This window comes from Antennarius striatus, chromosome 18, assembly GCF_040054535.1.
Source record: "Antennarius striatus isolate MH-2024 chromosome 18, ASM4005453v1, whole genome shotgun sequence".
Classification (NCBI taxonomy): domain Eukaryota; kingdom Metazoa; phylum Chordata; class Actinopteri; order Lophiiformes; family Antennariidae; genus Antennarius; species Antennarius striatus.
In genome coordinates, this window is record NC_090793.1 from 13,913,570 (window position 1) to 14,036,592 (window position 123,023).

At 42.2% G+C, this 123,023-nt stretch overlaps 2 protein-coding genes and 1 long non-coding RNA gene across 5 annotated transcripts; 1 reads left to right on the plus strand and 2 right to left on the minus strand.

Moving 5' to 3' along the window:
* Positions 1–14,834: 14,834 nt before the first annotated feature.
* On the plus strand, positions 14,835–103,337 carry LOC137611900 (zinc finger protein 521-like). 3 transcript variants are annotated; one of them, XM_068340057.1, is made up of 9 exons: positions 14,835–15,545; positions 22,419–22,475; positions 29,642–29,842; positions 53,877–57,379; positions 57,560–57,644; positions 58,698–58,763; positions 84,285–84,416; positions 91,524–91,639; positions 101,877–103,337. In XM_068340057.1, exons 1-9 carry the CDS (start codon positions 15,506–15,508, stop codon positions 101,904–101,906), a joined length of 4,230 nt encoding a protein of 1,409 aa, XP_068196158.1. In that variant the 5' UTR covers positions 14,835–15,505; the 3' UTR covers positions 101,907–103,337. The 3 variants fall into 3 exon arrangements, with proteins under 3 accessions (XP_068196158.1, XP_068196159.1, XP_068196160.1); XM_068340058.1 differs by having other exon boundaries at positions 22,422–22,475; XM_068340059.1 differs by lacking the exon at positions 58,698–58,763.
* LOC137611901 (uncharacterized) lies at positions 31,202–36,241 on the minus strand. Its single transcript, XR_011038803.1, has 3 exons — positions 36,130–36,241; positions 35,139–35,257; positions 31,202–32,962 (listed from the first exon to the last, which is right to left on the minus strand). It is a non-coding gene; the product is annotated as an uncharacterized lncRNA (long non-coding RNA).
* Positions 103,338–111,319: 7,982 nt separating the features above from the next.
* LOC137612672 (histamine H3 receptor-like) lies at positions 111,320–114,892 on the minus strand. The gene is made up of 3 exons (XM_068341314.1): positions 114,661–114,892; positions 113,787–113,953; positions 111,320–112,066 (listed from the first exon to the last, which is right to left on the minus strand). The coding sequence occupies exons 1-3, from the start codon at positions 114,890–114,892 to the stop codon at positions 111,320–111,322; spliced, it is 1,146 nt and encodes a 381-aa protein (XP_068197415.1).
* Between the last annotated feature and the right edge of the window lie 8,131 nt (positions 114,893–123,023).

The window sequence follows — 123,023 nt, forward strand, 5'->3', positions numbered from 1 at the left end:
TGATAAAATGGGTAATAGAGCATTCATTACCTCCTGTGCCTACCTGATTTTAACATCATTTATTGATCTAATTAAAATAATTCTGCTTTTAATGGTGTGTTTTGTTTTTTTTTTGCTATGGAGAGAAAGTTTTGATTACAGTCACTTAAAAACATCAGGTGTGTGACAATGTGTGTGTGTATGTGTGTGTGTGTGTGGGGGGGTGTAGGTGTGTATCACACACCCACACACACACAAACATACACACATACACACACTGAAGATATTTTTATTTCTTGTATCCTTTTTACTTCGTTGCATGATTGCAAATGTCTCATCAAGCTAATTCTGAGCTGATGTGAAGTTCAAAGCACTAAAAGTGAGTGAAAAATAATCTTACTGAAGAAGATATTTTGTGATTTTTTTGTTTTTTATGGATACAGATTTTTCATTCACGTATCGTCCGCATCAAAGCCACCAGGTGGGGCTGATTCATTCACAAATTAATCCCATTTTTGGCAATTTTGTTGAGAATCACAGCAGGAAATGTTAAAGTGAGGTTTTATTCTGAGGCATTTTTGTACGGCACCTACAAAGCTATCATTTCTCATTAGGAGACCAAACTGTTAGCAGTTGTCCTCATTACTAAAAAGATAGAGCTCTCCCCCCAAAGGTAACTTCATCAACACCAGAGACAAATCTATCTTAGGTGCTCTATTTATATTTCTGACTCACTGCCACAAAGATTTATTCTGCTATCCTGTCAATCCATCTCTCTAATGGGCAATGGCATCCTTTTTAGTTTGGGTGTGTTTGCGTGCGTGTGTGTGTGTGTGTGTGTGTGTGTGCGAGCTTGCGTGTGTGTGTGTTATATCAGATGTGCACGCAAAAAGAAGTACCTCGAAGTCACAGAGCCCGTCTCACTCTAAAGGGAGTCATCGTTAGATAGAGACCTCAGATGTCATGTAATTAAGATGATAAAAAAAAAAGCTATTTGCACATCCATGGGTTATTAATGTGGACTAATGATGCTCAGATCAACTATAAGATGTCTGCTTGTTATGGGGTTAATCTCCTCATTCTCACAAAAGCCATAAAGATAAACATCTTTCCACAGAAATGGGCTTATGGTGATCCCCAGAGAACAGAATCCCAACTTCACAAGAAAGTTTGAAGGAGCAAAAAGAAAGGCTGCACGCACTGACACGGTCATTTTTGCAAAAAAAAAAAAAAATCTTCAAACAGAGCGAAGCCGCCTAAATGTTGTCAGTCAAAGGAAATCATTCGTTTTGAAATGCGGATCCTTTGTTATACAGCATCCTTGAACAAATACATAATATATTTATGGCATAAAAAATACAAATGAAAATGATTAATACGCAGCACACACAAACATAAATCATTCTAAATACACTGAATGTCTATTCAGAAATAGGGTTTTATAACAAGGAATACAATTAAATCTAAATAGCTTGACAAACATATTTTTAAATGTTTGGATACAATTAGGCTTAATGCACATATTTTGTTTTTTTACAGGGGTTTCAGCAGCACACGGGTGAAATAATCATTTATTACATTTTAAGGGAGCACAACTAATAATGGCGAAGTAAAACTGAAGCAGAAATGTTGTTGTTGTTTTTTTCTGAGAAGTGAAGAAATGATAACTTCGTTGCTGTCACCAAAGGTCACTGTTTTGAACTATCAATTCAAATTTATAATCACTTATGAGTTTAGTTAATGGACAAATTAATGAGGAGGAACCTGCAGTTCACCTGAGTGTATGGGTGGTAGATAGCCTCCTAATAAGTTGTGTGTGAATGTCATGTCTTCTGAAGACTTAATCATGAGCGCTCTGGTCATTACATTGTCATTAGTTAGCAGACATGGTTGCAACTCGCTAATGCGCACAAGCAATCTGAGGGGTAGCAGATAATGTTGTGTGGTGGTTTTGTTTAATGAGGGTCCATATTTACATACTGGCCTCCACCCCCACTTGCATTCCCACCCCATACTCATTTATAAAAATAAATCACATTAGAACATCACCAGCTAATAAAGTCGACTCCAGCCCACGTCCCACGTCCCAGTGATGGCCAAGTCTCAGTGCAGGAAATACACAAAGCAGTCTCTCAGGATTAGAGAAAAGCTATTATAGAAAATTCTCATATGGCAACATTCTTCATATTAACATTGTGCTGCTGAAGTAAATGATGTCAGTCGCTGTGCATGCTGCAATCAGATAAAGTCTATAAAGGCATCTCCTCTGAAAGTTGGAGCAAATTTTGGTAGTCACCTCATCAAATAACGCAACCACTTACGTCAGACTTAATTACACATCCACTCTGAAAATTGAAGTAATCGAAGTAAAACAGTGTTTGATTTTGACGGTTTGCAATTTTGACTGTACATAATTGTAAAGTATATCACCTGAGGCGATTGTGTTTCATTGCCACTTCTGCATTATTGAAAAACTTTGATTATGTGAAGAAAAGATTAGCTTTGATCATGAAATAAATCCGATTAATACCAAGGCTGCTGTTCTGAAGTCTTTTGTATGCGTTTCCTTGATGCCATGTTGTGCTGATTATGAACATCCCCACCCAAACCTGAAAGGCTGAGGGCTACAACCTTGTGCATTACGTCTTATGTTTTTGTGTTTGCTCAAGTGCGCACACATTTACCCCCCCACACCCCCTCACCCTTCCAACAAAATAAACAGTGTGTTTCCTGATGCCTAACGGTGTGCACGGCTCATGCACCACTGATGTCAAACCACCCAGGACTACCAGTGGCCCCACCTTGTTCACTTACTTACTCTTTGGCTCGCTCCATCCTTCCTTCATGCTCAAATTGACACTTGGTACAGAGGCGGGCAGACAGGGAGCCTCTCTGCCCTGCACCCCCAGAGATGTGGCCCAGCTGTCAGCCGTCTAATCCAGTCCAACCTCCCCCTGAGCCAAGAAAAAACTCCAGGCTGCTCCCCCTCATCCTCACACCTAAAGGCACAGCAAACAACTCAGCCATCGTCGACATTGCAAACAAGGCCAGAAGGCCAGCACTTTGAAATTAATCTCGATCATTTTTCATAAATCAAGTAGATTGGTGTGATGATGCACCCTGAAAGCCCACTGCTTGAGTGTGAAAGACGATGGGTTGTTGTTTAGGATGATATTGTGATGGTATGTATTGCCTCATGTATCACAAAACTGATTTTACGAAGAATGGAGAAAATTTGGAATTTTCTTGTCTTCCTGTGTTTGTGGCTTGATAGTGAACTTTTGTTTCCAATCAGCTCTAGCAGACCAAGTACAGAAGAATCCCCCGGCTACACGACTCTTTTTGCAAATAGGTGTTACTGTTGGTATTATTACTATGGAAACAACTGTACAGAGAAAAATGGCATATTTGCCAAGATACTGTAGTGTGGGCATGGATGAGGCATTTTCCAAAACAATGACGTTTTAGAGATATTATAATTTCATCTGACTTTGACGCTGTATAGTCTAATAATTATATATACATACAAACACAGACAGACAGACAGACAGACAGACAGACAGACAGACAGACAGACAGACAGACAGACAGACAGACAGACAGACAGACAGACAGACAGACAGACAGACAGACAGACAGACAGACAGACAGACAGACAGACGGATAGATAGATAGGTCCTTTTAAAATTACGGATTTATTTGTGTGTAGTGTAGTTCGTGAGCTCTCATGGCATAGTCTTGGGCATGTGTGGGTTTTCAGGAGTGTGTACCACTCATGAAGCTCCCCATGGCTTTCCCAATATCAGTATTCCTGTAGATGTGTTTGATGTGTTTGAAGCCACACAGCATACCTTGAAACATGACAGTAAACATGGCAGAGGCTCTCCCTCAGTGGAGCGGTGATGCACGTCACCCCTCAGAAGTGTGTGACGGGTGTACAAACCAAACCCACTGGGCACAGAGTCCCCTGGGATTCTCCTGCGCCGCGCCGACTGGCTGCATGTTGCTCAGTGCTACGCTGTTTATAATAATTCCACCTTCAGCCCGGAATACAAAAGAGCGATCTAAAATAAGAGACAAACAAAAAAGAAGAATGCAAAACATGGGCTAGTGACAAGTTATGGCACCCACTTAACTGGTGATCTGACCCAGCAGCGGTGGATGTCATGATATATCCTGTTTTCATATTTTCCCTCTGTTTCATCCCTGTAAAATCACTAGTGTATTTTTCCTGCCTGCATCCTTGGGGAAATTAAGAGGCACACTATGTATCTCTGGAGGATTCCCCCAAGAATGAGAATAAAGCAGGTAGCATGAAAGAATTGTGCTGGTGTGAGGTAGTTATTGGTTTGGCAGAGGGATTGCCAACACATCAAAATAGCATGGGTGTTGAACAAGACAGGAACTTGCACCATTTACACCTACTAGAGAGACAGAGAGAGAGAGAGAGAGCACCATCCTGACATGGAACATCTACATAGCTACATAAGCACTGCATGATGTGCAACACAAGAGTTGACGCCTCATGTCAGAATTAATTTCATAAAGTGACATTTACAAGGTTTTCACACGGCAGAGGTGCATTGATTGTTGTTTTTGGGTTGGCAGGATAAGTCATGTATATACAGTAGCAGTCTTATAATGTCACACATGGCAAAGCTTTGAAAGTAATGATCTTGAACAGAAAACATGTTAGGGCAGCAATAATTTGACAAAAATGTCCATGGTGTGAGATTTTATCAAGCTTTTCTCAGTGAGCTTGACAAAGAATACCAACATTGCCAAAAGCGATGCTGTCGCATAATGAGACTTTATTACTCACAACAGTGGGAAATTGTCTCTGGTCCCACTTGGGATGCACTGTAACAGCAGACATACGGCACTGATTAGCAAACAGTCAGTAAAGTGGTAAATCATAAAGCAAAAATGTAAGTTTTCATCTTTCAGCCTTACAGTCTGCACTGAGGGATGGCAAGACACCGTCGAAAAGCTTTGGTGGATCTTGAGAATTCATCTGAAATTAAAATGCATGTTTCCTGTTACTTCAGTACACATATTTACTTAAATATGCTCCATAATTGACATGTCATTTATGGAGCACTGTTGCTTCACAGCAAGGTGGTTCCATATATATATATATATATATATATATATATATATATATATATATATATATATATATATATATATATATATATATATATATGTATATATATGTGTGTGTGTGTGTGTGTGTGTGTGTGTGTGTGTGTGTGTGTGTGTGTGTGTGTGTGTGTGTGTGTTCTCTGAACACTTGTTGGCACACTTTTGCCTTCACTCTGTGGTCCATCTCATCCCAAGCAGTCGTGATTGGGTTTAGGTCAGGTGACTGTGGAGGCGAAGTCATCTGATGCAACACTCCATCACTCTTCTTCATGGTCAAATAGCCCTGACACAGCCTGGAGGTGCGTTTGGGGTTATTGTCCTGTTATTAAATAAACAGTGGTCCAATGAAACACAAACTGGATGGGATGTCATGTCACTGCAGGATGCTGTGGTGGCCATGCTGGTTCAGTGTGCCTTCAATTTTGAATAAATCCCCAACAGTCACACCAGCAAGGCACCCCCATGCATCACACCTCCTCCTCCATCATTCACAGTGGGAACTATGCATGCAGAGACCATCCCTTCACATTTACTACTTTGCACGAAGACACAGCGGGTGGAACGAAATATCTCAAATTTGGACTCATCAGATCAAAGCACAGATTTCCACTGGTCATATGTCCATTTCTTGTATTTCTTGGCTGAAATAAATCTCTCCTGTTCATTACTATTATATGTGTGTGTGTGTGTGTGTGTGTGTGTGCGTGCGCGCGCGCGTGTGTGTGTGTGTGAGTGAGTGATGTGAGTGAGTGAGCATTGTTGTCATAACTCAGCATAAATTAATACTAGACCTAAATTAAAGACTAGATATGCAGCCCCTTGTGATATTTAATCAGTTCCAAAGTTTGTCGGTTTGTCACTTATTTCTTGAAAATTATTTACTATTTTCCTGCTGCTAATTTATGCTATTTTTTTAATCAATTATTTGGTACAATTTGATTAAATTAATGGTTGACTAGCAGTTGATTATTTGCCAATGCAGTTTTGTCTACAACATAACCAAGTAAGACACAAAATCTGACCATTGCTTATAAACTACAGTTTCTTTATTTTGACAGTTTTCCCCTGCAGGATCTCTGCCTGCCAGCTGCTGTCAATCAAATCTAAACACCCGCATGCCCCGATAGCCAACAGAGGAAACATCATGTTTCTGACCCCTTGTCTTCCTTTTAATAATAAAAACTATCAACAATGCGTTCGATTTACCAAGAGTATTCATAACTTTAATGAAAAAAGGCCAAAAGATTTTTGTGTATCTTTTGTTTCGTTTTTGCAATGAAGTGTCAAATGATACTTTCTCAGGTCAAAGCTGACAAAGATGAACACATAAATGATTAAATGAGAAACTAAAGAAAAGCAAACCAATCTTGCAAAGGTAAACAGATTAAATATCTTAATTTTAAGAAGATGCTCCAACAATTAAAACTCTAATCTCACAAGGGTTGCTTTGACAAGCTGTGTACGTACTGGAAGCAAATAAATTGAATACAATAGACTATGTATTATTTTCTGCTGAAAAAATCAACAGGAAATCAACAGGAAATAATATTTTTAATAATATTTTATTCTAACAGGAAATGACATTTTATCAATGTATAATGTTGTAATGTGACTGACAGTTAACAAAGCAATGGCAAAGTTCATTTCTACAGAAAACAAGGCAGTCAAGAGACTGCAACATCCAGCGACACTCCTGAGTTCAACATTTTACCCTGACCTACACATTTTTGTGCCTCTGCCTTCCTGGAATTGTTGCTTTTTGTTTTGTGATTATATCTCAACAGGTTTCAGAAGTGTGTACTTAGAAAGGTATGCAGTGCGCCGTCGTTTCTCGCGGTTAATGCATTCCAGGAATCACACGCGATTAACGAATTCCTCGATAGAGCGACAAACTATTTATCTTATTATTTATGGCAATTTAAACATTTATTAACCCTCCCCATACTGATATTAAACCACCTTCTATCTGTATTACCTTTTCCCACACTCTTATCGACTATTTAAAGCACTTTTGTGTCTCATGGAAGTCCAAGACTTACAGAACATAGCGCACTTCCGTATGCCGTCAGCCTATAGAATGCACGTACGGTATCACGTGACCAAAATACCAAAAATCTGCGATGAGTACAAAAATTGAAATTTGACCTTGACCTACTTTTCTCAAGGTCAAGGTCATCATCTCATTTTCATCCCCTTTGCCGCCCGAGTAATGTTCTTTTTCTTTCATCTTTTTTTCTGCAATGCTTGTTAAGATATTTGGTGGACGAACGGACGGACGGATGGACAGACGAACACACAAACAGTGACAATTACAATACATCACCGCTTTGCGAGATGTAAAAATCAATTTCATATTTCAGCAATGAAAAGAGCTTCTGTTTCCTTGATGTATTGTCAGACAGTACCATCCATCAACAACATGCTTAGAATGTGCACTTCAATTTTGTTTCTAAAGTAAAAACATGAGAAAAACTTTACCTGCTGCAACCATTTGTGCAGCTTTATTGTCATTTGCCAATGCAGGAAATGCTACTACTATTAGTCAACTTCCAAAATGACTTCAAATCTTTAGAATATAAAAAGTACTGATAAGAAAAAGAGAGAAAGAGGAAGAGAGGATGATTTGGGGGGATAAAGAGGAGGTGTTGGGGGAGGAGGCTGAGGTCAGGATGACAGTGAAGAACAGATGAGATGGCGCTGCTGAGGAGTGTTTTGTAGGTGGGATATCATAGGAAAGGAGGGGGTGTTGGTGGGTATAGTGAGGGGAAGGGAATGTGGGAGGTGGGGGGTGGAACTAGGCCAGTGTCCAGACTCAGAGCACCAAAGGCCCTGCATCCCTGGATGCTCCATGTCAGCTCTGTGACAGGAGAGATGGGACTTTAACGCTGAGTTTTTCACCACCAGACGCTCCCTGTCTCCTCTGAAGAATACCCCCCCCCCCTCCTTGATGCACTCACCAGTCAGAGTTTGAGGAGAGAAATGCACTCGTTACAATAAGGAGGGCACATGGCATGGGACCTGACGCTTTGAGTGCCGCCTCCACCACAGTCTCAGCAGAATTGGGATCTTTCTTGCAAGTGCTGTACATTTCCAAAGTTGACATGCAGCAAATGGAATTTTTGAGGCAACTTCTCACCGCTGAGGTGCAGGACCATACAATATGTTTCTCTCTTTGTTGGTATACAACCAAAAAAAATATCAGCCTTTTGGAGCACAAACATTTTGAATACTGATACGGTGAATTTGAATATTCTTCCTCGTCCCTGCTGTTCCCTCTTACCCCACAGATAAAACAGATTTATTATCAGGCTTAATCAGGTGGTCTGTTACCTTGGCAATTAAAGTCTTGTTAGAGATATAAAACCTTGAGACTCAAATGGAGAGTCCCTTGTGAATCAAACCACTGAGCAAATCCTTAAACCAAACAACCTTCCAGTGGGAACACTTCTTCTCCGAGGATAGATGTTTAATTATCTCGGCTGGTTTGTGGGGGTGGGGGTGTTGCGAGCGACTGTTTTCACTCCCCCTTGTTTGTCTTAAAAGCTCACAAGTATTTATTGGGATTAATGTAAGTGGTAATCAGCAAGGAACCATGTATTGATGACCTATTGTTTGTGAAAGAATTGAATGGAATAAAAAAAAATTGACAACAGGGCTTCAACTGTAGTTTTAAAATCTTTAGTCTCTAGGAATGCTGGGTAATTTAATCTTAATTTACCTTAGTACTGTAATTTAATCTTTAAAATACTGCTCCTAAATGCAATCCATTTATCATTTACTCCCCATTGATACGAAACACCCAATTTCAGTGTGAACTATCGTAATGTAGGCCAGCCACTTTCCCAAATGAATATTCTGTTCAAACATAATGCTACATATTTGAGCAATATGAAGTGATAATTTATCATTATTTAATGATCTCCCACAGACAGTTCATCACACATGGTGCGTTCGGCGACAACATCTGTGCAGGATCCTGATGGGAGAATTTGTTGAGGCTTTTTGGTGCAAATACCCAGTCGTAAACCTCGGACTCCTTCTTTAATGTCCAGTCAGACTTCATCTCTCTAAAAGCCCATTTCAGAACATTTCCGTGCTTTCAATCCATATTTTGCCTGTTTCTTCTCAACTCTCTGACCTACTCCTCTAAGTGGGTCTGGCATGCATCCCACTCTCTAACAAAGGTAGGTGTGTGTGTGTGTGGGGGGGGGGTGGTGTTTAGGGAGGTGAGACCTTCTCTGGGACACACTAATCAGCTCCAAACCAAGGCATGGACAGAGAGGCACTGGACAGGTGAGTGGAACCACCCCCCCTCCCCCTCAGCTGCTCAGTGTGGGGCTCAAACCAGCTCCATCTTTTATGGCCCAGTCGCTCCCCCCATCCTGGTGTCCCCAGTCACCTGGCTTCCATCCCCACTTGCCGGCCCCCTTCCTGGGGGCCTCCAAGGGAGGAAACAGTGAGCAGCTGGTCCACCCAGGGAGCCTCCCAAACGTGCCTTCTGCCAACCCTGTGTGTGTTAACCTTTTCTTTTAATTAACACCAACCCAACTCTCAACTCCCGCTATTGTGGTCCAGAGAGAGGTTCTCGGGGCTTATGCAACTGTCAGGGAAGTGGGGAAGTCATCAGGGAGTGAGAAAGGTAGTGGGTGGGTGGGGGTGATGAAGGTGAGAGGGAGATGGAGGAGGAGGAATGAATAATGTGCGTATGGCCTGGGAGTGAGGAAATTTCTAATCCTTCAGAGTCTTTATTTTTCTACATGCCTCCACACAACAGTCATCCTACACAGCTGCCTATAAATGATACTGGTAGTAGAACAACAGCTTCATGCACTCTTATTATTCTTTTAACTTTTATTTAAATAAATATAGGTATATTTGTTACGCAGAAATAGATATTTTCTATTAATTCAAAGCCTGATTTCATATTTTTGCTTGTAATTTATCTCACACACATTCATTGAAACTGTGGCTAAAATTGAAAAAGCAATTATTTACACTCTTTATAAAGTTATTAAATATGCTGTTGGATCCCTTTAATCTGGACATTAGTACCGATCTAATGTCACACCGACTGATTCTGAAGCTGCAGCTCAGTTAACCGTTAGCACATAGAGAGGCGAATGGGTTCAATTTTCAAGAGGTGATTTCCGAGTGGTTATAAGGGAGAATAAAAATCACTCTCGATTCATTTAAAAAAAAGACGCGTTGAAAGGTTTGCTATCTTTTCCTCTCTTTCTGTGTGCTAGTGCCAGGTGGAAAACGTCCATCTTTCAACCGGGAGATTTTTTTATGTTCATCTTGGCTTGTGGAAATGTGGGATCGTCTATCTTGGCATGTTCATAATGGTCACCATTCGCTGGTAACGGGCTGTGGAGGTCAAAGCCATTTGAGAAGGACATAAAACCTCTAGAATGACTTTTGGTCATGCGATGAAACCAGCCCAATGTGGTTAAAGAGTATTTCTAATGCCGATAACCTGTATTTGTCGATGGCATTGTCGCGAAAAGGTGATTTAAAGTGAGTCTGAGAGAATTAAGGAACACTTCACGGCTGATTATGAACATGATGGCCGAGGAACCGGCTGGTAATTCCTGTAGGAATTTATAAGAAGCTTCCAGTTAAATAGCTGCTCACCTCAAACTGCTCTTAGTCCTGGATTCAGTGTCTGTTTCTGACACCCAACAGATCATGTTGTGGTGTTGCACACAAGAGTTATGCTATCTAGCATTTGGTGACCTCAGCTTTATGATGGAGTAAGAAAGGGGGAACACAGCCAGCACGTTCTCCTCATGAAGACCCAGAGCAAGGGCACCGTCTCCACAGCCCCATAGATCAGCCAGCACCGAATGTCAAACCGCACAGCAGCCACTGCGGTGCCAGGAGTCCCCCCTCTTGCTCCCTCTCTGGCCCGTGATCTGCTGTATGGTGACACCACTGCGCTAATGACTCGGTTTGGGAGTTGCTCCATGGGGCTCCTTGGCTTGGGAAGATGGAAGTTGCGGATATCCAGATGGAGAGCCATCACTGACGAGGACCACTCGCTCTGCATTCCTTCGTCTTTGTTGACATCCTTCAGTTTTTTTCAAGGATGTTCCAACGCGGGGGCTTTCAGTGACCCTTTACCAAAAAACAGGTGGGGTTACTTACAGATCAGGCGAGTCAGGGACATCTGTTAAACCATGGGTTTCGTAAACATATCCGTCAGTTGTTGCTCGAGAACAACAGAATGTTTATGTGAACTGTGTGCATATGTTTTCTGCTCTAGTGTTTAACTGCCCAACAATTTGGATAACAGTGAAGTTGGAAAGCTGTACTCACCCTTGCTTGCCAACTGTAAAGCCTTCTGACTGTTGGCTCTGTGTTGTTTTTGTTCTTTTTTGTGTGTGTGTGTGTGTTTTTTTTTTTTGAATCAGCTTACTGTGGAAGTATGTCTCAGTGTTCAGAGAGGGCAGTGTTTTCAGTCACTTGCTGTCTTGACTTTTTTTTCTCAGCCTCAGGAGTTTGGCTCATCGGAGCAGAGTTGAAATCCTAGGGGAGCGCTCCTCTGGTGATGGAGACACTGCCTCGACCTCACTCATGCTTGGTGTGGGTGGCATCCAACAAGGGAGACATACAATGGAGAGTTAGACTGAAGATGATGATGCTTCTAGTGGACTCTCCCAGGACTCAGCCTTATTCTCAGGGTCATGCATTCCAGCAGTCTCTGTAATTATAAGCAAGTGAGAGAAAAAAAAAAAAGTTGAATCTTCTGCCGTTTCTCAAAATGAACGTGCTCCACTCCTCAAGGGAAACATTCACATCTCTGAGTTTTAGTAGCTGGATGGGTTTTAATGAGGCAAGTCAAGTGTGTGTGTGTGTGTGTGTGTGTGTGGTTGGTGTACATGCATGTCTGTGTATCTGCCCTCTTCTAACGAGTGTAATTGACCGACTGTGCTTTTAAGCCTCCGTTTTTCACCATTTGCGAGAGTATTCTACTAAAATAGCCTTCAGTGATTATTATTTCTACAGGAGACATTTCACTGGGATTACAAGTTTGTCTGAGTTTTAAAGTTAAGTTAGTACTTGTTTTTCTTATTTTTGGACTATGGGTAGTCGGAGCCAAATGGACGGAGGGTGAACAGGGCCATAGGTCGGTAAGAACCGCTGAAGGGTCCCACCGCCCGATGGCCACGGATTCCACTGGGGAACATTTCACCCCACTGAGAGGCAGAGTGAAATCTCTGATGCTGCAGCACACACACAAGCTGTGGCATCTCGATGTCTAACTAAAAGCTATGGGTGGTGAAAAAAAAAAATCACCACTTAGCTGCTCAGTTTTACTACAAATACTGTGAGAAGAAGCTTCGGTGATCTGAAAACAAGCTGAGGTGATGCACGTTTGATAGAATTTCAAAGGCTTGCAGTCCCTGCGCAGCATTTTTTTTTTTAAAAGGGCATCAAAATTATTCAATTAAAATGTTTATGTCAATGACTACATATGAAAATACACCATGCAGGTCAGCAGTGATAAATCAACTGTTTAATTTTACAATATCATTGGGGTACGAGCTGAAAAGACATTTCCGGCCTGTTGCTTTATGTCAAACATGTCACATTCTTATTTATCTTTTTTTTTGATTCCCATTTCCCTCATGCTCAGAGGTGAGGCATAAAACGAAAACATTTTTGTTGGTTTTCATTGTGCCTATTTGCTCCCCAAATTTTACATTTGATTCTCCTTTCCATATTTATAAAGTTACCCCTGAGGGACGAACCGTGTCAGACGGTTTTTGGAGCATCACAGGCAACATTTCTCACATGAGGTTTCTTCCACTTGAAATGAAAAAAAAAATAAAACAAAACAAAAAAAAACCAACTTCTGAGCAATAGTGCACTGTAACTTGGAGACTGAACTGTGCAAGCACTGAGTCAAGTCAAGCCTTTTCCCAGTTACTTTGTCACTAATGAAAGTAGCAAAGAGCCCTGGAGGACTGAGCAGCACTGTTTATTTGTGTTTGAGAGAGCATTCGAGAGGTACAGAGGGGGAGGAAAGGTGGTAAAAACTTTGGGAGAGCCGCCTGACAGAGCGCCGAGACAGAGAAGGAGAACTTTGGAGCATTGTTAAGCTTGAAGTTTTAAGGCTGCCGAGACCTCCTGACAGATTCCAACCCCTAGAAATAGATTTTTCACATGTGTGTGTTTACCAACTTTGCTGCAGTTTGTGAAGGCTTTGAATTTACTAAAGAACATCACATCAATCTGTGTCATGTTTCATTTTATTTTGATCTTTCAGATTTCTTTGGCAGCATGTGGGTGGGGAAATTATTTAAAAACAAAGGATGCAGACAGAAAAAACAAAAAGATATGTAGGTCATAAGTCTCCATTTAGCATGTTTGTCTCTCACATCTACCCATGATTAGAGAGAAAAAAAATAGAAGATAAGCAAGTCCCCTTCAAAATAAGAGGTTAATAGTGACATCTAACAGATGACTCTTTTATAGCTCTTAATTTTCCTGTTGCATTAGCGTGATTTTGTGTTGGGTGATTACCTCAGATGTCTGTAACAGTATATGTCCTCATTATGAACTCCAAAGTAAAAGATTGCAATGCCCTATAGAATAAGAGCTGCCTTATTATGTACTCACATCATTAACTTTTATGGTTATACTTAACTTTTATGGGGAATTTTCTTTAACAAAGTTTGATTCTGGAACAGTAAAGGCTATAAAGGTTGCAGCTAATTTTGTTCTTCCAAATCAGCTTATATTTGGGAGTTGGCCTATTGACTGTTTCTCTCCACCCCTAGGTGTATCGTGAAAAGAAAAGTTTCTTCTTACATTTGTCTCTCTGAATCAGTCAGAAAAGAAATGCAGTCAAAGTGGGAACAGCATTTGCATGACTGTGATTTTTAGATGGGGGGGCCCCTGGAAGGGGTACCACCAGGTTCGTGGAGGAGCAGAGTGCAGAGTGAGAAGCCCACCGCATGACTCCTCTCTGGTTCTCATTTTCACATAGCAGGAGTAGCATGGGGCCTGGATGTCCACAAGAAAGAAAGAAGAGAGAGCGCGGGAGAGCTGGAAGCGAGACAGAGGGAGAAAAAAAGTGAAAAGAAAGTTTTTTAAACCAAATAAAATATAAAAATTTATTTCTGATTAAAAAAAAAATCTTAAAGCTCGAAGACCAAAATGTGTTAAGGGAAAAGATTACATTATTATTATTATTAGATTATAATATTATTATTGCGGTTTTTTATTATTATTATCATTGTTACTGTATTTCTCTCATTTGTTTGGTTATTAGGAATAATGTTTGTGTTGTTGCTGTGTGAGGATCATTAATTTAATATATTTCTGCTTATCCATTTCTACCAGAAGGGGGACCAGTCCGTCTGCCGTAGACGGAGACTGGCCGACGGCGAGCTGAGGCAGAGGAGACGCCAGGGTGAGCAAGCCGACTTTGGGTTTAGAGTTCGACTCCGGATCCGGAGACCAGCAGATCCAGCATTCCACATCTTGCCATGATCCCCAGGATTTTAATCATGCCTCTCTGTCTGTGTGTGAGTGCAGGCAGGCTGACAATGATTTCCTCAGTGATTACGTACAGAGCGAGTCCCTGCGGGGTAGGGGCCCCCTCTGGAGCCATCCTGATGGCTTTGGGGGCCTTGCTTCCATTTTCCATTATTATGTGGACTACCGGAGCGACAGCGCAGTCCAAGACCTTGCAGGTTTGTGATGAGGAGGGAGCTTCCATCTTCTCTCTGCTTCTTCATCCTCTTTTAAGGGCAATTTAGACGTAGACTTAGATCAGATTCCCGAACCTAATTCATGATTAGCTGACTGGAGGAAGAAAAGGAACAGTCTCTAATAGTTTTGATGCTGTTATGTAGATATGAAGTGAAAAGTGTTATTATCATTTTTCCTCCTTTTTTTTTGGTTTTGTTGCTTTTTTTTTTTGCTTTTTTTTTTTTTTCACTCTCACAGGAGGCGTTTTGCTGATGTCTTTCTCACGCGGATGCATTTGAGATGAGAGGCTTAAGGCAAATATTCCGCTTTTATCCCTAAACCGAACATCATGTCTGCACGCGTGTGTGCGTTCCCGGAGAATGGAAGCGCATGACTGGATTACTATATTCTCACACTTTTCCCCGATACCCAGCTCAACTAAATCGAGTCGCCTATACCGATCGGGCTAATTGGATTTTATAGCATCCACCTACTCATCACAAAATAATAGCAAACTCGTGTTTTGACCGCGCGGAAAAGGGCTAAGTTCCATCTTTATGTAATGGTAGAGAGCATCTGCGACTTCGGTCAGGGGAATTTAGAACGACTACACCTTTAGATTATCCCGTTTCGCACAAATTAAGACAGAAACTGAGCAACTTCAGCCTTTTTCTGTAGGATGTCGCGCCGCAAGCAAGCTAAACCAAGATCCCTGAAAGGTAAGTGATAAGAATATTTTTTGGATGGCTCTCAGAACATTTCAATTTAAGGTGATGACAAGTCTAGACGGACACGAACTTATCGCTCGCTGAAATGTGACTGTTTTTGCGCTTTTACGCGTTTCGGAGTGTTCTCCGTGTCATGTTGCGAATGGAACCGACCACATATACGTACTCGGCTTCGGGTAAAAGCTGGTCGGTTTCAGTTCAGACTGTCTTAAAGTGATATTTCAAGTATAAATGTAGGACATGGATAATTTGGAGAGCAACAGTGCAGCGCGCACTGGAAAACATCTGGATGTATTAGAGACGCTCCTGGTCGGAACTTAAGCCCTCTGATGGAATGGCGTGCAGAATCACGTGATCACCCCCGTTTGAGGGACTAAGGAGGAAACATTTTATATTAGGAGGGGGGGGGGGGGTATGGTGTGTGTGTGTGTGTGTACAACAGTTAAAAAAGAGTAATTACAGGTGAGGTTAGCGTCGACTCCCAATTGGACGCGTCCATTAAAAAAAGTTGAAAACATCTGGCCTTTTTAAGTCAGTGACAACAACCTTTTCACTGACGATTTTATTTCATACCAACACAATATGCAAATTATATGACTCATTATAATGTGTCATATAAGATTATGTTGTTTGTCTTTTTTTTTTTTTTGTGGATGGCCCCTCCTGAGGAAAAAAAAAAAAAAAGTTTGGCGGTAATTCGATCTTGTGTTTGTGTCTGAGTGTACGTGTGTGAGAAGTGAGGTGGGTGGGTGGGGGGGGAGAGAAATAGAGACAGAGTAACACGCTTGAGCACACGCACAAGTAGGCCCACTCACACATATTCACTTTTCTCTGTAGCGTTTTGGTTGGGGCAGCTGGGGTTGGTGAGGTTGAGCTCCAGTTCAGCTGGCAGGCATTGTGTTTTGCTCAGCAAATAATTGTGCACAATTTCCCACTCCCAGCTTGTGGTCTGTGGACCCCTTTCCCCTCTCCTCTTTCATTCTCGGAAGTCTTCATCTCAAAGGAAGATTACATGGTCTGCGGTAGAACATTCATGCAAGCCACCATTTTAAATCAATACCCAGGAGAGGGTGGAAATTTGAGTGCATGCACATCTTAAAATTGTCACATTCTGTTTCCATTTCTTCACCGCACCCATTCACAACAAAAACATCTCTTCGAATAGATTTCTCATTTTCTCTGTCCAGGTTGGCGATAGGCTGTCCTTTTTTTTTTTTTTTTGTTGGTTGGTTTGACATTTTGCTATTCTCAAAAGACACATCACTATGCAATCGTTCTCCTGCCAGCATGCCTTCATTCTAACAAGTGTGTGAGCGCATTCTGTGATTTGTGTACATCTACGGTACATGTGTGTGTGTGTGTGTGTGTGTGTGAAGGGACGTGAGATAGAGAGTGAGCAAATCAGTATGGAAATGAAGTCAGAGTGATGACACTGTTTGTTTTTGTTATTGTCACTAAAATTTAAATTGAAAAAAAATACTGCGCACAAAGCATCCAGACTTTTATGTCTTCATTCTGACTGCTGAAGCGGGGCAGAATGGAGACACGTCATGCATATTTCACTGTTATACATCAGACCCAAGGAAGGCCAGACAGATGTTATTTATTGTTCTTGTCTATCTCTTTCCTCGGGGACAGAGATACACTCATGCAGATGTCCACAATAACTTTCATTGTCAGTTTTGTTTGTAAATAGTTGCTTGATATCATTGTTTTCAGTTTAGTTTAAGAGAGGAATTGCACTTTTTTTAATATATATATATCCATAAACGCACGCCACCGTATTATCACGTGTGTCTTGGCGCGCATGGTTTGCGCCAGCCTGTGTTCTGCATGTGCTGTGTGTTTTTTATGAACAGACTGCGGTCGCAGACTTCAGGTTTCAGTTTTTATAGGTCATCTTCGGTAGACTTGAGGTAGTGGTCAATGTGGATGCTGCTTTTTCTGCACAGAAAGAACATTTTGTTCTGCTGTAGTGAAAATAAACTAAAATAAATAGAACCAAAGGTAGAATGTTCATTGAATGTGGCGTTTGAGGAATGGAAATAGATTGTATGGACCAGCGCTTTTATGCAGAAGAGATGAGAAAATAATGCTGTGACAGACAGTTGGCAGTCTTCTCCAGTGTGTTCCCCAGCACACACACACACACACACACACACACACACACACACACACACACACACACACACACACACACACACACACACACACACACACACACACACACACACACACACACACACACACACACACACACACAGACATACGCACACCCACGTCCTCAGTATTGGCTGCTTTTGGGAGTCAGAGGTTATGTTTTTGGTCCCATCGAGAAAAAGGGCAACATTACAAGTCCCGTTTCAATTAAGTCTGAGAGACAGATCTGGCTACGATATTGCTTGGGGGAATAAATGGCACAGGATGAGACCATACATCATTCGCTTATATGCAAACACTTCACCCTAGCCACTGACGTTTACTCAATCCTGAGCCTTCTACATTTCTCAACTGAAGGCACATTGTAATTTTGTTTTGATGTGCGGAGGCTTTGGGTCAGCACATTGCTTCAGTCAGTGATGAACAGCGAGGAAGGAGGATCTCTCTCCAAATCCTGCATGTAGAGTGTGATGACTGCCACGTTGCCTGTCCTGCAGCACTTCCTGAATGATGTGATGCTGGGTTGATATTTTAATTTTGAGATCAAATGACATTCAAGCTTCAGTCCTGGTGTGTTCATTGGCTAGAATGGAAGTTTCCATGTCTGTCATCTGTATATATAAATATATTTTCCGAACCATTACTTTAAGTATAAAGGTGGTCTTGAAATCGGGGCTGTGTCATGTACACCTTAAATATTTGATATGTTTAAGAAAGCAAAATTTGTCGCCACATGAGCAAACTCTCTAGCTTTGCTTGGGCGCACACAAATGTTTTAATGTGAATCTTACAGCACAGGTTGATTAGTGAAATATGTGAACGGCATATTTAAAATTTTTAGAATTCCTCCGCTTGTACATGGAGAAATTAAACTAGAAGTTCATATTAATTCCCTTCATGTTAGGGAACAATAAACGTGACTGTAGTTTCAAAATGACCAATTTAAACTGAAATTCACATTTTCCTTTCAACCAAAATTTAATTATGACAATATCCTGATATTAATAACAACTCGCCCTGCCACTCACAGGTCTGTGTGACGGCATTTAAAAACCTTTTATTTTTTTTCTAAAAACTGAAAAGCACTTTTGTCTCTTTATTTTAGACACCATACTCAATTTGTTTAATATAAAAAGTAAGAAAGGTCTTTTTTAATTTGAGCAATTAAAAGTACCAAAACATCTTCACTCTCCTCTCTTTTTCTCTCCTGTTAAAAAGTCGATTAACAGTCATTGTTAGATTATAGGAAGCTGCAATATTCTGTCTGCTCACAATTAATGATCTGTGGAATAACACCCATTAACACTTTTTTAATGTGACAAAAAAATATGGTTAGTATTATCATTAAGGAAATTATGATGGAGCCGTGGAAAAAATCCCATTAGCACGGCTGTCAGAGCTCTTGACATGCGGCTCAGTGTGTTGAACTGGGTGTCGCGGGAGCTGGCCGATATCTCTTCTTACTCCATAGCATGTGTCTCTCTTGTTATCATAGATTGTCTGCCACATGGAGAAACAGTTCTGATTCAGAGACAAGGATTCATCTTCACTGCTTCCGTGAACTAAACACTGCACCTATCTTATTTGGTCTGATCACATTTTTATTTATGAGTAGAATAATTTTTTTTTTTTTTGGCGTACTGAATTTGCGATGACTGAAAAGTTACATTGTTGATATGTGACGATTCCGATGCCGCCGGGGGAGTTAATTTTGTAAATAAATGCTAATGTGATTTGCTTACACGTAACTGGGATTACAAATATTATGCAATGTGATTAGTGGCTCCTGTATCGCAAATTATTTATGACACTAATCACCAGTTCAAATATTGCTCATTAAGAAAGTTATTCATGTGCGGTGTGCGTCCTCCTCCCTCCCCTCCAAGGCCTAATTGAGGAGGGTTGACCTTCTGACCCGAGCTAAATTGAGTTGTAGTCCCTGTGGCGAGCGTCTCCTTCCTGGTCAGTCAGGGCGGATTACACAGCTATTGTGTTCGGCACTGTATCGTCCAAGCTAGCTGTAACCAAGCAGATGAGTCACGCATATCCAAGAACACACTCAGGGCTTTATTGTGCCTAAGAAATGTTGCACACAAGCTCACACACACACACACACACACACACACACACACACACACACACACACACACACACACAGACACACAGCCTTCAAGTAAAAGCACAGGCATTTCAGTCGCTCTGCTTGTGCAACAAATTTATGCAATAGGTCAGAATTTTTTTTTTCATGCTTTGGTTATTCTGTTAGATATTTAATACGGCATGGATGAGATGTCTCATGGTTTTGTGTTTGTGTGTGGTGATCATTCTGTTGTTGTTTTTTTTCCTTTGCTTCCGTTAAACAATTCACCTCTTAAAAATCAGACATCCCTTCTCGAGGATCGTCGCCCTGAATATAATGGCAGTCGCCCCGTGTTCGTTTTAACTGTGTGTTAATTAGTGGCCTTTAATGCTTTGCCACTTGTTGTGGGATTATGTTTTTTCCTGCTCCGCGTTTTGAAAATCAAAGGAGCAGCGCTGAAGCGGTCCCCTGTGTGTTTCTTATTGTATCAACAAAACTGAGCGGCACGATTACAGTTTGTCACTGCCTGAGTGATACACTGTACCTTGTCAAACATTAATTAACTGATAGCGGCGATGAATTAACAGAGGCGTGGTTTTATTCAGCTGAACTTCTCCTTATTATGGAGCGATCACAAGCGTCAGTGTATTAATTTAAAAAAAAGTGTTCGTCTGCTTATATTTGCACCGCGTAATGATTGTTGATCAAATGTCCAGCGAGTGTGAAACATCACCAAAGTTTGCACTTATTTGACTTCTCCCCCCCCCCCCACTACGATTCGCTTCCAGCCAGCTATTAATTATCCGACAAGACAGGTGCAAATGAGACAAGAATTTGCGCTGTGAAGTTGTTTACTTTAATGAAAAAACTTTTAATAAGTTCACAGTGGTGACAAATGGCTGCAAAACTGCCATAATGTTTAAATTCTTATGGCATTGTAAAATAGAATTTTCTGCCTGAACTCCCCCATCTTACCAACAGGGACTGTAATCAAAACAAAAACTCCAGCTCCCACCAACACTCTCTGATAGAACCATGGGGGGCTTATTAGGACCCCCTATCCCTAGCCCATTTAAAAGATCCTAGATGCAAGGCGCTCAACAGTGCTGGAGAAACTCATTAAACTCTCAGGGTGTCAGTCACCGAGGCCTCCTTTAACAGGACAAGGTTTCTGTGTTGGCTCCTTTTTGTTGGCTCAGAGGGATATACCTCCACGGTGCCCAACTATGTCTGTTCCACCACTTTTAATTGATTTTGCTAAGTAACTACCAGAGCCACAACCATTTGTTTAGCATATTTTTCATTACACAGCATCTAAAAAAATGTTACTAAGGGGAATATTTCTGATAAGACTTCAAATATTTGAGTGAATTGTGGAGTGATTTTTTTTTTTTTATTATTACAAAGGGATTTTAAAAATAAATAAATAAAAGCCTTTCATATGAATTCATTGGCAAAATTCACTTTTGGCTGGACAAGCCCTGACAGAGAAACATAGTCGCTCCGTCGTTTGCCATCTTCATAAGAAACAGCTCAACACTTTCCCTCTCGATTTTTCGCTGAGGTTTGACACCCTGCTTGACACCGACTCGTGCTCCCCTGAGGGAAAGTCTTCTGCCACCATAGGATCCTGCCCTAATTATGCAAAGTACAGGATATTTTGTGGGATTTTAAAAGTGCGCCAGTTTCTGCTTTGGCAGTCACTGCTATGCTCCCCTACTGGGAGGTCCTGTCAGACTCCCCCCCTTCCTCTTTGCCCAGGAAAATGAAAGGCTATAAAGAAAAGACATAATGGAGAATGCATTTCAACTGCAGGGGTGGAACGCAGTAAGACCCTCATTTTACATGGAACAGGTGGGAGACTCTTTTGTTCTCTTCCCGCTGTTAAAATCCATTTCATTTCTTGTACTTGACATGCCACAAGGAACTCTCGCCAGTTCCACACAAGCTCCAACGTAAAAGGTTCCTACCTTTTTTCCAAATAGAATTTGTGTTTTTCAAGGTCGGTGCCATTGTCCAAAAAAAAAAAGAAGTCAAAAGTGGTTTTGGTTGCCATGTGCTTAAAGAGCAGCAATCAAACCAATCACTGCTTCATCAGCCCTCCTGCTAGAGAGCGAACCGTGGCTTTGCTTTGGCTCTGAGAACATGCAGGTTGAACAGATATTTTATGAAGTTTGCTTCGCATTTAAATTTGGATCACAGTCGTCTTAATGAAACTCCATATTTCAACTGAAATTTACAAATGTTCTAATTTACCCAACCGAGGCGATGTACAGCCTCTTCACAAACGCAGTCATCAAGGTGTTTCTTTACTTGGTCACCGCTCGGTAGGGTGTTTCATGGGAGACCTTCATAATTGATCAAGTCATTACTCAGCCCAATATGTTATTTACGTGGGTGGTTGTTTGCCTTGTTGCCAAACATCATACATATGAAAGGCTTGTGTGGATTCCCAAACCACAGGTTGAGCTGTCGAAGGCTGCTTGAAATCTCTTGGAGTTTCCGTACAGAAAATCTCAATAGTAAATAATAGAAAAGACGGAAATCTCAATGCGTCTGACTTGTTTTTCCCTGTTAACTGTTTCTTCCCTTCTTTTTTTATCCCCCTTCTCTTTTCCTGGCAGTAGAAGACAATGTGACAGAGGACCAGCACAGTCCTGGGCAGACTGCCATTCCAAGCGGTAATGCTCCATTTCATATTTCATCATTTTCGACAGTAAAGACGTTCTTATGCGTGTGTGTCTGTAAAATCTTTCAGAATGATATAAAGTATGTGTTTCCTGTTTTTGAGGTTTTCATGCACAAAGCTGCATGCTTTTTTTTTTTTTTTTAAGTGAAGGGCAGAGTGGAGGAGCTTCTTTTCTTTGTGTGTGTCTGTGTATGCATACTTGATGGTTTGCTTAAAGCTCTCTGCTTTCTGTGTGTTCCTGTGTGTGTTTTTTTTTAGATTCATAGTTTCCCAGCCCACTGTATGATGTAGAATAGAGCTACCCTGATAAATGTGTCCTGTCTCCACGTGTGCCATTCACAGTGGCCCTCCAAGAACAAAGCGGTAATTCAGGTCAGGCTAGCAGAAAGCCCCCTATGAATGAAGTCTGCTCCTGATGCACCAAACTCTATATTTTTATTTCATTTGTCTCTGGTAAAGGTTAAGTCTCAGGCGTGGTTATTTTAAAACCGATATGGATGGCTTTGCCCAGCAGGCTGGAGACCCAGGGTACTACTAGGCTGTCACATTAGTCCAGCATTTACCCATAGCCTTGTGAGTTGGTCTGTAATTCAGAGATAAAACAGATTTAATCAGCTGATTATTTCTGATGTCTTATTCCCCACCTCCACAAACAAAGCAAAGAGGGAGATGAAGGGATTCCATCCGTCTGTTTCGTTTGACCGTCACGTTTAGTTCTTAAGTTTAAAATCTCATAAATTGTGTAATATATTTTCATGAAACTTTATTTGCACAATAATCAAGTACTAAATTGGTTCCTTTTTCTATTGAGGATTTTTTTTAAATATTAAAAAGCCTATTCTTACAATTTATGCCCATTCTGCGAGTGGGATTTCTCTCAAATTATCAAACTGTCACAAAATTGTTTGACACATCCCCAGTGTGCTGCAGAGGTTTAATATTCAGAAATTTTTAATATTATTTATTTATTTATTTATTTAAATTTAAAAGTTAAGCTTTTACTTAGATTTTTGATTCTAAATATTGTCAGTTGACATGGACTTGACGCTTTTTTACTGGACTTTGAGTGTTTCATCTGTTTCTGTTTTTACGCCCATGCTAATGGGGACATCAGTCATGTACGACCCCCTCACACTGAACAGGATGTGATCTGTCCACTTCTCCCCTCAAAAATATGACACTTTACACATGCTTTAGGAAACTTAAAGGTGTTCATATCATAATAACTTTGTAGTTTACATTCTGATTGGCCCCTTATTGTGTTTATGGTAAATATAGGTATTTGTGACACATTTCTTTGTCTCTTGAAAAGGCATACCAAGACCTAGCTGCTGCCGCATTATAGCAATTGGTGTGTGTTTGGGTGGAAATAAACTGCCTCTTAGCCCTTCTAACCCTGCTCCAGGGATGAAGGACTGGGCCTAAAAGGCAGACTTGCCTTCGAGACCTCCTGTTATCCGGAGCCAAAGTAGAGCTAATGAGTGTGCCTGATTACAACGACCCCCTCAGATACACGAAGCGCCCCTTTTTTTCCATCCCGCCACCACCTCAATCTCTAGAGTGACGGGAGACAGCCGCCACATGATCGATGTCTGCCTGTGGAGAAATCAGGAGGGCGCACAAATTAATTTCTCACTCTCCTCATTTGACTTCGTCTGGCTGATTTGTTTTTTAGCTTCCACTGTGAATGCGGCTTGACGAATGGTCAATGGGAGAAGTGATGCTTGAAGCTGTTAAGTTGTAGGATGCTGGAAGATTTCTCTCTCTCTCTCTCTCTCTCTCTCTCTCTCTCTCTCTCTCTGTTACACTCTTTCCCAGTTTGTCACCTCAAACTTTTATAATGACTCAATGTAACATCAATAACCTATTGTTGTGGTTGGATCCGGCCAAAACAGGCTTTTTAACATCAAATTGAAAAGAGGTACCCATAGCTCACCTGCTTTTCATGCATTTGCCACTTTGACGGTCACAACAGCCAATAAGAGTCCCGACAAGCTGACGGCTTAATCAGACAGGGTGTCGAGATCTGCCTCATAACTAGATCCCCAGTTGTGCTCTTCTGTAACTCTGCAAGTGTTCTGCAAACCCTGCATCCTGTTTCTCATTCATGTTTGATACGTGGCAAAGGCAAAGGAGAAATGCTAACAAAAGAGACCCTCTAATAGATAGACAGTATTATGCATGGTATAGAAGAATAGGAACAGTGTGATATCTAAGATTTAATGAGGCACTGTGCTTTTTTACACAGAGTGTTTCGAGCAGGCTTAAGATCCGCAGCTTGGCTTTACCACTGTGCTGCCTGTGTGTAATTATAACCACATGCTCTGTGCTTTTTCTTCTCTCTTATGTATACATCCTTTTCTTTTCTTCTTTCTTTACTGTTTTATGCTCTCGGCTATGTCAGGTTTGGGTTGTTTTTTTGTTTTTTTTTTGGAGAAAGGCGCCTGCTCTGTCAAAGAAGAGTGGACTGGGAGCAGATTGAAGCGCCACGCAGATCTCAAAGGGTGTCTGGGTGGCAGAGTGTCCTAGCGAGGAGCGGGGTAGCATAGCATAGCGGTGCGGCGTCTGAACCAACTCTTGACTGAGGGTTAGGTTGCCCCTGGATCAATGTGCTGCAGGACTCAGTACAGCAGGAAGAGGAAAGGATTTTCACTCCCACACTTCAGAAAATGATATTGTCTATTATTCATTTCCTTTTATGTTTTACTGCACTAATGGCATAGCAAAGGCGCTCTGTTCAGTATTATCCCTCTGCAAGGGAGCGAGTGAGTCAGAATAAGGAGGAGAAACAGAGCGTTTGGTATGTTCAGATGTTTTGAATTCAACTTCTTTTGATTTTCATTTTTCTTTATTTACTCCTGTTTTTTTTTTTTTGTAGCGCAGAGATTTTGATGCTGTTTGCGTACCTGTGATTATACGTGCCGCCTTGTTCATGCATTGCCTCTGTGTTATCACCGTTCTTAGCCCTCTTATAATTGTTTTTTTCTCTCTGTGCTGCTCTCAGCATTATCTCAGTACACATCAAAAAATTTCCATAAATATACGGAACGTTTTCTATTTTCTTAACATATATAAAAAGGGTGGGAAACAATTTATCTCAGCACATCACATTGATTCACGGTGATGTGCTTAGTTCTTTTAGAGAAATAGCTTTTGACAAACACTTTGATTATCTGCTTTCAAATTTCAGTGCATTGTGCATCAAAATATTAAAAAGCAATTAGTCCTTTAATATGGATGTGGGGGGGGGGGGTCAAAGCAGATAAATCAAATTACATGAACCAACCATAGGAATACACACATCCCCCATGCACATTCTGGATGATCAGTAACAATCTGCCAAGTGTCTCGTCGTCTGTTCGCGACATTCCTTTAATGATGGGGCATCAGCGGATCTGACGGTCTAAAGTGGAGATCCTCAAATCCCAAACACACAGAGGAGGATACACTTGGAAGCACATGTGGCATTAGAATGTAGTGTGACCTATATATGGCGGGTGCTCCGCAAAAAGTTTCAGATTTTTAAATAATGAGGTGCCGACAACCATGCGAAGGTTATTCAATCTTAATGTCCTCCTATTTCTGACAGCCTCCCTCACTCTGATAAAGGAGCGTACTTACCTTTGATCAGACCCGCCGACATGTGTCGACAGAAGCTGCTTGCTGGTTAAAATAAATTCTTAATTTGGTGTTAGGGGGTGGCGGTTGAAGGCTGGTTTTGCAGGGGAGGGGGCATCATATGATCAGGATCTCTGGGAAATGATGGGGAAATGAGGAGATGGGGAGCTAATAATGATGTTTTTCAACGCCGAGACCTTTCATTGCACAAAGTCAGACTGAGGCTAAACACTGATAGAGCCAGACGCACAGTATCTACAGGCAAGTAAGAACATAGTCCTCAGTTCTTTCACACTCATACTCAGTGTATTAGTGCTGGATTTGAATGAATTTCACCCTAATACACTGTCATCCATCAAATGTTGTGTTTCAAGAATTGCTTTGTACTCAACAACAACTTCACTTTTTCTTGTTTGAGGCACTCTATATTTTATTTAATCTTTTAACTAAAGTTAGACAGAACCTCTCCATAGAGGATAAAAGCGGGGCTCATAGTGAGAGTTAACGTTTTAGATCAAAATTCTATCGATTTCTGGCTCAGCATCATTTTTTTTCCCGTTGAGTTTTTTCCCTCTGCATTCCCTGCCTTCCTCCTTTCCCCCCATGGTCAGCGCCCCAACCTGTCTCAGTGTGTGGGCCAGACAGAGGGGGACGAGAGCAGACGTCCCTGCAAGGGACCGCGAGTCCCTGGTGGGGCAAATGGAGCAGAGAAACGAATATCAATCAATTAAAAGGTTATAAATATTTAAGAGCAGAAATATTCAATAGCGTAAGGGTGGGGGGTCCAAAGGGACTCCTCAACTCACAAGATGAAAGTTGTGGCATGATAAATGTCACCAGACGCCATAAGAGACAAGAGTGCGTACAGTATGATGGATGGACTCAGGCTGAGATAGATATTACATGACTCTAAAGATGTCGATCAACATTCAGATTTCCTCTTTTTATCGGTGCTTTTAGGTCCATAAAGATTGAAAATGTATCCTTAAATACCCCCCCCCCCCCGCAGTCCTCATTGCATCTCCCATAAGAATCATTTCTATGTTTGTGATCATCTCACGTCAAGTTGATCTTATCAGAATATGGATCAGCAGTCGATGAAGCTTCCCTCTTTTTTCTTTCACCTTCTACACCAACATTGTCAGGCTGATTAAGAAAATTAAGTGTGTGAGGCGTTATGAGACATTCTCCATATGCCACACATGCCCTTACACACATATTCCACATGTGATTGTCAGGATTTTCAAGCGTGCTGGTATTGATCAGCTGTCCTGCCTGTAGAGGCTGGTAGAAGAGGATGTCCTGATCTGATGGATTACTGTATGAGGCGCAGAGGCACAGGAACCTCAGTATTGACGTGGCTCTTTAATCCCAGGGTTGGACGTGACCTTGCCGTGTCAAGCCAACCCCCCTCTGCTACTACACCAAACACCCCCCCACACCCCCACCCCCAAATGTAGACTCCCAGCATCACATCGCAGCAGTGCACCAGAGGTCACTTGGCCCGACCAGGAGCGCTGACCCCACATTGATTCACTGGAAGTTGCGGCGGAAACTTGTCACTTGAAACGAGGGAAAACAAGAGAGTGGAAATCAAATGCACACATGAATAAAGCTTGTTTGGGTTTGAGTATATTTCTTATTATTCTCCCCCCCACCATCCTTTTGATCATTGTCTTGGATCTCTTACACTTTGTTCTGTTTTTTAAATTAAAATACAGAAATGTTTAAATGCAGCCATCAATCATTCCTTCTTTCAGGCCTGAACTGTAATATTAGAGAAATTAATGATTCATAAAGGCAAAAGGCTTAACCTCCTCCACACGCACCACATCTTAAAAAAAAGAAAAGAAAAGACATGATGTGTTCACATTCCACTGCATATTGTACAGTCTATGTGTGTGTGTATGTGTGGATGAATCATAAGTCTATATTGTGTGGCTTTTGGCCTCAGTCAGAAATGTTCCCCCCAGAGCAAGAAAGGCCTGCATCTGTGAGGATTGGGTTGAGATTTTCATTTTCTTGAAACACCTTCTGTTCTGTTCTGCATGGTCCCACCAGGGACTGGAGTGCTGATATTTTTAGAGGGCATGTTCCGAGAGCCTCAGTCGCCAAGAGGAAAGGACAATGGAGGGTGTGATGTTACATCAATAGTTAGTGCAAGTGGGGGAAAGGAAAAATCCTGGGTGGCCTTGATGAGTTCTGGAACGCCTTTCCTCAAGGATTTCCACAGAGCACCCTACCGAAGAAAGGACTTAAAATGGCCGCTCATGCGTATGTAAACATACATATTCACCCACATATCACTACCACACACTCCTTTGTCCTCAGGCAGTGTTAAATATGAGGTAGGTAAGACAAAAAAAAAAGAAGAAGCAGGCTTCCTCTTAACGTTACCCAGTGGAGTTTTAGGACAAGTTGAGGAACGCTTGCATCAGTGGGGCTTAAAATGGCTGCCAGTAAAGTGCAAGGGCTCTTCTCGCCTACAAAGCCTTAACCGGGGAGATATGATTGTTTGATTGCATGCTAAGTATGGGTTTTAAATCTGTCTTTTTGGTAAGTGTAATGGTCACAGCATGGGAGCAAGAGGCCTGCAGGCCAAGCTCCTTATTCATAAGATGTTGTTGCATGCAAGATTGGCTTTTCGATGCTTCTGAGTCAAGTTGTTTTGTGGTGAACAACGGCAGGTTTGATTTGTCGTCCAAACAAAAAAATTTCAGCGTGACGTGAAGAACTTTGGGGTTGGTATTTTCAAAGTGTGATTCCCAGTCTGGGTTGAAGGTAGTCGGTCGTGCACCCTTGGCGCTGCTGCAGCACAAAGCCAACAAGAGACAAAACTGCAGATGGATTGAAGAATATTGATGTGCGCGACCCGCGGCTGCCTGCGAGCCAAGCTGAATAATTCAACGAAGTGGTGTCGTGACGACAGCCTAACACACACCAATCTCGTTTTTTTGTGTGTCTTACTGTGCGGCGCTCCATACATCCTCAGTCCTGGCCTAGACGTCTGGGTGATATGGCACCGTCTGCCTGCTTGGATGGACACTGACTGATCTAATTCAGCCCTGACTGGTGGAATTTCATATTTCTTTGGTCGAGCCAAAACTAGAGTCCAGGATTTATTAACCACACATATTCCCATCAGTCTGGTTTCATATACTGAAGTTTTGCTTGGGTGAAGCAGGGCAAACACAACTTAAAACCATTTCTAATAACGGAGGTGTGTGTGTGTGTGTGTGTGTGTGTGTGTGTGTGTGTGTGTGTGTGTGTGCGTTCGCGCACAGTGTGCCACCTTGTCTGTCTGTGTGTGCCTATATATCTCTCACCCTCACCTGCCCAATAGTTCTGTTATGGCATGAGTGGTTGAGTTACAGAGGCCCAAATTGAACCTGCATTTTTATTGCAGCTTTTATTATTGTTTTTATTAAATCCAGTGTCTAGAAATCCATTTTATTGTCACCCAGAGGAAGCTGTAGTACCTCACTGCGTGGGTCACCCCTCTTGACTATGTGGTGCTCCTCATTTCCTGTTTCTCGGCAGATCCAGAGTGCGCCTTCGAGAGGGCGGCGGAGGATGGTGAGACCGGGCGTCTGAGGAAGAGGCTGCTCTCTCCGGAGGAAGGAGAGGAGGGAGAGGAGGAGGACGAGGAGCCTGCACTGCACAGCTGCGACAGCTGCAGGCAGGTGTTCGAGTCGCTGAGCGATCTCACCGAACACAAGATTAATCAATGCCAGCTGACAGGTAAACAACGTTCAGCCCACCGAGCCTTCCCTCCACTCTGCCACTCAGCTCTTCTCCCACTCTCACTCTCGCTCTATGCCTTCGCTGGAGAATATGCCATGCTATGTGTTAGTACACCGCACCAAGGGGGAGCACAACAACCGAATACCAGTTACCTTGGAATATATCCAACAACACACACACACACACACACACACACACACACACACACATGGGCCTCACACACGTAGCCCATTATTTATATTTTCTGCGCATTAATATCCACAGACATGACACACACACAAATAGGCCTCCGTGTGACCTCATAATAGATCACTCTAGGCTTGGATGACTATTAATAGCACGTGCATTGTGTCCTGACTTGTCTCAGTGTAGCATTTTATATTGCACCGTGCTAATTTCAACATTTCACCAGAGTGTAACATGCAGTGTGGAGGTCCCAGAGTAACCAGACCACCAACTGGAAACTGATCCTTGCCCCAGGAAAGTCCCTTAGCTGGTCCCAGTGCTAGCTAGCTGCAGCGGTAATACGTAGTGGGACTGAAAAAGGATGCCATTGGCACAGTGTGTCATTGACCTGTTGATGGATGAATAGGGCTATAAATACCCTGACAAGGTGGCAGACAGAACTAATGATGTGAACTGAAGGTTTTCATGTGCTTCTCGTGAAATGCTGTCCTCTTTTACTCTAACTGATGGACTCACAGCGAGGACCACCATCTCATACACACACACACACACACACACACACACACACACACACACACACACACACACACACACACACACACACACACACACACTTCCTACAGACTTCTTCTCGTCTCGTGTAGAAATGGAACCATGAACGGGCTGGAATGTAATGACTCGGTCTTTGATATACAGAAGTCACGATGTTTCAAAAAAAAACCAAGAGAACGAAAGAAATGAACAGTGGTGTTTTGGGAAAAATCGTGTAGCCTCTGTTTACATTCAATCACAGTTTGATTTCATATTTTGCAACCCACTAATTACAGGGTAGATGTCCCTCGAGTCTAACAAAAGTTTTCCATCAACTGTAAGCAAGTCTCTAAAACCAAGCCTTGTGTTTGTGTGTGTAAATAAGCTTACATATGTGCATTCTGTCACGCCCCCATTGGCATCTACTTAAGCAGAAATGCAGGCATTTTTGCGTGTGTGTGTGTGTGTGTGTGTGTGTGTGTGTGTGTGTTGTGTGTGTGTGTAAGAGCGACTTTGCACATGCAAGAGCGTTCGTTAACATATGTGTGCGCCTCCAGTGCGCTCATGTGTGAGCAGATTCGAAGTGACGCTCAGTCAACTGAAGGTGTGAAAATCAATTTACTGTTCACTTTCACATTACAGTCATCTAACAAAGGCATTCATTGGTTTGAGGGGAACTAAGTGCCAAACCTCCTGTCACCATTCTTTCCCCAATGTAACACCCAATTCCATCAAGATGATGCAGATTCATGGATATTTTGTTTGTAAAAAAACACTCCAGGTACTATTTGAAATTTAGGAGTACTGCATGAATTAATCTTGCAATTAGACATATTCTATTGTGTAATAAGTGTTTTGTATTTGATTAGGATACATGCTTCTTATGGTTTGCACCTTTGTTATGTGGTCATGACTTACAAAGCCATATTCTTTTCATAATTAAGGCTGGCTTTTGTAGATGTCAATCTTACGGACAAATAACTCGTAATTGCTCAATGATGAAAAAAACAGTTTGGATAAGAGCCCCCGTGGAAACCAAACAAAAGAATCTAATTGCCATTAGGGTATTGTGATTGTGCAGAAACACTCTATTAGTATTCAAACACAGTGGGAGAAAAGAAACTTCGAGTTGGCATACTAAGTATTTTGAATATGTGTGTGTGCGTGTGCGTGTGTGTGTGTGTCTGTCTGTGTCTGTGTCTGTGTCTGTGTGTTTGTGCGTCTGTCTGTGTGTGCTTGTGTATTTCCTAGAATATGGAGATTTCCTATGTGGCATTATGTAGACATCCATGACCAATTAATCTGCCTTACATCAAGTCTCTACTCACAGATGGATCCTTTATTAGAACCATTTTCTAATCAAGCAGCAGCACCTGCTAAAACCCTCATTTTTACAATTTCAAATGTTTTATTTTTGGTAAACAAATTGCAAAGCTTGACTGGAACCAATCCACATATGCAGATTTTCTTGCTGCTCCCTGACGGAACCGAGTTTTTTCCCCTCCCAGTTGATGCCCCACAAGCGTATACAGTGTATTACAAGAACCATACATGCCAGTATACACACCACTGTCTCACCTTTCTGTTCAGGACCCGGTTATATATGTCCCAGTCTGTGTTTTACAGTAAAACATAAGGTTTCACAACACGACTGAGACAAAACAGACTGAATAAAGTCTAAACAGATTCTAGCTTCATCGACCACGCCCGATAGACAGGGAGAAAGAGAAAGATGTTACATGTCACCACGATCAATGGTCGCCATTGTCTCCCCCCCATCTGGCAGAGGTATAACACCTTTCCATGCACTTAAGCCGTGACCACTGCAGTGTGCTAAGGGAGCACATGGGTATGGATTGCCTCGTGTCCCTGATGCGATCGGTGCTATTGATCGCACTAATGCTGGACTGCAGAGGAAGGCAAGACTCTGAGAAAGGAAGTGAGGGAGAAAGAGGGAGATGTGAGAGAGAGAGTGCTGAAGGAATGCATCCCCAGGGAGCCCGTCTTGGGTTGGGGCAGGGCTTCAGGAATGCTCCCCTGGAGATCCTAGTGAAGGCTAGGGCAGGTCTGGAAGAATGCTCCTCTAGAGGGTTGAGAGTGGAGGCTGGTTTGGGGCAGGGCTAGAAGAATGTTCCCCCAGAGCACCCCTTTAACTCTGGCGCAGGAGCGAAGGAGTTCCATGGGGGGGGAGCATGCTCCCCCGTTCTCCCTCCGGCTCCAGGATGGCTGCGGATCAGGTTTCCGTGTGGGGATCAGCATCCTGCTGACAGGGCTTTAGACTGCCCTGGGGAGGAGACAGGAGGCTGAAGGCACTGCTATTCCACAGGCCTTTCCAAAAACACTTCACAAATGCTTTGTCTCACTGCGTTGTCTGCACAGACTCCCATTGTTACTGATTCTCTACGAAGAAAGGGAAACAGAGTCTGTAATTTGACTTTTGTTCTCAGTTGGCACAAACATTCTCATATACTAGATATGAGATTGCAATTGCAACAAGGAAACAACAAAAAAAATGTCTTTTTCCTCAGCTCATTTCAGCCTGTGTTTACTAGCTAGCCCACACTGTAAATAAAAATAACACATGTAGCTCAGAGTTTTAATTCAGAAGATTTCATTTTCACGGAGCATTTCACTGTCAGCTCCCGAACTCTGTGCCTCTGACGGTATTTGAATAACCCAGTGCACATATGGGCTGTCAGCCTGGTGACCATTCTTTCATTATGGGTCCAGCTCCCTTGAGCAACACCTTTTCTTGTGTCCTTCACTAGAGGAGGGGCATGGCTGCTCCCCTTAGAGAGATCTATGCCCTGCTATTTTAACCCTCTGTGAGATGACCTTTTTAATAAGTGTCTTTCTCTGTTTTCCTGCCGGCCACTGTGCGAGCAAACAGAGCATGTCTTCTGCTTCCCTTAGATAAAGGAATCAATCAGAGAGGGTGCAACAGAGAAAAGGAGAGAGATAACTGGGCCATATATGGATTTATATTATGTAGATTTCCCCTTTCTTCTTCCCTGCGGACATTGCAAAATGCACTCTGCTTCAATAAAATACATTTCAGATTTATGAGAAAAATACAAATGAAATATTAATACCTCTTGAAAACAATAAGATCCCCCACAATGCAGAGAATTGTAATATGATGAAAATAGTTTAGACAAATTTCTAATATGAAGTCTTTGTTTGTGATGCGAACAAGAACATTTTTTTTTAAAACCCACTGATGTTTTCTCTACTCCACTCGTAACCGCGACAGTTTGTCTGAAGTGTTTGAATTCATTTACATCAAGTCTTTGGGTCAGCAGCATGGAAACATTTAGTAATACCCTCAACCATGAACAGGCTCCTGGCAGTCCATGCTTTCTGCTAACTGTTTCCAACAGGCGCCTATTGGTTGTGCGGTTTTGTTTTTTTTCTCAACTAACTTTGTATATTGATCCTACAGCTGCTTTGTGGATGCCAAGAAGAATGTGGCAAAGACTTTATTGGCTTCAAAAGGGCTCACATAAGAGGAGAACTCCATGATCAAGACCTGATTAGCTGAACTCTGAGCCCCTGCCATTCATCAGAAATGTTGCCGTGTTTTTGCCGGGGCATCTAGTGACATCCTGGTACAAAGAGAAGCACACTGATTACAAGGCTTTGAAAAGAGGAGAGGCGGTCAGGGGAGAATAGCTACTTCTGGCTCAACGCAGCCACTGAAAAGAGACCTCATCCTGGAGTGAGCTCTCAGAATTGAGCAGGAGTCTTTGCTGCTTCTATGCGATTTTGTCGGGGGCAGTATTATATGTGTCTATTGAAGAAATAGGTGGGGGAGAAAAAAGAGGCAGAGAAAGAAAAGGGAGATTTAAAGTAGATGTTTGACTCCGTGGCGCAGCATCCATGTTTCCTCTCCATGCAACAGCACCAGCAACGTTAACTAGAGTGTCATTAGGAATTCAAAGCATATGCCCTCATGAGGATGCCTCCTTTCTCTCTCCCTTGTGCTTCACACAGCACACATTATGCACTGTATAAAGTATTTATTGACCTTTGTCAGACAAGGACTGCATTTTCTGCATAAAAACAATCCAAATAAGAATAGAATTCATGTTTTATAATTTCCTATCAATGCATCAGTGGCAGTTGATGCCACAACCCTCATATTTACACCTCTCTGCCTCTCATGTATTTGCTTGCTCAATCAGTCATCTGCTTAGACATGCAAACACACACACACACACACACACACATGCACATACATCCAAACAGATATTATCGCGCATGTGCACACACATGCTCCCTTGCAGCACCTGCGTGCTTGCACTTTACATTTCAGATGGCACATAATTCATCGCCCAGGAGGCTAAACACATGCTGTGACTTCATCCAGTTGACCTCTTTCTTAAATGCAAAGCCACAATAGAAGGGTTGACATGTGGACAGGGCAGAGATAATCTCTTGTGTTCAACCAGAAGTACATGCGTTGAGTGAAAACACTTCATCAGCAACATTGTTGTCACACTCACACACACACACACACACACACACACACACACACACACAGCACCGCCACCACCATGTAGCATCCTTTTCATACCATTGACTCCAGTGTGACAAAGACTTGGCCACGGAGAAGTTGTCTCAGTTACTCCTGCTCTCTTCATCTCTCCTTGGCTCTCGGTGCTCTTTGTTCACTCTCTTCCTCAGCCTGCACGTCTTTTTCAGCAGCACAAGCAGAAGAATGGCACATTAAATCTTAATAGGACTGCGTCTGGCCGTGTTGAATTGCAGAGCGTGTTAAGCCGGTGCTTTCCTCCCCCTTGGCACACGCTCGTGGAAGTGGAAAACAATTGAATAAAAGAAGCTGCTCCCTCCCTCTATAACACAAGTGACTTCGGCTTCCATGCCGAAGCTATGAGACTGAACTGACTCTGCTCACCAAACGCCATAAGCCCTTACTGAGAAACTGAAACATAAATGACGTTAGTGCCTTTCAAAAAGCAAAGGAATTTTGTACTCCGGAAGGTAGATGCAGGATTTACCTTACCACCCACATTGTAGCTGTTTCATATTTCATTCTCAGTAGGAAATTTTACAGTAAATCTAAACACTTTCTGTAAATTCTTCACATTGCCCCGTTGGCTGAGTAGAAGAGGGCAAAACTGATCAACAGAGGAAACTGAAATGTAATAAGGGAAAGGATGGAAAAAGAAATGGGGGGAGAATAAAGAGGAAAGATTCAGGTTAAAAAATTTTTTTGTGAGACACAGTTTGGGGAGTCAGTTTTAGCAGCAGCAGCAATGTCAGTCTAGGCCTGCTTTGTAAGGCAGTAGAGGTGGTAATTAGTCAGTGATGAGTTGACTGGTTGTGTGTCCGGTGCACGGCACTGCTGGGTGGGGCTGTGGGAGGTAGATAAGGCCAGCAGTGGGCTTATCTCTGTGAAGGACAGGCACCAGGCCTGCCAGGCAAATCCACCCACAGACCAGCTGCATTTTATTAACAACATCATTAATGCCAGACAGGTTATGTACGGCGGCTGGGACGAGAGACAGGAAAAAGTACAAAACAAGAAAAGTCTCAATTCCTACCTGCCTGGCCAGTGTCGAGTGCATATGCACTGGTTGACATGTTTTGAAACCACAGAGCTTGTGGAGATGTTTACCAGGTAGGCAGTCAACGGAAGGGCACGGAGAGTGAGCTTGAATCTTACCTCTGGGTTTTGTTCACTCTCCTCTGGATCCCTGGAATTTAAATGATTTTCTTTTTCTCTTTCAAACATGGGACTGCTCACCAGAATAATGATGAAGCACATACAGAGCAATCTAACAAGGCACAAGAAGAGGCGGAAATGTTTTTTATAAACTTTGCGGACATTTTGGTCTCAGTTTTGTCACACATGGTTCATCAATGTTCGCTCTTTTTTTGCAAACTTGTGTGAGTACCATAATCAGGCATGCAAGATTTTGTTTTACTTGTGCAAATGTTATTTACAGATTATTGTGCTGAAGTTGAAATGACAATGACAACATTTATTTTAAACTTTTGTTTGCGGTAATCAGATTTTTTTTTGATGTAATGGCACTTTAACAGGTGTCAGGAGTGTGGCAGACAGGCCTTTGCTTGCTCTGCGTTGATTTGACAATCTAGTGAAGTGCATACACGCCGTTTGTAATTACGGCTTGTAACTTGGCTTGTAATTAACACTCTGTATTAGCATATCAAATGCCAAAGAGTGTTTCAGTGGCATGTTTCCCTTCGATGGATTCGGCGGAATGTAACATGGCTTCGAGACAAAGAAAAGCTCAGACAATCAACATGTACGTCATTTACAGACGGCTAAAATAAATGTCTACAAGCTTTTGAACCACGTTAATAATCCATAATGAAAAGCTCATTGGATTTGCTTATGTCTGTGTGGAAATGTACTGCACATTGATCCCCACAGGAGTTTTTCCTTAGATGGCTTTTGCCAAACTTACCAGTAATGGGAGGAACGGAAGGAGGAAGATGGAGGGCGGTGGAAAGAGTGACCAGTCCGACAGGTTTATGTCTCCCAGCAGACTGGTATTCGTGCGGCGGGCCCGCAGGAAGAAACAGAGCCAGCTGTGACGGCATCCTGCTCGCCACTGTGGTGTAGGAACTTTGGGGCTACGTTATCGCCGATTCAACGTTTCCCCCTCTCCTCTACCCCTCCCTGGGGTTATTTTTGTTGGCCAGGGGGCAGCGTTTGGGTGGGGGCTGGTATATGGCTCTGTAGAGTAGCCACTCTTCTACTCAGGATATTGGGAGCACAGCCACCCAGAAAAACTGCAATTCTTAAATATCATGTGAAGCAACACATTTGTTCCTGAGTGCTAATTGCCATTTTCAGACTGGAAGGTGGGTTCATAAATTTAGCTTTATGGGCAGGATGGGTGTCGTTTAAGGCTTCTGAGGCTACCAGCTGGACTGTGCTTTGACAGAGGGTACATTGTGTGTCAGCGCACGAAGTAATGGTTTGACAGTTAAGTCTTGCTGTCAGGTAATACAGGGATGTCTTAATATTGAGAGAACTGGACAACCGCAGGTGGGGATATGAGGGTTGGGGGGCGGTGTTTGCAAGACGGCACTGAATGTAAAGGTCATCGAATCTATTCCACATCCAACCTGCGTGGTTGATCGATCAACCTGAAGGAGTCAATCGATCTGATCAGAGAAACTCTCCAAAGAAATGGCCTACCAATGAGCAGCTGGACTTCTGCCGATGCTGCAGAGTTTGCCAGCTTGGTGCATGTCTGTACAATAAATCAAACCATTAAAAACCATGATTAAATAGAGTAACATATTGCCTTTGGTCACCATTGTCTACATAACCCACTGCTTACATCCAACAAAAAATATTTGTGTTACTGTCACTTTGTAGTGTTATCCGACTCATTCTATATGCAATGCATGTGCTTTAAATCAGATCATACAAATCCTGCTGGACAAGCTGATAGTCAAGATAGATGGGGTTGTAGTAAACAGAGTGGTAATCTTTATATTTGGACATTATGTGCCCCCAATCAAAGCATGATGCATCTTTCACATCATGAACTTAGTTTGTAGAACATATCCCACAAACAAAGTCAACAGACGAAACCATCGTGTGATTGGATTTTAATCCAATTGCATTATTATTCAGGCCTCCCATTGGCCATTCATTCCTCTCACATGGAGCCTGTGTGGGTTGTTATCACCCAATCAGGCTCAAGACTGTATTCTGGAGAGCATGCTTTCGTTTGCATCCTTTAAACCCTCTGAGCCTTCCCTCTCTCTGGGTCCGCCTGTGGAATACCTAATTCCAAAGTAAACTGATTGCTCTCTCCAACAAGATTACGCTGTGATGATGTTAGCCAAATGAGACTGCTATTCGGATGCAACCAGGGCAGGCAAGGATGCTTACCGCAAGATGACTGATCAGCATGTTAAGAGATACAAGTTTGGGGGGAAAAAGGAGAGAACGAGGGATGGAAATTGAAAGAGTGCGAGAGTTCGGCGCGTGGGGGTAAGCAGAAATGTAATTTGCTTCTCACCTCAGGCGACTGGGCTCTGAGGCCAGTAAATATGCAAACAAGCTGAGCCTGGCCATCAATATGAAGACCCTAGATGATTACTAATCTCCACCACAGAAGTAGATTGAGGTCTGTTCAGTGCCGTGCAGCATTAAGAAGAAAGAGGCAAGTTAGAGTCTAAACTGCATCCTTATACATAATGTACATATACTGCATGGTCACGTGTGACCTTCAGTTTGAAGGGATGTGCACAGTTTATAATGTATTTCAATCGGCGATGAATCATCATTTGACTGGATCTTCTATTGACACCTTTTTGGTCTTACATCAATGCATTTCAGGATCCAATGCCATAACTTCATAGTAACTTTGAACCTTGTTCTCAACTCACTCCAGTCTTTTCCTGATAGAGAACTCCTTGTCTGATATGAGCTCTTAGACATGAGGCGCAGTAGTTTACCAGCCCATTGTCATTCCCCATCTGTAATCCAGGATAAAAAAAAACCTATGGGACATGGACCAGGCTGGAGTCATTAGGTGTGTGCATGGCTTACACAGACATCCAGATAAACCAGATGCCTCGGGATGGCCAGGGGTCATCTCTCTGTGAGAACACGTTGTTGATGTCCTTGTTTCTCTCTGCCTCTTCTTCACCTGCACTCCTTTTCTTGCCCTGCTTCATCATTCCTGCTTTTGCATTCTACTCTCCCTTGATTGTTCTGCACAGTCATCTCAAACTCAGAGGTCTGTGTTGGAGCTTAGCAATCGAAGAACCTGTCAGCTAAAGGGAAGGAGGAAAGACAGACAGGGGAGTTGTCTGTGGCCCTAGGTTGAATGCCGGAGGGTGTGCTACGTGTGGAGGGTAGTTAGTGCAGAAGGATGCACCGCAGTCTGCAGGTGAATCCTCTCATTCGGAGAGACTTATGGCATTTGAATCATCGCCTCTAGGGGGAGTGTTATTACTTTCTGTTAAAGAAAGAACCTTGATAGAAAATGCAGCAAAAGTTGTCTTTTTTCTTTAATATTTGTAAGTACAGTGGGAGGGCAAGTAAGAGGAATGTATATATTCTATGAAAGTCTTCAAAGTTCTAAACATAATTGACTATTCCCTGTATTTTAGAGTGAGATTCCAGCATTGAGCTTTACCCTCTGCAGTGAGTGCACAAGGCTTGAGGATGTTTACCTGGCATGGTGCCTGTTGTGGCTGCCCTCCTGTTGAGGAAATGCAGGTCAGGCTATAGCTTTGTGTTTGTTTGTGCATGTGAGCATATATGATGGTATATGGGAGTGTTTGAGTATGTATGTGTGTGCTTGTGTTTGAGGAGGAGGGTAAGATCATTACGATGGAAAGGGTTAGAGAACAGAATACATTCAGGTAGAAGAAAGGCCGAATGTATCTCCGGTGTATTTTTCGGGATTGGTTGGGTGAGTGTAAGAGGAGTGGGTGATGGGTGACTGGACTCTCAATCCAACTGAACCGTCAATTTACTCAGCCATCAATCTTTTCCCTCGCTATACCTCTGTTCATTTACTCATCCAGTCATTTATCCATCCTTGCCCATGACCAAAGGACCATGTCTCTTTGTGGCCATGATAATCTGGAACAATTTCCTCTGCAATTTATTTCCCAGCCAACCACCCACCTGGTCAAGAAGAATCAGGCTTCTCAAGGTAGAGCCACTCATCCCAGCAAGCCTCTTTTCACCAATCACATCCTATTTTTTCTCTCCTCAAGCCTTTTGATGTTTCAGTTCAGTATTGAAGGTGTGAATTTCCACCTCTCTTTCCAGTAAAATCTGTTTCAACTCAGCCGCCATTGTTTACCTCTAATACCTAAAGCCATCCTTGTTTTCATTTTCAATCATCTTCCAGCTTTATCCATTTCCCTCTTTTCTGCCTCTCTCTCTCTCTCTCTCTCTCTCTCTCTCTCTCTCTCTCTCTCTCTCTCTCTCTCTCTCTCTCTCTCTCTCTCTCTCTCACTTTCTTTTTCTCTCCCTCTTTCCCTCCCTCCATCCTGTCATAGCTCTTCAGTATTCTGCTGCTGTCTTTTCTGGAGTGATTTTGCCCAGACACGTCTGGCTCTGGGTAAAGTACGGTCCCCTGAGAGCGCGCTCCGCAGCCCCCAGGTCGCCGGCACCATGAATACATTATGATCCCTATTTCCATCCTGTTGCCACGGCAGCACTTTTGGAGCCGCAGGGCGATTAAGACGTGTGTTGTCAATACACCGATAAGAGCAAAAAGTTAGATCTGGAAGCTGGCCTTTGATCAATTTCTGCCCTCCTCCTTCCGATTGGTTCCTCCAATACAGAACGACAAAGAGATATTTTAGATTTTTTTATTGCTTCGACAAGCTCACCTGCTGTACATAAGCACTCCGTGCATCCTCAAGCTCTTTTTCCCACCTTCTTGGTTTAACTTCATCTTTCCTGCCTGAAACCATTTCCCTCCCTTATATCACTTCCATCGCTCCTCCCCATCACCGCAGTTCAGCTAAGGCAGCGTTATACGCAGTCTCTGCTCTCTGATATTCTGCTTTCCCCACAAAGGAAGCAACTCCCTTACCTTTTATTGTTTCCTTTTTTCTTTGGGGGATGATGTATAAAACATGGTGCCTCAGGTAGAGGATGTTGGGTAGGAAGCCATGTCCCCCTAAATGGCCAGCCGTGTGCATGCGCCTAACACTTCACTGAGCAATCTGTCAACATGTCAGCAACACATGTTTTGTAAAAAGCCTCTGGTGGGAGCCAGGGGAAAAAGGCACTCCTGCCAGACCAGAGAGGAAATGCTTTTTTCTCCTCTATGCAGTGGATTTTCTATTGCTGGTGCTGAGTCCCACGGGTCCCCAAACACCACCCTCCCCTCCCCCACACGTACACCCGTTGTCTGCACTTCAGAAATTTGAACTGGGGACCCTCGAGGGGGTTTACTCAGAGGGTGGGGGTGGAATGATAGGGAGGGGCTCCCTCTTTTTCAGAGCGTATGAAATTGTGAAGGTATATTGTGGCAGGTCCCCAAGCGGTCTTTTCTAATACCTGAATTTCTGGCGAAGCTGGAAATTACCAGCGGCTCCCCCGGGGGACGGCTTTATCCACACCAGGAAGGGGAGCAGAACATCGCTGGGGAGGTTTCTTAATGCATGGCTGAAATAAAAGAATTTCTGAGAGACAGAGGCTGAAAAGCTAGCTTTTTTCTTCTTTAAATCCCCCATCACTCCTGTTCCCTCTCTCTTTTCCCCCCAGTAGTATAGTTTACTACTCTCTGCCTTCTCTTGAAGGGTTCTAGTTTAATAAACTTTCAGAGGATCCTGCAGCTGCAGACTGCTAGACAAATACCCTTGTGTGTTCTCTTTTGTCGGAGATACAGCTTTTTGTTATGTTCTTGCAAATTTGATTTCTCCCTGTGTCTTTCGTTTCTCTGCCGCCCTCTGTCTCTCTCACTTTCTGCATTTGTCTTCATCTCCCTCATCCTCCTCTAGCTTTCCGTCTCCCTCCTCGATACACACACACACACACACACACACACACACACACACACACACACACACACACACACACACACACACACACACACACACACACACACACACACACACACACACACACACACACACACACACACACACACACACACACACACACACACAAACACACACCAAGTCAAACTCTGTCTCTTGTGGTTGAGTTTATTGTTTGGTCTGTCTCTTCGTTCTCCCCCTCTGTGCTCCCTTTTGTTTTCTGTATGTTTTGTTGTATTGTGCAGAGAGGCTGTGATGCAGATAGAATGCAGACAGTTTGCCCTGGGTGAAGAGTGTGCACAAGCGCACATGGTATCTCTTTAGCTAAATATAGTCATTCACACACGACTTAGGGTTAAAACTACCTACATTTAAGCAAAGAATTAAAGGTTAACCCTTTTCATAAAGGGGTTGAATACATAATAACTTGTGATTTTTCACCCCTCTTTATGGCTTTATTTTCCACTTACTTTGCCAGGATGCCCTTTCATTGGTAATCAGTGTCTGTATCTAATGTCCACACATCAATAATCTGGCTTTACTAAGAAAAAAAAAATCTATCCAACTATCTGATCACGACCTATATATGAATTAAATCTCTCCATGCTTGTTTCTTCCTCCCTCTCTCTTTTCTCCCTCTGCTGTTGGTAAATAATTCAACCTTTTTCCTGTAACAAGTGCTAGATTTAATAGGGAGCTGTACCTGTAGTTGGGATAAACAAGGCAGCTGGGCTTGCCAGTGAAACAGAGGGATTTGGGCTTCATGAGGGCAGAGGAATAAGTTGTTTCCTTCTGAAAGGCAGAGTATACCGGCTGACATTAATTAAACCCTATAGGATAAAGGTTATCTGAGGCCCAGCAAAGCAGAGACTGTGCATGTGAAATGTTATGTCTTCCGAATCCTAATCAAGACCTCTTATTAAAGTGACACGTGTGAGCTCAGGCATGTACAATATGTGTGGTGTGTTTATGCAGCTATAATCCAAATATTTGTGTCTCGAGGGTGTGTTAGTTATAAGGAGGAGATAGCGTTTCACAACAGAAAAACGGTGCTGTCATATTTGACCTCCCACAATTACAGATGTAAGGTCATAAACCGCAAAATACAAATCAATCTCGCTGCCACCTCCGCTACCTTTACAGTGTTCTGAACATTTCTATAAATATACGCTGAAGCAAACAGTGACAGATTTCTAGTGTTTAGAAAACATTGTGTTATCCAACATGTTCTGACGTGGGACCTGCACTTCTCAACGGAGATCCTCCTATGGTGCACCTGTGACCGAGTCACCTGACCGAAGCTTCAGCATGGTGCTCGGGTGCCATGGCTCATGTTTTACAAATTACCCAGGGGGTCGTGCGCCAACTCCGTGCCCATATTTCCTCCCTGCTGTATGCATAGTGCGTGGAATTATTTTCCCTAGCTGCAGCTCCTCCCTCAGACAATGAACAGCCACAGAAATGACAGTCACCTTAGTAACCTGAGGAGGCTATGGAAAATATGAATTAAGGAAAGGAAAATGCACTGCTCTGACCTATCGGCTCCTTCTGTTTGTGTTGGATCAGGCTGGTAAGGAGCAGCATAGATCCTCTTTGCTGGTGCGTTAGGCTCTATGGGTAATGTTGAGTCATCAGGATGATAATCTTAGAGCGTCTCACTCTCTTCCGGACTCATAACATTATTTGCATGCTAAGTGTAATTATAGGTCACCTTATTGGTAAAATTCTGAGTTATTTATAGCAGTGGAGAAAGAGCAGCAGCGTGGGTTTTATTTTCATGTCATTGTATGTTGCCCCCGTGGTAGTGATGCAGTAACTCTATAGCTCCTTCAGCGCACCAGCATCGAGGTAATGTCTGCTCTTTTCATAAACTGTACAGATAAAGGCTGGCGTCCTCTCATCTACAACAGTCCAGTGAAAAGTAATTAGCTGATATGGATGGGGCTGTCAGTGATAACTGATATTGGGGGACTATTACATTCACTCTCTGATCATGATCCTTCAAATGGGTTCATCTCAGCGTGGAGTGTGCATCATATTCAGATGGAGGATTAACACATTTAAGGAGAAAAACTCCATTTGATGGCAAGAGAGATGCATCCATGTGGAGCTGATTTTAAGAAATGGTTCCTTTAACCCTAACAATTTTAAATATGAATGTCTTTTATATTAGTATATGATTCACCTCTAATATTTATTAATGACGTCTACCAGGCTCAGAATGAAATCTTGTACTGGGTCACTGAGGACTTTCCTAAAGTTTACTTGTATCATATGGTTGACAGTTACACTGAGTGCATCTCCTGAGAAAAAACATAAATAGCCTCCCAGGTGGTGATGTGGAGCTGAGTAAATGGTTAGTAAGTCAGGGAGTGCTGGGCCTATGTAAATATGGAGGAGAAGTGTTCATTGAGGAGTGAGAGGAGGGCATTCAAGGGTAACACAAACCTTAATAATCTCTTGTTGGTCTCTCTTTTTTTTTTTTTTTTGTGACCCTGAAAGTTTCACAACTCAAACTTCAAGCCAAACAATTCGATGGAAACATTTTTTTAGCTGATAAATAGATAAACAGGAATAAATCAATGTGAAGTGATGAATTAATAACATGCCCTCCAGCCATTTGTCTGGTTGTATTCGGGCCTTATATTCAAGTCTCATTCTCCAAATGAAGATGTGGACGAGGGCAGGGAAAGAGTTCTTTCACTCCGTGAGGAGTGTGTGTGTCTGCATGTGTGCGTGTGTGTGTCAATTTGTGTTTTCTAAATATTAAGACATGATGATGAGCTGCCTGGATACCAGGAGGAAAACAATAGATAGAGAAACAAAGCAAACCATGAATCTGCCGACCATTTGCAGTCACATACTGTACACACATGTCGTGAGTATTCTGGCACGGTTAGTGGGCCAGGGAAGTGCTGGTCTGGGGGCCTGGCCCATTCTCCAGAGACGCCCCCCCCCCCTCCTTACCTCCTCCCTCTCCGACCCCTTCCCCCCTTCCTGTGCAGTCTGTGGTCACAGTCTGAAGCGACAAGGTTGCACAACAGCTCGCAAATCCTCTACTTTACAAACATAATTATGAAAATGCAGACTGCCATTAGAAATCAGTTTAAGCAGAAAAAATAATTAGAAGGACTGTGATAATTGTGTCAAGGGGGAAATAGATCAGACGATTTATGGATGGAACCAGAAAATCTTGCTGTGGCTTTGTTACTTTGCTGTTGGTTCATTTCAACATTGATCCACCCTTCCATCTGTCATCCTTTTCCTGTGCTCCTTCCTCAGCTCTTCATTTATTTCTCTCTTTCTTTTTCCCCTTTCTTGGATTCAAGAGTGGAGGAGCCTTCTGGCTTTAACAGAGAGGGGATGAAGATGTTTATTCATCTGGAGGGTATTAGAGCCATGATTAAGGAGAGGAGGGAGTAGTATGGCTGAATGCGACGTCTGCATCGCTCGTTCGTGGGCTGCCTGCGGGATTCTGGCCAACACACGAGGAAAACAAGAACCGAAAAAGAATGAAAAAAACTCAAAACGTTGGGCTCTCTCGGGAAAGGACAGAACTTTAAATTTTAGCCGTCTCACTCGCTCTCATTCTGAGTCCTACTGCTTGTCCTCACAGCTGAGCTAATTATTAATGAATGCGGTTTCTGTTGAACCTTAGAGAAGTGTCAGCACTGCAGTCACAGAGGGTAAAGAAATCTTGACATTTAAGACAGGGATGCATGAAAATACATCGTCTTGCTTGACTTGATGCTTGTTTTTTCCCCTCCTATTCTCTTTTTTTCCCCTCCTGGGCCGTCTCTAGTTGTTTTACCACTGACATGCTGGGATAGTGTAGATATCAAATAGAGCCACAGTGTATTAATCAGGAGACCTGAAGGCCATGAGTCGAGTCAGGGTCAGACTTTTTTAGATAAATGTGAATGCTAACGCTAACAGGCAATTCTAGGGTCTTTTCTCCACGCACATGTAATTTTATTTTATTTTTTTCATTTTTTACGGAGAGAAAAAATGTTTTTACACGTATTTGGCAGACTAACTGCCCCTTTTTTTTTGTTTTTTAAAATATTCCCAGTTTAATCAACACATTGATGAACGCGTCAGAAGTGATATTTAAAAAGTGAAATAATTTTTTAGTTTTTAGAGTTTTTATGGGTCACTGTGAGGTAGTTTGATTAAAAAGAATCAGGCCCCATTTTCTGAATTCATTGTTTGCTGTGCCTGGTTTTAAGTAATGGATGACACCTCTTGAAAGTTGCAGAGCAAACCTTATTTTAATGAAGCAACCACACAGTAACTCAGCATATTTCTGTATGCACAACATTTTTTCTTCTCTAAGCCGATCACATAAATCAAATTTCCATGAGCAACAAAGAGTGGGGAAAAATGAAAGTGTGTCCAAGTAAAGTTGGATGTGTGCAGAGAGGAAATATTACAGCAGTAGTCCCGGTGTAATACAGCAGAATGTTGCAGCGCCTCATTGGCAGACTGACTGACGGACTGACTGACTGATTGACTGACTGGTTGATTGTTCCCTGGGCCCTACTCCTGAGCAAACATACACAGAGGCCCCCCCCTGCTTATTAAAGCCTGGTATAGCTCAGCCTGGTCCCACCTGGTCCAAAACTCCCTGGGATCCAGTGCATTGAGGCAGGCGGTGAAGAGGCATGCTGGGGGACAGATTGCCATCCTCCCCTTTCCTCCTGGGAGGCTCAGTGTCTGCCGGTCCAGCCAAGACCTGGGGCTCAGCCTACTTCCTGTTTGTGCTGTCACCCACCTGAAGTCATCAACTGTCCTTCCTCTCCACCATACCAGCCACTCCTGCTGTACAGGAGACCACCATGATGTCTAAACAATTAAGTTAGATCCTTTTCATTTCTAAAAAAAAAAAAAAAAAAAGAAGGAGAATGCCATGTCTATTGGAACAGAGAAAATGATGCATGCTTTCAAGTCTGTTTTAGTTAACAAATAAAATAATAAATGAAACACATCAAATCCAGTTAAACTCAAACTATAAAATATCACTGAACAGAAACCCATAATAACCACTAAACGTCTTCCATTTCATTTATTGTATTTACTTTTTTTTATATAAAACAAAATTTAAATTTAAAAGTGACATCACAAAGCCCTGATTATTATGACTAATTCTGTCTGTCTGTCTGTCTGTCTGTCTGTCTGTCTGTCTGTCTGTCTGTCTGTCTGTCTGTCTATCTATTTATCAATCTATCTATCTATCTATCTATCTATCTATCTATCTATCTATCTATCTATCTATCTATCTATCTATCTATCTATCTATCTATCTATCTATCTATCTATCTATCTATCTATCTATCTATCTATCTATCTATCTATCTATCTAGGCTTAGTCATCCATATGTAACATTCACATGATGTGCTTCAGTGTGCTGCTGCCTTCAGTGACCTCTGTGTAATGGTATACAGCTGTTATGCAGGATGAGAAGTGTGTGAAGTCATCTCATGCATGCTTTGAGTGCACAAACACCGGAGTCACAGTTTGCAAAACGGAGCTAATTTTAGCAGGTGAAATGAAGCTCATCCTGCTTTATTTTAGTCATAGGTTAGATTTTCATCATTTTTATACTTTTTTATACATTTCAGTTCAGGGATGCACCTCTGCAATAAGTAATGGAGTTCCATTTTTCTTTTTGTCTTGCTATCACAGAAAGAAATGAGCAGCAAAGGGTGACTGGCCGTCCTACTTTTCTTCCTCTTGGCCTTCCATTTGTCTAACTTTCCTGGGATGCCACTGGGGCACTGTGATTTCTGGGACAGTGACCAAGTGCTCCTGTCTGAGCTGGGGGACGTGGGTAATGTGGACAAAGTAGTTGACAGTTTGCCTCTTCCCCACGGTTGAGAGAGAGTCATGAGGGCCAGGATAATGGACACCCAGACCACAGAGTCAGGACAGCGCTTGATGTTCCAGCTCTTTATGTCAAGCCCTGTGTGAAAAAAATCCCCATTGATTCCAGACTGGGAGGAGCATATTTCTTTTCCAAGTTTGTGTTGATCCATATCATCTTTGTGTGGCTTGGTCATAGTAACTCACGGCTACTGCACTGATGAAACCCTGGGAAGTAAATCTGTATTTCATGTAGCGTTTTTCCACCTCATCCTTGTTCGCCGCCGCTCCAGTCGTCTCACTCGACCCCTTCTTCTCATCCTGTAGCAAACTGGATTTGATTGCTCTGCAGTGAGGGGAGCTGACATTTCTCAGTCATGTGTTAAAAAAAAAAAAACAACAACACAGTTTTTTGTTTGCTCAGAAAAAATGGGGGCAATCACAGTGTCTCTCTGAGTGTGCACATAATACCCACACATGAGATGCTGTGTTTGAGTATCAATAGTAAGAGCTTTAGATACCCCCATTTGTGCCTGTTTGTGACTGCTAATCAGATGCATGGTGGAAGAAGTCACGTAGAGCCAAATGGTGCTTTTCTTGACACCAACTGGAAATTATCAGTTTCTTTATTTTTGGATTTGATTTAACAGGGATGTAGCAGGATTTTTTGTGATTAAAACTTGGGACTGGGCCTCTTCCAATACATCCCCTGAGCTGTCATTCGTCAATCTGACTGGAATTGGTCCCAATAAGTTTAAATCCCCTTTCTCTCTCTCCCTCTGCCAGTATGAGAGGAATATTAGTGATTGTAAAAAAAACTCTCACCACCTCAACTATGAGATATTAAGTGGTTGTGTCACAAACAGGGCCATACATGAAAGTACACTGCTAAGAAACACATTGCTATTTGTGCATCAGAACGGGAAAAGCTTTGAGATGACACGTGCATGGTCTCCTGGGAGAGACTCACTACTTTTCTCAGTAACTGTAAAAAGATCCCTTCTCTAAATATGAAGTGGGGTCACAGTGTTATATCAGACAAGTTGTCAACTTTTTGTTTATTCATTGAGTCCCAAATCCCCAATGAGGCACAAATGTACTCGCATATGCACATCTCTTAATGTAGTAACAGCGTACAGATCTCAGGGACGATGCACAGGAAGATAAGGATTGGCAGCTCAAAGCATGGCCAATGCTTTTGCCTCACTAGAATGGCTTTTGAACAAAGTGTGGCTTGTGATAGAAGCAGCAGATGATTGATAGCAAAAACACTTTTTATGATAAGATAGGTTCCTGGATGTGGATAAGAGTTTGGCTTCCTAAATAGAAAAGGTGCACTCCGTCGCTGTCAGGCAGTGATAAGCCATCTTGAAATGCTTCCAGGGCCACAGACTCAAAGGTCCAGCCTCCATTGGTGTGTTGTTCTAGTGCCATGGTCCCTGAAAGGCTTGGGAAGGTGTAGTCAGTCAGTCATCTTCAGATTACCACCGCTATATCCGCCGCAGCGGGTCACGGGGAGCCGCAGCCTATCTCGGCGGCATAGGGCGTGAGGCGGGGGACACTCCGGGCACGACGCCAGTGCGTGCCTCAGGGGTTTTGAAAACTAGTATGGCATAAAAACAATAAGGTAAAGAAAGAGATAAATTTAGGAAAAGCTGTGTTAAAAAAAAACCTGATGAAGTAATTATGTAAGTAAAATGCAACATATTGCACCAGAACAGGAAAAGCAGCCATGTATATTTTCAGTCAATCTAACAAAAATATTGCCGGACAACTCAGACATATACAGCATGGGTTTAGGTTAAATGAACCACAGTACACACAGCAATCTATTCTGCTTTTATTGTGAAACATAGTTTTTTTTTAAATAGATGGTTCAAATGTTAAGTACACACAGTTTCATTCTTTCATTTTTTTCATCCTGGGTGCACAATTGTCATCAAGTCTAATTCCATCATCGCAGAAAATACACTATTAGACTATTAGTTACACACTATTAGATAAATATTAAAAATGATTTTACTAAATTTTGATAGGTGTCCACTGCAAAGCAAACCAGCCATAAATATGTGCCAAGATTTAGCAATACAGATATTTTATTTTGAATTGCCTAATTCACACACTGACAGAAGAAAATAATTAAATTTGAAATCATTTGTTTCAAATTACCCATATAATGCTGCATTTAAAATTGAGACACAGTGTGTGCTACCATATGTGTTATAGTCTAAAGGGAAACAATGTCATCAGGAAATTAATGACTTGCTCTCTAAATAAATATATTTATATATTCTCCTAATTCTCAAATACATTAATTGCATAAATCAAACACTCCTCAGGGGTTTTGAAAACTATGCCACTGTGTACAGGCGGCAAACTTAGGTACCTGTTCTTAGCATTAATGATCATATTTAGACCGAAGTATTTACTCTGGGAAAGGGTGCTATAAATGAACACAGAGGAAGTGGTGCACAAAGAGCAGTTCAGACTGGTTCAGAGGAAGCTAGGACTTGCGTGTGAAGGGGAGATTTTTTATTGGTTAATATTTCAGTATTTATAGAAATAATCATTTCTGTAGACTTGCTTCAAGTTCCAAATGTCTTTATCAGCCTTACAGAACTGGATTCTTTGAACTCAACAGCAAAGATTTTTGTTTGATTCTTTTAAAAAAAAGTTTCCATGTACTGTAGTTTATCTTGCAAGTAAATATGGCTGTTTATGACATCCCCTATAGACATCCAACAAATGAGGTTGTTTTTTTTCCACACAGGAGACATTTAAAAGAGAAAAAGGGAGGGGGGTAAGGACAGAACTCCCAAAGAGGGACAGGCCTTAAGATGGAGGTCTTCTTCCCAGGATGTGACAGGCTGTTGGCTAGAGGATGCTCAGGAAGGTCTTGGCAGACCAACAAAGACAGCCCTTCAGCTGCAGGGTGTAGTTTTTCAGGCCCCAGCATCCCCTTTGGCAGCAGCACAGAGATTGCTGGCGTGCACAGGCCCCCGGCCCGAGAGACAGGGAAGTAAGGCCCGTTCTTTTATTTACTCAGGCTGCTGCTGAGGCCTGGGCATTTCTTGTCTGGGTGAAAGAGGGAAACAAATCTCTCTCTTACTTTCCTCTTGTGGTCTCCTGAGGAAGATTGTTCTTTCATCTGCAGTTGTTCACACACTTGTTTTGACCATTGCGCCCGCATCTGTCTGTTCACTGTGTACATGTATGTCCCTCCACATGTATGTTTGTTACCGTGATTTAGTGCACTCATACTCTGTGTGTGTGTGTGTGTGTGTGTGTGTGTGTGTGTGTGTGTGTGTGTGTGTGTGTGTGTGTGTGTGTGTGTGTGTGTGTGTGTGTGTGTGTGTGTGTGTGTGACAGGGATAGATAGTAAGGCTGTAGTGAGTTTCTCAATATGGGTTAATTGTACCTACAGTGTACAGTTTGTACTCTGTATGACCTGAAAATAATATGATATTTTTGTTTTATAGTTTTTTTTTCATATTTGTTTGCTCATCTCTTCTTAAGGCTGTCACAAACAACATTTTTGTTAATCTTCATAGGAGTTCTATTTTATTGGACCAGACACACTGGGAAGATTTTAGACAGACTGACTTGATGTCACTTCAATTACAGTTTTTACAATATTAAACTTATATTATTTTATTACTTTAGTGCATGGCAGCTTTTTTAATATTTCACAAACCTAATATTAATACGACTACTTGACAAACTAAACACACTCATTCTCCAAGTTGAACCCGAGTAATGTTTATAACTCCCACATATTTTATACGGACGTGACTTAATGCATGTGTGCTATTAGAGTAAAGGCACTTACAGAAGCAATCAAACAAAATAAATCGTATAAGTTTGCCCTAACAGCTCTGCAATGTCTTGAGGCAAAGATATCCTCGTTTAAGGTGGTAAAATTTAATTTAGCCTTACGTGCAGGTCCATTTATTTGTTTGTTTTATGCTATTGTCTCCAAGCCAGTATGTTTTACTGTAAGGCTTCAGTTTGGGTCATTCTTCTTGCACTGTCTTCTTTTCCTGTACCCTGGGAGGCAGTATGAGAGAAGGCAGATCCACCTCCTCTGTGGAGGAGGGCATAGCACTGAGTCACTCATCCTCCTTCAAAGCAGACAGAGAGAGATAGAAAAAGAGACAAAGAGAGAGAGATTGATTTGATTTGATTGAGAAAGAGAGAGAGACAGAGAGAGAGAGAGAGAGAGACAGAGAGAGACAGAGAGAGGAAAACATTGTGATATCATAGAGAAATAGAGCAAGAAAATCAGGCAAGGTTTGCTCCTTGAATAAGATATGTGTGCAGAATGGGCGCCTTGCCAGGAGTGGGAGGTTTCCGGGAGGGCCACACTGTGGAGGTGGGCTTTCAATGTGCTGCTTTCAGCAATTTGGAGGGGCAAGTGAATGGCCTTCGACCCCATCTGTTTCCTGAAGATAGGCCCTGATGGGGGTAAGTGCTCAGAGAGGGCATGATATCCTGACAAAGGGCAGATCTCCCAGCAAAAACAACAGAAAGGGCTGAGAGAGAGAAAAAGAAGGAGAAGGAGAAAGAGAGAGAGGGAGAGACAGAGAGAGAGAGAAGGAGAGAGAGAGAGAGAGAGAGAGAGAGAGAGAGAGAGAGAGAGAGAGAGAGAGAGAGAGAGAGAGAGAGAGACTTAGAATTGTCGGCTGAAGGGAGTACAGAAGTTGGATCCTGGAAAGAGAGTGTGTTTTTCCTTCGTCTCTCTCATAAATCTCTGCAGTTTCCTCTTGTTTTTCCCATTCAAAGTTTTGGCCTTTTGACACAGTTTTTTTTTTTTTTCATAAGGGGTTGGGATTATGTTGTTTTATTTAGGTAAGGAAGTTCATGGCACTTTGAATTTGACAGCGGGAAGATGTGGTCTGTAACCTTTTGAACTTGTGGAAAGTGTTGTTCCCTGTTTTCCATTCATATCAATGTACAATGAACCAGCACAATGGAATGTCGGTAGAGACGCACTTTGAATGGGAATGCATTAAAGTTATGGTACAATAAATGTTCTTCTCTGGTCATTCTCTGCACCTGCTTGTCCTTGAATGAGATACTTAGCTACTCGGATGTCTCCCCCCATCCGTTTCCCTGTCCCCTCCTTTCCCTACAGTGTCATCACATGGCATATTCATCTATCCAGCATCAGCTGCCTCACGGCTTACTGTAGAAAAAACACAGACAAATTTAATAATAATGAATTTTCTATAATATCTTATCTGTTGAGTGATGTTCTGATAGGTCCATGTTTCATGAAAATCATCAGTTTTGTAGTAGAAAGGTCCTCAGGCTATGCATAGCTATGGTCTAAATTGCGTATTCAATCTCCTCTTTCTCTCTTAAAAACAGTTTTTCCCTATTTTTTGCTCTTGTTTTAAGGTCATTTCAAGGGTTCTTTTTTCTTTCTTGTAACTGTTCAGGAATACTAGAAATGTTCTAATTTACCTCATGCCAGGCTTACATGATAAAGTACACAAATTGCATTGTGTAAGATTTAAATGTCAGGGATCGTGTTTTTAGTCACAGTGGGCCAAGCCATTATATGGCCACATGCAAGGTTAATTGTAGTGAAAGTATTTTCACTTATTCTCTTGCCTAATTACCCTTAAAATTGCATATTCAAATGTAACTTTTTAGATAACACCTAAGGAGAGGCATTGTTTTCCCTGAAGAAAAAAAATGTCCGAGTCGCAAAGTATTCTAAATTCATACACCACAACCTTATAATTACTATGACAGATAACACCACTGTGGCCCACCTTTTCTATTCAAAAAATTGAGACAAATTAGTTGCTAATAACAACTTTTGGAACACCTCTCTCACTCACTCTCTCCTCTTTCTTTTTCCTCTTACTTGCCCTTGATACCTCTCTTTTCACCTCATGCTGTTTTCTTTTCCAGATGGTGCTGATCTTGAGGATGACCCATCGTGTTCCTGGCCAGCATCATCTCCCTCCAGTAAGGATCAGACTTCTCCGGGACATTGCGAAGACTATGATTTTGGCGAGGACGAAGGTGGCCCTGGCCTGCCATACCCATGCCAGTTCTGTGACAAGTCTTTCAGCCGCTTAAGCTTTCTCAAGCGCCACGAACAGAGTCACGGTGACAAACTACCTTTCAGCTGTACCTTTTGTAGCCGCCTGTTTAAGCACAAGCGCAGCCGAGATCGACACGTGAAGCTACACACCGGTGATAAGAAGTACCACTGTGGGGAGTGTGACTCCGCCTTCTCCCGCAGTGACCACCTCAAAATCCACATGAAAACTCACGCTTCTAACAAACCCCACAAGTGCCCTGTGTGCCGCCGAGGCTTCCTCTCCTCCAGCTCTCTCCATGGCCACATGCAAGTACACGAAAGGGGCAAAGATAGCAGCAGCTCAAGTCTCTCCAGAGCTGATGAATGGAAAGTGAAAGAAACACGCAAATGCAGTCGTTGTGAGGAGGGTTTTGATGTACCAGAGGACCTCCAGAGGCACATTGTTGAGTGCCACCCTGAGTGCTCTCCATCAGAGGATGGAGGCCTGGGTGCCACCCTGCAGTGTATCTACTGCCACGAGCCTTTCAGTGATGAGGGCACCCTTTTGACTCACATTGACCAGGCCCACAGCCGAGACAGGAAAGGCCACACCTGTGCTATCTGTTCTGAGCACTTTCTGTCTGTTGAGGACCTCTATGCTCATATGGACATCCATCAGCTCCCTGAATCTAGTAATCACAGCAACAGCCCTTCCTTATTGACTGTAGGCTACACCTCTGTCTCAAGCACCACTCCTGATTCTAACCTCTCGGTTGATAGCTCCACAATGGTGGAGACAGCACCACCTGTGCCAAAGACAAGGGGGAGGAGAAAGAGGGGTGCTCAAAATAATTCCGAAATCGGAGGACGTTCCTCTAAACAGCCTAAAATTTCTTACAGTTGCATCTATTGCAACAAGCAAGTATTCTCCAGTTTGGCTGTGCTTCAAATTCACCTGAGAACCATACACCTGGACAAGCCAGAACAGGCACATACCTGCCAGTTTTGTTTGGAGATTCTTCCCTCTTTACTAAATCTAAATGAACATCTTAAGCAGGTCCACAATGCAGAAGACCATGCTTCCCTGTTAGCCAGTTTGCCTGATGCCCTTCTTCAGTGCAATTTCTGCCCCGAGGTATTGAGTGACCTCAACGCTCTTCAGGAACACATTCGCTGCTCCCATGGCTTCCCTAGTCCTGTGGCCAAGGAGAGCAATGCCTTCTTCTGCCCCCAATGCTTTATGGGGTTCTTAACAGAGGCTACCTTGGAGGAGCATGTTCGGCAGACTCACTGTGATGGGGGAAGCCTGCGCTTTGACTCCCCCTTGGCTGTAACTCCCAAGGAGTCTATAGTAGAGGTGTATTCTTGTTCATATTGCACCAATTCCCCCATATTCAACAGTGTTCTGAAGCTCAACAAGCACGTCAAGGAGAATCACAAGAACATTCCACTGGCTCTGAACTACATCAACAACGGAAAGAAATCCCTGCGCACCCTCAGCCCCTCATCCCCAATATCTTTGGAACAAACTGCTTTGCTGAAACAGGGAAGCTCACGTAATACCAGTGAATTCATATGTAACCAGTGCGGAGCTAAGTATACCAGTTTAGACCTTTTCCAGACTCACTTAAAAACTCATCTAGATGGTTTGCAGCCTCAACTCACATGCCCACAGTGCAACAAAGAGTTTCCCAACCAAGAGTCCCTGCTGAAGCACGTGACAATTCACTTCACTATTACATCCACTTACTACATTTGTGAGAGCTGTGACAAACAGTTCACCTCAGTGGATGACCTGCAGAAGCATCTTCTTGACATGCATACCTTTGTATTCTTTCGTTGCACTCTGTGTCAGGAGGTTTTTGACTCAAAAGTGTCTACTCAGCTCCACCTGGCTGTAAAGCACAGTAATGAGAAAAAGGTGTATCGCTGTACTTCCTGCAACTGGGACTTCAGGCATGAGACTGACCTACAGCTACATGTCAAACACAGTCACCTGGAAAACCAGGGTCGTGCCCACCGCTGCATTTTTTGTGGGGAATCCTTTGGCACGGAGGTGGAGCTGCAATGCCACATCACCACCCACAGTAAGAAGTTTAACTGTCGCTTCTGCAGTAAAGCCTTCCATGCTATCGTCCTTTTGGAGAAGCATTTGAGGGAGAAACATTGCGTATTTGATGGAAAGGCACAGAATTGTGGTGCTAATGGCTCTACGTTAAGTGTTGGGGATGGCCAGTCAAAAGAAGATGTTGAGCTTCAAGGTCTTATAACCAACAGCCATGGTCCAGGGGCAGCAGGAGGATCAGTAGTGGAGTCTCAGAACAGCCATGATGGAAGTGAAGAAGAAGTTGATGCTGCAGAGCCCATGTTTGGGTGTGATATTTGTGGGGCATCATACACCATGGAGTCACTCCTCACTAACCACCAACTGAGGGACCACAACATACGTCCAGGTGAGAGTGCCATGGTAAAAAGGAAAGCTGAAATGATTAAAGGTAACCACAAGTGCAATGTGTGCTCCCGCACCTTCTTCTCTGAGGCTGGGCTTAGAGAACATATGCAGACCCACCTTGGGCCTGTCAAACACTATATGTGTCCCATCTGTGGGGAACGCTTCCCCTCTTTGCTCACCCTGACTGAGCATAAGGTCACCCACAGCAAGAGTCTGGACACAGGCAGCTGCCGTATTTGTAAAATGCCACTGCAAAGTGAAGAGGACTTCTTGGAGCATTGCCAGATGCACCCTGACCTAAGGAACTCTCTGACTGGGTTCCGCTGTGTAGTCTGTATGCAGACAGTCACATCCACATTGGAACTCAAGATCCACGGTACCTTTCACATGCAAAAGACAGGACTGTCCTCCCACCAACCCATTGGCCGTAACAATATCAACTCTAACAACCAGCAGCAACACTATATCCAAAAGCCTTTCAAGTGTGCTTCCTGTCTGAAAGATTTTCGATCCAAACAAGACTTAGTGAAGCTGGACATCAACGGTCTACCTTACGGACTGTGTGCATCCTGTGTGACAGCAGCTGGTTCGAAAAGTTCCAGCCCAACAGTAAACGGAGGAAGGCAACAGCAGCACCATGGTGGAGCCACCACTCCAGCCACAACTACAGCTGCGTGGATCCAGGGGGATAGTGTTAGCCCTGGAGATGGGAAAGGCAAAGCCATCTCGTCATCCTCCTCATCTTCTTCCACATCCTCGACATCCGCTGCCAAAACACGATGTTCCAGTTGTAATGTGAAGTTTGAGACTGAGGCAGAGTTGCAAAACCACGTACAGACGGTGCATCGAGAACAGGGTGGGGACAGCAACAGTGGGCAGCTGAAGACCCCCCAGGTGTCCCCCATGCCCAGAGCCAGTCCCTCGCAAACTGAAGAGGTATTGTGAATTAGTGTTCTATTAAATGAGTTTGAATATGAAATGAAAGCATCTTGGAGAACACAATCTTTTTTGTAGTCTCATTTTTGATTATGGAAAGTAAAGTGATTTTCATTTAGTGATATTAGTATCTATCAGAACTGACAATAATATCCAATTTCCTCTTGATCCTGTTTACAGAAAAAGACATACCAATGCATCAAATGTCAGATGGTGTTCTACAGTGAATGGGACATCCAAGTTCATGTTGCCAACCACATGCTGGGTAGGAGATATCTCTTTTCGTTTCATTCATTATGGTCTCTGTTGCATTCCTGGAACAAGGTCATAAAGACAGAGATTTTATAGTGTCCAGATAAAATGAGTTTTTACTGTTTCTCTATTTGTTTCTACAATTTTGTATAGATTTAATATTATGAGCTTTAGATGTGTGATTTACATGTTAGAGGGAGTGGCTTTATCAGACCGTCATCGGTACAATACACAAATCATTAAGGAAAATTCTCAACAAGTCCTTGATAATGTTAAGATTGAGTGATTTTCACACCTTTCTTTAAATGTGAATCACATATTGAGGGCTGATGTAATATATGTAATGAAATATTTAACCCTGTCTCATTCAGGCTTACAAGTATCTGGATCACATCACCAAATAGGTGGAATTATTTTAATATTTTGACCATCAGCTGCATCCCCCGTGTTGTGCCTTCATAAAGCCCTCATCATCATTTCCACATGCATGTGAATGGTAAAATATAGTACGTGTGCATGCTTGTGGAGCATAATTTCTCAGCCTCAAACCACTCTGTATGAAGGTAGTTTGGAGGAGGTGAAGTATTCAGATTATTGAAATATTAAAAACCAAAAACAGATTTTATTTCAATTGTTTTTCAAAAGAAAAATCAACACATTGCTAATTATATTTGGTTGTTCATTGTGCTCCTTTACATAAGCAGGCTGTTCAGATGACTATGATTTAAACACATTTACTTTTGTGCTCCCTGCATTTGATGTCAAATCACCTGAAAAAAATGGGTATTTAATTCACATCACATTGCGAACCACAAAATTATTCCAAATTATTCCACATTTTCTTTACAAGATTTCCAAACAAAGACTACTTGTGTAAAACTAACCTCCACACTTTTGGCTGTCATTTGTATGCAGGCAGAATAATTTGTAGAGAACAGACAATTGGAAAACAGGTTTTCTTGCCTGCAGTAAGCGTCTGAATTCCAGTCTCACGTTCCTTTATTCATTCATTTATTCAGCTCGTTTGGCGGCTCTTTCATTACACTGCATTATCTGTTGTCTTCAGTGGGAGAGAGACTCATTGATCTGGAACCAGACCGCCTCTCTGTTTGGGACACGCTTCTAGGCGCAGGTGAATTTAAACACGGTGGGCAATTCTATCAGGACCAGTAGGCAATTCTATCAGGGACCCACTGTTTGTGCATAAACAATCAGAAGCATGTGATTTGTGATTTTGATGCTTCGGTGTATTTGCAAAGGAGAGAGATGAGCCGAGAGGGTGTAGGTGTGTATTTTGTATTCATCTTTGCGATCTGCTCACCCACTATTCTACTGGGGGTGCCTAATACAGTACCATGCCAGCATTAGTCCTTTCTTTCGTAAAGGCAGGCACGGAGCACACTGGGAGGGTAGAAAACAAACCCCCCTACTGGTTATTTTATGTCTGTCAGCCGCACAAGCACACAGTTCCCCCATAATAGTGGAATTCAGACAGCTTAGGATAACAGGAGGATAGGTGATTGGGTTATTGTCTGATGTCTTACTTCTCTGATATGCCATTGCTTTGTATTCAACATGATCATGGGTTTCATCAGACTCCTCAAAAGGGTTTCTGTTCTATGCATTTGTCTTGTGGTCTTTAAAATATGAGGAAAACAAAACTTGTTGTTGTGAAAATTTGGTAGAGGAACGGAGCTGTGAGGAAACAACTGCACAAATAAAGGAAAAATAGAGCATAATGTTAAACTGAAGCAGTATAAAGACATATATACACACCGGGTTGTGTTATAACACTTGTGTTGATTTTATAGTTTTTTTTGCAGCATCTCAAGAATTGGTTTATTTAATGCAGAATGGGGTTAAATTCAATCCAGCCCCAAAAGCCAATTTGAGAAAAAAACATAAGAAAAAAAAAAAACTCATTTGGAAAAAGCTCTAAATACCTTCACTACTGAAAAAAGGGACACTTTCTCCTTTTAATGGCCATCTGCACAGGAGAGGGGAAACAGGGGCTGGGGTCATCTCTGCTCAGCTGTCAGAGTTATTAGTGTAGGTAATGGAGCAGACGCTGGATTCATAGGGGTGTTGTTTTCATCCATGCCCCGCTCCATGGTGTCAGTTCACACTGATAACTCTATATATAGTGATGTGCCGTGACATAACCATAGTGCTAAGTGTATGGAACAACAAAACCTGAGCCTGTCTCCCCCAGACAAGTCCATATTAGCAGCCTTTGTAATACAATAGTCTTTCTAAACCAAGTGCACTCAGCCTACGCCCTCACCACCTTCCATCAGTCCGAAGTGCTCATGGATGCCTCTTCTGTATGACTGCCAGCACATTTTGATGCATGGATATTACAATGAGAGGATGATGGTCCTGGTTCAGACATAAAGTGCAGCTCTGGTGCCCAGCTACTCAACATTTACTACTACAGTATAATAGAAGTAAATGAAAAGGAAGGAGGTGGCCATGGGTGCAAGAGTGTGTGTTTGTAGACCAACCCTAGCCAAGCCTGTGAGCGGCCCCACGTGTCATAAGATGGAGGCCGCAGCCTGCTAGGGCCCAGATGGATCAGTACACATTTGCTGTACAGCTGGTCGCTCTGTTTGGGGACCTGGTGTGATACTCCTATGGAGAAAAAAATGATATCGCCACCATCCAAGGAGCAATTTAATAGCAGGCCAGAAGACAGCTGGCCACTCTTTAGTTTAGAGTTTTTTTGGCATGGCTCACTTACAGAATTGAGGGTGTCCGATTTTCCTCCAGAGACACACAGATTTATACAGCTTTCAGCTGCTGCAGTCACTATCAAACCTTTTATTTTGTATTTGTCTTTCAGATCTGAAAAAAATAAAAATAAATCTGTACCTCAGTTCACTTTACCATCTTGACAAGTAGCAAATGTTTTGGATTATATGTTTAAAGTTGCTGTGCTTTCACAGACGTTTTTTTTTTTTTTTTTTTTAATAGGGCCTTTGAAGGTCTTTCATTGACACGACTGCCTGTTTGGTTTTATCAGCATGCCATCATGCCACCCCATTGCTTCACTTTGACCCCACTGTAAACTATGACATTTGGAGCCTCTCTGGGGGGGGCATGAGCAGTCCATTTATCGCACTGTTTCAAATGTCCCTGTGTGGATTTTCAGAGACCTGACATGTTTTGAAGCATGAGCTGTGTCTTCAAGGGTTTTAGAGGTGAGCGGGGTTTTAGGTTTTCCGTTTTCATTCCAATTCTCATATTATTCCTGTCCATTCCAAACAGCATCTGCCAAGGTGGCAGTGCATAGAAGGACAATTGTAAACAAACAAACAAGAAAACATCCTGGAAAAAAAAGTGTTTCAGGGGTCACCTCTACGAATTTTTTTGGGTCGGTGACAGCACCGAGCTTCAAGCCAAGTCAGGGAGGAGCCTTTTCTCACAGACGGGAGCCAGTGGCCTGGTCGGCCCAGGCAGAGGGGGGCACTAGAGGGGTGGAAAGGTTTGGGGATGGAGAGGGAAAAGCACATTTGCTGTACAGCTGGCCGCTCTGTGTGAAACAGGCACTGTGGACGGTTACGAAGCTGGAGAGGAGGCCTTCAGCTCTCCTCTAGTTTCTCCTCCTCCTCGCCTATCCGCTCTCTTTCCTCCCCCCTACCCCCAACTCACCCTGGCCAGTAGCTCTATTTACCTCTCATGGTCTAGCATTCACACTTTCATGTTAACCACGCTCCAACCAGACCAAACACACTGGATTGGCTATTAATGGGGGAATAGACAGGAAGCACGCTGTAACACTATTCAAAGCTTTATTTTCATTGCTAGGGGCCTCAAATTATCCTCGACATACATATTCCCCTAGAGCCAGTCAACCAGTGTGCACTGATTACATGGCCGTCATTGTTGTCTCTTTACTGGTGCCACCACAGTTACTGCTACATTCATTTTTTTCCACTTTACACAAGCAAACTACATTATTTTCTACTTTTGTTTCTTTTCCTACAACCCTCTTTCATTAGCTGTGACTGACAGTGTTCCCTCGGTTTTTGGGACTCATTCATAGAACACGTACACATGTAAACTGTTAACAAACATGGCCAAACACTCCTTATTTGACTCCTGGGGGAGCTGGATCAGAGTCAGAACTCAATAGGCAAAACAGCACAGGAACAGGATCAATCTTACGATATAAATAAGAGAACAGACTTGGACCAGCCAGTGGAAACAAAGGAAACGATGCGTGCCCTATACTGAGTGTGATATCTGCCTGCTTTTATTAATTGGTGATTAATAACACCTCTCTGTTCGTTAGCACAGTCACCTCCCGTGCAGCCAAGTGTGTTGCTGCTAATATGCAATTATGCGCACCTTACTGCTCGTTACATTATTCCTCTCCCTGACTAATGTGACGTCCATGAGGAGAATAGAAAACAGAGCGAGCTGCAAAAAAAAAAAAAAAAAAAAAAAAAAAAGAGCTATGAATAGAATTCTCACTCTCAATGAGGTGCCTACCTGTCTGGGTGGAAAACAAAAAAGAAGTTTCTTACAAATTCCTCTATGTAACCAGGAGACTGCATTACAAGTTTTTACAGCATTGCAGAGACTGTTTTGCTCTTCCTGGTGTTTTTGTTGTAAAGCAGAGGTAATTGACATCACCATGGGGATGCTCTGTTGCTGGGCCAGACAAGCTCAGTCTGATGTGGTCCTTATCTATTGATTTTCCTGACATTTCCCCGTACTTCACAGACTACGCCAACATGTGAGAAAATATCTGATGCTCTCAGTTCATACAGCCTGTTTGTACAAACCCGGAGTGAACGCTCCCTGCCCCTGTGTTGCAATTGGTAGGTTGATGTCACCATGGTGATTGGGGCCAAATTTCAAGCAGTGTTTGATTGAACTAAAACACAGAATACAAACGAAATGCATGAATAGAAATTTATATAATACTGTACCTGTATTTAATAAAATAATGTATGCATATCATATAATGCTCAATTCATTAATGTGCTTTAAAAGTCTTCCTGTCCAAGTCTAGATGGGTACTTGGGCAACCTGAATAAAGGTGGGCTCCTGTGCTTCTGCCTATGTTTTATTGATATACAGGAGGGATGTCTCCTTTAGAGTGTTAATGCTAACCCTTGTTCTGAAGAGAGGCCCATAAATACTGTATGATCAGAATTAACCTCTACATTACTCAGCCTCCCCATGGTCTCTGGGATGTCACCAAGGCCATAGGTGCATACACACCCCTTGTCTGATGGGGTTGCTGAGCAGTCTAACTGAGGGGGGGGGGGGGGGGGGGCTTATGGGAGAAGTGCAAACACACAGTCCTGCTTTAGTAAAGGTCAGAGCTGCAACTTACACCTCTCAAATCCTAGCCTGGCCCTGGAGGGAGCTGGGTACCAAGCATGCCTAGAGACACTTGTGGTAAAGGGGAATTACGGTCAGAGTGAAGTGATGTGCTGCTGATGAACTGGATTGCTTTTAGAGGTTGTCAGCACCAATAGAGCCATGACAGATCTGATCTAACTCTGTGTAGTGGCTCTTACTTGGTGTGTTTTTGGAATGACATGAATGCTGGGACAGTAGTAGCTGTCATATGCTGCTAAATTGAAAAAAATTCCAATGACATTCTTAAAAGTGTTGTATCAGCGTAATTATGAGTGTGTTTAGGAAAACAAAAAAAGTTTTACCTTCTCTTTGTGGAGCACTGTTGTAGTTTTTCAAAGTACCACATTACGAATGCCATCTTCACCAAACTTCAGCTGCGTGAACGGTAGACATGAGTGGAGAGGGGAGGGGGATAAGGTTCTGAAAGGCCCCCCAGCGTCAAAGCCTTAATAATCATGTGAGCAGCGCTGGACTTCATTACCCTCCTGTTCAACAGGACGAGTGCCAGCCTGGATTGCTGGCTGGCTGTGGCAAGGTCAACGGCGGAGGAAAAACCAGTTACTGTGTTACTCTGGAGCGGAATGGAGAGGGGCGGCCATCTGTCAGCTCAGGCCTGCCATACCCGCAGAGCAAATGTACACGGGTGGCCAGAGGAGAGGCCACAGGCACCCATAGAGCTAAATCCAGTGAGCATAACACTGAGGCATGGACACAGATTGAGCCAAAGAAATGGGCCTTGATACCACTAAAACATACACACACACACATTGCTGAAAAAGATAAGGCTATCTCCAAGAAATTTGGCAGCGGGTCGTGTGTGTTTACGCATGTTTGTTTTTAGTGTCAGCGCACGATTGGGCCCTACTGTTTTAAGTCCAGATGGCAAACCATTTGATGAAAAGTTGATAAAAGTTTTGCTTAGCTTGCCAACAATAAATGTATTAATCATCGTGTCCCTTTATTAAGACCATTTCTTCTGAATGTTGGTGCAGGAAAAGCTGTCAGGGGCTTGAGACAAGGTTTCACACGTGACCTTATGAACAGTTGGGATCTGGTCAAAGTCTATGCAGAAATAACCTTGTCATTATATTTACTCTGTATGTACATAGCGATTGCATGTTTTATTGTTTTTCCTTTATGGATGTCATCAACCTTGTCTGTGCGGACCTTTAGATGCCCTCTGGCCAAAATGGAAGAACCCTGTGGAATGTTCCACAGCCCTCTAATAGGTTCCAAGTGCTGTGGGCCACTGGCCAGCCCCTTACCATCACCATACTCTGTGTTTCTTGTGTAACATAACTTCCTTATTTTACACTAAAAAAAATCAGCCATTTCTCCTCTAAAAGAGAGGTGGCAGAGCCGCCCATCATTTCTCATGAAATCATTGTGAATCGTGACTTAAGTCATGTTTCTTTCTTTGACTTTTAATTGGGAAGTGAAATATTTCGATGCAGGTCAAACAAGAGTTGAATGTTTTGCACATATGGCTGAAGTTTAACCAGGAACACAAATTGCATCTCTGCATATCCCACAAGTCAGCAAAGCTTAAGCCGCTACTTGTTTTCCTCCTGTACTGAGAATACCAGCCCCCCTGGCTTGAGTGTCAACGCACTCCGGAAAACAGGGAGATGGTCCTGGGCGATTCCCCCCACATTAATGGAAATCACACAGGAACTCTCTGGATGAAAGCTTTATTAGTTATTAAGGTTTAATGTTGATATCAGTGCTTATATGTTTACTGGAGTGCACAGCACTGCTGATGTGGAATTGTCAGAGAGATGCAGATGTAGTAAGGAATTAGTGTACACCCAGGATTTAATTAAGGGGATCTATTTCCATCTTGTTAGAAAGAGATAATGCGAAATACTGCATGCATCACAAGTTACCATATTAAAAACTGCTTCCTGTAACAGCATCACATCCATAACAATAGAGCTTTTATATTATATGAAAGGAAACTAAATTTTTTAAACTGGAATAATTATATCTTAAAGACAGCTTTGAGCAGACAGGAATTCCTTTGTGAATGTCTTCAGACGTGTTTGCTTTTCAAAAAATATTTGGTTTAATATGTGTCTGTGTTTCATGTGCAAACAACACATAAAAAGAGGCGAGGCGTTCATCAGAGGTAAAATGTTCACACATGCTCTCTTCATACGCCTTGTTCCATTTCTATCCTGACAATGGAGTGTGAACACTGAAGTGGCATGGCCTCTCTGTCCCCCCATTTGTCCCAACCTCTGCTGAGAGCCTTAAGCCACTCACTCTCTGATTAATCTTTAACATTTATAATTACTAATTAAGTTAGTAAGAGACTTTTAATGTAGTGTTCCTTCAATGGGGAGCAAGGAGGACAACAGATCATTAGCTTCAATAATGAACGCGGATGAGACAGATAATGGCTTATGATAGGTGAATACTGACAGTTATATTAAATGAGGCGAGTATATGGGAAACGCTGTGAACAACTAACGGTAGCACTTTGTGGATCCAAAGGCAGTACAAGGAAAGTCGGACAAGGAAATCTTAACCGCCATTTGTATAAATTAGGACATATCTGTGAAGCAGTCGAGCCTACATTAGCATGCAATATGTATCATGTAATATCTACAACCCTGTCAACCAGCTTTAAAGTACAGATTTTATTTATTCATTCACATTAGTTTGAGTTTTTCTCTCTCTCTAATTTCGTCATCTCATTATCACATTATTTCATTAGTGGCTGCATTATCCTGGTAGCTGTAAGTCGCTGCCCATTAAAAGAGTCATTTCATCACCGTTTATTTTTTTTTTTTTATACCTTAACGACGATGCTACTCTGGCGCATTCCCACTTTGGGAAAGGTGCTTATGCCATAATGATTATTATCATTAAGATGATATTAATGTGCTTAGTGTTTGTGACCCAGCTGCTCATCATGGCCTGAGCTCCCTGCCAGGGAGGGGAAGGGAGCCGCTGCCAAAACGGACAGTACGTGTAGGCCGCCGCCCACCTGTCCAGAGGTTTCAGGGTCAGTGGAGGTCACACCTACCTACCTTCATGCCCTCTGCTGAACCAGAGGAAGGATGGCTCAGGTTGTGAAAGTAGCAGGAGATGAATAGTGTTTTGTGGAATAAGGTTAAAGAGTAGTAGTGGGTGAATTTGAAGTATTTTAATCAGCATATAGTCAGTAATGCTTCTAGTTATGTTACTGCTGTGAAGTGAAATGTTTCAGAGGTCGATTACATCTAATTTTATCTAGCACTCTTTTTTTGCATTTAAGAATTGTTAGGTTTCTTTATCAAGTTAATTCAAACAAGATACCTTTTGGTGGTACAGTGGTGCAGTGGGTAGCACTCGCATGTTCTCCCCATGTTTACGTGGGTTTTCTTCGGGTTCTCCGGCTTCCTCCGACCTCCAAAAACATGCATTTCAGGTGAATTGGCCGGTCCCAAATTGTCCGTTGGTGTGAGTGTGTGTCTGTCTTTCATGTGGCTCCTCGGTGCACTGTTGGTCGCGCCCGGGGTGTATCCTTCCTCACAATCAAGCTCGCTGGGATAGGCTCCAGCAATCCCCCAACCGATAACAGTGAAAGAAGCAGGTATTGAAGATGTATGTATGTATTTATGTATGTACATTTACCTTAGTGAATTATATAAACTACAGAGTATGCACACTGATTGGTTGTGTGAGGCTGAAGCTAGCCTGACTCAGCCTTCCCCAGTCTCTCGGTTTCAAATTGCTGCTTCATTAAGCTTTGGGAAAGAAACCCATGGTTACATTTAATCAAACAAATCTGTATGGCAGACCCACATAATCAATCACGATCCTTATCCAATATGCTGCATTCTGTAACTACCAAGCTGGCTTGGAGAAAAGTCAATTATGGCCACTCTGCCGGGGTTTCTCTGATATTATACAGTTTCTACAGTTATTTTCATTATGCAAACATGGACTTTGTGCATCTCACATATGCATCCGTTTCCTCTTCAAACAGCTATTTCCTATTTTCTTCCTTCTCATACTGTGTGTTCTTGTATGATACATGGGCTGAGAGTTTGCTGGGGAGTGTGATGTGCTGTATCTTGAATAATCAAATTAACTATTAATGATTTTTGCACTCAAACTAACACTTGTATTACTCAGTAGGCTACAGTCAGTGATGTTGTTCACATTTTATATGTTTTGTGTCCATATGGATCCAGTCCCGCTGCCTGCCTCTGTATCATATTATTTACAGTTTGTTTCTGCACCGTTCTGCTTTCTCCACGAGTACATCCACATAAATGCAAACGCGCACACACAAACAACCAAGACATACTAACACCGTGACACACAAACACTGTAAACATGGCCACATGATGTATCCACACACATTCAATCCATCAACCCTTTTTTCTCCTTTCCTCATCCTGTGTGTTCTTTCTTTCTAAGTTTTTCACTTCAACGCTCTGCCTCGCTTGTAATCAGCATACCCCACATAGCACACGCAATAGCACATAACACACTCACACACACGCACACACAAGCATGCAAACACAAGGTAGCTAGGTTGGTGGGGGCCATGGCTGCAGCTCTTCTGCGCAGTCCCAGAGTGGCTCCCGGGGCTCGGCTGCCAGTTGTTTGCCAGCGTCTCCGGGTGGAATTCATTCAAATTAAAGCGGTGGAATGAGGCCCGAGTCCCAGAATGCCTCGTCCCTCTCCTTCATCAGCATTCCGCCGATGAGAGTAATTAAAGCAGAAATTAATTCTGCTGTAAGCAGAGGAGTCACAGAATAACTGATATTAGAGGCTGGATGATGAATGCTTGGCATCAAGGGAGGTCTCATGGGAGGAAGGGGAAATTCAGATCTCTTTTCTTTCCTTCTGTCTTTCTTTCTTTCTTTCTTGCTTGCTTTCCCTCTCTTACCATTTTCCTTCTCTTTTGTTCTGTTTCTCTCTTCTAATCCTGTTTTATTTATTCGGTTCTCCTCTATGTCTCTCTCTGTCTGCTTATCAGCTACCCCTTCTTATATTTACATTTCTTTCATTCTCCGTTACGATGTTTTAACCCCCATGTTGTCTAAAGACACGGCGAACCAAAGCCATCGGTTTTAAGCATGACTAAAGACATTGCCACAAAGCCTCCCCTGCTTTTTCAGTCTTTATATTTCGTCAGCATTTTTTCAGTCAACAGGCATTTTAGAGTTTACTGATGCTGCAAATACCAACTGTAACACTTTCTTGTTAATAAGGAGGCAAAATAAGAGTGCTTCCAGGTGAAATCTATAATAGTAGACACTCACTATTAAGTGGAAAGAAAATGAATCAAGGTAATTTCTCATCAGAATGTGAGGAAGCACAGAAAGGCTTAATTGTTGAAGTAGACTGTGCATATGGAGGGGCTTGGAGTGAAATATTGTGTATTAATTTTTTAGATAAACCAGGCATTGTTAAAGACTGAACCTTGAAGCTCTCCAGATGATGTGATATTCTACCCAGGATGATTCAATGATCCCCCACGTCCCCTGACACTTTATTTTTGGAATAGCACATCTTTAGCAAGAGCAGTCACAAGACTTGAAGACAAACAACTGAACTAATGAAACACTGAGGGTGGATGAGACTGTCAGTGAAACTGTTTTCCTCCCTCAGAATCAAATGGAATTGAACAAAGGTTAGCTCTTTGGGGCTTTATGGTAATGTGATATACGATGCTGCCATGGAATTTGCCAATGCATGTCTTAGCACTGTCTGACTCCAAGGAGGGAGTGAATGGTAATTATGCTGACCTCTGCCCCTCCCTCTTTCTCTCTGCCCTGTGGGTAAAAGCCAGGGGGTAATAAACAATAGACAGATTTGTCTTGTTTGTATTGCAGCTGCCGCACTTTTAATGACAAGCACGATTGCCCGCCATGTTGAAAATAATGTCTGCATAAGATTTGTGGATGGTTGTGTTGTATTTTTAATAGATTTATGCAAGAATATCTCAATCAGATGTAAATGACATTGGCTGAACCTGAGAGTAACTGACCGTTATTAAGTATTAAGCAGGCTGGTGTGGAGCTGAAATACAGAATGAATGCTTAGAAACCGTAGAGAGCTCAAATATAGAGATGTGCTGAACCAATCAGAAATCTGTTGATGAGGTCAGGCTGGAAGGCTGCACTGCAGAGAGATGTCTTTGTCAGCGCTGTCCAATAATACCAGATATTAAGTAAGAAGAGAGACCTTTCTTTTTCATAGATATCAACAGAAAACCTTCATAGCTCTTCATAGTCACTCAGATTATATGGAAACCTGACGGTCACTTCCAAAATACAAAATGTACATTTTGGAATATGCTGCGAGAACACAAATAAACTCGATAGTAATGAAGGATGTGAAAAATGTTAATGCCAACATATAGTATGGGAGAAAATGCATGTTTTAATTAATTGTACAGTATGTGAACACAATACAACTCAAACTCCAGTCTTTCTTGGGTTTTAGCTTTTCCCTCTGCGCTGAACTTTTCTCTTTAATTCCACTTTGGAAAACATGGTATGATCACAAAGCAGAAATGGTATTCTTACAGGAAAAGTATTTGCTCTAAATTATTTATCATTGGTGTCTTTTTATAGACAGAAAGGTTTACCTATGGACCTTACTAAAAGCTTTGTACTTAGCTGGTTTTTAGAGTGTATCACCACAGTGGATCATATTTCCGTAGTACATGATATTTCTCTCTATCAATCATGATGGTGATGTTCCTATGAAAAGAAAGGGCGCATCTTGATGTATGCCATCCTGGAAATGGCACCAGTGCTGTTTGTTTGTCTACTTTGTTCCATACACCAATAAAAATCAAAATGAAACCAAGGTGTAACGATGACCTTAAACGCAATGACACTCTTTCCCATAACATTGTCCTGTCCAATAGTCCAGAACTCCCCGAGAGGCTTTACAGCAAGTCTAGGAGGAACCAAATGAGAGAGAAATCGATTACTTCCCTCTCTCCACTGTCTGCCCTGGCTGAATTACTGAAACAAGATGCTGCACTTAGAAGAGTCTTTGGAGAGACAGAGTGAGAGAGAAAGAAAGGTGGGTGAGTGAGAAACACTTTTAGGGACATGGGTGCCATTTAGGCTAGGACCATCTTCTCTCAGAAAGCTACTAAACGCAGTGAATGATCTTGCCTGTCTCCGGCTGGGAGCCGGTTACTCTGCTGAGATGAGGTGACTGTAGAGTGTCAAAGGAGGTCAAAGCAACACCATTAAAAAGAATATCAATTCCAACCATGAAAACCATACGCGACTCCATCAGTTCACCCTCAACTCTATCTTGGTTCATCTTAGTCATGGTGCTACGAAAAGCATGAGACATGGCAATGTGAACCCAATCAGATGTTGTTTTCGGATTTCCTAATTTCAAATGAGTGTTGTTTAACATCCATCCCAGATTTTATTGTCTGAACAATGAAGATGAAAATGAATCCTGCTCATTTGGTAGACAGAACGTGGTGCTTAAGGGACCCAATCCCTGTAAGTGCCATTAAGTTGAAATTGCCGTTCACATATTCCAGTGGTTTGATTAATTACGCTCTCTCATGTGCTTTCATAAAGGCCCAATGAAATATGGGAGCAAATTGCATTGTGTTCCTGTATCCTGTTATGTAAAGGCAGTTTAATTATTGACACATGTTTTGCCACCTGGCAGGGGAAAGGACGGTCGGACATGAATAGAAATCGTACAATAGGTATCATGGATGGGTAGGGCGAGCACTTGAGATGCCATGTGTTTACTTATGTGAGACTCCATTTATGTTTCTGCCTTCACCTTGCCCCAGGTTCTCCTACTGAAGCAGACTAAAGAACAGACAGATCATCTGCCACATATGTCACAATAATAAGACATGCCTTTTAGTAAAGGTGACTTTAAAAGCAATGTGTTGTTTTTTTGTGTGTTTTTTTTCCTGGCCAGTTCTTGTCCAAAACCAGTGACCTCTGCTGCCACTGCGACAACCGGTAAATAATATCAACATCAGGGAAGTACTTCCCTTCTGTTGTAGCCATTGGCACTTAAGCTTGTGTCTATTCTGAATTCTACAGTGTGTGTGGAGGTATTAGCCCATAAAACCCTCCTACTGTCATATGAACCTACTGCCTTCCCCGAGCTCTATATGAACAGCAGGGCTCTGATACTTACTCCCAAGCTGTTCCTGTTTGCCCAAAACGATCAGGCCTGGCCCGCATGGTCTCTACCTGATCTAGTTGACTGGGTTGTGTAAGTTAGGTAGGCAGTCCATGTCTCCATCCCCCTCCTCCCTCCCAATATGCACTTGGACCCGGGCTCATGCTGCACCTTTTGTGTTCCACAGGGATAGCAGGGCCAGATGGAGGAATTTGATTAACCAGCAGTGGAGTACCAAATGTTCAATTGGATACAGAACCAGTTGGAAGGTGGGAGGAAGCGAGGGATGAGGCAGAGTAGTGGGAGAAATCTAAAATGGCTGGTCATGTGTGCCGGCCAACACTTTCCAAAGGGGAGCCCAAACAGACACTGAGGTGTAGTAATGCAGAAGCCCTTTTCCAAGTACCAGCTGGGCCTTTTAGGAGCCTCTATCCCCACAGCAGACACTCGGCAGCCACAGAGCAGCTTGACTTTACCATATGTGGAACTTTTTTATGCTCCACCTGGTTTCCCTAGGGGACCCATGCCGCTGGGACGCCGGAGGCAGGTGAATTGCTCTTAATGCAAGGCACTGAATCACTGGGCCAACAACATGAGGGATGTGCCTAGGGAGAGGAAATGGATCTAGAGAAAGACTGGGGTGGACTGGCTCAACCTTGGAGCTAGTGCCCACTGCAGAGCAGGAAATGAGGCTGTGTGCCACCACACACCTATACTTTGATAATCTCCACACTTCTGTTTCTTTCATAACATTACGTATGGCCCCACTAAGTGGTATTTAAAAATGGAACTCAATCCATTTGTAAATGGAATGTTTCTCTCAGCTCCCTGCCTCTTCAATTTTGATTTAATTCATTTTTACACTGTTTCATATAATGAACCATTGATAATGAGCTTTCACTACTGGCCAAGTAAAATACAGAGTAACTCTGCAGTAAGTTAGAGTAGTAGGACTTGACTCTGAAACAGTGTAAAGGAACAGAGTTCCTTGCACAGCCTGAGATTCCAGAAATTCAGGTTGGTCAGATGAGGAAAATATTGCCAAGGATGTGTGGTCACATCATGCCTGCACCTGTCTCACTGAGTGTATGGCACAAAGCCAGAGGTCACCGGTCACCACAGGGGGCTGTCAAGGTCAAAGGTTTATCACTCTCCAAGTGGTCCTGGAGCCATCACTCAGACCCTACACAACACACAATCTGCCCAGATGACTTTTTTCTTCCCCCACTTTTTCTAATCCTTCCAAATGGCTCGGGCAAAACTCCTGACAGAAGCGAGAGAAACAAACTGTGGGGTGTGGATCTCTAAGCCATCAGCTGGAGATTTCACTTTGAAAAGATTCCCTTTTACTCACTGCCCTTTCTACCAATCACAGAGCCCGCCAGAGTCCAGGCACCCAGAGCTGCTGCCCTCTGACCCTGCCAGCGGTTGTTAGTTTATTTTGTTTGGGCATTTTAGGGAGGCTGTGGCTGCTTTTGACAGGTCAGGCAGCAGGACTTGGATGAGGTCTTTAGCAAAGACAGCCAGAGATGGAGAATTTCACAGCTCGAAAAAAGACTCAAGCTCCCTCTAGCTGGTGTTGAAACTCCCACATTGCACTCATATTGCTGGAGAGGTTGTCATATTTATTGAAACATGTGGAAAATGGCCCATTTCAGAGTGGAAAAGAGGGGCCGTTTATGCAAAGTCAATCCCATCAAGCTAACAGAAATTCCTCAATACCCATGTTTCGGCAGCTGTGCCCTGCGATCAAATTGCATCAAATGTTTTGCAACACCCGAGCCTCCTTCTACCCTTTGTGTCGACCCCCTCCAATTCTCTCTTGACAGTGCCAAGAGCCTCAGATGGGTCCTCACTCACCCGAGAGATTGGGAAAGGTAAAGAGACTTCAGGGGGCAAGTAACCCGGAGTTCCACCTACCTGCAGCAGTAATTGGGGTAAAGCAACAGTGTCTCCAAGGGTCAGAGGAGGCCTGTCATGTGAGGGGCATGAAGGGGCAAGCAAAGGAGACACATCCCTAGAGAGGTACTAACCGTCATGCTGTAGCACCAACTCTGACATACTGCAGGGAATGGACCCGCCACATTGAGTCTGTCAGCTGTTCCAGCATTGCAGAGCAATCGCGGAGATCTCCACTGGGACTGTATTACTGAAGACTTCTCCTTTCTGCCTCTGTTTTATTTTTATTTTTTTGGCGGGGAGGGCAAAGTTGCAAGTGTATGTGCGAAAAGGGGTGTTGAGGGGTATAATTGAGAGCACAGAGGGAGCCTCGTCTCTCCATCTTATGATTTGGAGGTGAAGACAAGAGCCCTCGGGGGCCCCCTGTCAGAGCTTTTGGGCGCGCTCAGTGCAGACTTCAATAAAAACACACAAAAAGAATTCCCCCACAAGGGCGCCCAGCTGAAATGCTGACGCCAATGTAAAAGATTCCGTTTTCTGTGAATCATTTAGTACAAGACCCTGAGCTCTCCACAGAATGTGACAATAACAGGAACTCTCTTCTACTGTCCTACTTATTGTGAAGAAATTAAAATTACAGCAAACCTAGACGATGGCAAATTATTTTTTTCCCCACATACAATTTCACACATTGATCACCTCTGCCACTCCCTCATTGTCCTCATCTCTTTCCCCCCTCGCTTCTCTTTTTCTTTTTTCCTCTCACTTTATTCCCGTCATGACAAATGTCAAATGCAGTCGGTTAGGAGGATAGATTTCTTTTCGGCAGCCAAGAGTTTGCTATGTTGAATGAGTGTGGGGACAAGACTGCTGTGGAAGCATCACATTGGAGCATCAGCATCAGATATTTCTGTGAAAGTAACAGAAAGGTTTGAAGGTGTTGTCACAAGCTCACAGGTTCCTGTTGTTTGTGTGCACCAGGGGGAAATGGCGCCTTCTCACCCCTTTTGTTTTCACCCTCCCTATTGTTGTTTTTAAACTTATTTCTCCGTTTAGTTGTTACTTTCATTGTAGTTAAGAATCTCACCATGGCTGTTTTTTTTCTTCTTGTTTTTTTGAGTTTTGACAGAGGGGGTCGGTGTTGTAGTCAAAGTTAAAATTAGAGGAGTTGCTTTTCTGTGTGACTTGGAGACATGTCATCTTCTACAAGCGATGGGGAGTCTGTCAGTCACAGCCATGGTGTGTTTTAATCATCTCTGTCCCACTTGGAGATGTGCTGACGGTTAGAGTGAGGGTTCCCTCCCCTGGACAATACCAGTATGCTAGAATCTCATACACTCTGATGTCAGACGTAGCAGCCAGTTAGGAAATATGAGACGTTTCTTTCTCAAGTTAATCCTACAAATTCAATGGGGGAATCAAGTGATGTCTGGTGAATTTGAAGACGTATCACAAGTCCTTTTGAAGGTTTTTGTGATCTTTTAAAAGATGTGACAGCTGGAAGGAGATTGGCAACAAAATAGCTGGAGTTTGTCACTATAATAAGAGAATCAAGCTGATAGAATAATCAAAACCCAAGACATCTTTGAAGCTTAATGAGCAAGGGCTCCCCCCCAAGCGAGCAATAATAATAGTGTTTTGTAATTCTATAGCCCTTTAGATAATACTCCAAGGAATTTTAAATAGACGTTTCTTTGTAAAGCAAAGTAGGTTAGACTGGCAATTGTATTTTCCATAATTTGGCAAAAATGATCAAAAGGGTATTTACACTATAATGCTAAGATAGAATGAAGACCCCAGAAAGCCTGAAGGTCATGTGGCACAGTCAAGGTGCATATCCCTAATCTTGTTCTGATGGACCACTGGAGTCCACCGATCCAACTCAGTCTCCCTTAACTCCAGCCCCCCGTCTGTGCCTGCTCCCTGCAGACCTTTTTGGAGATGTAGCCTATCATTTCTGCTAGCATCCTCTGACAGTCTTAATGGATAAGTAGTCTCTTTAAAAGACCTGGAGAGCTCTTGTTGAAAAGACCACTCTGGGCACGTCTGTGATAAGCACTGCTTTTTCCTGTCTCGTCTCAGGCCCATTTAAGGTTGTGTTCATGTGCAGGAAATTAAACATAGTTGAGTCGAGGAGAGGAGAGGAGAGGAGAGGAGAGGAGAGGAGGAGAGGTAATTCTATGTACAGCATACTGAAATAATAAGAGGAAATGAATTATTAGTTTCATTATGATATATGTAAAATAAGTTGTGAAATAAAACTCTTACTCCGGCTGCAACATTATAATTGCAGCCGGAGTAGGGATATTAACATGTTACACACCTCTAAATTGAGCCTTAACAGCAGCTCAAAGAAAAATATTCCTACAAGCCCCTAAGCAATTAGTCCAGCTGCCTGCCTTTGTCCACCAACCATTGTGTTCTTTTTAAAACCCATTCTCTTATACCTCCACTTACTCCATCCTTTGAGATGCCATTGGAAATCCAGGGCTTGGAGTTGAACCCACAGTTGGTTTAAGTATAATGAAATGTATGCCCCGTCTCCGACTCCCTCCCTCTGGCTTCCCCTCACCCCCTGCCCCCCTGAAAGCACTGTCTTTGACAGGAAGGCCTTTGTGGTTTCTTCTGCAGTGATCTTTAGCCCCTTCAGGTCCCATTGACTATTTCAGGACGTCCCTGCGATTTGAGGGTGGACTCAACCGTTCACACATGCTTCAGAGGATTGACCGAGGAGAAAAATAGACAGATAGATGGAGTAGAAGCCTCATGTAACTAAACCAGCCCTCTGGGAAATCTCACCCTGATGCCTGGTCGCATCAAAACGGATTGTCTCTTTCTGATATTTTACAGTGTGCCTATTGAAAAACACACGCTTCTTATTACACATATGAAGACCTAGCTATGTGGTCCTCAATCACTATTTGGTTAAGTGTGTTCTGTCTTGTATTTTACTCATCATGGCAACTATGGCAACAGAAGTCAGGTGCGGTTTTAGCAGAAGGACTCAAGCTGAGCCATTTCAGATGATGCACATTTGAAATTCTAACATATATTGACTCAGTTCGTAGTCTCTATTTGTTTATTATATTCAATTTTTATGCAGATGAGGTTGAACTGATCAAGCATGGACCACTTACCTTGCATTTGTCTGTGTGTATATTTGTGCACATCGTACCTGAACCTTTTGTGAGTGTGCGACAGTGTGTGTTTGTTCCCTTGTGTGTGTCACTGTGTGGAACATGTGTTAGTGCATGGATATTGCAGCTTGAAGAGAGTGTGCATGTCCACTATATTACTATAGACGGAGCGTGTGAGGGGTGCCTCAGCATGTGTGTGCTGCTGTCTGTTCAGAGCTCTCGGCGCCAGCAGGGAGCGCCATTCCAATTTACCCATCAGCCACAGAGGCAGGGGGTAAAAGCACGGGGCATCGCTGTCGGAGATTTCACATTCGGCAGACGAAATTACCAGTCAGGGGACCCCTGTGTGGAGGTGATGAGCGAGGGGAGACTGCAGGGGTACAGCGTGGGGGAGTTGAGACTGTTATGGACAGGGGAATAGTGAGAGCAGCACGACTCTGCGCGACCCTGGAATCCATGGACTGTTTTCTAGGGAGCGTAGCTGCCAAGCTGCACATCTGTTTGACACCAGGCGCTGTGGTATGGCAGTCAGGGGCTGTCCATCCTGATTCACATCTCTACACTCTCTGGTGGAGCACAAAGATCTAAAAAACCGAACCGTTGAAGTGCCTTCTCTTGGCAAAATTTTGTATATATCGTCTAAGCATAACCACAAGACTGTGGTATCCTAACACAGTGCAACATAAACGTGCCATTGTAACACATCCTAGAATGGCTACCTCAGAAAGAGTTTCCTGTCAGCTATGTCTCCTGGCCTGTTCAGCCAGTGTTTGAGTGTCGGCCAAGTCAGATATGGCTGCTCCTGAGGCCCTGAAGCCTGTTGGGGAGACGGGACATTCCAAACAGCATAACTCATTCTTTACATCCTTTCTGCTGCCATTAGTTAATTATATGCAGGTGTTTTCCTTTCTCAGTTTTTTTTTTTTGTGGGGGGGGGGGCTGTTGATCTAATAAAAGTGTAACCATACGTACATAAGCCAGATAGACACAAGAAAAGAAGAAGGAAACAGTGTGGAGGAAGTGGCTGAATGTGCTGTGTGAAGCAAATTATTGCCCCCATGTAGATTCATCAGTTCTCCCTGCTGGATTAAGGAAGGGCCTTTCTAATGAAGTTCGCCCCGTCAAAATGAAGGGACTAATTCTGATTTAGCTGAGGTAATGAACTTCCCCTCTCCTAGTGAGAACAGCACCATGGGGTGAGGAGAGAGGGGTGATTGTGTAGAGGGGAGGTGGGGGCAAGGAAGATGGTATAGAGGGAGAGAGGCAAGACGAAGACACGACAGGAGAGAGATGTGGAGCGAGGACAGAGATAGAAGGGATAGAGGAGGCTTGGTAGAGAATAAAAAAAAAATTATGCAAAACGCCCGTCTCGTATTTGCTGAGATGTATTAAATTTCCAGCGCGGGTGCCTGTGTTATATAAAATTATGTTAATGTCTTCTGGCCCGCTGCGAATGGCAGCTTGCTGGTCCTGAGCATGCGTGGCTGGCCGCTACACGGAGCGCACTCAGTGGGACTCAGCTTTTCTATTAAGGAAAACCTCTAGACACCTGATGATGAATTCTCTCTCACCAAATGTTCCCCCTTTTTTGTGTTGAAAATATGAACGCTTTCCTAAATGACTTTAGAGAGCCCGGCGTGGAACTCAGCGGCCCGCGTAAGCAGAGGGGAATGGGGTATGGGGGGGGTTGTCCCTCTGCAGCAGGCTAAGGGAGTCAATTAAGACAAGCACTGATAATTATAAGCTGGCAGAACGTAGGGGCTGGCTAATTGTACAGTGTTCCATGCCGTGAGCTCAGCCAAGGGGCCTCTCTGTAACGTTCTCTATGTTTCTCCTTTGTGTGGACCACAGACCCCATAGAGCCACATACCTCTGCCTGACAATGCCACAGTGAGGCTGGTGAAAAAACCGGCATGTGCCCGTAATTAACTTCTCACAATCAGGCCATTCACTCTATTGAGACTGGAAAAAGATTCCAGTTATGCACACCTAATTTCATCGCTCCTCTTTCCATGCCAGTAAGTTTTTTTTTCTGTTTTTTTTTGTTTGTTTGGTTTTCTTGTTTTTTTGCTTTTTAAAAAAAAAAAAATTGTTCAACGGCCATTGAGCGCAGGAGTCTTAGAAAGTCGAGGTGTAGTCACTTGACCTTTATTTCCTTTAAACAAGAAAAAGCCCAGCAGTTTATTTTATAAAGTAAATTAGAGCATTTTAGCACAGAATGGTGTTGGTGTGGCTGCAGGGGGTCCAGCGCTCCCATACAATCCATCTCAGCAGCCTCCACTGTTTGTCCCCAATGGACCTCCGTACCTGCCTGCAGCTGAGGCGCCCACACATCATTCGTTAACAAGAATTCTTCTCTTGCCTTTGTTGTTGTAGATTTCTCCATTCTTTTTTCCCTCTGCCTCTATGACCTACACACTGTTCTTTTGACTGAGTTTCAGCCAATGAGGTTTTGAGCTGTATGAATGGTAGGCCAAGCTCAAAATGGCAGAGTATGTTTTAAAAGCCTACAGTTGCACCAAATTCTATTGAAACGGAGGGTTAGTTTCCCTCTGAAAGGTTAGATCATGATTCATGAAACTCTATGCAGTATCTAATTTTGAAGTTTTTATAGGTCTACTGGTAGAGAATGGTTTATTATCATTAATAATATAATAATAATAATAATAATAATAATAATAATAATAATAAAAAGACTAGTGAGTTCAGTATATTTAGCTATGGAGTGAAAAGCCTGACAAAAGGAATGCATGGGGACTCTTGGTGAAATAACTCAAGCGGAAACGTCTGTTCACTATGTTTATTTTGAGTGAAAAAAAGAATTCCTACGTTCTGTCCCCATATTTTGTGTGTTACAAAAGGTGTTCTATCCCACTAAACCTTTTGTAACACCCACTCGAGCGTTACGCATGTTTATCTCGACACAAAAGCCTGTCAGTTTGGTTTTCCAACTCTGGCCGGGTAGCCAGGGGAGCTGTGAGGCGGCTAATGTAGGCCCTGAGTGGCTGATCCTAGCGTGAGCCTAGACCTGCTCTGATTAGCACCTCCAACGAACTGCCATGCATCAGAGCAGACAGTCTCCCAGAGACATGCTCCCCCAGAATCCTTTGCTCTCGCTCTGCGTGGGCATCACCACTACTGACATGTCACAACCAACAATCTCGCCTCAACCTTCTTCCTCCCTCTAGAGGACAGAAAACAGCATCAGGCATGCACCGATCCTGGGACCCTGACATGAGGGATTCAGTACTCCACTTAGCTTGTCTTTCGCTTCTCTCTCTTTTCCTACAGACTGAATGTCTTTTACATTTATACGTCCATAGAGGGAAACTGGAGTGAAGCGTCATGTCTTAGTAATTTTCCAGTCCCTTCGATTTTAATAGCGAGCCCTCAACCACATTTTCAGAACTGTTTGTTGTTGTTAACTTTTTGATAGAAATTGGTTGAATTTTCAAGGTACCTTGATTAAATATAGACTTTAATTTTTATATTTTGCACTTGATTCACTGTCTTTCTCACTGCGGAGGTAGGAAATAGATATGAGTAACGTTCCCCCCAGGCACTAGTTCTCCAATCAGCTTCGGTCTAGGGGGAGTCCATCCCTATGCGCTCCCACCAACCACCTACCTACCCCCATCCAAAGCATTCTCTGGGCCTTAATGGGCCTTGTAGTACTTCTGAAATGAGTTTGTTCCTTATGAGCACTGCTTCCACCTCAAGAGAGCATACCACATGGAGGTGGAGTCAATTTGTATTCACCCATAATTCCCTGGGCCTTAATCACTCTGATTTTCCCCCCATTATCTGTTAATGGATAGTTCCCGCTGAGAGAAGAGAGAAGTAAACCCACCTACTGTTTACAGGCCTGAAGCTGTCTACTCCTCTACCATCCACAATCCTGCAGTGGGTTGTATATACAGCCGTGAGTCCAATGAAAACCAAAGCTCCTCGTTTTATTAACATGCAACTACGACACCTTGCTGAATATTGTGGAACAGATGGCAGAACAGACAGAAAACACTTGCTTAAGCTGAAATTTATGATAAACAAGATCACTCTGAGTAGGTTTTTCTGCCTTAATGGGAAGATTTGTCAGTTTAGAAACTCTACATTGGTCTGATGTGTTAGTTTAACCAGGCCACCTTTGATTCTTACATTAGTTCTGTCTGTGGCGCTTCCAAAACAACACTATCCTACCGGCTAAAGAATTCTCAGTTTGCTCTCCTGCTTGTTTACTCATTACTTTCAGCAAAGGAGTGCCTTGATTGATGTCCTTAATATCATTTGTTGGAGTGTGCAGCTTTGGCGACACAAGCAGCACAGGTCCCTCTCAAAGCGAGCTTCTGAGAACCATTCGCTATGCCCCAAAGAGTAGTGTAAATCTAAGTATCACATTTTTTCTTTTTCAGAGCCTAAACACTCCTAAATTCCCCTCCAAATCAAACTGCTCCTTAGCAGAATTGTTTAAACAGAGCAAGGGGCAGTGGTGTTGGTGGAGCTGGAGAGAAATGAAATAAGCTGAGGCAGAGTTTTCAATTAGCCAGTGCCCTGTGTTATACTTCTACACACCATCATCAGGAAGTTGGACTTCTGTAGTTACTTTAGTTTTTACTTACTGTCAGCTGATGGCTGTGCATTTGCACTTTAAACAAACTGAGACGTCTCTATCAAATTCACTTCCAATTTACACAATTCAATATGCCAGAGCAGGTGAGTCATTTTGACATGAAGAGTTGACTAAACTATACAACTAGACGCGTAAGCCCCAGCGTCCCAAACAACCTTCAACAACACATGAACTTCAGCCTGGATGAAAAGTAAACAGGATGGAAAAATAAAGACCATTCTTTCTTAGAGGAGTTTTTCCTCTTCTCCTTCTCCCGCCCCTGTCCTCCACATGGGAGAGATATTAGGCGTTTGTGTTTTAAGGAGCTGTGTAATACATAAACCATGAGCCACAGGAACGCAAGGCCCTGTGGATATGTAGATGGGCTTACTTTGCTGGTGTCATGGATGCTTAGAGAGAGCAGGCAGAGGAGCAGTTCTCATCTAAAAGATTTTTCTTAGGAGTGCACAGGGGCAGGGTGGTGGCAGTAGAGAACACTCGGGAGAATGGGAAACAGAGATTTGGAGGTGGAAGAGAGGGAGAGGGAGAGCGCTGACAGTCCCCTGTGGCCCTGTAACTATATCCAGAGTCTGCTCAGTGCTTGGAGGAGGGTGGGGGCTCACAAAGGACCCTGCTGATTGGACAACCCAGGAGAAGAGCTGGGGGAGCAACAGGAAGTGACCTCAGCCCAATGAGGTAGCTATTGGGGCGAGCGTGCTGACTTCCTCCCTTGGCTCTCACTAAGAAACAGGCTGCCAGTCTGATTCAACCCCTGTTACAGCACGGAACACAAACCCACCCTCAAACAGAGTGAATTACAGGATAACAGAGAACCATTTACTCATCATACACTCCCAGTAAAACCTCTGTTGCTCCTTCAGTTACTTTCAGTGTCTTTTTTGTGCTACTGATCAATTTCAGTTCAGGGCTGCAAATAAACATGTGAATGCAGTATAACTGAAAGCAATCAATAGAATGTAAGCCTATATATCTGATCATATATAGACAACCTGTAACATATACTGTATATAGCACAACTCATTTCCAATACATCCATCTGGATGACCACACTTTACTTTGACTGTGAATTTTATTTATTTATTTATTTATTTATTTATTATTTACAAGGTTTAAATATAGTTAATAGTTAGTAGTTGCCAACAAACTACTCATTAAATAATTTTCTTGAAGAGGAAACGTTGTGGGTGTTTCTGGTGTCTGTTCCAGCTGACTACGGGTGAGAGGTAGGGTACACCCAGGATGTGACACCAGCTCATTGCATGGCCTTTAACAAATTAATAATTACTATTATTTTAGAAGTGGTTGGTAAAAACTACAGTGTCCAACTCTTTAGGGGATTTACCGAACCTCTTTTAGCAATAGTCATATGTTTGAGTCCTATTAAGTGCTCACATCTCCAACAGTAATGAACAGGCTTTGGGCCAAGAGTCACAGTCAGTGTGTGGAATTTTGGAAATGTGTTGGCAATAGGAAAACACAGAATAACACCATGCAGTTTTTTTCAAATTTGAAGCATACTGTTTTAATGTTGCTTTGCCATTTTTCCCTTGGTGCACCTGCTCACAGACGTAAACACACACTCACACACACACACACACACACACACACAAGGTCAGTCAGGCAGGTGCAGAATTATCTGCATAATGAAGCAGGCCAGGTCTCCAAAGGGACAGCATTGGGCACCAGGGTCAAATGAGGGCTGCGCATATGGCAGGAGAACAGATCAGTGAACCCTGCAGCAAGCTTGACCTTAGTGTACACCCTCACACAGACAAGCAAAGTGATTGGTGATCAAACAGAGCAGTGATCCTCAGGCACGGCTGCGACGATGCACTCATGCCGTCCTCCTCCCCCCATTTTGCTGATGCCTGCTGCTACTCTTGCATGCATATGTAGGCTACAGAGCATCTCTCCTGTCAAATGTATGATTGCACAACACACCAGCAAATCATTCCCTCACAAATCATGAGCAACCTCGATTGGCCTTTACCATGTGCCACACAGTCATGAGGAAACAGTCTGTGAGCTTGCGCTGATGCACAATTTTCAGTTTGTTTTCATTCTGTAGGCACCACTTTATGTGATACGCCACGCCATATGCTTATATTACTGAGAAAAGAACATGTGGCAATGTGTTGCAGTAAAAAGTTCCATACGTATACTCCCGCTGTTTCTTTTGGCGCAGCAGGACAAGTTTCCATTCACCTCTCTTCCTGGAAACATCAGGGGTCACTGGGTTGCACTTGTCAGAATGAGTCCATATCAATCTACGGGTGCAGAAAAGAAGTTATTTTGCTGTTTTATATACTTCCAATAAAGTGGCAATATCCATCATGCACACGAAGCATTCAAAGTGATATTGGCAAAGCTTTTCTCACAGTGCAACAACACTTGATTTAAGGTTTCTTTCAGTTAAAGTTCTGGAACAGGAAATGGAAAGTTGATGATTAAATATAACATAATGAGCATATTCCCTGAAACTTAACAAAAAGTGGCTGCTTATTGGTGGATATACAGATATAAAAGTAATTTAATATAAATAACAATTATAAAAAATATACAAATATATCATATATAAATAATATATAAATTAAATGAGGAAACCTGCTTGTGAAGACACCAAATCTAGCGCTCATTCCTGCAGAGTACTGTCTGTTAGCCAGAATCACTATTTTTTAGCAGATGTTTTGCCAGATTTGACTGAAGCACTTTGATTTAACCCTATACATGGATCCTCCAGGGTTAAGTCTGGTACAGCTGGCTTCCTGGAATGTGTATTAATGCTTCTGGCATATGGGGCCTATATGACAAGCAGTGGGCTGTTGAGTCCTTGGTGTGTCCATCTCATCCCCTCTGCAGCAGTTGGCCTAATGTCATGTTTGCCAGCATTGGCCGGGCCACATTGGTCCTTTATTGACGCAGTGGAGATGGCCAGCCCTCTAGAAATCTGAGTCAGCAGATCATTGCACTTGAAATGTGTGTGAGGGTTCAGTTTTGAATGGCATTTGTTCAAACTGTGGCCAGAGCTTGGAGGTAGTTTAACATTTAAATGCCAAGTCTGTCATGTTGTGTATTATAAAATGTAAATTGATATATGAGCATGTTTTAAAGAATGTGATAATTTAGAACTAATGTTATCATTTCAGTAACATTGTCTCTTGAAATTATTCTTTTTTATTTTAATTAACTTCTTCTGCTTTCAGACTTCAGTTTTAAGTCACTAATGCTAAAAAAATGTTATTTTGCAAGGTATGTAAAAAAAAATCACTTTGTACAAAAAATAAGGCATCATCTGAGCAATTTGGATCTTAGCTGGTCATTTGATTTATGCCTGATTTCAACAGACCACATGTTATGTTAGTTTCTGTCTGAGTCATGAGGTCACAGACAGGAGTATTTGACATCTGAATTTAAATTTCATGTGAAATAATAAGATGTTCGATTAAATTATCTTCTTTTGGTTTTTGTTGTTTCTTCTCTGCAGAGGAAGGATTGAACCATGAATGCAAGCTCTGTAGCCAGTCCTTTGACTCACCAGCGAAGCTTCAGTGCCACCTGATCGAGCACAGCTTCGAGGGAATGGGAGGAACCTTCAAGTGTCCAGTCTGCTTTACCGGTGTGTATGCGTCATACGTTTGTTTGCATGGACTTGTTTTTGTGGCCATTAACTTTTCAGAGACATCCCCTTTCTCAATACGCATCGCTATGAATTTCCTTGCTGTCTTTCTTTGAGCGTGAAAAGCCAAATGGATTCTAAATGAGTTGGGAAAGGTCAAGCAAGCTGCTTGGCTAAGGCTGAGAGTGGTCTGCTGCATGTGGCTTTCTATTTAGTCAAATTGCCTCCAAATCAAGGCCAAAGAAGTGTCACGAGGTGAGAGGAGGGGAAAAGAAAGAAAGCAGAGGGGAGGACAGTGTGAGCTGAAGGGAGATGGGGGATAAAGGAGCAGGGAAAGAAAAGGAGATGTGCTAATTGTGGATGGCAGTGGTGCTGATAGCTGTAATGATCTCATCTGTCTCTGTGCGTGGAGTTGGAAGGACCGGACTCCTCCTGAGAGGATAGCGCCCTCCTTCAGTGTCAATAGGGTTAACTATCTCTATAATGAAATCTGCAAAGTCGTTAACTTCAGCTCTTCACTCTTTCTCCTTTCGCAGCTCTTTACTCTTCCTCACACTTTTTGAGCCCTCAGCTCATTTCCTTCATGTGCACTTCCTGCACCCCCCTTTCATCCAACCATCACCCAAAAAACACAGTTGTCTCTCTTCTTGTTTTTACATCAATTAACATCATTAACTCACACTTTGCATTTTGCCCTAAGATCTTTTTGCATATATTTTTTTTTTACCTCTTCATCCGCCTCGCTACTTAGCTACTCAGCTACATGGCTCCTTATTCGTTTTACTCATCCCTGTCTCTCCACTCCCCTCCCTCATTCTGCTCTACTTCTCTCAGTGCTGTTTTGGCCTTATCGCTCTTTAGAAGCCTATTGATATATCCCCTCCCCGAATCCCTCTCCATCCCTCACAGGGGTCTGAGCATTTAATATACAGAGCATGCCTCCTTCATCTGAGCCTTCATTTTCCACCGCCAGCTTTGACAGACAGGTCCCCCCTCTCCCTAAGCGTCCATATCGATCACGGCGCATGAGAGAGAAGGATGCTGGGAGGGAGAAGGGAGGAGGGAGAGACAGAGTACACCCGCAGGACGGTGGTCACAGAGCTGACAGACAGATGGGAAAAGGACTACGGTGGTGGGCAAGGCCGAGTGGAGCGTACGGACGGACTGAAAGGCCTCCCTCTGTTGGGGATGGAGGGGACAGGCAGACAGTAGAGTACTCAGAGGAAAAGGAGGACCTGAGAGTTTAGCTGACAACTGTCCTTGAATATATTTCCTCAAGTTCAGCCTTCATAAAGTAGAGAAAATACATCCTACTAAATACAGTGCATTGTTAGATGAACCTATCTACCATTAGCAGGCTTGATTTGACAAATTTCAATGTTACCTGTAAGACATAAACACCCGTGGAAGGAAGGATCCAGTTCTTTTGTTTTAAATGCAAAGATCAAAACAAGTTAAAATATTCTGGAAAAAAATCTTTCATTCAAAAAAAAAAAAGTATCCTCACCCGTCTGCTTGGATTTTTATTTCCACAAGTATACTATTACTTAAAAGCAAATGCATTTTCAAGGGCGTGCAAAGCTGAACACATCATTTTTCCTGTCGTGGATCTATGTTAATAAAATGTTCATTGATGTAGTATTTCATTTGTTTACCAATGATATCTTAGTAGAGCATCATTTTTTTCATGCTCAAATTGAGATGCTTTAGGCTCGTTTCTATTGGCTACAGAATAACTTTGGTTCTGGCTAAGAATTGGAAAAGTCAACTGGAAACACAGAATGTGTTCACTTTGTTCTCAGTTATTGCAAAACCACAATATTCTCTCAATCTCAGCAAAAGTGCTTTAAACGTGTAAACCTAACCACACACTTGACTCAGCACATGAACCCCTGATTTCCCTTCATATTTAATTGGCAAAAGAAATTAGCAGTGTATGAACATTATTTATTGGAAATAGGTTTGGAGTATTCCAAGTAATTATATAAATACAGTATATTCATGGATATTAATACACAAATGTAATTACTGATTATGCAGAATTAATATAGTATTTATGTAATTATGTTGTTTTATATTAACATTGCATATTGGTCAAAATGGAGCAAACGTGCACCACTTTGTCCACCGAGAGAGAGTTTATTCTATAGCACGTCATCTTATTTTGTATATTTCTGTAGTTGGTTAATCAAAAATACAAATACTATTCCAGTGCCTATTTTTAATCTTTAATCTTTCTCTTTAAGCATTTTATTCTCATTAAGCGTTTTATTTTAGCCAGTTTTGCCTAGTCATTGTTGATGAGATGTTGCTGATGATTCACTATTCCCAAGTATCATTCACTATCTATAAGCAGCAACGTGACTGATGAACTTGAAGATAAAATTTAGACATCAAATGTCATCAAAGGGAATAAATATGTCAAAATGCAGCACTGCAATGCAGAAATCAGCTTTGAAAGAGTGTTAAGTTATTGATCTAGAGAGCACACACACACACACGCAAACTAGACATTTTTGCTTGTTACATTATAAAAGTATTTATAATGTATATTAAAAACTGGAAACAAAGAAAAAAATGAAAAATACATCTGTGGTTTTCTTTTGTAGCAAAATGGAGAGTGGAGGCTACATGGTCGGGTGATTCGTGGAGAGGCAGAACCGAGTAGGGATTTGGTCCTAGCTAAAAATTGTCCCTCAATAACTTGCTGTAACCAACATCTCTCACCAGTACCTGCTGTTACAGCAACAAAGAGGACAATGTTATACTTCTGAGTAGAGTGGTAATGGGGACTAACAGACAGCACCCTGTACCGGCAGACAGCACATCTGACTCTGGTTACACAAGAGAAATAGGAATGTGCGACATGTGTTGCATGTTGCCATTAACTGAGAGCAAAACAAACAAAAACAGAGATCATTTTATGAAGGAAGGACATTTTAAACACGTTCAGTAAATTTCTTTCCTTCAGCCATCACTCAATTATTTGTCTGACTGTTCTCATCTGTTGCAGTAGACTATAAGAGGTCATCAGTGCGCTGATAAAATGCTTTTAGAGCTTCCTCAGCTCATCAGCATTGCCAATTTCTAGAAACAAGAAATTGATGCAATTCAAAATTAAATGGTCAAGCAAAGACAGGATGCTAATGAACTCTGTGATTTCTCAATTTTTGGAAGATAACAGGAAAATTGATATTTCTTGTTGATATGAGATCACCCCTAAATGACCACGCAAAAAACAACTACAAGCAGGATCTGGGAGAAGCTTGTGTAGTCTTCAAAGTGGAAATAGGACATTTTCAAAATATCTCTTTGAAAGAGTCATTTTCCAACAATTAAAGAAATTCAAGATGAGACACATATTTTTTCTCATGTTCAGATCATACTAAAAGTGACTGAACAGCATATATTTTGTGGTTATTATGTTTAGGGTAAAGGGTACTATTTATGTGTTTGTTTGTTTTTTGTTTTTGTTTTTTAGAGTTTGTGCTTCTATATTCTAAGGACAAAAAGAAACATATTTATAGTGCAGCTTTAGAGGGTTCTGCATTGGTTTCCCATATTTTTCCTGTATAGGCCTGTTTGAATTTACCTAAGCTTTAGCCTGAAAGACAAAAGACTTGTTGAAAAACATGTAAGAGCAAAGCACTTAATTGATTTCGTCAGTCTGGTAAAAAAAAAGAAAAGAAAAAAGTGCATATTTGTACATATCTAACTGTTCGGACCTCAGCATGGGACGAGGGTTGACTTGCAGTTCTTTTTGCAATTTTAATTGAAGACCCCTGTCATAGCCGATAGATTAGGGAAGACAAAAGAAAGGAGAAAAGGAGACAAAACTTGGAGGAAGCCAGGAAGGTTGCAACTAGCAAGTTTGGATGTGAGATGAAAGAGGGGAAGAGAAGGAGGAAACGAGAACTGTGTCGGGGAGGGAGGGTAAATGGAGAGCGGTCCATAAGCCCCTGGATGATGAGAGGGAGGCTGACTCTCCCAGGACAGATTTGACAGGTTTCAGAAGTTGGGGTGCCTGCAGCTAGAAGTGTCTGCCTGCACCCATAGGAGCAGTGGTGAGGGCTGGTGTGGAAATTGTGATTGGGAATATGTGCTTAAGACAAACAAAACAGAAGAAAGCGTGCCTGATGAAAGACGTGCGTGTGTGTGTGTGCGTGTGTGTGTTCTTTTGCTTATGTCACAGCATGAAGTACAAACTTTAAAAACTACAGGATGCGCTGCTTTCAAATCTGCAAGACTCTGACAAATACAGTAGTTTAATTGGCTTTTTGTTTACTTGCTGCCTGCATTCTACTGGTGCGTGATGTTAGAATTATGACATCCTGCATCCCAAAAAAAAAAGAAAAAAATGACACAGGCTTAGCTTTAACTCAAAATTAGTAGTTATCAGCTTATAGCTCATAATCAACTTACACAGCCAACTTGTTTGTGTTGCCTCAGAACGCTTGGATCAACTCTTGGATTAGGCAGAAACGAGCACACGCACGCTAGACGAATAAATAAATAAATGAAAAGGAGAAAGGGGGAGGAAAGGATCAACTTCTTTTCCTGCCTGCACAAACAGCTTAGTATTGGTGCAGTGCAGCCTGCAGAGAGCACCACCTTGCCAAAATAAAGATGAGCTGGGGCCTGTAGTAAAGGAGATGTCTGCCATGGGCGGCCCCTGAGATCTAATCAGAGGCCTTAATATCCCCCACAGTGAGAAGACCTTGGCCCCTCAGCCCCTTCAGCCCTGACACCCCTGACGCCCAACCCGGCTCAGTGCTCTGTTCAGCTTCGCTATGCTTTTGCTCCATGGCCAACAAACTCCACAAAGTTCTCTCTCTCCCTCTGCCTCCCCCCCCCCCTTATCGTTTCACATTCTCTGCAGGGAGAGACACAATGGCCGGCCACTGATCCTGTTTGGGTGTGTTTTTGGATTATTCCTTCCCCGTTTCTCTGTGTCCTCTTTATAACCCTCCTGGAGCCCTCCACCCCCCACCCCCCCTAAATGGCCATCATAAAGACATATTTCACTTGTGACTCCAGCTACCAAGCACTAATATGGCATCCTCTTGTTGCCCATTCCAATGAATCTCTTTATTGCAGGTTTCGTGCTAATTTGAACAATGATGACGATGACAAATAAAGTGTTTTTCTACACTAATTAAATGGTTACCACAGTTTTTGTTAACAAACACAATATTTTCTAATTTGCTTTAGCAGGCATAAATATTTACTTTTTAAGCCTACGTCTAAATGTGTAGATTAGTTTAAGAAGTTTTGAGCTCCCATTCATTATTTATGATTCTCACTGTAGAATTGTCAGAGCCATCAGTGTATTTTAGGCGCTGGCCCTTTAAATCATTGCCTACTTGCATATCAACAACTGCAGGGCTATAAACTGATAAACGCATAACTGATTAAATGCCTATCCGACTGGAAAAGGAAGAGATACACATGTTAACAGCAAGAAACAGCTACGTTGACATCCCAGTTGTGTTTGGCCGGTATTGTACAGTATTTGAAGGCCCCCCAAGTCTCAAATCCATTTTTATTTTTGCTGTATTGACTTTTTCCTCCTGTAGCCAAAGACATAATGAAGGCCTCCTGCAGCTGCTGTGACCTGCTTCTGTTCGGTATATGCAGACCAAACAGCAAAATAGAAAACCCAGTGTTTGTCAGTGCATGATTATTTTCAAATTATGCATTCCCCATAAAGAAAATGCAATTTTTCCCCCCAGATTATCACAGATACAAACATGTGGATGACATCTGTATCCTCAACCTTGAGCATCAGTGTTTTGTAACAGGCTGTAAAAGCAGCCGTCTATCTGAAATGATGTTTGCCTTCGTGTTGCTGCGAACATTAGTTTCAGAAATGGACTATGGAGTTGTTGTTTGTTCATTAGAGGAGGTTGTTCATCTCTGGTTAACATGCTCCCACGTTCCGGAGGCAGCTGTCGCCCAGGCATTAGCAGTCAGATGGCATCACAAGTGTCTGCTTTGAATCTAAACTTTTACTTCCCAGGTCAGAAGTGTGACATTCAGTGAATATCCGCCTTCCCTGGTGAGCTCAAATTGGGACACGTTAATACTGCCAGGCCACTACACGGGGCTGCAGCCACCCCAAAGCCATCTCTGACAGACACCTCACCTTTTGTGGGTGTGCTTTCCTTCTTTTTTTTTTTTTCTTCCTTCTTTTCATGGCCCCATGGTGCACACATTAGAGGAAAAGTTATTTTGAGCTGTAAGAAATTCAAATGAAGCCCCCACATGCTAACTTTTTCCAGAGCATCCAGACCTTTGAGATTAGACAGCCATCCTTAAAGCACAAGGGTCCGGGATAACAAACGGCACGTTTGAAGTGCTCCTTGGAGAATGTAGACACACACACACACACACACACACACTCTAAACGTGCACAACTGCGTCCCCGTTAGCCTTCCAGCATGGACTATGGCTTAATTAAAGCACAAATGCATGGTCTATATTTTTAAGTGCCAGCGAGTTGTGTGTTTATACGATGGTGGATGTAGCCTGTGTCTGTATGAATAACTAGTGCAACAACATGAATATTTATAATGTCAATATAATAACTATGTAGACTAATGGAGGCCATGTTTTGCACTTGAAGCCACGCAAATTTTATGCGGTTGTTTATTTTCGCACTAGTTATCCCAACTGTGGCGCTAAATAAAGAGCATCATTATTCCCAAAGCATTACGCATTCACCAGCTCTGGTGTGATTGTGACCACTGTCGTTTCAATTTTACATTTAAATTGTTCTGTTGGGTTTTTTTTTTTAAATTATATATCTCATAACAGTGTGTTTCCTGAAAGCTCATTCATTTGTTTGTTATTAAGTTATTTTCCTTGCCTTCTGACATAGCACGTCATCAGTTGTTGTTGTTTTTTTGTTCAGGCTTATGCAATCACGGTTTTGCTTTTGTTCCGTTTATGCAATTCAACAAGGCCCCGCTCTAATTTGCATCAGTCAGCAGTGAGAGGGAAAGAATGTAGGCGTCTTACGCTGACATTTTTTAAACTTGCCAAGTCTTGTTATTTACATTTATTTATGTCTTCTCTGTGTCTGTGTTTCTCCTCCCATGTCTGTAGTGTTTGTCCACGCCAATAAGCTCCAGCAGCACATCTTCTCTGCCCACGGCCAGGAGGATAAGATCTACGACTGCTCACAGTGCCCACAGAAGTTTTTCTTCCAGACAGAGTTACAGGTGAGCCCTGGGCCGGCTGGTAGTCGCAGCAAGTGTGACTACTAATCACATATGACAGCTTATCAAACACTAAACAGCTCTCAATACTTGCCATCCCCACTACTCCGGCTGGTATGAGAGACTCAGAAGGAATTATTTCAGTGTGTTTCCAAAACTCATTTGTGATGTGCAGATATGATTTGATTTGCTTATTAGACCAGCCGAGCACTAAAATATCTGGATTTAGAGGATTAGCGGAATGTTCGTTTTTGAAGAGGTAATTACATGCAGTGCAGCAGCAAAAAACACAGTTGAATCAATATGCCTGCATCTCCCCTCCTAATCACAGAGGAGGCCTCATGGCTAAATATGAGCTTTGTCCTCAGGGAGACCGTATCTGCCCTTCAACAAAGTTAGTATTTGGACTTATGAACTCGCAATGTTAGAGAGATAATCCTTTTTCTTGCAATCTTTTTTTGTCTGGTCCTCAGAGAACCTGAAATATGAAACAGACCTATTATATGATTTCACAGCGGTGGTGTTTTCAAGCAGCTCTGCTTTGTTTGGGGTTTCTCTACCCTACAGATGCCACAATTCTCATGTCAGATCTTTGTGTCCTGAAAATGAATAAATTGAGAGTGATTAGCACTTTCGAGCTAATCATCGAAATACCTCTTTTTTCGCCTTTCAGTGCAGAGAGAACCCGATAGCCCCTGACCACATCCGTCAAGTACAGTTCATCTACCTGAATCTTAGGATTAGCTCTGTGTATTAACAGGTAGCCAGAGGAAGTATACAAGTCTCGGCTGCCCATTGATTGGCAACGATTTTCATATTGAGATTCAGGTTGTAAACACAGAGGCACGTGTCTGCCAGGAGGAAGGTGAGTGTGATCATTATCCGCTGGTCATTTGAGCACAGAGACCATGAATAAAACAATCCACCATCATGTAGCTTCACCACACACAAGGATATTTAACAAGCCTCGTGCACCTCGGAGTTTTTTCTCATTCGTGCCACGGACCTCTATTTATCACATTTTCATCTCTCATTGGCACAAGCATTCTCTATGTAGCAAGGATTTGTTGCAAGCACCTGTAAACAATACCAAATAACCTGGGGATGTTTTCCTACTTTTTTCATTTGACATTTTTGGAAGGACTTGATCTTCACCTCCCAGAGCTGCTGTTTCATGCATGATTATGTTGTTGTAGAAGCTACGAGAAGAAGCCGGGGTCAGAACGTGAAAGACTGATTGCACTTTGTTAAGAAACAAAGAGTTATGAAAGGAGAAAAAGGATGGGTTTGAGGGGTTAGATGATCGTTGTGCATGACCTGCGCTGTTACGTGTGAGGAAACGTTCATGCTATTGAAACACATGTAGTTCAGATAAATGTGGATTAACGTGGTGTTCACAAAACATTCATAATATCAGAGATTATTTACATCGTAACCAACTCAAAGTTTCCATAACTCCCGAACGTAATATAAGATTTACCTTTTTCACCATCCATAGTTCAACACCCAGTGAGGATTGGAGTTTTTAGTTGTTTATTTGCGGTTGCCATTTCCCATGCATCACACTTCAAAATGTCTCACTGACACGGGGCAGTCGTTTGTCAGTCTGTCTGAAGTGGAGCTGTCTTCCAGCAGAGAGAGAAGTAGAAGCTCTCTCTTTTTTGCCCAGTCTTGAGTTTGGAGCCTCTCCCTGTTTCTACCTGACACTCTGGCCCACTCGCAGGCTGCCTGGGCTCCTCATCTCTCACAGTAGTCGTAGGGGTCAAAGGGCCAGTGCAAGCTGGGAGAAGGAGCGGCGAGAGGGAGAGCTGCCACAGCAGGTGAAGGGAAGCAGGAACGATATTTTATTAATTTGCTGCTGAGATCCTGAAACAGACCAAAGGCTGTGACAGGTATCCAGTGCACTGCTCCACATCCTCCCCCACTGCCTCCCCCCATGAACTCTACCCTGCGAGGGTCTAGCCAATTTTCACCAGCCTGTCGAGATGGATGATGGGAGAGCATCCGTCTAATCAGCCCTCCTAGGACCCCCCTCCCAGCCGCCTCCCTCAGACTGGCCAGATTGACTGACTCCTGGGCCTGTGTGCCCCAGAATCCAGATTCCAAAAGAGAATAATCTCTCTTGCTTTCCCTCTCTCCCTTCTTTCAATTCTCTCTCTTTCCTCTTTCTCTCAGACACACACACACACACACACACACACAAAAGAAATATAAACACTGAGATGCATGGACAACCATTCCCTTCAAAACTCTCAGAAGAACTTACCTCCCCCATCACACATGCTCCCCATGCCTCTACCACATGCATCCTTCTCCCTCACCCCATTAAAATATGGAGGAAAGTCTAGATATTTCATGAGGTGCTGATGGAGAGGGCAACGGTCTGCTCTCACTGACCCTCAACTCCTGCCAGCTTCTTGAGCAACAAGGAGACATGGCTTTAATGCATCTAGCCCAAATAAGATCCCCCGTTCTGTATTTTTCATACCAGCTGCCCCCCCCCCCCCTCATGAGAAGCTAAAAAGTCTCTCCGGGTAACACCAAGTCGGAATGTGAAACTTAATAAACTTCTTTCTCTCTCTACACTTCCTTCAGATACTCCAGTATTTCCTACTTACAGAAGTGCGCCTCTGACGACTGGATTAATTAGCCAGATTCATTAACTGATGGATGTGCAGTATTAGCCACAGCTTAAATCTGACATTTCTCTCAGCGCAGTTCATATATGGAGAAACCGCACATGTTCAGCCCATGCGTAGTTAGCGGAGGGCAGCGATCAGAGGCTTTGTGACGATCCCAATCCTTCCAAAGACGAGACAAAGAGATTCAAGTTACACAACATTGAAGATGACATTTTCTGCTTGAGATTCCCTTATTCCTTTTAAAAACGGGCTGCCCCCCACCCCCACAAATCCTGTAATTTCATTATCTTTCTTCGGAAGTGACACAAGATTGTAAATCATGTGTTAAGTCGTCAGAAGGGTAGAGGGTTTTTGCGATACTGTGAGACTTCTCCCTCTCCTCAGACGCCCGCAGGACACGCACCTTAATTGGAGTGTCTTTTAAAAGGATTCCTTCAAAGACAATCCAGAGCTCCATGGCCTTAATGAGTGCTGAAAGTGACAAGAGCACATCTGCATCATGTTCTACTTCCCCACACAAATGAGATTCTCCTCTCCCCATGTGATGGCCATTATTGCCAAGCTGTGACCAATTCTGCTGTTTTAATTAAGCATATTTATAGGCTTCATGGTCAGCAGGTGTAAACAGAAATGCATGTCATAATGTTCATGTAAGATGGAAAAATAGGGAGGCAAGGGCGGGCATGGGTGGAGAAAGCAGGAAGTAGGAAAGAGAGTATGAAAATGGAAAAACAAATAAGGTTTAAAAACAATATTTTTTGCACGTTCATATCAAGAAATCTCAAGAATGGTGCTTTTCAGTGTGAGGCACTGGGATCTAATTCCCCAAAAGTTTTTTTTTTTTGTTTTTTTTTTTCATGATTTTTAGAATATGCCCCCAAAAATGCCTTAACTGCCCTACGTCCCAAAAGTGTCTCGCAAAAGCAAAGCTTCATGTTTGTGTCCCTAAGTGGCTGTCATATTCTCTAAATGTCTTGATCTGCCAAGTATGACAGCTCTTCATGCTTTTGAAAGTTGTATATATATTCTTTTCCTTTTATATGACAACTTGTTTTCTTCTTCATCACCCCAGGTGCTCGGATTCTGTCACCGTCTCAAAGCTGCACCACGAAATAAAAGAACCATGTATTAGAAGCTTGTGAGGCACCATCATTAATATTTAAGCTTATTTATAATTATGTACAACACTGTACACACACTGTAAACGGGGACGTAAACACCCTTAGATGAGTGGTGATGTATCACAATAATGGTGTTCTAGTTTTGTAGATAGATCAGAATTAGACAGCATGACAGACCTAATGATCCTGGGAGGATATTTGTGCATGTGTGTATACATTTACGTGCATGCTGTATGTATTTTTGTTTGTGGCTGTCTCTCCCAGGGTCTGAAATGTGAGCGCAAACACATTGTCTAGAGGGAGACATGACAAAAACTCCCAGAAGCCTTTGAGCTGTTCTTTTTTTCTTTTTCCTGTGTTGCACCACTGGGGAAAGTTAAATACAAACAAAGAAGAGACGCCTGGCGTACTGCGCTAGAATCCATCACTGGATTTCTCCCTCAAAACACGTTTCCTCTACTTTTCTTAGTTCACTTTTGAACAACTTTGATAAATGCCATTTTAAGCGCTTCTCAGGAAATTCACCACAGGTTTAATTTACTTCCTGTCGTGATTGATTTCCAAGCACCTATTATGCTGTTGATGTTAACAGAACGCAACAGAGGCCAAATAAACAGCATTAGAACAATTATTCCCCGTTGAATTCCATATTTACACATTAAAACGGCGAGTCGGCACCCGATGTCAGTGTTGGTTTAGGGCGCTGATTGACAGCGGTCATTTAAAAGCTCATTTGTTGATTTTCTCCTCAATTTGAATGAAAAAACAAAAACAGGAGAGTGCATTTGACTGTCACCTCCTTCTGAAAGAGGATATGCAGGAGAACATTTAGTCCAAATAAACCCCCAAATTTGTATCATGCAACACATGAGGGTTTGAGGGGAGGGAGGGAGGGAGGGGTGCTCTGTGGCATCCCAAGTAAAAGTCTGTCCCTGACTGAAGTGGTTAAATGTGAGAATAATTGTGTTTTGTTTCTGGGACTGACATGTGGAACCCCATGGACCCCATCTCCCTCCCAGTGACAGGCAGAGATCTTCCCCCCTCGCTCTGTCTAATTAGAGGATGTAGCCCAGGGCTCATGTCCCAGGAAGACCCATCCCCCTCCCAAGATGGCTCCCCTAAGAAAGCCCTTAATTGGGTTCTTTAGTCATAGTCTTCATTTTGGTTGGAAAGGCATCTGTGTGTTGCTATCACCTCAGAATACAGTTTGTATCGCTCTCTTGTGTTTTTTTTTCCTTCTCTCCTTTTTCCTCCCTCTTGCTGGCCCTCTCTCTATTGCTTTCCTTCTCCCCATCTCCCACTCTCTCCTCACTTAATGAGGCCCCATAATAACACAGCAGTTGTGCAGTTGTTTTGCTACCTCAGTCAAACAGCAGGATCACTGCATAGTGTGTTTCTAGTACCATTCGCTTGTCTACTTAGACAGGGTAATGAGTATCATTTGGAGCTACAAAGCACCGGCCCACAAAAAGGGTGGTCCGTCATCTCTGGTTACACCTCAGAAGCATTCACTTTGGGTAGTTAGACGTCTAATCAAAGCATTTCAAACATTATAGATTTATTACATGTTTTTACAAGCGCTCGGTGAAAAAAGAAAAATGTCCAGACACAAAATGATACACATGGAAGACATTGAAATCCATTTGTGTTGTCAACTCCACCCTATGGTGTTGTGCTGTTAGTGTATGACCATGACTCCCCGGGCACCTTGCTTCAAATGAGGCGGTCTGTTACTATGGAGACCATGCCGGTTGTGGCACAACATTGTTTGGGGTCAACCTTCCCCACGGCCGGATAAGTGATGACTAGCGAGGAATGCCAACTGCCATATTATTTATTTATTTGATTGTGTTCTTCATTGGCTAAACTATCCAGCAGTAAGCCTGGCCTGAGCTCAAAGCTGGAAAGGATTACTCCCTTAGTGGACTGGTCAACGGAAGGGAATGCACAAGGGGAGGATTGAGTCAATACTGGACTGAGTTCAACATACCATGGAACATCAAGGCAGAATGCAGCACTCTTGTCTTCCCCCCACAGCAGCTTACACTGCTGCGGAGAGAAAAGGCACAACGAGAGTTTCGCAGAATTTCCCGACAAACAATGACACTGTTTCCAACTGTGGTCCGTCATTAATATCTCAATCATCATCTAATTGTAATGTAACTTAAATCTTCAAGTTTCTTTGTTTTAAGTCGCTGCAGTTTCGATGCTCGAAGAAAGATCACAGGTTATTTGCTTAAGTGTCGTTTGATGACATTGTCTGATGTGTTAATTAAATTCCTGAGTGATGAGTATGGGTATGCACAGGTCTCAGTGGTTTTGTGCACACTCCCTGTGCTCCAGATGCAGCTTTCCAGACTTACTGTAATGTCAGCCATGCGGGATGAGAGAGAAATTAGGCACAGGCTGATAAGACTTTTAATCAGAGTTTAGAGGGGGGTGTTGAGAGTCTCTCTCAATAGGTTTTTATTCTAGATTAACTAAATAACACACCCTTAGCTACAGGGCTCAAAATTAATGTCTACTACTTGCAAAAAAAAAGAAAGTAAAAATACATAGTTTATCAGGTGTAAACGTAACACCTGATTAACTTACAAGAACAGATGTATGTTTTGCTGTTGAACTAGTGCATCAACAGAAACAAAAACCTAAACGTCATAATCTTCAAGTAATTAACTATAAAAACAAAATCTGTTATTTTTGGTATTTTATTACACAGTTCTTTTAAAGAAATGTAATAATTACAGAAGAACCTTATAAGAACACAATATAGAAACATGAATAATTGTACTATATTCAGTATAAAGTTCATGCATGTTCTTTTTTTATGTACAGATCAAATTTAATTTCTACTCTTTTTAGAGTATATATTATTCAAATATTGTACTGGAAGTTGTTGTTGTTGTTGTTTTTTTAACAATTGCTTTGCACGCATTAATACATTTGTTTATTTATTCAGCACTAAATCATGCACCAATATTAATTTTGGTTATGCAGCATATGCAGTAAATATCAATGCACCATTACGATTGATATACGGAGCACTTTGGACCTGAAAGCCGACATAATGTTCTAGTCGGATTGCTTGTGCAAAGTGCACACTGCTTTGTGTGTGTCTGAGACGCTTTGAAAATAGTCGCTATCGCTCACTCAGCTCTGAAAGCACTCAATGAAGTCTGGGTTTAATGGGATGTCCTGGATAACGTCAGGCAGGGGAGCAGACGCAGTGAACTCACCGTAACATGTGCTCTGCAGGTTTTTAACGCTATGCTAATCAAACATTGTTAGCCTCACGTTTAATCTTCGGTTTCTCTTTGTGATGTTGGACAATAGGGAAGATTGTCTTTACAGCTAGATCAGATTAAAGGGAGAGAGTGTGTGTGTGCTGGTCTGCTGAACTGATGTAAGAGATGCACCTCTGTTGCCTAACTGGAGGCCGGGTGCTGTCGATGGAGACCAGAGCATTGGGGAACCGCGTTAAAAATGATTGGTTAATAAATCAACTCCCCAGCCTCCATACACTTTCCTAATCTTTGCCCCCCCCCCCCCCCCTACAACTGCACGCCATTTTCATACTCTCCTTCTCTGCAGCAGAGTTAAATTCCTTAGACGTGTTGCACCTGTTTGCATGGGTACACAAGAACCCTGCCGGATGTTCCCCCTCATTTTCCACTAGCCCTGAGGGCGTTGCAGAAGAGTGATGTAATCAGATGAAAGTGGTGGTTTAACTGTGGCACGAAGCCGGAGAGAATAAGAGAAGGGGGGGGGGGGGGAGAAAGAGGCTTGCTCCGAGCCAATGCAGCCAGTCTTCATAAGGGAAAAGCATCTGCGCATTATTGATCAGAGCAAAATTTAATTTAGTGGAGAATTGACTGCTATAGTTTACCTGAACACTGCTGGTTACTCAGCTCTGCAGCAGACCTGTGTGGCCAGCAGGTGGTTGAAAGGAACCAGAAGGAGATTAAGGGTTGGATAGAAAAGGAAGAAAACGGATAAGAGGAACGGCGGAGTTTCAGGGGGGAATAGGATGGCATGGAAGGAGGGAGTCAGGATGAGAGCTAAAAGGCTTAATGGAGGGCATCTAATCCTAAATTGCAGTGGTTCTGGTGTGACACCATTAGTGACATCCTTCTTGTCAGGGCAGTGGACATTTTGGTCATTTTCTGCTATAAGAAGTCTATTATGAGGTTTCACATTTTATTTGACATTTTTGCGGTGGAGCTGTAGGTATTTAACTGTCAGCGCTGGTGCAGATGTACTCGACGAACCTGACAAGTATGAAGACTGCAAAGTAAATTTACCTCCTCCCCACCTCCCTTCCACCTTCCATAGTCATACACAGAACAGTTTATAGCTATTCTGCGGGGTTCAGTATCCACAGAGATAAAGGTATCAGTTACATTTTCTTTTAATGTCCCCGAAACACACACACACACACACAACCCCACCCTCTTCCTGTATTTCCCCCTAGTCTGCATGGCTGCCACAGCCACTGAAGTCGTTTAACACCGTCCTTGAGAAAGCCCTCAGCGAGAAAACTCGTGGCATGTTTAAGGAAAAGGTAGAATGCAGTGTGTGTCATACAGAGAAGGGACATGCAGTGGGGGGAGCCGGTCCCCAGAGGGGTTATTTTCCCCTCTAATAGCTGTTACGAGCCCTACATTATATCCAAGGAGCTACATTCCTTTGGGGTCCACTACACACACGCACACACACAAACACACACATACCTAGACGCACAGGCAAACTCACACAAAGGTATGCACACTCAGTTGAGCACAAGTTTTCTCTGTCTGTTTCTCTCTCTCTCACACACACTCGCACACACACACACACACACACACACACACACACACACACACACACACACACACACACACACACACACACACACACACACACATACATTAGTCCACGCTGCTATGGTCGCTTCGTGTCAATATCCTGCCATTTGAAGTCACGTACTGCAGGGGCTTCTGGGAGTCGCCAAGGAGCCAGGCTGACGGGTAATGGGCCGCATTCATTAATAAGGTTGCGGTGCTCCTGTCCCTCCTCAGCAACACCAAGGATGTCTTCACCGGGGGTGGGGAGGGGGGGGTGTTGGTGGAGTGCAAGGAGGGGTTGGAAGTGAGGGAGGGAAAGACAGGGTCCCGTGGGGAGTTTCCTCCCAGACTCACTTAAAGGAGCTTTATTTTAGCAGCAGAGGAGAGAGAAGCAGAGAAGCTGTCCAAGACCACCTCTTTAAAAAAAGGGAGAGCAGGGCCCAGGCGAGCGACGCTAACCCCGACAAGGGTCATACTCCTGCTCCCCATCAAACAGGTTATTACCCCACCTGTCGGGAAGTAATCGCCCTCACTGAAAGGAAAGCTGTCGAGGTGTTTAAATGCTTTATATGGAGGCAACCGAAAGGGTAAAGAGGGAAGGAATGAATGCAAGGGGAGGGCTAATAGTGGTCTCTCAGCACCGCCCGAGGGATTCTGCTCCAACAGGACTGAAGGTGGCTGCTTTGGTAAACCCTCTCACTGAGGTTGCGGTAATCATATCAGATTTTCCTTTCTTTTTTAAACAGTAAACTCATACATGCAGCAAAAAAGTGTGTGTGGAGTGGAGGCATGTGTGTGTGTCTGAGTGTGCGTGCCTGCTGATGAGTCTGTGACAGGTGTGTCTAGTCCGTGCCAGTTTAGAGAATCCAAGGCCGTGTTTTAAACAGAGCGCAGCTAGTGGGGCATGTAGTTTGCATTAAAGGGATTAGCAGTCACTTCAAAAGATGACCTGGATTCAGCCCACCAGGGACACCAGTTACACACCCCCTGGTCCACACTCCCTTTAAAGAACCTGGCACAGCTGCCCCACTGCAACCACTCTCAGTGGTCCGTGTGTTTGCGTGCGCATAAATTTTTGGCAGTACAGAAAAACAGAGCGATATCGTCTGCTTGTTATCCTGTCACAGTGAATTGTGTACCTGTTCACAGCAGTGTAGACGATCCAATCATCAGTGGCCTCAATAACTGCACCTGAAGTATTTCTTAACTATTTTCACATTTTTGCAAAAAATTTTTTGGTGGATAATTAAAATATCATCGGGTTTGTCAGTCCATTTTTATGCATTTTGTTTGCAAGCTTTGATAAGCTTTTGATAGGTTGCAGTTATTCTGAGGAATGACGTCTGTCAGTATTGTTTTTCAAAAATTAGCAAAGCCGATTTTAGCCAAATTAGTCGATTGCTCTTGATCAGCACACGCTGACATGTTCTAAGTTAAGAATCTCATTTCTTTCTAAAAGTGGCAAAGTTTCTGCTAGGATAATCAAAAGACGGTGATTGTAAATCAAATTTCAAGGCGTAGTGCATCGGTGTCCTTGGTATGGAAGATGAGTGATTTTCCGATATCCTTTTAAATAAAGGACAAAAGAAATGAAAGATACATTTGTTGTATGTGATCATAATGTTTCCCCCCGTCTCTTTTTGTGTCTTTGCAGAACCACACGTTGACTCAGCACAGCAGTTAACATGGCAAAGATCAGCGAGAACAAGGATCACGTGACGTGGAGAATAATGCCTGACCGCCAATTACCGTCAGTGCAGTTTCCCACTGACCGGCTTGCAATGAGCTTTCAATTCAGTTACACCACAAGGAACCCTACCACAGGAAGAAAAAAAGAAAAGAAAAGCAAAGCAAAGAAAATAAAAGAAACAGGGGGAGAGAGCATAAAAGAACCCTCTCCGTTTTTCACTAACCATTATTTCAAAAATAAAGAAAAGCCAACTTGTTTGTACATAGAATTCTTCATGTGTTGCTTAACTACAGCTATATTGCAATCTTATACAGTATTTGCCAATGTACAGTTTGAAATGTTTGTTCATAAAACAAGGGGGAACAAAGATCAATGACAATGTCAATCAGACCAGATGGGACTCCACCAGCTGTGTAAAGGAGAAACAGGGTGCCGCTGAGAGTGTAGGAAGCTGTAGGAATCGGCAAGTGTTGTCAGGAGGACTCTTTTCATCAGCGCTGCTCCTACTGCGCAGCATGTCAGACCCTATCCTGACATGGTCAATCATTATTTAGAAGAGCGCGCTTCACCGATGTAAACCGAGTTCTTGCTTGTCCGTGGTAACATGGTCGCCTGAGGAGAACGGTCGGGATAACGGCATGCGCGACTATTCCGTACTGCCTCTGATGGAGTTCAGATGAGAGTATTAAAAAAAAAAAGGGGAAAAAAAAAAAAAGCAACAGAGAACAGAAAAACAGGACAGGATGCTGATATATGCAAACTCAGTGACACAGATATGGAAAAGGCTAGTTCCTCTGGTTGGCTCGTGAACAGAGGCGTGAAGCTCCCATGTGACTCTCAGAGCATGGGGAAATCTCCGGCCCACTGACTCAACCTGTACATTTCTGTTGCTAATGTTTACTGCTCGTTGAAGCCTGGAGATTACTGGAATATTTTTTTTTCTTTATATTTAGCTTTTCTTTCACAGTGCTGGCGTTAATCCATTCAAATTTGGGGTCATGATGAAGCCTGAATACACTTTTCGTTCGTCTCGGGGATAAACCATCGTTGAACTCCATCCCTGGCTCTCCTGGAGAGTGCCCAAGTACCCCCTCTTGTTGCTTTGCAGTGTTCCATTGCTCTCTGCTCAAGCTGGAAGCCACTGTGGCATCATCATACAAAACTTTAAACCTATTCTGTCATGTAAATGTTTTGCATTCATTGAACCTGAGATGCACTTTTGTATAAAACTTTAATGTTTTGACATTTTGATTGAGAATTGTTCGTACACAGTTTACAGGAAATCACCATCTCCTGCAGCGAAAGGACATTTAACTCTGATGTTATTAAAATGTATTGTACAAATATGGAGCTCTGTATTTGGCAGACCTCGTTTTTTTGTGTTGCACATGTGATGAAAATATTAAATACTGTATGAGGACATGGCTTCACTGTCTCATCATTATTCTGTTTATAATAGTTACTTACAATAGTGTGTGCATGTGTGTATCTGTGTGTGTATCAGGTGGGGGGTGGGGGGGGGCATGACCAATTAACCCATCAGACAAGACCAATGACGGCAGGAACGCAATCATCATCAAAAGCTTACACTGCTTCTTTTTTTTCTTTCTTGTGCATCAAATTGCATCCTATTTTTCTCTCTCACTAACAAACATCTGAGCATCTTCAGGGAGGTCTGTGTTATTAATGACTCCATTACCCATCACCCTGTGCGGTCCAATTCTACACACCCCTCGTGCTTGGTCTATTTAGGGAGCCTCCAGCGCTCCGAGAGACCGAGGATGAGATTCTTCTGCCATTGTGGAATGGGACAAATCCCATGCAACAACATCTGTCCATCCCCTCAAATGATTCATCAGTAGTGGCACGAAAGCAGCGCTACATTTGCTGAAGAATTCAGTTTTTGTTTTAAAACGCCTCAACACTACAGATCATCACACTGTAACTAGGTTAAACCACGAGTAACAAATGACGGCAGACACTGTGTTTTATTTCACTCATAAATATCGCATATCTGTGCATATTTCAAATATATAAGAATGCAAGGAGAAGCACAATAATATTACTGCATGCACTAGTTTCATCCATTATGCACAGTGTGTATGAAAAACATAAATGAATTCCCTGTGGGTGTTAATATAGACACTCATTTGTCACTGATAATGATTTTAAAATAAATCAGGGGTTTTCTGAATCTTGTCTTATTAAATTTGCTTGTTTCAATCAAAAGCACATGTAGTTGACATAGATTAGCTTTTATTACATTACTTAAATGAGAATCGGGTGAAGAACGGATGGGGCCATTCTCGGCGACAGAGTTCCACAACCCTTCCTCCGAGTCAGAGATGGTACGGCCCAACATTAACTGTCATTCTGAATGCAAGCTGGGCATCCATTAAACAACTTTGCTAGCATCTCCCTGTGCCAGGCACTTTTAATAAGCTTCAAGGGCATTAGAACGGGTCCAGAACTTTGCTTTGCCAGAGATGGACTGGCCCACATCATCCATTACATTAAATTGGGTGGCGGCCTCCAGCTCATATTTATGATTTAATTAAATTCACTTGTGAGGCGTATCAGAAGCACTGTGGCCTCCCTTTTAACGCCAGCCTAAGCAGCAAACACACACGCGCGCACACACCCACACACACATATACACACATGTGCATGCAGCTACACATATGAGTGCATACCCAATCGCTCTGACAGTCGCCCAAGTGTGAGACATTGTGGGCGCTTTGGCAGGGGCGTTCTCAAGGGCTCATTTAAAGCAATATAATTACACAGCCCCCAAGTAAGTTCTTCCATCAGAAAGTAGCAGAATGGATGGCATTTTCTGAGATAACTCAGCCAGGCCCATCCTCTGTGGTGTAATCATCTGAACATAAACTCAATGTAAGTGGCTTTCAATGCTGCTGTAAGAAGATGGCTAGTTGTTAGTGGAAGTGGACAGTCAGGCCAGATGTTTGGGAGTAAGTGGAACACTGCTCTTCCTCTCCTGGATGTTTGTTTGACAGGCTAATACCCATATTCCTCTAACGTAAAAGAGGCACAGGCTGTCTGACTTCATTAAAGCCTTATGAGGATCTACTGAACCTGTGTATGTTGTATGTATGTTGCTAACCTGGAAACCACGCCATAAGTTATAATGTAATGCGAGTATGCATTGAGCCTTCATCCCTCTCGTTCCCCTTGTCCTTGCTATAACTCTTCTTTGGTGTAAAATTTAGTTTGGTGAAAACTCCACATTGTTAGCTGTGCATTCCTCCCACTGAAGGAGACCTCAGAGACCTCTTATGGCATTCAATATGTGCGCCCAAGCGTGAGATCCAGATCCATTTGGCTGGGAGATCCACTGGGAGTGTCTGGGGTAACCCAATCTCTCACACCGGCACTCCACAGCCTAAGAGCCATCTTTTCATTTTAGAACTGTGTCAGCAAAATGGACGCCTTAACCTCAACATGCAGGACTGCCACAGTGTTTATGGATCAAGGACAAATGTGTTTTATTTGTCTTTTGTCTATGTCTTGTGTATTTTTGGATGCAGTCTTACTCTGTGGTGGTTTTAGGAATATGAATAGCAGTAAAACATTCAAAAAGCTGTATGTCAAATTGTCTTACTTAGAGGAAAGTTACTCTAAAGATATTTCTTTGAGAAACGCATCGATAAAAAGGAGCCTGGAGCAGTATATATTATATTCAGCCATATTCAACGCTTCAAACAAAACTCAAATGTGTGTAACGTCATTTAGAATAAACAATCATTCACAGCTGTATTATTGTTATTGCTCCATTTTTAAGCAGCTTTTCCAGCTCAGGGTCACATGAGACTTGAGCCTATCCCAGCAGGGCACACCCTGGACAAGTCATAAGTCTAACACACAAACAGACAAATAAGAAACAGATTCGCACTCTTTCCTCCTCTACAGCCCCTAATAATGATGCCCTCTGTCTGCCGAGCCGAGAGCTGAAGGTGAGTACACCCCTCCAGTCATCTCCCTCTGCCTCGCCAAGACAAATACTAGAAGTAGAAAAGGCACCAGATTCTTTTTTTTTTTTTTTTTTTTTTTACACGGACAGAATGGAGGAGGATTTTCAAAAATATATTAAACACCAGGCAATAAAATATAAACCAGGTGGTGTCAAATTCACTACGACTCTCCAGGCTCCATAGCCTGTGCGACCGGCGTGATGATACAAACACAAGGGAAGAGACCAAAAAGAGAAGAAGAAAGTATCAATAATGCAGCAACGCCGTATCCAGCGGACAGTAAAACTGAAAAACACCCAGGCTGCAATAGAAGCGAGCACAACAAATTCTGGGCTGAGTCCTTTGTCTCTAGGCGTCAAAACATGAAACTGTTGCTTAAACGGCTTGAGTTTATTTTATATCATGATATCAATTCAATTTTTTCAGTTTTTATGTTTTGCCATGACCAAGTCTGTAAAGTTATTATAACATTTCCATTACTAGTGCATTCCCTAGACATTTTTATAATCAGCTTTTATAATATCTTTTTTCTTGCTTACATCTGCCATTTATTCATTTAATGAACATGCGGTCAATCAAAACTTATATTTGTTACCAAGTCAGGCTAAAATAGAAGATGAAAAGTGATTGTTGTTGTATTATTTCATTTTAATCATTACTTTCCAGATTGTTAATTAAATAATGTCTGTTTTAGCTTTATTTTTTTCCTATTGGCAATTAACTCAAAAACTGCTCCATAATGGAGCCCTGTGGGAGAAGGTGGTTCCCGACTACCTTCCATCTCTTCCTTTTTTCTTAATTCCTTCCCTCTCTCTCTTTTTTTTTTTAATTCTAAGGGCTCTCGCCCCTCCAGCACCCCTCCTTTCCCTTTGCATCCCTTGTATTATAAACAGTTCACAAAAGCATGACAAGGTCTCCGCTCATGTTCCCCCTGCCTCTTTCTCTGTTTTCCTGTCTATTTGTTATTGTCTCCTTACTATCGTGTGTTTGTCTCTATCGCGCGTTCTTTATTCTGTTTTTCCTCTGCGTCAGAAAAACAAAAGTTAATTAAATATGGAACGAGATGGAGCAGCATCTCTTTAAACCATCATGTCATTAAAATGGCATCCCTGGGAGATCAGCTTAAAAGGAGTCAGAGAACAATGTCTTCTCCGTCAGATATTTATGGGCCTGGTTATGTAAACATGTTCCCTTTATTCTCTATGTATATTTCATGTAATTATCACTTTTTGTAGCGCTTCCCCCTTGAGATTTGTAGAGGCAAGAAGTTACCAGAGGAATGTCATTAGAAGAGATGTTGTTACAGTGCTAGAATAATACCCCACCCAGAAAAAGGTGACATACGATTCCGGGTGAAGCCTTTTATCTATATTTGACTTCATCATATAAAAATTAGCAATGTCTCTGTATCTACAGCTGAGACCAAAACTAAATTTCTTCAGTTGCCCATCTCTGCTAAGAAACACACTGATCAAAGCATGCAACAGCATTTCTCCTCCATCCAGAATTAGTCTCCAGATCCCAGGAAATTAACAGATGATTTTCAAAATTTGAAAAAACTCAGTGCTTGTCATTCAGTCTGTTCCTGTATCCGTCTGCTGGAAAAGATGAAGATCTGGACTGTATTGGATTCCTTCAGCACCAGAGGCCCGTGTTTCAAGACCTGGGTGCCAGCTGAAAGAAGCTGCTAATTAAAAAGGCTGGGGGGGCTTATGAAACAGGGGGCAACTGGGTTTCACGAGAAGAGGCCAGGCATCCATCGCAACTCATCTGTGTTGCATGGAGGGGGGTGACTAGAGTCTGCTCCAGCGCTATGCCATGTAGCACTCTTTCACTTGAGCGTGGAGCCCCCAGCCTCCCGACCCACCCTCGTCCCTGTGCACCTTTTGCCAGCTTCTTCGACATCACAGAGGGAGATCATGCATCGCGTGACGAAACTGTACATATCAAGCTGCACTTCAGTCAAACAAAACGCTCCTTCAGCATGGAAGCATAAAATACACACTCACACAGGACCTGGGTTCCCCCATGCATAACTTAACGTTCCCCTCCTACTTATTGTTCCTTGAGTCTTCTTTGCTGCGGGGTCAAAATGTCTCAGAGTAATCTAACTGGCCCTGTCTTAGGGGACAATATAGGGTCTGCTATGAGTTCTGTCATTACTGTTTTACTCACCACAGCCAGACCGCTCAACCGCCACTGAACCTGCCATATTGCTATCCAACCTGACCCCCCTCAGATGCAGCAAAACCTAAGTGAACCACAGTTTCCAAAGTCGACAGCAATAACCACTGCAGAATTGCTTTTAATCAACGTCTGAAATGAGGGTGACTTGAAGCGTCGCCCCATGCTGATTAAATGTAATTGTTTAATTGCCAAGTGCTGGGAACCCATCCTAAGAGGATTCCAATGGAATTATTTAATCTCCAGTCAGGAAGTACACGGCAGGAAAAGGCAGAGGGAAATACGGAAGATGGGGGGGGGGGTGTCGGGGAAGCAAAAATAGTTTGTTTTTCTTTTGGAGTTTGTCTCTCATGAATTATTGACTGTGGTTTACATTTGGTTTTCTGAGAAAGAGAACAGTGGAGAGGAATGTACATTAAGTGATGCAGTAACTTCAGAGAAGGTCTCAGCTTTGACCTCTATCTGCAGGCGGAAATGGTTTGCTCCTGTCTGACGGTTCACTATTATATTCGAGTATTAGTGTAACGTTTTGATCATCGTTTGTCGTACAGACTACCTGGCATGTGAAAACACCGATGTCTTCTCTGTTCTTCCTGAAGCCGAGCATACAGTTCATGTATCTACAGTGCAGATTTGAGTTGTTGCCCAGATTAAAAACAACGCTCGAGCATTAAGTCATTTTTACAGTGTTGAGGGTAAACCTCAAAGAGTTTGACTATTAAAAGACTCTCATGGGGAAGTTATATATACACCTCTTTCACACTGACTGAACTATTCCTAATGGGGCTCTATAAACTTAAGAAACACAGGTGCACTCTATTTAGGATCACAACTTTTAGATACATTGCTTGGGGTCACAGACAACAGACGTCCAAACCCACTATAACCACATTCGCTCGCTAGAATTAGCATTAAAGGACGCACACACCTTTTTGTGCACACATAATTGAAATCCCTCATTTGGATTTTTCATGGCCTTATCCCTCCTTGACCAATTTAAGATGGCATGATTCCCAATACAGACCCCATCTGTTAGCCAGTCAGTTCGACACATGGGCCATGACATTTCAATCTATCAACAAAATCAATACCAGTAGTCCTCCAATAACTGCACACAGCGCAAGTGCTCCTTGCAGTGATGGGACTCTCGCTGTCGCATTTAGATACACAGGGAGTAAACCCAGGCTTGCCATTCTGCTGATAAATGCAGTTCTGTCCCCCCCCCCAGGGAAATGTGCCTGCATCCTTCTGGTCAGAAGTGAGTGCCTGTACCTCATCCCACCCCAACACACACACACACACACACACACACACACACACACACATACACTAACACACAACAACCACCACCATGCCATGGGCGGAGAGGGAGTGAAGGTAGAGCACAGGCCTTGTTCCCTGCAGCTGTGCCCTTATTCCCAGCACCTGAACGGGGGCCCCAGATGTGCACACAGGCAAAAGCAACAATGTGAGCAATGTAAGTCCCCAGTGGGACCCTGGCACCTGCAAACAGAACCCCACTATCTAACGTGATGGCGTAATTACATGTCTAATAAGTATACATCTGGAAAGAACTCATTTAATCTATCAAATGAAACCTACCCGGACTGGGGAACAATATAAAAAGGGTATTGCACTCTCAGCATTTCATCTGCACATCAAACAAAAGCCACTTGGAACTGACCCAGTTTGCCATCAGGTATATAGACAGTAACAACAAGGCAGATTGTTGCTATTTCAAAAGCATCATATAGCAGCAAGAACTAAACTAGTTTATTTCATAACGCACAGAAACATCTCTCTGCAGTTTCATTCATATGAAAAATTAGACAGTACTTGGTTTAATTCACTCACAATAGGTACAAAAAGTTTTTTTTATTATAACTGGTATTATTATTATTGTGCTGTTATAATGTTGTTGCTTTCCTCCAACATGTAAGCTACTAGAACTTCTGTAATAAAGGTTCACAAGCAAAAGGAAAAAGAAAATATGCAGCATTTAGTAATGTATAAAACATTTGCTAAAGTACAGAACAGACTTTTCAAGTTTTGCAAGTACACATGACACTCGGTGACAGTTAAAGGACTCACAGACAGACACTGATCCAGTTCAATAGAGATATGGTTACAATGTTACGTTCTTCTTTTACAATTTGAATACATTAGAATCCAGTACGAAAATACAGCATGCATTTGGAAGCAATAGAGTAACACAGTAAATGTGACCGTGGACTGTCTCAAAGTCTGTCTTCACCCTGAGATGAAGAAAAGCTCCAGATCCAGTTGTAAACACAAGAAGCTGCAAAGGTGAATGGTGACATCTAGTGGCGGGTATGTATAAATACATGTACGGGTTATACTGGTAGGTAAACAGGTTCCTTCTCCCTTTTACATGATGACGAATACTTAACAAAAAATTACTCTATATGTCATATTTATCTGTAATAATCATTTATTACGTAATAGACTTCAAAAATTAATGGTTAATTCTGTTTATATTGTTTTTCTACATGACAATGAATTAATATTTGGATGACAACTGTACAAAGAATATACTCACTGAACGCACATATAAAAACCATTATGAATTTGGCATTAAATTTTGGATAAAATTTTCCATTTTACAAACATTTATGCTTAATGGAACTTCATAGGCAAGTATAATCAATGCATTTCTGTAAAACCAGCAGTGTGAACTCCTAAACAGCAGACGGTGACAGTGTTTCGTCTTATTCAGCTGAAAGAAAACTGTGAGGTCAAAGGAAAATATAAACCCTAGTCATGTTTCATTTCAATCTTCTATGAATGCAAAGGTAAATTCAGGATTTAAGTCACAACCGGTTGATCTCATTATTACATCATCCCTGTTTGTATTTAAACGAGTGGTCTGAAAAAATTGCTATTCAGCAGTTTATTCAGCAGTGCCCAACAAACAAAAACAGCAACGGTAAACTTTATTATGTTAATGATCATTTAGTACCGTTTAATTTAAAGTTGACTTACATTCACTCCCTAAAATGTATAACACACAGTTTAAATGTGAACCCACTTATTGTAGATGACATTATACTGTGGAGTACCAATACACCGAGACGCACGATTAAAAATTGTTATCGTTACTATGGTCTCTATGACAGATTGTGAAGCAGAGTTTATCCTAATCTGCTAATACCTCCATCCTTAGTTTTTGGCACATTGTTCGCCCCCATCCATCCATGGGTATCCGCTTTCCTACTGGCAGTCTCGAAGCACAGATGATGGAGGGGTAGTGTGTCGCCTTGGGCAGAGGATCTTGCTGAAGGCCCTGCGGAAGCTACTGTGACAAAGTGGGTACAATAATGGGTTAATAGCAGAGTTGAGCCACAGGAGCCAGAAGGTGACCTCGTACCAGTGATGCTGGATGCACCGCCCTTTGCAGGCCGCGCGGATGATCATCAGTAGGGTGTACGGCGCCCAGCAGATGGCAAATACGCACACTATGATGGAGAGGGACTTTGCAATTTTCTTATCCCTGGACAGACGGCTGGTATGCGCAGCCCTGCGAATTGAGGGATGCTGTTTACCCAAACTGGGAGAGGTGGTGTTGGAGTGAATTGAGGCTCTGATAGTCAGCTTTATCCTCCAGTTGTGGGACAGAGGGATACCTTCCCCCTGTGCGGAGGCCGGTTCGTTCAGCTGTAGATGGAGTTGGGGGGCCCTGCTGCGGAGCCTTCTCCTCCGTATGCTGAGGTAAATGCTCAGGTTGAAGAAAGCCACCGAGATGAAAGGGGAGAAAAACTCCAGCATGGAGGCGCTCAACAGGAAGTACCAAGAGTAATAGAACTCCGCAAAGCACTCATACTTTGGCACACGGCTCCTGCCCACCACCACATCCCAGAATATGATAGCAGGGCCGAAGAGGATGAAGGCGAGCACCCAGACAGCAATCATCTTGATTATGGCTTGATGAGTCATGCTCTGTCTGGTTCGGTAACTAACCTACAGTAGCACAGATAAGAAAATATAGGATGAGATCATTTTACATTTCAAGTATCATTGCTGCATCATTGAGGGAATGGATAGAGGACGAAATAACAAGGAATCATAAAAAAGTACTAGTATCCTCAACCCCAGTAAAGATCTTATTGAATTAATCACCGTGGTGGGATGAATATGGAGGGAAGACTTCAATTAGTTGCGTTGATTTAGAAAAAAATTTTGTCCAGTCAGACAAGGGATAGAGGTCCTTCAATCCTCGGGACACTGATGAGTACATAATTTTTTTACATCATAATCAAGAATCAGGATAGATCGCATGTTTTGTGGAATTTCCTCTTTCAGCAGCCAGCAATCTCTGCAGCTGCTCTGAAGACGTGCACCTGTTCTGACTGACAAAAAAAAATTAAAAGGGAGCTCATCTCCAGAGGAGAAGAAAAATGCTGCCACTTATATTCGTATAAATTAGTTGAATTACAGCACTTCGGGACCCCTCTTTACGCAGCGATGCAGCGCGTCACGGAGACGCGTCACGTGTGTGCGTGATTCTAATCTGAGATTTTGCATCATCTTTTTACATCATCTTTTTTAAATTGTAACATTCCTCCTCAGAGCTCCATCGTAGCTCGCTCAGTAATAACAAGTAGCGCGCAAATGGTTATTCTCTCCCCAGTAACGCGCATTTAGGATTTCGTGAATGCGTTGACGTGTCAAAAGCGTTCGTGTTCAATCTGACCTGATCTTTTCTTTTAAAAGGAACCCTTTGTCCTGTGTTTGGTGATCATGTTTTGTCTGTCAATGTTTAGAGAATGCTTTTAGGGAAAAGTGCTGGTACGCTGCCAGTGCTCTTGTTTCTGAAATGATTGATCTCTCCAGGCTGGAAGGACCGTTGCACGGCGGAGGATCTCTGTGATCAAAGCTATCTAATTGAAGGAGTCTCCCTCTCTCTCATCCTCTGTACTCTCCGTGCACACTGGTGAAATCTGCATCTATTGCTCTGACTATGCCCGTTTCCTCATCTTTATCTTTGTCCACTAGAGCCACTAGAGCCCCATCCCACATTTGAGTTATAGCACATTCAAGGATGGTCATGAAGAGAAACCAAAAAGACGGTCAGACGGTCACAACAGCAGCAGAGGTTATGTCAGACACATGCCAATAAACTGGCACTGCATGATTTGATAAAAATAAACTGCCACATTCTAATATCTAGAGGAATAAATTATTCATAAATGATGAAGCAGAAATGTAAAAATATTGGTGTTTAGTCATCTAGTATTGATTTCTAGTGTTGACTGTGTTTTTTTAACACAGTCTCCAATATTCTAAAAGTGAGTTTTTTAATCTTCATCATCGCTATAATTAGGGGTGGCACTGAGCCTTAAAGGTCAGGAATGATTAACCTCCAGCAGATGGGCATATTTGGAAAAATGAAGTGCCTACTGCACTACCAATGACTTGGGAGACTCATTAGTCACTGCCACACACAGCATTCACTGACACAGACAACAAACAGAGAATACATGTGTGGAAAATACTCTCCAAATTTGAAAATTACAATTTTAAAAGTTTGTTTATCCAGAGCAAGTTTAACTCAACTTCACAAAGCTGGTTTGTCTCCATTTGACTACACGACAGCGTTTCAGAATTTTTGCTGATGAGGCTAGTGGTCTGTGAGACTATCAAAAATTCACAGATGGGAAGCGCGAGTGGTTTCACTCACAGCTCTTGTCACGGAGAGGAAGCGATCATAACTAATAAGGACGATGTTGAAGACGGATGCGGAACAGAGCATGTAGTCCATGACCAGCCACAGCTTACACAGTCCTCGGCCCAGCATCCACCTGCCTGTGAGGATGTAAGGGATGTAGACTGGGATGCAGAAAGCACCTGCAGAAACAGGTGTTGGAAATGGAGCAGACACCAAGTTATATGCAGCACCCATCAGCTCATTCTAAAACATTGCATTCATTACCATTAATATAGTATGGAATACTTAGATATATCTATTAAAGGAAGCTTGCGTATAAATAAAATGCGAAACGTTACAGCATTTCAAAACACTTACTGTCAACTATTAATGTACAGTTACAAATGCATTTATAGATAATATAACTACATTGTAATATATTATACCATCTTGAATGTATAAATAGTATTCATAAATGGCAAATAATGAGAATAAAAATACAAAGTAATGATAAAATCAGTTGTGAAGTGTAAAAGATGGACAGTGACAAATAATGAGTGAATAAAAAGGAGATGATTTTAAAAAGGTGTATACATAAATGAAGTGACCCTCCAAAGAATAAATTCTCATTTTAAAAAGTAAACAACTATTACTTATTTCACAATGACCCCCGGCTAAAGTAATGCAGCTACTTCATTAATACAGTAGGCAGCTGGAAAGGCAGACATTGGAATATTAACAGTATCTGAAATGATTTTAAACTTAATTGTCATAATATTTCATAATAATATATTATACATGCATAAATTATAAATTATATATATATATATATATATATATATATATATATATATATATATATATATATATATATATATATATATAAGAAATAAAGTTAAATACTCACCGACAAGAAAATCTGATATTGCTAAATTAAGAAAGTAATAATTACACTGTCTCCTCAAACTCTTGTCCACTTTAAAAGCCAGAATGACGAGCGCGTTACCCGAAACTATCACAGCCACCAAAGTCACCATCATCAACATCAAGATGACAGATGTGGGTCCTGAAAACACAAAGCTGTTGTGGATCTTAGTTGAGGGGTTACTGGAGTTGAAATCAGTGTCCTCCACCGACATGGTCCTACTGTATGAGCTGAACGATTCAGTCGCTAAATTTTCAAAAGCCGACCATAAAAAGGCAACAACAGGTGCCGTTGCGTCCATCAACCTCCATATATCAGCAAAAAAGCGTGGCTTTCCCGAGAATCCGCCAGAGAGCGCACAACGACGCACAAAACTGAGCGGACACTTCATGAGTTCACGCTCTGGCCAGAAAGACCTGGGGAACAGATTTGATGTTGATATCTTCTATATCTTCTATATTTTGATATCTTCTATATTTTCTGTTGTGTTTTCACTATGTTACAATAAGTGTTACACATTCGAAACATCATGGGGGAGACGGAAACAGCGGTGTCCCACACTTATAGACAAGATAAAATTATGGTAAGAAATAGTGTGACGTCACTCTAGCGGCACTCCCCCCCAAAACATACACACAGAGATGTTTTCGAAAAGAAATGAGTTATGATGATTTTTTAATTTTTTAATTTATATTATTTTATTTATTTATTTTTTAATTTTCCACCCAGCAGTAGTTTGATGCCTTAACTTTGACACTGGAGAGAATATTTTTGCAGTATATTCAGTATCATCAATATTGTTTTCAGTATCAGCATTTTCATGTTAAATCAGTACGTTAGAACCTGATAATTTCATTATTATCATGGATATTTCCATGTAATGATACGATATGTTTAGATTATTATTATGAGCTATAACAAAGATTTTGTGCTTCAACAAGATTTTTTTTTACTTTAAGTTTTTATTTTTACAGAAGCCTTTCCATCAAATATAAAACTAACTTAAAGATTTAGCAAAACATTTGAAATTATTTTATTGTTAAAACAGTGCTTCGTCTCATTATAACATATACAGTAATCCTGAATGTTTTATGTTATAAAGCTGATATGTTCATTTCATTTTCTGGAGTGGGAGCATTATGTAGGTTTTGTATAAAAATTATTCTTAATACTTTTATTAACTCCATCTGGTGTTTCCCTCCATTCTTCCCTGAATATTCCTTTAACATGAATGACATGCAGGAAATCAGCAACATCATGACAGACAAAGCAGCACATGCCAGAGATCCAGTCAGCTCTCAACAGCAGTGATTTCATCTCGCTTCAAAGTGGTGATGTATTGTGATTGTCAGTGTTCGTGTGTTCGTTCGTTTGTTCATCCGTTCGTTCGTCCGTTCGTTAGTCCACCAAATATCTTCGCAACCGATGCAGACAGAAACATGAAACAAAGAACACATTTCTCAGGCAGCAAAGGGGATCAAAAACTAGGTCAAGATCAAATTTCAACTTTTGTACAATCAGGAACCAGATAAGATAGAAAGACGAGGGAGAAGGTCAATGTAAGACCATAGATCAAACCTAGTGCTTTGATCTACCTATGCACTAGGTCAAAGCTATTCACAAGTCACGGGATGTTGCAGTTTCTGACTGCCTTGGTTCTAGTTAAGACTTTTACGATGCACGAGAATTTGTTTTCTATACCTGCTGAGCTGTCAAGTGTGTGCGTATAAAACCCTCCTTCTGGCACCCAGTGGAAGCCTTAGGTCCTATTTGCGTTCTGATAGCATCCTGCCAGTACCCCAGCTGTGGTCCAAAAGAAATGAGAAACCCTGCAGGACAAAAGAAGAGACTGAAGGGGCAAAGCTTGAATTACAGTTATTTTCTCACAAATGGGACCACCACTGTCACTATAGCTGTTTGTAACACTTCAGTTGCAAGATGAGAGTTGGTACAAATGCAACAGCAAATGTAAGAGTTCAAATACATTTAGACTGCTTAGCATTGTTGTGCAAATGAAGTTCAAATAAGTACCTGCATGCACATTGCATAGCAGATCATGAAAGACAGGTGACACTTATCTTACTTAACTAAAATTAAACTGAGCTCCACAAAACTGCATATTTAGTTGGTTCCTAGCTTCAACAAATAACGGTGATAATTTAGCTCTATTTAAACATATATTAGCAAAAAATGTTATTTACTGTACACCACCGCTGCACCCAGAATCACAGAAAATGTGAGATGTCTTTACTAGCTTGTAAAATCTCTATCACCAAAGATTAAAAATATGACATATAATCCAAATATCATACAGTATAGATGTCTCAAATGGATCATTACCCTCTAGAGGTGGTTATGATATCATACAAACGGAAATTAACTATTTTGTCCAGCGACAGACCAAAGGTCTATTTTATATGATCTAATTGTAAATATGCTTTGCTTTTGTGAAATTAGCTATAGCATACATATTAAAGAAATACAAGCACAATACTGGGAGGCAAATTAGTTTGGCAGGTGCACTGTTGCTGGATTTGGAAATAAGGGTGCAATGACTCATGTGAAAATGGAGGGCACTCAGAAACAAAGCAGTTCACAGTCTACACAGAGGGTAGAGAGAGGCTCTAGTGCAGCCGATTATACATTGGCCGGCTGTGGCTTCCTGTTACTCATATACTCAAGTGTGTGTTTGGATTCTGGGATATGCTATCACAATAAGCTATCATATTGTGACATTGTGCCTATCAAGTGGTTACGGCTAAAATTTGGAAGAAAAATCAACTGTCCCAGCGGGAGAACATAGAGTGTCCGAGTTTTGTAATAGGAAACCTGAAACCTTTATATATATACCACACGGGTAGTTATGTGTCAAGGGGAGCGGGGTATGAACCCAAATGCAGGGCACAGTAGGAAGAGCTTTTTTCCATGATTTAATCAGAAACTTAAACTTAACTGCAGACACGGGGAAGAATGCAAACAAAGCGCAGGCAGAACAAGGTAGGAACAAAACAGAACTACAGGACAGAACCTCAGGACAAAAGTACAAATTAAGACTTCAGGACAAAACTTCAGGAACGAATCAGCAAAGAGCTCCAACATAACCTGGCTTAAAAACCCTCATGGTGATCACCCCCAATCGAGTCCAGGTGTAAAAACCAGCAAAGGGTGTGGGGATTGGCCTCAGTATGTCCAAAAGTATGATACCATTTCTGTAATAAACGGAGATAGAATTGGTGGAAACTTTTGCCAGATTCACCAACCACATGTTGGTATATCACAGGATGACCAGGTGAGACGACAGAACAACTTCATCAGCGCAAAGCTGCAGGACCCCAATCATTGTTGTAAAGCAGCTTCACCTCTGTCAGACAGACACTGGATGACACTAAATAATCAAACCGCATACCGCACTTTACTATGCATGGAGCAGATGTCTTTACACTGAAAGACTGCACATTATTCAATCCATTCACTTATACCAGTGTATATATACCACTCCTCTGTGAGACAGGGTGTAATCTTTCTTGTGGATCTTTTTACGTCTGTGAATACTGACACACACACACACACACACACACACACACACACACACACACACACACACACACACACACACACACACACACACACACACACACACACACACACACACACACACACACACACACACACACACACACACAGATTTCCCAGTTTGGGATGAGCAAAATAAATCTTATCCTATCTCATCTCAATTCAACTCAACTCAACTTATCTTATAGGGTAAGGGTAACATTTACTATAAAAAAACATGCACCAATTTTTGAACATGTGGGTCTGTATCATTATCCACGGAAGAGCTGGGCTACCGGTCATTTTAACACAACAATGTTATCCACTTCAGCTTTCACACCACATCACAATTGAAATACTTTATATTATAGCTGCCAGCAACTAATGAGAAGACTGAACTCTTGTTGATGGATTCACTGCTTCACAGTGTGCTTGCCAGAACTGCTCATGAGATGAAGGGTTTTGGCATTTAGCTTCTGCGCCACATTAAAATACAGTGGCTGTGCCTCCTTCATTACAGTAGTCTAACATGTTAAATTTTTCATCTCTTTTTCAAAAGGTCTGAGCTGGTTAATCCACCGTCATTACATCCCGCGCCAAAGCAAATAAAATGAAATGAAATGACCTTGACCTTGAGAAAAGTAGGTCATGGTCAAATTTCACTTTTTGTACACTCAGAAACCGGATAAAATAGAAAGACGAGGGAGAAGACTAGTGTAAGGCCAAAGAGCAAAGCTACTGCTTTGATCAATGACAGTAGGTCAGAGCACTAGCTTTAATCTTTGACCTATGCAAGTAGGTCAGGGTAAAATTTTGAATTCAGGGGTGTCACGGGATGTTGCAGTCTGTGACTGCATTGGTTCTTGTCTGAAAATGTATTGAGAAGGTGAATATTTTGCAAGATTGAAAAGCTTTTGACTACAATGCACCATGTTTCAGCTAAAAACAAAATTAAACTGTTGCCTGTGTTTACAACTTGTGTGACATAAAAATTAAGGAAATTACCTTAATAATCTGCTTTTGTTGTAAACAGAATAGCAAATATGTGGTTTAAAATATAATTATTGGGTAACCAATGTGTAGATATTGCCTTTAAATATTTTAATTTCTGATGGGATCTTTGGAAAGACTTACTGCTTCCAGTTGTCTTTTTTGATACTTCACTTATTGTTATGCAAATAACCAACAATGCATTAGATTTTGAGGTGTTTACTTCAATTTTCTCACAAAAGGCGAACAGACAAATAATGAAGGGTAATGCATTCCAAAATGATGTCACAGCTATCATTCAAATCAAGGAAGACTTAAGGCAATTACTTTAGCACAATATTCCTCCGATGAATGCAAATACATTAAGATCCTAACAAATGTACCCTGTGAAAATAATAGCTAAACTTCATAATGATCCACTGGGGTTCATTCAAAGAAGAGAGTATGCGTTTGAGAACATTTCAGGAAACAATGCATGCCTGGGGATGAGTACCTTTGAAGTAAAAGTTTCTTTATGAAGCAATTTAAACTTTATATGATAATTTTTCTTTAAAGTGGTCTACCAGTGGTGGTACACAGCACTAGACCATAATGAACTTGTTTAAAGCTGATCTCCATGTGTGGCGCAATCTCCATTTAGAACCCAGTTCTGACATGAGGTACCTGTCTTGGTAAATTGTTTGCTAAATTGCTGGTTGTGTACCTTTATAGTCTGTGTGAGCATTATCATTATCTCACCTTAAGACTACATTTCGATTGAATCTCAATGAGCTATGTTCCCACAAATAAGGGAACAGATAATAGTTGTTTTGCAGTCATTCTGTACAGATTTTACTCACAGCTGAGACCCAAGTGACTCTGGTCACTTATATCTCACTAGTCATAATTAGATCAGTATTTCCTCCTGTGTTAAATGTATAATGGTAGCGCAATTATGTTTGACATCTTGGAAATGCAGCACCTACCTATCTTTTCAGTAAATTTTCTTAATTAGTTACAGAGACACACAAAATACATTACTAACAAAATGTTTCAAATATTGGAATCATTACATATGTGACTTAAGAAATAAAGCCAAAATTAATCCATCTCATGCCACTTTTTTTAAAGGCATATGTTCAGCGGAGATCTGCTTCCTTTGTGGTGAGTCACAAATGGAGTGAAATGGCCCTCTCCTATTCAGATTGCTCTCTGCAAAGGGAATACATGGTGTACTCCTTTCCCCCTACCTTCCTTTCACTCAATGCCTCTCTCTGTGTCCCTAAAATATCCCTTCGGGGGATTCTATCTCCTGGTTCCTTTTGAAGCAGTGGCCTCTCTTTGCTTCTATTATCTTGTACTTTGTGAGGGATTATGCTCTGGAGCACACATAGTCCACCCAGTTGCTTAAGAACTGTGACAGCTTACGATAATTGCCATGCTAATTGGACAGAACTAGCCCACTGTGCTACTTTCTCTCACCAGGCTTGATTTGATGAATATGGTTTGATTATGTTACCATAACTGAGCCACTTAAATTAAATATATCACTGATGATAATGACAGACTGATAAATGTTATCAAATATAATAAAAAGGCCGTTGTTTTTTGAAACTGGCCAATGAAAAGGTTAACTGAGGTGCTGAGCCGGTGCGTGGAACATTATGAAAACTTCAAAATATCCCTCAAAAGGCAACCTTACAGTGCATTTGTCATAAAATGAAAGTAGATAGATCTTTTCTGTTGGTGACTTCATGTCTGTATCAGTACAAGCAACATCTAGATATGTGGTGGTGATTAAAAGCTTCGAAGTGGCTTTTTTAAAAAAAAATTAATTTTAGTGGGATGCTCCATGCAACCTTGTCTGAGTAAACAGGGCAGAGGTCTACATTGAACATATTTTCTCATCTTCTATAGCATTCATCAAAATCACTCTTGGCTGAAGTCATATCAGGACAATGTTTATAGAATGCATGCCAAATAATGTTGTTTTGACATTGCAAAACTGTCAAATCTGCACTTTTTGTAGAGCAGTTTGTCTTTGTTTGACATTATTGCTATGATTTCTGAGCCTTGTTACCTTGAAGTGATGAATTCTACAGTTATTCTGACAGATGCAGCTGCGCAATAGGGAATAGCTGTTTTTTCATGTTTCTCATGTTTGCAAAAGATAGCTCTTATTTACTGACTTACCTTCCAGGTGATAAATTCTGCTACACAAACCAAAATGATGTGTGCTGCTGCATTGTTTTTGCATGTGATTTAGATTTTTCCATTTAGATTTTTGGTGTCTTATTCCTTTGGGCGTGTGTTATTTTGTTGACCCAAAGCAGCTCTGATGTGCGTCAGTCTTGCTTGAAGGTTCTGGTCATCATCCATTCAAAGAAACACCTCTGTTACCACAGGTGACAAAGTTACTCATCTTTTAAGTCCTCCCTGACACATTCATTAGAACTGCAACCATCCAACATCTTCTCTCCCATGCCTCAAGCAAGTTAATTGTTTGAAGGCCTTCAAAGTCATTCACAGAGAATTGACCTGATCTTATTTCTCTGCAGCTGCAATTCTCTGCATAGAAAAGTGGAGTTCAAAATCTTCAAGATAAATGACCTTTAAAATAAGACACTATCAAGTGTTGTAGCGAAATCACCCAAATTTTATTAATATCGCTCGTTTCTTGGGTACAACAAAACAATTATGCTCCGATGAGTAACTAGAGCATAATTGCAACAAACAAACAGGAAAAATCCAGGAAACAAGGAGGTCCAAGAAACCTGAACAGTAGGATGAGATGATGATAGAGCTTAAATAGGGTGGAGCCTGGTTGGAGATGTGAAGCAGGTGGCTGTAGTCACACTGGTGACAGGAATGAGTGGATGGATTCAGGATACAGAGGACAGTAGTGAATACTGCTCACACAAATTTATGGACTCAAACAAGCGTAACATTTTCTTCACATATGTGCACATCTCTGGAAAATTCCAGAGATGCAGTGTCCAGCTGTCTCTAAAAAGACACGAGAGATCTGCAAGTGTTGCTGTGTCTCATCAGGATCCACAGTGTAGGGAGAGGAGAATAACAACATGTCCTTTTCGATAGCTGTGAATTTCCCTAAAGCGGTAATTGAACTCACCAGTGAGGGACATGATGTCCGCTGAATACTGCTTCATTTGCACAACCGTATTCCCACCATGATCTCCCTTAGAGCAGAGAAATGTGTGGCTAAGGGCTCCGTTAGTGACAAGTGTCCCGAGAAAAGTTGTAGCCTTGTTCCAAAGGCCTTGATGTGTGCAATTAGTTGGCTCACTACTGTATCTTTTCCTTGAAAACTGACATTCAACACATTTAGATGCTTTATGTCAACAACTATGAAATAAATCCAAGTCTGGCATTCAATCGGTGTTGGACAGTTTTTGCATTGCTTGTCCCTTTGCAGACAAAAGTCTCCAATTTCCACATTAAGAGAAAATAAAAAATCCCATCAGTGTAGCTTTCCTGCTGACCCGATTTACATCTTTGTCATATTACAGCTCCATATTCAGTCTGTATTTGAGTTCCTTCAATTTTTCAACATGGTCGCTCTCAGATACCTTCTTATATGTATTAGCATGTAGAAGTATTAACGGTAAAGGAAGTAAAAGAAAGTAAAGGAAACACTCATGGCATATCAGGCAGACAGTTATTTCAGCTTTCAGGGTAAAGTTTTGTAATGTCCACCTATCCTGGAAGCTGCAGCTTCACTGTCGACTTTCCAGTTGAGGGTCAGAATGAACTTCATTCGGACAGCAGAGTGTGGGCTGTGAACACCTGCAGAGCTCTCTGGA

Bases quoted from the DNA above. Each gene is read 5' to 3' on its own strand.
- LOC137611900 (XM_068340057.1), top strand. From the start codon at position 15,506: ATGTCGCGCCGCAAGCAAGCTAAACCAAGATCCCTGAAAG. The intron at 15,546-22,418 runs GTAAGTGATAAG...TTTTCCTGGCAG, and splicing joins TAAACCAAGATCCCTGAAAG to TAGAAGACAATGTGACAGAG. The intron at 57,380-57,559 runs GTATTGTGAATT...TCCTGTTTACAG, and splicing joins GTCCCTCGCAAACTGAAGAG to AAAAAGACATACCAATGCAT.
- LOC137612672 (XM_068341314.1), bottom strand. From the start codon at position 114,892: ATGTCGGTGGAGGACACTGATTTCAACTCCAGTAACCCCTCAACTAAG. The intron at 113,954-114,660 runs GTGAGTATTTAA...CTGTTTCTGCAG, and splicing joins AATATCAGATTTTCTTGTCG to GTGCTTTCTGCATCCCAGTC. The intron at 112,067-113,786 runs GTGAGTGAAACC...GTGCTACTGTAG, and splicing joins TCCTCTCCGTGACAAGAGCT to GTTAGTTACCGAACCAGACA.